The sequence below is a fragment of the Mirounga angustirostris genome, unplaced genomic scaffold, assembly GCF_029215605.1.
Source record: "Mirounga angustirostris isolate CCGP_5_RB_7025 unplaced genomic scaffold, mMirAng1.0.hap1 SCAF_13, whole genome shotgun sequence".
Taxonomy (NCBI): domain Eukaryota; kingdom Metazoa; phylum Chordata; class Mammalia; order Carnivora; family Phocidae; genus Mirounga; species Mirounga angustirostris.
This window is the reverse complement of record NW_026991721.1, coordinates 88,984,788-89,108,991: the sequence shown is the minus strand read 5'-3', so window position 1 is coordinate 89,108,991 and position 124,204 is coordinate 88,984,788. Positions and strand designations below refer to the sequence as shown.

The 124,204-nt window shown below is 44.0% G+C and overlaps 3 protein-coding genes and 1 long non-coding RNA gene across 11 annotated transcripts; 3 read left to right on the top strand and 1 right to left on the bottom strand.

The window, feature by feature from the left end:
* The first annotated feature begins 3,543 nt into the window (after positions 1-3,543).
* CHEK1 (checkpoint kinase 1) lies at positions 3,544-59,064 on the top strand. Of its 7 annotated transcripts, none has more exons than XM_064577265.1 (14): positions 3,544-3,808; positions 4,537-4,621; positions 5,425-5,648; positions 6,753-6,817; positions 6,912-6,981; positions 32,137-32,325; positions 32,959-33,063; positions 35,496-35,591; positions 39,123-39,231; positions 39,419-39,596; positions 39,868-39,999; positions 42,316-42,417; positions 43,634-43,748; positions 58,929-59,064. In XM_064577265.1, the coding sequence occupies exons 2-13, from the start codon at positions 4,557-4,559 to the stop codon at positions 43,727-43,729; spliced, it is 1,431 nt and encodes a 476-aa protein (XP_064433335.1). In that variant the 5' UTR covers positions 3,544-3,808; positions 4,537-4,556; the 3' UTR covers positions 43,730-43,748; positions 58,929-59,064. The 7 variants fall into 7 exon arrangements, with proteins under 7 accessions (XP_064433335.1, XP_064433334.1, XP_064433339.1 ...); XM_064577264.1 differs by lacking the exon at positions 58,929-59,064 and adding an exon at positions 56,290-58,897; XM_064577269.1 differs by lacking the exon at positions 58,929-59,064 and having other exon boundaries at positions 32,242-32,325; positions 43,634-48,185.
* Positions 59,065-70,907: 11,843 nt separating this feature from the next.
* Positions 70,908-76,589, bottom strand: ACRV1 (acrosomal vesicle protein 1). Of its 2 annotated transcripts, XM_045892853.2 has the most exons (6): positions 76,175-76,589; positions 73,781-73,849; positions 73,331-73,585; positions 73,244-73,270; positions 71,787-71,906; positions 70,908-71,032 (listed from the first exon to the last, which is right to left on the bottom strand). In XM_045892853.2, the coding sequence occupies exons 1-6, from the start codon at positions 76,224-76,226 to the stop codon at positions 70,908-70,910; spliced, it is 648 nt and encodes a 215-aa protein (XP_045748809.1). In that variant the 5' UTR covers positions 76,227-76,589. The 2 variants fall into 2 exon arrangements, with proteins under 2 accessions (XP_045748809.1, XP_045748808.1); XM_045892852.2 differs by lacking the exon at positions 73,244-73,270 and having other exon boundaries at positions 73,391-73,849.
* A 13,457-nt stretch (positions 76,590-90,046) lies between these two features.
* LOC135362412 (uncharacterized) lies at positions 90,047-92,462 on the top strand. Its single transcript, XR_010407045.1, has 3 exons — positions 90,047-90,278; positions 90,902-91,045; positions 91,919-92,462. It is a non-coding gene; the product is annotated as an uncharacterized LOC135362412 (long non-coding RNA).
* An 18,621-nt stretch (positions 92,463-111,083) lies between these two features.
* LOC135362263 (protein PIP-1-like) lies at positions 111,084-116,897 on the top strand. The gene is made up of 3 exons (XM_064575898.1): positions 111,084-111,141; positions 115,126-115,239; positions 116,195-116,897. Exons 1-3 carry the CDS (start codon positions 111,084-111,086, stop codon positions 116,317-116,319), a joined length of 297 nt encoding a protein of 98 aa, XP_064431968.1. The 3' UTR covers positions 116,320-116,897.
* Positions 116,898-124,204: the final 7,307 nt, after the last annotated feature.

Sequence of the window (124,204 nt, the reverse complement as noted above, 5' to 3'; positions counted from 1 at the left end):
GTTAGTGATCTTCCTCAGAAGCATATATGGGATAATCACTATAGTTGTTAGTCTTAATGATTTTAATTTTGTTACCTTCTAGGCTACATGAAGATACCTTTTTTAAAAATTTACTTTTCACTTTCATTGTCCTAGTGCATTTAGTGTAAGAAAAATCACATAGCTCTAAAAAAGCAACAACACTTTTCCACCCCCCCAAGAGACAACCACTTTCAACTCTGCTGATTCTCATATTACTTACCTCCATATCATTAAATAATTTGCTTTATTTTGCTATGTGTTGGTTTTTCAATTTTAGGTATCATCTGGTGACTTGGTGGTGTGGAAAGTGAGGGTGTAGCTCTTTCACCAGTCTGATTCCCATGGACACACATACTCTTACTGTCTTACGGTTCTATCATAGTTACATTTAGGTTAGATCAGTATTTCTTACCTTATGGTTTTCTACAACTAGGCCATGTGGTTACTCTTTTTTTTTTCTGACATAACTTTTTGGGGGAGGGTTTTTTTTGTTTTTTGTTTTTTTTGTTTTTTCATTTGTATTTTGTACCTGATGCTCATTTTTCCCCAAACTCTCCTTCATTTGTAACAGCATCCTTTCAATATGTTTGGACTTGTTAGGTATTCATTCTTAGAGAGGTCTTCCGTTTTGATATGTTCTAGTTTGGACTGGTTTACATTCTAGATTTGCTGCCCAACCTGTTGGGTTGGTGTATCCTTTCACTGTCATATTGTGTTAATCTCCTAACTTCCTTCTTATCACCTCTACCTACCTACCTGAGAAAAAACAGGTGGGAGATAAATTTCTTGAGATCTTGCATGTCTCTTGTCACACTCAGATGATAGGTTAGCTACATACAGAGTTCCAGGTTGGGGATAACTTTTCCTTAGAATTATTTTGAAGGTATTGGCCCATTGTTTTCTGTCTTCTAAATGTTGTTGAGAAGTGCAGTGCTATTATTATTTTTTTTAATTTTATTTATTTATTTGAGATAGCACAAGCCAGGGGACAGAAGGAGAGGGAGAAGCAGGCTCCCCAGTAAGCAGGGAGCCTGGATCATGACCTGAGCTGAAGGCAGACTCTTGACTGAGCCACCCAGGCGCCTCTGCAGTGCTATTCTGATTCTTAATTTTTTTGTATGTGTCCATTCCTCTAACTCCCACCCCAGACCTATTAAGATCCTCTCTATCTATGTAATGTTTTGAGATTTTACCGAGATGCACTTGGAAATGGGTCATCCATTGTGCTGGGTACTTTAAACTTTTAAGTATGGAAAATCAAGTTCTTCAGTTCTGGAAAATTTTCTTTTCTTAATTGTGTATTCCCACAGCTTCTCTTTCTGAAAATTAAGTTATTTGGATGTTGGACTTACTGGGTTAGTCTCCTGATAGTCTATATTTACTTTGTTTTCCACCTTTATCCTTCCTTCTGGGACATTTCCTAAACTTTTTTTTTCTAACCTGGTTTCCTTTTTTTCTGCTGTCATTATTATTATTTTTTTAATGTCCAAAAGCTTTTTAAAAATGTTCCTTTAATATCTTTCATATTAAAGACCTTTTCAAATTCTTGGTTGTCTGCTCTTCTTAGAGAGTGGGGCCCAAAAAGTGGATTGAAGATCTGTTTGGGGTTGGGCTCACTAAACGTGGGCCTCTCTCCTGTGATCTGGCTGAGCTATCATATTGTTACATAGGAACATATTTCTGTCGTTATATAATTGTTTACATAGGAAATCCCTGATATTAGTATTTTTAGGTCTTTTATATAGGTAAGATTCCCTCAAGAAGGCTTGTATACCCTCTTAGGGATACAAGGCCAGCTGGCAGATTTCTGGGAGTAAGGTGGGGCAAGAAGGCTTCAAGCTTCAGCCTTCAGTACATAAACTTAATACCTTTGTTTTCAGTAAGGTTACCAAGCCTTTAACTGTGCCTGATACTCTCCAGTTAGGATTGGGTTTACCCTCTGAAGTCTTGTACCAGCTTTGGGGAGGAGCAGTTCATTGGGTACACAAAGGAGGGAGACGTTCGAAGGTTCTTTAGGCTTCTTACATAGTCTTTCAACCTATCCTCTTTTTAGCCCCACCTTCATCTCCATATTCAGTTACCTGAGTCACTAATCAAACTTGAGCCTTTTGGGAGTTCTGTGATATAAACCAAGTTGCTTTCCTTTCCTATTGATGGCTTTAAGATTCATCATTTAAGTTCTCATTTATCTGAAATTTTTCAATTTCCAAAATTTTGTTTTTCATATTCCATTCTTGTGGGCTATTGCCTTTTACAAATTTACTATTTTTTATTATTAAATCGTTATTTTAATATTTACTATTCTGGTAAGGTTTGAGAAGGGAAGAGAGGCTTTTGTGTGCACTGATTCTCTCACATGCCATCTTTAACTGGTGTTCTGCCTGAAATCTGTATACCTTATTCTTTATTCAGGCTAAGATACCTTCATTCCGCTCAGACACAGGAACTGTGCAGGCCCTCCTCTTCCTTTCTTCATATTCTTGCAGCACAGTGTGAAAATGAGAGAAAACGGAGTAAATGACCTGGAAAACTTACTTTATTACATGAAGCCTAGTGCTGACATCATGGTTAAAAACTTCTACAGTAAGCACTCTGAAGTGCTCTGGCCTTTTTTTTGGGTCCCTGACTTTGCTTTACAACAAATGTGTGCTTTTTTGATAATATGTACACTCATTTTACTCTCTTACTAGGATCACAATCAAGAGCTTTATACCCAAGATATGTGGCCCAATTTTAAGAACTGGAGAATGTAATGGAGATGATCTTGACTGCACCTTGAGTTCCCAGTCTAGTTCATTGTCAAAGGGGGAATACCTGTAGTTTTTCCACATTATTTTGTTCTCAAGCAAGTCCCTTTCCCCAGAATTTTCTTTCCCATTTAAACTGGTTACTCTGCGTTTAAAATCTGCATCGTAAAATGAGACCAAACAGTCCTTTGCCGCCACCTGTTTCTTACATACTAAGAATGAAAAAGCGGGTAGGACTCGGCTATGGAGGTGCTGTTCCCTCAAAAAGGTTGGGATAAGGTATGGTTTTGGAGCCTGGACACAAGACAGGGCAAAACTGGTTATCCTGACACGCTCTCACACTACAAAAGACTAGCTTGCTTCAGCTGGATGCCTTCCACCCACACCGCAGCACAGCCAGTCTTGCCAGTCTTTTTTGGGCGCTTCTCGCTCCCGCCACAAATTTCTTTCATTTTTCACAGGATCGGTTCGCCAACAGCTGTTCCTAGCTTTTCGGCTCTGAGCTGTACCGCATTTTAAAGTTTCAGAAGCAGCATTTCTGAGTACGATTCGCACAATGCTGCCAGGCCGCTGGGCAAGGGGCTCAGAGGGCCGGGCAGGGGGGTGTGCAGGTCCAGAAGCGGCGGGGAGGGCACACGAGAACCCCGCCGCCCACAAAGTGTGTGCCGGCGTCCGAGGGGGCTTCGGCTCCCCCCAGCAGCGCGAGGGCCGCCCGGCTGCGGGCCACGCGCCGGATACTGGCTCGCGCTCGGGCCCAGAGATCCTTGGCGCTCATGCGCTCGGAAGTTCTTAAACCTCTTCAGCCTGGCTCTCCCCTCCACTCCAAACTAACCGGGGCCTGGCCGGCTAACGCATCGGGGGCAAACTCTCGGCGCCGGCAGCGCGTTGTAGCCATCCTTCAAAGCGGCGGGACGAAGGGACGCGCGCTCTCCTGCTTTACGGCAAGGGTGCGCGGGTTTGCGACAGCGTGACGCCGGCAGAGTTTTGGCGGGAAAAGCGCTGCATTTGGATTCCTGTGGTGGCGGGCAAAGGACGACCTGGTGAGGAGGGGCGGCCGGTAGGGTGAGAAAGGAGCCTGTAGAAGGTGTTCGGGGTCTACATTAGTTGGGAGGGGCATGGCGAGAGAAAGTTATCGGTGACGAGCGAAGGAAATCGGAGAGACTCCCGCTGAGGGGGGGCGGTTTCGGAGGGTGGAGGAGTGTGGGACCGGGTGACCCCGTTGTGGGGGGATTGGAGAGACTACCCCTTTGCCGGCTGAGGACCCCAGAGGTTTGGGCGCCGGCCGTCTAGAGTGCCTGCCAACCCTTCCTTCCGCTTCTTGGGGCAGTTTGGCCCCGCCCCAGGCTCCTCCCGGCCTTTGGGACGGCGTGGGGTGGGTATTGGAGCTGAGCAAGGGGGAGGAGGGGCTGCAGGCGTCCTAGTTAAACTGTTCTTCTCCGCTAACTTGCAGCCCCTCGCCCGTCTCACCCCCTGCCCGTCCCCAGTCGTTCCCCTCCAAGCATTTATGCCCTCAGCTGTTCAGCAGAGCTGCTGCCTTTTCTCAGAGGCCTGAGGAAGGCAGTTTCTGCTTCGTTCTCCGTGGGAATGGGGATGGTGATTTACACCACAGAATGCCAGAATTTAGAATACTTGCTTGTGGTTCAAAGCCTTGGATAAAATACGGGTGAGGTGTAAGGGGAAACCAAACTGTTACTTATATTGAGGGATCATGGCAGATGGTGGAAGCTTATCCTCACCCCCATCTTTTCTGGGTTCCTGCCTTTTATAGCCGTGGTCCATCGTGGAGTCATGGCAGTGCCCTTTGTGGAAGACTGGGACTTGGTGCAAACCCTGGGAGAAGGTGCCTATGGAGAGTGAGTTCGAGTCCCTTTACCCTGCCTTCACACTTGCTTTAGTTTTCTGTCTGTTGTCTTGAGTACGTATTTGTTGTTTTGGAATTGTTTATTCTAGTACAGTGGCACCTCAGAGAACAGATCTTTGCGTTTGAAGTCTTAAGATTTTTGGGAACTAGAGCCGCACTTTTGTAAGGATTAATCCCCTCCCCCCCCTTTTTAAAAAAAAACATTTTCTCTGTAAAGAGCTGGAAGAAACCTGTGAAGTCAATTTCTCCTCCCACATATTCCTTGCTGGGGTTTGAGCATAGTGGTTAAATGAGCAAATGAACAGACTCTGAGTCAGACTGCCTGGTTTCAGATCTTCACTTACCACACTGGTTTGTGTTCTTAGGCAAACTTCTTCATGTGTGCCTCTGTTTCCTCAGCTCTAAGGTGACAATAATAGTACCTACCCCTTAGAACAGTTACCACAGACATATGTAGTATGAGGTTAATAAATCTTAGGTAGTGTTACTAAAATTAAATGAATAGAGCATGTGTATATGTGATGTGGCATGGAATTACTGTTACTCCATTTTAGCTTATTTTGTCAAGTATTAAATAACCTTTGGATGTACAACATAATGACTTCTTTAGAGCATTATTCATCATACTTCACATTTCAGAAAGGAGTAGTATCTGCTGAGAACATGGCAGAAACTATTTCCTTGGTTTCTGCTGGGTAGAGAAAGTAATGAAGGTAAAATTGTTGATTGAGTCATAGTTAATCTTTTGAAGTTTTCAAAGAAATAGAATTCAGTTGTCTTCTTTTTCCTTTTTAGGGTTCAACTTGCTGTGAATAGAAGAACTGAAGAAGCAGTTGCAGTCAAGATTGTAGACATGAAGCGTGCCATAGACTGTCCAGAAAATATTAAGAAAGAGATCTGTATCAATAAAATGTTAAATCATGAGAATGTAGTGAAATTCTATGGTCACAGGAGAGAAGGCAATATCCAGTATCTATTTCTGGAGTACTGTAGTGGAGGAGAACTTTTTGACAGAATTGGTATGGAAATAAGCTTTAAGATAACTGTTCTACTAAATAAGTTTCTAAATTTATTTTTTAATCTTGGGTCTGCTATTTGGTCATTGTCCGTTCAGAACTGCTTATACAACAGTGAAATTGGAGTAAGTTTTCTTGTTTTTACAAGTTATGTTAACACATTAAAGCATATATGGAATCATCAAGGAAAACCTTTTCCCCAAATTGTGTATGTGATTTTGGTTAGGATTGCTGTTTTGTAGAGTTTAAGGATGATAAACTAATCTTACAGTGAAGTATCATTAGTGCAATGCATACTCACTATACAGTGATTTTTCTTTATAGACATTCCAGTTACATGAAATCATTACATACATTTACAGAGCCAAAATAATAGCATGTTATATTTTTTCTTTATTTATTTAGGTGAAATTAACTTGAGAATTTTCTAGAATTGCTTTGCCTGTATTTAGTAAATTCTGTACTTGCTACTTTAGTGTTCTATGTAGATTCAAAGGCTTGGTATTGCAGGACACTGAGAAGTACATAAGAATAATATTATGTGGATCTAAATTTATTATTTAAAGCTGTTGTGTTCATATTTAAAAAATGATTTTAGAATCTCCAGTATGTATCTCAGGAGAGGAGAGTTCAGTGTAAAAGAAACCAAGAGGTAAAGAGGGAGATCAAAATTTAAATATTTAGTGAAATTCGTTTATATTTGCCCAGGCATACACTTTGGCAATTACATTTCAGGGATGGGGAAAATATTGTCAGCATTTGTTAGAAATTAGGGGAGAATTTGAAAGACACCAATTGAATGATGGTTAGTGTATGATAAGCATAAGTTTTCAAGGTATGGCTTCCATTCTTGATTTGGGTAGTAGTTTGTTGTTTCTCTCTGTAACTTTCCTGTGATGTTAATTTATTTTTGCCACATAACAGATGGGGAAATGTGAGTTATTAAATATTGTACGAGTTAGTGGACACCAGAGTCTTAATTGTTACCATAAGATTCTGTTTGCCAGAGTACCATCACAAAAGTCTAACCTTTGAATTAGGAGACTGTGTGGTTGATACCTTATTATGTTTACCTGGCAAACTAACTTTCATTATTAATTCTTACAGAACCAGACATAGGCATGCCTGAACAAGATGCTCAGAGGTTTTTCCATCAACTCATGGCAGGGGTGGTAGGTACAGTTGTCTCTTTTCCTTTTGCTTAAAATTATTATGAATGAAGTAAGTTACCAAATTTTGGTATGTTTCCTTCTGTTTCTTTTTTAGGTTTATCTGCATGGTATTGGGATAACTCATAGGGATATTAAGCCAGAAAATCTCCTATTGGATGAAAGGGGTAAGTTGAGCTTTTTGTCACTACTGCCTAAATTATTTTATTTTAATTTTTTTAAAGATTTTATTTCTTAGCTAGAGAGAGAGAAAACAAGCAGGGGGAGCAGCAGGCAGAGGGAGAAGCAGGCTCCCCACTGAGCAAGGAGCCCGATGCAGGACTCCATCCCAGGACCCTGGGATCATGACCTGAGCCAAAGGCAGCTGCTTAATTGACTGAGCCACCCAGACGTCCCTGCCTAAATTATTTTAATCCATACAAGGCAGGTTCAAAGCTTTTGCATTATTGAAATTTTAGGGCAGAAAATCTGAAAAGTCTAGGAAGTTTGAGAGACTCCATATATTTAGACTTCACAAGTCCTTCCTGATATAGTTGTGGATGAGATAGAGAAATCTAACCTAGATGCTCACTAAATGAATAGCTGTATGAATAGTCTTAAACGACTTTTCAATGAATTAAAGTTTCTGTTGGAATACCCTGGACTTTAGCCTTATCTTGTTTTATTTAATTAGGTAGGTAGGTAGTTTGTTTCAAGTTTTTTTTTAAGATTTATTTATTTGAGAGAGAGAGAATGAGAGACGGATAGCAACAGAGGGAAGAGGGTCAGAGGGAGAAGCAGACCCCCCGCTGAGCAGGGAGCCCGATGTGGGACTCGGTCCCGGGACTTGAGGATCATGACCTGAGCTGAAGGCAGTCGCTTAACCAACTGAGCCACCCAGGCGCCCGTAATATTAGTTTCAGGAGTAGAATTTAGTGATTCATCATTTACATATGACACCCAGTGCTCATCACAAGTGCCCTCCTTAATACCCATCCCATTTAACCCATACCCCCGCCCACCTCCCCTCCAGCAACCCTGTTTATTCTCTATAGTTAAGAGTCTCTTTTATGGTTTGCCTCTCTCCCCGCCTCCATGTTCATCTGTTTCGTTTCTTAAATTCCACATATGAGTGAAATCATATGGCATTTGTCTGACTGACTTACTTCTCTTCGCATAATACTCTCTAGCTCTATCCACCTCATTGCAAATGGCAAGATTTCATTCTTTTTTATGGCTGAATAATATTCCATTATATTCCGCAACTTATTTATCCATCAGCCGGTGGACACCTGGGCTCTTTCCATAATCTGGCTATTGTTAATAATGCTGCTGTCAACAACAGGGTGTATGTGTCCTTTCAAATCGGTGTTTTTGTATTCTTTGGGTAAATACCTAGTAGTGCAGTTGCTGGGTCGTAGGGTAGTTCTGTTTTTCTGTTTTAAGATTTTATTTATTTGAGAGAGAGCGAGTGAGTGACAGTGTGTGTGGGGGGGTTGGGAGAGGGGCAAGCCGACTCCATGCTGAGCGCAGAGTCCGACTTGGGGCTTGATCTCAGGACCCTGAGATCATGACCTGAGTGGAAATCAAGAGTGGGAGGCTTAACCATCTGCACCACCCAGGAACCCCAGGGCAGTTCTATTTTTAACTTTTTGAGGAATCTTTGTATTGTTTTCCAGAGTGGCTGCAACCAGTTTGCATTCCCACCAACAGTGCAAGGGGATTCCCCTTTCTCTGCATCCTCACCAGTATCTGTTGTTTCCTGTGTTGTTGACTGGTGTGAGGTGATACCTCATTGTAGTTTTGATTTGCATTTCCCTGATGATGACTGATGTTGAGCACTTTTTGAGTGTCTGTTAGCCATCTGTATGTCTTTGGAAAAATGTCTATCCATATCTTCTGCCCATTTCCTAACTGGATTATTTGTTTATTGGGTGATGAGTTTGGTAAGTTCTTTATAGATCTTGGATACTAACCCTTTATCAGATATGTCATTTGCAAATATCTTCTCCCATTCCAAAGGTTGCTGTTTAGTTTTGCTGATTGTTCCCATTGCTGTGAAGAAGCTTTTTATCTTGATGAAATCCTAATAGTTCATTTTTGCTTTTGTTTCCCTTGCCTCCAGAGACGTGTCTAGTAAGAAGTTGCTACTGTCGATGTCAAAGAGCTTGCTGCCTGTGTCCCTCTCTAGGATTTTGAGGGTTTCCTATATCATGTTTAGGTCTTTCATCTATTTTTTTTTTTAGATTTTATTTATTTTTTTGACACAGAGAGAGAGAGCGGGTGCGCACGAGCACAAGCAGGTAGAGCAGCAGGCAGAGGGAAAAGGAAAGGCAGGCTCCCCATTGAGCAGAGAGCCCGACGTGGGGCTCGATCCCAGGACCCTGGGATCATGACCTGAGCCGAAGGCAGATGCTTAACGACTGAGCCACCCAGGCGCCCCTGCTCTTTCATCTATTTTGAATTTGTTTTTGTGTATAGGGTAAGAAAGTAGTCTATGTGCATTCTTTTTTTTTTAATTTAAGAGAGGGAGAGAGTGTGAAGTGGGGAGGCAGACAGAGGGAGAGAGAAACTCAAGTGGACTCCATACTGAGTATGGAATCTCATGACCTGAGCTGAAACCAAGAGTTGGATGTTCAATGGACTGTGCCACCCAGGCATCCCTAGTTTCATTCTTTTTTAAGATTATTTATTTATTTATTTGACAGAGACACAGCGAGAGAGGGAACACAAGCAGGGGGAGTGGGAGAAGGAGAAGCAGACTTCCGCTGAGCAAGGAGCCCGATGCGGGGCTCGATGCGGGGCTCGATCCCGGGACCCTGGGCTCATGGCCTGAGCCGAAGGCAGACTCTTAACGACTGAGCCACCCAGCCCCCCCCCCCTTTTTTAAGATTTTATTTATTTGACAGAGACAGCGAGAGAGGGAACACAAGCAGAGGGAGTGGGAGAAGGAGAAGCAGACTTCCGCTGAGCAAGGAGCCCTATGCGGGGCTCGATCCCAGGACTCTGGGATCATGACTTGAGCTGAAGGCAGACGCTTAACGACTGAGCCACCCAGGCGCCCCCCCTAGTTTCATTCTTTTGCATGTTGCTGTCCAGTTTTCCCAACACCATTTCTTGAAGAGACCGTCTTTTTTCCATTGGTTATTCTTTCCTGCTTGTTGAAGATTAGTTGACCAGGTAGTTGTGGGTCCATTTCTAAATTTTCTATTCTGTTCCATTGATTTATGTATCTGTTTTTGTGCCAGTACATACTGTCTTAATGATTACAGCTTTGTCATACGGCTTAAAGTCGAGAATTGTGATGCCTCCAGCTTTTCTTTTCTTTTTCAAGATTGATTTGGCTATTTGGGGTCTTTTGTGGTTCCATACAAATTTTAGGATTGTTTATTCTAGCTCTGTGAAAAATGCTGGTGGTATTTTGATAGGGATTGCATTAAATGTGTAGATTGCTTTAGATAGTATAGACATTTTAACAATATTTGTTCTTCCAGTCCATGAGCGTGGAATGGTTTTCCATTTCTTCATGTCCTCTTCAATTTCTTTCTTAAGTGTTCTGTAGTTTTCAGAGTACAGATCTTTTACCTCTTCAGTTTTATTCCTAGATATCTTACGGTTTTTGGTACAATCGATTCCTTGATTTCTCTTTCTGCTGCTGCTTTATTGGTGTATAGAAATCCAACAGATTTCTATCTTTCTTTTTTTTTTTTAAATCATAATACATTTATTTCACTTACATCAACCTGATACATGTGTTTTTAACAATTTGCTTGGATTGTTCATGAAGATTTTTTTTTTTTTATTAACATATAATGTATTATTTGTTTCAGAGGTACAGGTCTGTGATTCATCAGTCTTAACACAATTCATAGCGCTCACCATAGCACATACCCTCCCCAATGTCCATCACCCAGCCACCCCATCCGTCCGACCCCTTTCCCCTCCAGCAACCCCCAGTTTGTTTCCTGAGATTAAGAGTCTCTTGTGGTTTGTCTCCCTCTCTGGTTTCATCTTGTTTCATTTTTTCCTCTCTTCCCCTATGATCCTCTGTCTTGTTTCTCAAATTCCTCATATCAGTGAGATCATATGATAATTGTCTTTCTCTGATTGACTTATTTCGCTTGGCATAATACCCTCTAATTCCATCCATGTCGTTGCAAATGGCAAGATTTCATTTTTTTTTTTTTTTTAAAGATTTTATTTATTTGACAGAGAGAGTACAGATAGGTAGAGCGGCAGGCAGAGGGAGAGGGAGAAGTAGGCTCTCCATGGAGCAGGGAGCCCGACGCAGGGCTCGATCCCAGAACCCTGGGATCATGACCTGAGCTGAAGGCAGCCACTTAACCGACTGAACCACCCAAGGCGCCCCAAGATTTCTTTTTTTTTTTTTTAATTATTTGAGAGAGAGAATGAGACAGAGAGAGCATGAGAGGGGGGAGGGTCAGAGAGAGAAGCAGACTCCCTGCCGAGCAGGGAGCCTGACATGGGACTCGATCCCGGGACTCCAGGATCATGACCTGAGCCGAAGGCAGTCGCTTAACCAATCGAGCCACCCAGCCGCCCAAGATTTCATTTTTGATGGCTATTCCGTTGTAGATATATGTACCACATCTTCTTTATGCATTCATCTGTTGATGGACATCTAGGCTCTTTCCACAGTTTGGTTATTGTGGACATTGCTGCTATAAACATTGGGGTGCACGTGCCCCTTTGGATCACTACATTTTTTTAAAAATTTTTTTATTGTTATGTTAATCCCCATACATTACATCATTAGTTTTAGATGTAGTGTTCCATGATTCATTGTTTGTGCATAACACCCAGTGCTCCATGCAGAACGTGCCCTCCTCAATACCCATCAGCAGGCTAACCCATCCTCCTACCCCCCTCCCCTCTAGAACCCTCAGTTTGTTTTTCAGAGTCCATCGTCTCTCATGGTTCGTCTCCCCCTCCGATTTCCCCCCTTCTTTCTTCCCCTCCTGCTACCTTCTTTTTTTTTTTTTTCCTTAACATATATTGCATTATTTATTTCAGAGGTACAGTTCTGAGATTCAACAGTCTTGCACAATTCACAGTGCTTACCAGAGCACATGCCCTCCCCAGTGTCTATCACCCAGTCACCCCATCCCTCCCACCCCACCCTCCACTCTAGCAACCCTCAGTTTGAGATTAAGAATTCCTCATATCAGTGAGGTCATGTGATACATGTCTTTCTCTGTTTGAATTATTTCACTCAGCATAATACCCTCCAGTTCCATCCACATCGTTGCAAATGGCAAGATCTCATTCCTTTTGATGGCTGCATAATATTCCATTGTATATATATACCACATCTTCTTTATCCATTCATCTGTCGATGGACTTCTTAGCTCTTTCCACAGTTTGGCTATTATGGACATTGCTGCTATAAACATCGGGGTGCATGTACCTTTTCGGTGGATCACTACATTTGTATCTTTGGAGTAAATACCCAGTAGTGCAATTGCTGGGTCATAGGGTAGCTCTATTTTCAATGTTTTGAGGAACCTCCATACTGTTTTACAGAGTGGCTGCACCAGTTTGCATTCCCACCAACAATGTAGGAGGGTTCCCCTTTCTCCGCATCCTCGCCAACATCTGTCGTTTCCTGACTTGTTAATTTTAGCCATTCCGACTGGTGTGAGGTGGTATCTCATTGAGATTTTGATTTGTATTTCCCTGATGCCGAGTGATATTGAGCACTTTTTCATGTCTGTTGGCCATTTGGATGTCTTCTTTGCAGAAATGTCTGTTCATGTCTTCTGCCCATTTCTTTCTTTTTTTTAAATTTTATTTTATTATGTTATGTTAGTCACCATACAATACATCATTGGTTTTTGATGTAGTGATCCACGATCCATTGTTTTCGTATAACACCCAGGGCTCCATGCAGTACATGCCCTCCATAATACCCATCACCGGGCTAACCAATCCGCCTTCCCCCCTCCCCTTTAAAACCCTGTTGTTTCTCAGAGTCCCTAGTCTCTCATGGTTCATCTCTCCCTCCATTTCCCTCCCCCCCATTTTTCCCTTCCTTCTCCTAATGTTCTCCATGCTATTCCTTATGTTCCACAAATAAGTGAAACCATATGATAATTGACTTTCTCTGCTTGACTTATTTCACTTAGCATAATCTCCTCCAGTCCCATCCATGTTGATGTAAAAGTTGAGTATTCATCCTTTCTGATGGCTGAGTGCTATTCCATTGTATATATGGACCACATCTTTATGCATTCATCTGTTGAAGGGCATCTAGGCTCTTTCTACAGTTTGGCTATTGCGGACATTGCTGCTATGAACATTTGGGTGCATATGGCCCTTCTTTTCACTACATCTGTGTCTTTGGGGTAAATACCCAGTAGTGCAATTGCTGGGTCATAGGGTAGCTCTATTTTTAAATTTTTGAGGAACCTCCACACTGTTTTCCAAAGTGGCTGTACCAACTCGCATTCCCACCAATAGTGTAAAAGGGTTCCCCTTTCTACACAACCTCTCCAACATTTGTTGTTTCTTTCCCTGTCCATTTTTTCCGTTCTAACTGGTGTAAGGTGGTATCTCAGTGTGGTTTTGATTTGGATTTCCCTGATGGCTAATGATGATGAACATTTTTTCATGTGTCTGTTAGCCATTTGTATGTCTTCTTCAGAGAAGTGTCTTTTCATATTTTCTGCCCACTTTTTGACTTGATGATTTGTTTTTTGGGTGTTGAGTTTGAGAAGTTCTTTATAGATCTTGGATACCAGCCCTTTATCTGTAGTGTCATTTGCAAATACCTTCTCCCATTCTGTGGGTTGCCTCTTTGTTTTGTTGACAGTTTCCTTTGCTGTGCAGAGAAGCTTTTTATCTTGATGAAGTCCCAAAAGTTCATTTTTGCTTTTGTTTCACTAGCTTTTGGAGATGTATCTTGAAAGAAGTTGCTGTGGGCGATGTCAAAGAGGTTACTGCCTGTGTTTTCCTCTAGGATTTTGATGGATTTCTGTCTCACATTGAGGTCTTTCATCCACTTTGAGTTTATCTTTGTGAATGGTGTTAGAGAATGGTCGAGTTTCATTCTTCTGCATGTGGCTGTCCAATTTTCCCAGCACCATTTATTGAAGAGGCTATTTTTTTTCCATTGCATGTTTTTTCCTGCTTTGTCAAAGATTATTTGACCATAAAGTTGAGGGTCCATATCTGGGTTCTCTGTTCTGTTCCATTGGTCTATATGTCTGTTTTTCTGTCAGTACCAAGCTGTCTTGGTGATCACAGCTTTGTAATATAGCTTGAAATCGGGCAACGTGATGCCCCCAGCTTTGTTTTTCTTTTTCAACATTTCCTTGGCGATTCGGGGTGTTTTCTGATTCCATACAAATTTTAGGATTGTTTGTTCCAGCACTTTGAAAAATGTCATTGGAATTTTGATCGGGATGGCATTGAAGGTATAGATTGCTCTGGGTAGCATAGACATTTTAACAATGTTTATTCTTCTGATCCATGAGCATGGAATATTTTTCCATCTTTTTGTGTCTTCTTCAATTTCTTTCATGAGTGTTTTGTAGTTCCTAGAGTATAGATCCTTTACCTCTTTGGTTAGGTTTATTCCGAGGTATCGTATGGTTTTTGGTGCTATTGTAAATGGAATCGTTTCTCTAATTTCTCTTTCTACAGTTGCGTTGTTAGTGTATAAGAAAGCAACTGATTTCTGTGCATTGATTTTGTATCCTGCCACATTACTGAATTGCTGTATGAGTTCTAGTAATTTGGGGGTGGAGTCTTGGGTTTTCCACATAAAGTATCATGTCGTCTGCAAAAAGAGAGAGTTTGACTTCTTCTTTGCCAATTTGAATACCTTTTATTTCTTTTTGTTGTCTGATTGCTGTTGCTAGGACTTCTAGTACTATGTTGAACAATAGTGGCGAGAGTGGGCATCCTTGATGTGTTCCTGATCTTAAGGGAAAGGCTCTCAGCTTTTCCCCATTGAGGATGATATTCGCTGTGGGTTTTTCATAGATGGATTTTATGAACTTGAGGAATGTTCCCTCTGTCCCTATACTCTGGAGAGTTTTAATCAGGAAAGGATGTTGTATTTTGTCCAATGCTTTTTCTGCATCAATTGAGAGGATCATATGGTTCTTCTCCCTCCTCTTATTAATGTGTTCTATCACATTGATTGATTTGCAAATGTTGATCCACCCTTGCATCCCGGGGATAAATCCCACTTGGTCGTGGTGGATGATCCTTTTAATGTATTGTTGGATCTTATTAGCTAGGATTTTGTTGAGGATTTTGGAATCCATATTCATCAGGGATATCGGTCTGAAATTCTCCTTTTTGATGGGGTCTTTGCCTGGTTTGGGGATTAAGGTAATGCTGGCCTCATAGAATGAGTTTGGAAGTTTTCCTTCTGTTTCTATTTTTTGAAACAGCTTCAGTAGAATAGGTATTATTTCTTCTTTGAATGTTTGGTAGAATTCCCCAGGGAATCCATCAGGCCCTGGACTCTTGTTTTTTGGGAGGTTTTTGATCACTGCTTCAATCTCGTTACTGGTTATTGGCCTATTCAGGTTGTCAGTTTCTTCCTGTTTCAGTCTTGGCAGCTTATAGGTTTCCAGGAAGGCCTCCATTTCATCCAGATTGCTCAGTTTATTGGCATATAGTTGTTGATAATAATTTTTAATAATTGTTTCTATTTCCTTGGTGTTAGTTATGATCTCTCTCCCCTTTCATTCATAATTTTATTAATTTGGGTCCTTTCTCTTTTCTTTTGGATAAGTCTGGCCAGTGGTTTATTGATCTTATTAATTCTTTCAAAAAACCAGCTTCTAGTTTCGTTGATCTGATCTACTGTGTTTCTGGTTTCTAATACATTGATTTCTGCTCTAATTTTAATTATTTCTCTTCTAATGCATGGCTTAGGCATCGTTTGTTGCTTTTTCTCTAGTTCTTTAAGGTGTAGAGTTAGTTGGTGAATTTGGGATTTTTCTATTTTTTTGAGTGAGGCTTGGATGCCTATGTATTTCCCCCTTAGGACCGCTTTTGCAGTATCCCATAGGTTTTGGACCCATGTGTTTTCGTTTGCATTGATTTCCATGAATTGTTTAAGTTCTTCTTTGATTTCCTGGTTGACCCAAACATTCTTGAGCAGAGTGGTCTTTAGCTTCCAAGTGTTTGAATTTCTGCCAAATTTTTTCTTGTGATTGAGTGCCAGTTTTAGAGCATTGTGGTCTGAGAATATGCAGGGAATAATCTCAGTCTTTTGGTATCAGTTGAGACCTGATTTGTGACCCAGGATATGGTCTATTCTGGAGAAAGTTCCATGTGCGCTCGAGAAGAATGAGTATTCTGTTGTTTTAGGGTGGAATGTTCTGTAAATATCTATGAGGTCCATCTGGTCCAATGTATCATTCAGAGCTCTTGTTTCCTTGTTGATTTTCTGCTTAGATGATCTGTCCATGCTGAGAGTGGAGTATTGAGGTCTCTTACAATTAATGTATTGTTATCAATATGACTCTTTATTTTGGTTAACAGTTGGCTTATGTAGATGGCTGCTCCCATGTTGGGGGCATAGATATTTACAATTGTTAGATCTTCTTGTTGGTTAGACCCTTTAAGAATGATAGTGTCCTTCTGTGTCTCTTATTACAGACGTTAGTTTAAAATCTAATTTGTCTGATATAAGAATTGCTACCCCAGCTTTCTTTTGAGGTCTGCTGGCATGGAAGGTGGATCTCCATCCCTTCATTTTCAGTCTGGATGTATCTTTAGATTCAAAATGAGTCTCTTCTAGACAGCATATGGATGGCTCCTGTCTTTATCCAATCTGCAACCCTGTGTCGTTTTATGGGAGCGTTTAGGCCATTCACGTTGAGAGTGATTATTGAACGTTATGAATTAATTGTCATCATGTTGCCTATGAAGACGTTGTTTTTATAGATTGTCCCTGTAAATTTCTGTTGTATATCACTCTTGGGGTCTTTCTCCTTTTATAGAACCCCCCTTAATATTTCTTGCAGGGCCGGCTTAGTGGTCACATATTCTTTCAGTTTCTGCCAGTCGTGGAAGCTCTGCATCTCTCCGTCCATTCTAAATGAAAGCCTTGCCGGATAAAGTATTCTTGGCTGCATGTTCTTCTCATTTAGTACCCTGAATATGTCTCGCCAGGCCTTTCTGGCTTGTCAGGTCTCTGTGGGTAGGTCTGACGTTATTCTGATGTTCCTCCCTCTGTACGTAAGGAATCTCTTCCCTCTAACTGTCCTTAAGATGGTTTCCTTGGTTCTAAGATTTGCAAGTTTTACTATTACATGCCGGGGCGTTGGCCTGTTTTCCTTGATCTTAGGAGGGGTCCTCTCTGCCTCTAGGCCTCGAATGTTTGTTTCATTCCCCGGATTAGGGAAGTTCTCAGCTACGATTTGCTCAAATACATCTTCTAGTCCTCTCTCTCTCTCTCTCTCCACTCCCTCCGGGATTCCAATTATTCTGACATTGGAACGCTTCATGGTGTCACTTATTTCTCATTCTATTTTCGTGGATTCTGAGTTGTTTTTCCCTGGCCTCCTCTTTTCCCTTTTTATCTATTATATTGTCTTGCAGGTCGCTTATTCGCTCTTCTGCCTCAGTTACCCTAACTGTTAGATTATCTAGATTGGATTGGATCTCATTGATAGCATTTTTAAGTTCTGCCAATTCACCTTTCATTTCTGCCCTTAGAGACTCTATGTTGCCATTAATTGATTTCTCTCTCCATTCTAGCCATTGTCTTCACAATTGCTAGCCTGGATTCCATCTCCGACATCTTGGTTATATCTGCATCCATTTGTAAATCTGTAGCATAAGTCATAATCTCTGAGTCTTTTCTATTTTGGGGGCTCCTCCTCCTAGTCATTCTGTTGATGGGTGTTTGAGGGAATGTACAGAGTCCAAATTATTGACCAGAACCCAAGCAAGATGCACCTGTTTTCTTGGGACCTTAGGGTTGCTGGCCTCTTGTTTTCCCAGCCTATCTTCTGTGGGAGGGGCCTGCCGCGCTGTTACTCAGGCAACCCTGTTTGGGCGGTGTTGCCCTGCCCCCCTGTGGCGGGAGATGGGCTCAGTGGGAACCAGTTTTGGGAGCTTTTGTTCTCTGGCGGCTTTCCCTGGTGTCTTTCCGCGTCTCTTCCGCGAGTCAGAGCAGAGGAGACCGTTTCCAACCCTCTGCCTCAGAGCAGAGAGATCGCAGTCTGTTCTTCAGTGAGCTCTCCAGGCCACACCGTCTCCGTTTCTGTCCATGCTGCTATAAACTGCAGTGTGCTGGGTTGTGCGCCCCTCTGTAGCGCTCCCAGTCCTCCCTCCAGGTCGGGGCACATCTCCACCCTTTATGCTTCTAAAACCGCCAGCAGCTCCCAGTTTGCGCGCGTAGGAGCCCGCCGCTCTGGGTTCTCGACCCGTGGGCTGCCCTAAAGTCCTTTCCCCGCAGCTACCGGTCTGTGAGTCTGTGCCCCGTCCGCAGCGCGCAAGGCTGTCACTCACCGGCAGTGTAGGATTCCCCACGGCCAGGCACCCTCCCGCTGCCGTTTATCCTCCGATATCTGCCCGCAGAATCACGGCTCCCCGCTTCGTACCTCAAAACCAGCTGCCTGTGATATTCTGTTTGTAGAGATCCAGATCTTCTTACATCTCAGGCTGGTTTCGTGGGTGCTCAGAGTGGTCTGGTAGATATCCAGCTCAATTCCGGGGACCAGTTGAAATAGGGTCCCCTACTCCTCCGCCATCTTTCCCCTTCCCCTCTGCCCATTTCTTGATTGGATCATTTGTTCTTTGGGTGTTGCGTTTGGTAAGTTCTTTATAGATTTTGGATACTAACGCTTTATCTGATAGGTCATTTGCAAATATCTTCTCCCATTCTGTCTACTGTCTTTTGGTTTTGTTGACTGTTTCTTTTGCTGTGCAAAAGCTTTTTATCTTGATGAAGTCCCAATACTTCATTTTCGCCCTTGCTTCCCTTGCCTTTGACGATGTTTCTAGGAAGAAGTTGCTGCGGCTGAGGTCGAAGAGGTTGCTGCCTGTGTTCTCTAGGATTTTGTTGGACTCCTATCTCACATTTAGGTCTTTCAACCATTTTGAGTCTATTTTTGTGTGTGTTGTAAGGAAATGGTCCAGTTTCATTCTTCTGCATGTGGCTCTCCAATTTTCCCAACACCATTTGTTGAAGAGACTGTCTTTTTCCATTGGACACTCTTTCCTGCTTTGTCGAAGATTAGTTGACTATAGAGTTGAGGGTCCATTTCTGGGCTCTCTATTCTGTTCCATTGATCTATGTGCCTGTTTTTGTGCCAGTACCATACTGTCTTGATGATGACAGCTTTGTAATAGAGCTTGAAGTCCAGAATTGTGATGCCGCCAGCTTTGCTTTTCTTTTTCAACATTCCTCTGGCTATTTGGGGTCTTTTCTGGTTCCATACAGATTTTAGGATGATTTGTTCCATTTCTTTGAAAAAAGTAGATGGTATTTTGATAGGGATTGCATTAAATGTGTAGATTGCTCTAGGTAGCATTGACATCTTCACAATATTTGTTCTTCCAATCCATGAGCATGGAACGTTTTTCCATTTCTTTGTGTCTTCCTCAATTTCTTTCATGAGTATTTTAGTTTTTGGAGTACAGTTTCTTTGCCTCTTGGGTTAGATTTATTCCTAGGTATCTTATGGTTTTGGGTGCAGTTGTAAATGGGATCAACTCCCTAATTTCTCTTTCTTCTGTCTTGTTGTTGGTGTATAGGAATGCCACTGATTTCTGTGCATTGATTTTATATCCTGCCACTTGACTGAATTCCTGTATGAGTTCTAGCAGTTTTGGGGTGGAGTCTTTTGGGTTTTCCACATAAAGTATCATATCATCTGCAAAGAGTGAGAGTTTGACTTCTTCTTTGCCGATTTGGATGCCTTTTATTTCTTTTTGTTGTCTGATTGCTGTGGCTAGGACGTCTAGTACTATGTTGAATAGCAGCGGTGATAGTGGACATCCTTGCCGTGTTCCTGACCTTAGGGGGAAAGCTCTCAGTTTTTCCCCATTGAGAATGATATTCCCTGTGGGTTTTTCATAGATGGCTTTTATGATATTGAGGTTTGTACACTCTTTCCCTGCACTCTGAAGAGTTTTGATCAAGAAAGGATGCTGTACTTTGTCAAATGCTTTTTCTGCATCTATTGAGAGGATTATATGGTTCTTGTTTTTTCTTTATTAATGTATTGTATCACATTGATTGATTTGCGGATGTTGAACCAACCTTGCAGCCCAGGGATAAATCCCACTTGGTCGTGGTGAATAATTCTTTTAATATACTGTTGTTTCCTATTGGCTAGTATTTTGGTGAGAATTTTTGCATCCATGTTCATCAGGGATATTGGTCTGTAATTCTCCTTTTTGATGGGGTCTTTGTCTGGTTTTGGGATCAAGGTAATGCTGGCCTCATAAAATGAGTTTGGAAGTTTTTCTTCTGTTTCTATTTTTTGGAACAGTTTCAGAAGAATAGGTATTAATTCTTCTTGAAAGGTTTGGTAGAATTCCCCTGTGAAGCCATCTGGCCCTGGGCTTTTGTTTTTTGGGAGATTTTTGATGACTGCTTCAATTTCCTTAGTGGTTATAGGTCTGTTCAGGTTTTCTATTTCATCCTGGTTCAGTTTTGGTAGTTGATACATCTCTAGGAATGCATCCATTTCTCCCAGGTTATCTAATTTGCTGGCATAGAGTTGCTCATAATATGTTCTTATAATTGTTTGTATTTCTTTGGTGTTGGTTGTGATCTTTCCTCTTTCAGTCATGATTTTGTTGATTTGGGTCATTTTTCTTTTCTTTTTGGTAAGTCTGGCCAGGGGCTTATCAATCTTGTTAATTCTTTCAAAGAACCAGCTCCTAGTTTCGTTGCTCTGTTCTCCTGTTCTTTTGGTTTCTATTTCATTGATTTCTGCTCTGATCTTTATTATTTCTCTTCTCCTGCTGGGTTTATGCTTTATTTCCTGTTCTTTCTCCAGCTCCTTTAGGTGTAGGGTTAGGTTGTGTATTGGAGACCTTTCTTGTTTCTTGTAAAAGGCTTGTATTGCTATATACTTTCCTAATAGGACCTCCTTTGCTGTATCTCAAAGATTTTGAACAGTTGTGTTTTCATTTTCATTTGTTTCCATGAATTTTTTTTAATTCTTCTTTAATTTCCTGGTTGACCCATTCATTCTTTAGTAGGATGCTGTTTAGCCTCCATGTATTTGAGTTCTTTCCTACTTTCCTCTTATGATTGAGTTCTAGTTTCAAAGCATTGTGGTCCGAAAATATGTAGGGAATGATTCTAGTCTTTTGGTACCGGTTGAGATCTGATTTGTGACCTATGATGTGATCTGTTCTGGAGAATGTTCCATGGGCACTAGAGAAGAATGTGTATTCTGTTGCTTTGCAATAGAATGTTCTGAATATATCTGTGAAGTCCATATGGTCCTGTGTGTCATTTAAAGTCTTTATTTCTTTGTTGATCTTTTGCTTAGATGACCTGTCCATTTCAGTGACGGGAGTGTTAAAGTCCCCCACTATTAGTGTATTGTTGTCAATGTGTTTCTTTGCTTTTGTTATTAATTGCCTTATATAATTGGCTGCTCCCATGTTAGGGGCATAGATATTTACAGTTGTTAGATCTTGTTGGATAGACCTTTTAAGTAGGATATAGTGTCCTTCCTCATCTCTTATTATAGTCTTTGGTTTAAAATCTAATTTGTCTGATATAAGGATTGCCACCGCAGCTTTCTTTTGATGTCCATTAGCATGGTAAATGGTTTTCCACCCCCTCAGTTTCAATCTGGAGGTGTCTTTGCGTCTAAAATGAGTCTCTTGTGGACAGCATATCAATGGGTCTTGTTTTTTTATCCAATCTGATAGCCTGTGTCTTTTGATTGTGGCATTTAGCCTATTTACATTCAGGATAACTATTGAAAGATAGGAATTTAGTGCCATTGTATTGCCTGTAAGGTGATTGTTACTGTATATTGTCTGTGTTCCTTTCTGGTGTATGTTACTTTTAGGCTCTCTCTTTGCTTAGAGGACCCCTTTCAAGATTTCTTTTAGGGCTGGTTTCGTGTTTGCAAATTCTTTTAGTTTTTGTTTGTCCTGGAAGCTTTTTATCTCTCCTATTTTCAGTGACAGCCTAGCTGGATATAGTGTTCTTGGCTGCATATTTTTCTTACTTAGTCATGTGAATATATCATGCCAGTCCTTTCTGGCCTGCCAGGTCTCTGTGGATAGGTCTGCTGCCAATCTAATGTTTCTACCATTGTAGGTTACAGACCTCTTCTCCCGAGCTGCTTTCAGGATTTTCTTTGTCTCTTAGACTTGTAAGTTTTACTATTAGATGTCGGGATGTTGACCTATTTTTATTGATTTTGTGAGGGGTTCTCTGTGCCTCCTGGATTTTGATGCGTGTTTCCTTCCCCAAATTAGGGAAGTTCTCTGCTATAATTTGCTCCAATATACCTTCTGCCCCTCTCTTTCTTCTTATTCTGGGATCCCAATTATTCTAATATTGTTTCGTCTTATGGTATCACTTATCTCTCGAATTCTGCCCTCGTGATCCAGTAGTTGTTTATCTCTCTTTTTCTCAGCTTCTTTATTTGCCATCATTTGGTCTTTTATATCACTAAATCTCTCTTCTGCCTCATTTATCCTAGCAGTTAGAGCCTCCCTTTTTGATTGCACCTCATTAATAGCCTTTTTGATTTCTACTTAGTTAGATTTTTAGTTCTTTTATTTCTCCAGAAAGGGTTTCTCTAGTATCTTTCATGCTTTTTCAAGCCCAGCTAGTATCTTTATAATCGTCATTCTGAACTCTAATTCTGACATCTTCCTAATGTCTGTATTGATTAGGTCCCTGGCAGTTGGTGCTGCCTCGTGTTCTTTTTTCTGAAGTTAGTTTTTCCGTCTTGTCATTTTGTCCAGAAGAGAATAGATGAATGAGAGAACAAAATGCTAACAGGGTAACAACGACCCCAGAAATATATACACTAAACAAATCAGAAGAGACCCGAAACCAGGGGAAAAAGAAAAAAAGAAGAATATGATCAGGCTGGTGAATAGAACAGAGCCACACACTCAATTCTGGGTGTATTTTGGTCTGTTAGAAGAAACTGCCTCCCCAAAATTTAAAGACAGAAAAGCTTACATATATACAAAAATAAGGGTAGGCATGATGAAGTGGTGATATGAGTATAAGGATGAAAATTTAAAAAGATTTTAACAAAGGAATTGATAAGTTGGTTGAAAACAGAAAAAAAAATTTTAAAAAAAGGAGAGTATGTGATCAGGTGGGAGATTAGAACAAAGCCATATACTAGATTTAGGGTATATTTTGGTCTGTTAGAAGAAACTGTATCCCAAAACTTTAAAGAAAGCGAAACATATATATACAAAAAATAAGGTTAAATACAATGAAGGGATAAGATATGACTGTAAAAATGCAAATTAAAAAAGATTTTAAAAAATGAATTGATAAGATGTTGATTGAATAAGGAAGGATGAAAAATTTTTAAAAAGGAAATAGAAAAAGAAGAAAATAAAGAAAATTTTAAAAATTAACTTTGTAAGACTAAAGAGTCATGGGAAAAAGCCATGAATTCTATGTCCTGTATTCCCCTAGTGCTGGAGTTTTGCAGTTCTCATTGATAGGTAAACTTGGTCTTGGCTGGATGTTTTTGCTGATCTTCTGGGGGAGGGGCCTGTTCCAGTGATTCTGAAATGTCTTTGCTGGGGGCAGAATTGCACTGCCCTTGCCAGGGGCCTGGCTAAGTAATCAGCTTGGGTTTGCCCTTGGGAGCTTTTGTTCCCTGCAAGCTTTCCGTATAGCTTTGGAGGCTGAGAGTGAAAATGGCGGCCTCCCAATCTCTGCCCTGGAGGAGCCGAGAACTCGGGGCCCCACTCCTCAGTGAGCCCCCACTGAAAAGCAGTCAGTCACTCCCGTCTCCCCGGTCTCTGGCCGCACTCCGTGCTCACCCAGCCTGTGACCAAGCATTTCTATCTCTGGCACCCGACCCCGTGTGGAGTCTCCAAACCCAGCAGATTCCTGCGGTGCGCTCCCACGCTGCTCCTCCCGGTGGAGGAAGGGGAGTCTCCCCGATCTGCCGCTTGTTGGGTCCCTGCTGGAAGAGCAGTGGCCCGACTGTGCCGTGAATCATGGTTTATGGCAACCCTGAGCTGAGAGCCCGCTCCTCGTCTCCGTCTCTGCAGCGGGCTTCCCTGCTCCGATACCTGGGAGCTCTGCCGCACTCAGGCACCCCGGTCTTCCTGTGACCCCGAGGGTCCTGAGACCACACTGTCCCAGCAAGGGTTCCACCCCCAGCTTAGCCACTGGAGTGACATCTCTCAGTTGAGCAGACTTCTAAAAGTTCCAATTTTGTGCTCCGCTGCTCTATCACTTGCCAGAAGCGGCTGACGGAGGCCCCCTCCCCCACCATCTATCCTCCTGAATATCGCCTCGGATTCACTTCTCCACACATTCTACCTTCCAGAAAGTGGTCGCTTTTCTGTTCACAGAATTGCTGCTATTCTTTTCTTCGATCTCCTTTTGAGTTTGTAGGTGTTCAGAATGGTTTTATCCCTATCCAGCCAAATTCCTGGGAGCAGACAAAATTTAGGTCTCCTACTCCTCTACCATCTTGCTCCTCCCCCGCAACAGATTTCTGTACATTGATTTTGGATCCTGCAACTTTGCTGAATTCATGTATCAGTTCTAGCAATGTTTTGGTGGAGTCTTTTGGGTTTTCTACATAGCGTATCATGTCGTGCAAATAGTGAAAGTTTGACTATTTCTTGATAGTTTGGTTGCCTTTATTTCTTTTTCTTGTGTGATTGCTGAGGCTATGATTTCCAGTACTATGTGAAATAACAGTGCGAGTGGCCATCCCTATCTTGTTCCTGACTGTAGAGGAGAAGCTCTCAGTTTTTCCCCCCTGAGGATAATATTAGCCGTGGGTCTTTTGAATATGGCTTTTTATGATGTTGCAGTATGTTCCCTCTATCTCTACTTGGTTGAGGATTTTTATCAAGAATGGATGCTATATTTTGTCAAATGCTTTTTCTGCATCTCTTGAGAGGATCATATGGTTCTTACCCTTTTTTTTCATTAGTGTGTTGTATCATGTTGATTGATTTGTGAATACTGAACCACCCTTGCAACCCAGGAATAAATCACTTGATTGCGGTGAATCATTCTTCTAATGTACTCTTGGATTCGATTTGCTGGTATCTTGTTGAGAATTTTTGCATCCATGTTCATCAGGGATATTGACCTGTAGTTCTCTTTTTTAGTGGTTCTTTGGTTTTGGAATGAAAGTAAGGTGGCCTCGTAGAATGAGTTAGGAAGTTTTCCTTCCATTTCTATTTGTTGGAACAATTTGAGAATAGGTATTAACTCTCCTTTAAATGTTTGGTAGAATTCCTCTGGGAAGCCATCTGGCCCTGAACCTTTTTTTGGGGGGAGATTTTTGATTATTGATTCAGTTTCTTTGCTTGTTATTTGTCTGTTCACGTTTTCATGTTTCTAGGAATTTATCCATTTCTTCCAGATTTCCCAATTTGTTGGCATATAATTTTTCATACTATTCTCTTATAATTGTTTATATTTCTGTGGTGTTGTTTGTGATCTCTCTTCTTTCATTCTCATTATTTATTTGGGTCCTTTCTCTTTTCTTTTTGGTAAGTGTGGCTAGGGGTTTTTATTAATTTTATTCTTTTGAAGAACTAGCTCCTGTTTTCACTGATCTGTTCTGCTGGATTTTTTGATTGTTTATTTCTGTATCATTTATTTCTTCTCTAATCTTTTTTATTTCCCTTCTTTTGCTGGCTTTAGGCTTCATTTGTTCTTTTTCTAGCTCCTTTGTGTGTAAGGTTAGGTTGCTTATTTGAGATTTTTCTTGCTTCTTGATGCAGGCTTGTGTTGCTATATATTTCCCTCTTATGACTGCTTTTGCTGTATCCCAGAGGCTTTTTCGTGTTTTCATTATCATTTGTTTCCATGTGGTTTTTTATTCTTTAATCTCCTGGTTGGGCTATTCATTCTTTAGTAGCATATTTTTTTAATATGCCAAAATGAGTAGTAAAAATACCTCATTTATTGTAATTGTATAGCAGTCAGTTTTCTTTAGACTAATGCACTGTACAATAGAACTTTCTGCAATGATCGAAATGTTCTATACCTCTGTACATCAAAAGAGTAACTGCTAACCTCATGTGGCCATTGAGCATTCAAAATATGCCTATTGTGACTGAGCTGAATTTTTTTTTTTATTATTAGTATATAATGTATTATTTGTTTCAGGGGTACAAGTCTGTGATTCATCAGTCTTACACAATACACAGTGCTCACCACAACACTTACCCTCCCCAGTGTCCATCACCCAGCCACTCCATCCCTCCCAGCCCTCTCCACTCCAGCAACCCTCAGTTTGCTTCCTGAGATTAAGAATCTCTCATGGTTTGTCTCCCTATCTGGTTTCTTCTTGTTTCATTTTTTCCTCTTTTCCCCTATGATCCTCTGCCTTGTTCTCAAATCATTCTTTAGCAGGATGTTTTTTAATCTCCATGTATTTGTGGTCTTTCCAAATTTTTTCTGTGGTTGACTTCAAGTTTCATAGCATTGTGGTAAAAAAATATACATGGTATGATCTTAGTCTTTTTGTACTTGTTGGGCCTATTTGCGACCCAGTATGTAGTATATTCTGGAGAATGTCCCATATGCACTTGAAAGGAATGTGTATTCTGCTGCTTTAGAATGAAATGTTCTGAATATATCTGTTAAGTCCGTCTGGGCCAGTGTGTCATTCAAAGCCATTGTTTCCTTGTTGATTTTCTGCTTAGATGATCTGTCCATTGCTGTAAGTGGGGTGTTAAAGTCCCTTGCTATTATTGTATTATTATCAATGAGTTCCTTTATGTTTGTTATTGTTTTATATATTTGAGTGCTTTCGAATTAGGGGCATAAATATTTATGCTTGTTAGGTCCTCTTGCTGGATAGACTCCTTTATTATGATATAATGCCCTTCTTCATCTCTTGTTACAGTCTTTGGCTTAAAATCTCATTTGGCTCGGCGTACCTGGGTGGCTCAATTGGTTAAGCATCTGATTCTAGATCTTAGCTCAGGTCTTGATCTCAGGACCGTGAGTTCAAGCCCTGTGTTGGGCTCCAGGCTGGGTGTGGAGCTTACTTTAAAAAATAAATCAAATCAAATCAAATCTCGTTTGTCTGACATAAATATTGCTACGCCAGCTTTCTTTTGACTTCCATTAACATGATAAATGGTTCTCTATCCCTTCGATTTCAATCTGCAGGTGTCTTTAAGTCTAAAATGAGTCTCTTGTAGGCAGCATATCCATTCTGTTATTTTAATCCGTTCTGACACCCTATGTTTTTTGATTGGAGCATTTAGTCCATTTACATTCAGAGTAATTATTGATAGATATGAATTTAGTTACATTGTATTACCTATAAATTTGTTGTTTCTGGAGATTTTTCTCAGTTCCTTTCTAGTGTTTGTTGTTTTTGGTCTTTCTTTCCCACTCAAAGAGTCTCCTTTAATATTTCTTGCAGGGCTGGTTTAGTGGTCATAAACTCCTTTAGTTTTGTTTGGGAAACTGTATCGCTCCTCCTATTCTGAATAACAACCTTGCTGGCTAAAGTATTCTTGGCTACATATTTTTCCCATTCAGTATGTTGAATATGTCATGTCACTCTCTTCTGGCCTGCTAAGTTTCTGTGGAGAGATCTGCTGCTAACCTTATTTGTCTTCCCTTGTAAGTTAGGGATTTCTTTTATCTTGCTGCTTTTAGGAGTTTTCCCCTTATCTCTATATTTTGCAAATTTAACTGTGTTATGTCTTGGTATTGGCCTGCTTTTGTTGATTTTGATGGGAGTTCTCTGTGCCTCCTGGATCTGGATATCTGTTTCCTTCCCCAGATTAGGGAAATTTTCAGCTATTATTCCCTCAAATAAATCTTCTGTCCCCTTTTCACTCTCTTCTTCTGGGACTCCTATGATATGAATATTATGTTTGATGGAGTCACTGAATTCCCTAAGTCTACATTTGTGATCTAATATTTTTCTTTCCCTCTTCTTTTCAGCTTCATTGTTTTTCATAATTTTATCTTTTGTATCACTTATTCATTCCTCCGATTCTTCCATTCTTGTGGTCATTACATCCAGTCGGTTTCAAATCTCAGTTATTACATTTTTCGTTTTGGCCTGACTAGTTTTTAGATCTTTTATCTCTGAGGTAAGAGACTCCCTAGTGTCTTCTGTGCTTTTTTCAAGTCCAGCTAGTATTCTTGTGATTGTTGCTTTAAGTTCTGGGTCAGGCATATTATTTATATCTGTTTCAGTCAGATCCCTGGCTCTGACCTTTTCTTGTTCTTTCTTTTGGGATGAATTCCTCCATCTTGACATTTTGTCTAGGTCTTTATTTTGTTCTGTGTATAGGAAAGCCTGTTATGTTTCCTGCTCCTGGGAGTAATGGCTTTATAAAGAAGAGGTCCTACACTGTCTAGGGCCGGGTGCTTTAAGAAGTGTCTCTAAGGTATGTTGTATGTACTCTGGCTGTATTTTGGCTGCTCTTTCCCTCAGGTTAGTCCTCTGCAGAGTTTCTCCTTGCCTGCAGTGGGGAGTGGACCTTGGCCAGAGTGTGCTGAGGCTTAACTAGGTGTGTTCTGGTCTGCTTGTTAAAAGAGACCTGATGCTATTTCCATTAGTGCTGAAGCTCTGCAGAACTCTCTTGTCAGTAGCCTTGGTGCATGTGGAGGATTTGTGGTGGTCTTCTGAGGGAACGGTCCGCTGCACCAGTTCTCAGGCATACTTGTCTGAGAAAAGCAGCACCTTCAGAGCACTGGGTGGGTGAGGCTTGGTATAAGCAGTTCAGGCCACCAGTGTTGGTGCTGTGCTGCTTACTGAAGTTAGTTTATGCTGAGGGGCAGGGGAGAGAAATGGCATCAGCCCCCTCCCTTGTCCCTGGAGAGGGGAGTTTGTACCCGCCACTGTCCAGGAAGCCCTCCCAGAAGAGCATGTGTTCCAGGCATCCCTCAGATCGCTTCCTTCACCCTGTCTGTGTCTGGGCTGTCTGCCTGCAGGCATTGTAGTGCACCTGTGTTCTATCCCAGGTAGGCTGGCTGAGTTTTAAAACTCCAAACTTTAGGGACCTGGCATGGCATGGACCATAGGATATATGCTTTTATAATGTGCATGTGGACTTTATTTTTCAGGACTTCATTTTATTTTGTATTTATAGTGTATAAAAACATTTAGGTTACTTAAAACTTAAAAAAAAATTTAGGCATGGGGTGCCTGGCTGTCTCAGTTGGTAGAGCATGCTACTCTTGATCTTGGGGTTGTGAGTTTGAGCCCCATGTTGGGTGTAGAGCTTCCTTTTTTTTTTTAAGATTTTATTTATTTGAGAGAGCCAGAGCCCATAAGCTGGCAGAGGGGCAGAGGGGGAGGGAGAGGCAGACTCCCTGCTGGGCAGGGAGCCCAATATCGGGCTTGATCCCAGGACCCTGAGATCATGAACTGAGCTGAAGGTAGACGCTTAACCTACTGAGCCACCCAGGTGCCCAGGGTGTAGAGCTTACTTAAGGAAGTTCAGGCATATAAAAACTTATTTAAAATACATGTAATAAAATAAAAATACAGTAACTACCTGTGTACCAATCTGGCTTAAAAAATAAAACATTAGGGTGCCTGGGTGGCTCAGTCAGTTATGTGTCTCCCTTTGGCTCATGTCATGATCTCAGGGTCCTGGGACCGAGCCCAGCATCGGGCTCCCTGCTCCCCGGGGAGTCTGCTTCTCCCACTGTCCCCTCCCTGCCCCCCTCTGCTCATGCTTGTGCTTTCTCGCAAAAATAAATAAAATCTTAAAAATAAAACAAAAAACATTATACATATCTACATTGCTCAAAGCATCAGTGTTTATAATAGCAAAAAACTGGAAACAACCTAAATGTCTATTCTGTTGTTGATAGGTACAAGTAGTGAAAAGTAATGACATGGATATGTTTCATAGAAGTATTCATACAAGTATGATTCTATTAAATGATGTTCAGAAATATGTAAAATCGAATATATCATTTAGAGATACAAATATGAGGAAAATCACAAAGAAAAGAGAGCATATTAAAACAAAAATCAGAATGGTGGTCTCTTCTGAGAAAGTAGGGAAGGGACTATATTGAGAGAAGTAATTATAGGGGATTTCAAAGGAAATAGAATGTTCTTAAATTGAGTATTGGATAAGTGGATGTTCATTATATTCCTCATATCCTGCATATTATATAAATATTCTTTTGTTCCTATTCAATATTTAACAATAGTTTTTTTAAAAAAGACAACATTATGAATGTAGTCCAAGCCCTGTGTATTCCTTCACAAATGTATTCCCTTTTTCTCAGAGATAACCACACTCCTCAATTTAGAATTTATTATATGCAGGTCTTTAACCTGAGTATTATGTTGCAGACATATGGAAACAACAAAATACAAGGAATGTTATAGTTATTCATTAGCATTTTCACTGGTAACTTGGCACTCTTAATCTCAGTGGTTTGTCAAGATTGTGTCATGTATAGCTATTAAAAGGATAATTACAGTAGCTACCTCCCAATTCAAATGCAGGTAAACACCATCAGTGCCTTACATATTATATTGTGTGGATATACTTGATTTTCAAATAATCAGTCCTCTATTTTAGGACATTAAAGTTGTTTCTAGATTTAAAAAGTTAGAACAGCAATGTCTGTTCTATAAATTTGTACACAGGCCCAGTATAAAAATTGGGTCATGTTATAATGGATATTTGCTATGGTACTTGTCTTTTTTTTTTTCACTTACCCCCTATACCATGTCTGTACTATAGATAGATTTATTTTTTTTTTTTTTTAAGATTTTACTTATTCCAGAGAGAGAGAAAGCAGGGGGAGGAGCAGAGGGAGAGGGACAAGCAGATTCTGCACTGAATGCGGGACGGATGCAGGGCTTGATCCTAGGACCTCAAGATCATGACCTGAGACACAACCACTAGTTGGACACTCAACTGACTGAGCCACCCAGGCGCCCTTTTTTCTTTCTTTTTTTTTTTTAAATAACAACTTACCAACATAGTTTTCATTGTATACATGTGCAGTAAGATTTTATCATTTCTTTATTGATGGATATTTAAGCTATCTACAGATAATATTGCTAGGAATATCCTTATATTTGTGAATTTTAGGGAGTATTTCTGTGTTTGTGGTCCCGGAAATGGGAATTGCTAGTTCAAAGAGTGAATATTTCAAATTTCCAGGTTGTCAGATTGCCTTCTAATAAGGTTATACCATTTGACACCTTGGTAATAGGGGGACTTCCCTCCCTCCTCAGATTAGATTAGATTCCCTTGCTATAAGATCTTATAATGCTTTGTATTTTTATAACTTTCGTAGCAGTTGGCTATTGTTAATCTTCAGTAATTTATTTACCTGCATTGGCTAGCAAAGTGTCACTCAGTTATGGCGGATATTCACTAAGGACAGGATAAGTTGAAAGTTCTGCCTGCAATTGTGTGTTAAAGATGGGAAGTTAGAGGAAATTTGCTCCTCTGGTTTATTTTTTGTGCAGAGTTCTCCTTCTTTTCTAAACTTGGCCGCTTTGACCAGAAGTTCTAGTGGTTTATGGATCTTTAGCTTTGGTACATCTATTTTCTTCCTGCCAGCTGGGTTTGTTTGCTGCTGAGAAAGTTATGCCTGTCATGTTATTGATGTCTCCTTCCTGCCCTCTGTACAAGTTGATGAAGGTTTTGGCTCTGCTTTCAACCTAAGACTAGAGTGTCCTTTTTCCAGAAGGGCAACGCAACCCCTTTTGACTCCAGTGTTTTTCTTGAACCTGGTCCAAACTGTTTTGTGTATTGATGATTTTTCTCTTAATAGAAGCAATGAGGCCTTTTTCTAGTTTTAGTTATGTGATGATATCTTTTATTCTTTTTTAAAATTTCTTTTTTGTGGTGCTTTGGTGGCTCAGTTAAGGGTCTGCCTTCACTTGGGTCATGATCCCAGGGTCCTGGGATAGAGCTCCGCATTGGGCTCCCTGCTCAGTGGGGAGCCTGCTTCTTTCTCTCCCTCTGCCTGCCTCTCTCCCCCTGCTTGTGCTCTCTCTCTCTATTAAATAAATAAATAAAATCTTCAAAAAAATTTCTTTTTTGTAATTTTAAGGTAGAAAAGTGCTACACACTTTAAGTAACACCAGTGATTTTCCAATAAAACTTAATTACTTTAAGTGTATCTATTTATAGAACATTTTTATCCAGTGCCATTCATTTTTCCTTTGGTTTAGATAACCTCAAAATCTCTGACTTTGGCTTGGCAACAGTGTTTCGGCATAATAATCGTGAACGTTTATTGAACAAGATGTGTGGTACTTTACCTTATGTTGCTCCAGAACTTCTAAAGAGAAAAGAATTTCATGCAGAACCAGTTGATGTTTGGTCCTGTGGAATAGTACTTACGGCAATGTTGGCTGGAGGTAAGAGCTATTTAATTAATCATGATGAAACTCCTGTCCTATGGAAAGCCAGATTTGTTATACCAAAATAAATGAAACAAACCAAGGAAATCCATATTTATATGATAGTATTTTTTTTTTAATTTTTTAAAGATTTTATTTATTTATTTGTCAGAGAGAGCACAAGCAGGGGAAGTGGCAGGCAGAGGGAGAAGCAGGCTCCCTGCTGAGCAAGGAGCCCGATGTGGGACTTGATCCCTGGGACCACAACCTGAGCTGAAGGCAGATGCTTAACCGTCTGAGCCACCCAGGCATCCCCTATATGATTATTTTAATAGTGAACTTATTATAATTAAGTTGGAACTTTGAATTCCAAAACTTTAAAAATGAGGTATGTATGGCTATTAAATGAAATATCACAATAGCAATCTCTTAAGATTCATGTGAATAATTTTGGAAACAGTAGAGCAGAAGTGATAGTTTATCTTTGAAATGCCTCTCATATTTCTGTGAGTTGGCATTCTTAGTTTGAAAACCATATTGAATTAATTTGGAGGAAATTTTAATGGGTTTGTATCATTGACTATTTTCCTTTAAAACTTTACTATATAATAATGTGAACACTCAGAAAACCGGGACTTGTTTCTTTTTTAGAATTGCCATGGGACCAGCCCAGTGACAGTTGTCAGGAATATTCTGATTGGAAAGAAAAAAAGACATACCTCAACCCTTGGAAAAAAATTGATTCAGCTCCTCTAGGTAACTGGGTTATGTTGATTGAAAGTACTGATTTCTTGGATAATGAAGCTTAGTGATGTTTGAATTTTTTTCTTATATATATTTTTTTCTTTTTAACTTTTAAATAATCACATAAGTAATATGTGGTCCTTGCAGAGAGATTAGAAAATATATATATATTTTTTAAAAACCAACCATATAATTCCAGCACTCAGAAATAACTTCTTTTAATATTTTGATATGCAGTTCTACACTTTGTTGTAAAAATGTATAACAAATGTATGTGTTTGTTATGTATGTATATTATTTATAAGTATGTATGTTTTTATAGAAAATGAGATCACACTACACATGCTATTTTATAACCTGTTTTTTTGTCTTAATGCTGTAGTCATGGACATTTTTCCATGACTGTAATTGTAGGTCTACATCATTGTTTTTAAAGACTGTGATGGAATTTTGCTATGTGGGTATGTTTTACTATAGTCATCCAATTCACTTTTTTTAGAGATTTATATATTTTTTTAATTTTTCACTTATGAAAGAGATATGGTGATCATCCACATAATGCACATACCTTTAAATCATTTAATTAAAAAAAATCCAGAAGTGTCAGGGATGTATGCAGTTTTTAATTATTATGGTTTACTTGGCCAAATTGCTTTTTTTTTTTCCTTGTGTGTTTTATAATTTTTTTTAAATTTTATTTTATTATGTTAATCACAATACATTACATCATTAGTTTTTGATGTAGTGTTCCATGATTCATTGTTTGCATGTAACACCCAGTACTCCATTCAATACGTGTCCTCTTTAATACCCATCACCGGACTAACTCATCCCCCCACCCCCGCAAATTGCTTTCTTAGAAAGTTCGTACTATTTCATCACAATCTCATTAGTTAATATTTAAAAAAAAATTTTTTAAGATTTTATTTATTTATTTATTTATCTGTTTGTTTTTAAAGATTTTATTTATTTATTTGACAGAGAGCGCACACACCAGCAGGGGGAGCAGCGGCAGGCAGAGGGAGAAGCAGGCTCCCCACTGAGCAGGGAGCCTGATCTGGGGCTCGATCCCAGGACCCTGAGATCATGACCTGAGCTGAAGGCAGACGCTTACCTGACTGAGCAACCCAGGCGCCCCAAAGATTTATTTATTTTATTTTATTTATTTATTTATTTATTTTAAAGATTTTATTTATTTATTTGTCAGAGAGAGAGACAGAACACAAGCAGGGGGAGAGGCAGGCAGAGGGAGAAGCAGGCTCCCCGCTGAGCAAGGAGCCTGATGTGGGACTCGATCCCAGGACCCTGGGATCATGACCTGAGCCGAAGGCAGCCGCTTAACCAACTGAGCCACCCAGGCATCCCAGATTTATTTATTTTAGAGAGAGAGCACACATGGTGCATACATGCAGTGGGGAGGGGTAGAGAGTGTCTTCTGCAGACTCCGCACTGAGCATGGAGCCCAACATGGTGCTCAATCTCAGGACTCTGAGATCACAACCTGAGTGGAAACTAAGAGTGGGTTGCTTAACCAACTGAGCCACCCAGGCACCCCTGTATTCACTGTTTTCTTATTTTTATTTTTAATTTAATACCAATGAGGTTGTACATCCATTGCTAGCTTTTTATCTATTTTTGTGGATGATCTGTTTTGCACACTTGTGGCAGTGAGGTTTTCTTACTACTTTGTATGAGTTTTTTTTTTTTTTAACATTAATGTCATTAGATCTTTGCATTTGTTACAAATATTTTTCACAATTTGCCATGCATTTTTATTTTGTTTATGTTATTTTCACATGCAGAAGTTTTATATTTTTATTCAAATCTATTATTTTGTTCTTTGTGGTTTTCTGACTATATTGTTACGTTTGGAAAGGTCTTCCCTACCCCTAACTTTAGAAAAGAATTCCCTGTGTTTTCGTGTTTTTATAGCTTCAGTTTTTCATTTAAATCTTTGGTCCATTAGAAAATAATTTTGGCTTTCGGAGATGTATGAATTTTTTATCAGGATAATTAAGATACTTTAGGATGATAGTTGCTTACATTATTGTCTCTTAAAAAGTTACTGGAAAGTCAATTTTCCTTATAAAACTGTGTGAATGAGGATGTAACATGACATATTGGAACAATGAAGTTTGGTATTGAAAATGGATGAGGGTTTTTGTATCTTTTTGTTTATGTTGTCACATGGGGAGAAACATTTCCACCAGGCTCTTGTTCTACTTATTTGTAGACAGATGAGAATTAGATCTGAGAATGATCTTCTAAGATATAGACAGTAGCAAAGAGCAACTACATGAAATTAAAGCAATAATGTAGTAGCTTTATTCTTTCTCTTGCCCAGAAATATTGGATATAAGGAGACTAATAGAGAATATGTTCCACAGCACAAGTTTCTAATCTGCATGACTCTTGTAAATGTTGTATTAATATTTTATTTTCAGCTTTGCTGCATAAAATCCTAGTTGAGAATCCATCAGTAAGGATTACCATCCCAGACATCAAAAAAGATAGATGGTACAACAAACCTCTCAAGAAAGGTAATATTATGAAAAATACAAGTATTTTTTTCTGTGAAAGAAAAGACACTTGCAGTCAGTATTATAAGTCAACAACACAAGATACCTGTGGTCTCAGTCCTCATGTAGGTTGGTTATAATGTCTAGTAGGGAAAACAAATACAAAAATTAATTTTGAAGTTTATTAATAAAGTGGAAAGTCAGAGTACTATAGCTAAGTGTTTGACCAAGTCTTAAGTGACAGAGAAAACTTGTCTTCCTGAGGAAATCACATTAAATCTAAGATCTGAAGATTAAAGGGGAGCTAGCTAGATGAGTACTAGCAAGGTGAGTGGCAGATTCTGAACAGAAGAAGCAGCATCTGGAGAGTCTTGGAATTTGGAAGGTGGTACATTTGAGGAACTTGAAAGAAGGCCAGTATGGCATGGACAGTGTCTGGCTTATTCATCACGGTTGTCACCAGAGGTTAGCACGGTGTGTTGTACATTGTAGGCTCTCAGTAAATGTTTATTGAATAAATGAGTGAATAAAGAAGGGGGAGAGGGAGAGAGGTTTGAGATGAAGGTGGAAAGGTAGACAGTGACCAAATTGTGGAGGGGGACCTTGTAAACCACATTAAGGATTTTGGGCTTTAACTTGAGGCCACTGAAGAAGCCTTTGAGAGATTTTAAGCCAGGAAATACATGATCATATGTTTGGTTTTAAAAGATCTTTCTAGCTACTTTTTTTTCCCCATTGTTTTTGACATTTTTGATCCTGAATGTGAGAAGATGGTACCCTTGGATGAGGTTAGTGGCAGTGGGATTGGAAGGAAGAAGTAGATTCCAAAGAAATTTACCAACTAGAGTTGATAGGACTGGTGATTGTTTATATGTAGGAAATGAAGGAGGATGAGGAGTCCAGGATGACTCCTTTCTGGGTTGACCAACTCAGAAAATGGTGGTGCCATTTACTGCAATATAACTCAGGAAAAACAGAATTGGGGGGAAATTTTATTTGATTTTGGACATGCCGAATTTGAGAAGTAAAACTGTCTAATAAAGAGATGTGTGTATGTGTGTAACTCAGGAGATAGGACCTGGCTTGGGATGTCGATATTTAGGTGTTTTCTGCAAATAGACCGTAATTTAAACTGGTAGATGAAATTGAGTGTATGAAACTTTAAGGAAACTTAAATCTCTAACATTTAAGAGATAGGTAGAGACCAGGGAAACAGAGAAAAATAGCCAGAGATGGGAGGAATAACAGGAGAATATGGAGGAATTGAAGCTAAGAGAAGAAAACGCATGATACTAGCTAATACTATTAAGTGAATTAATAACATGAACCCTAAAATTTCCCAATAGTTATTCACGATTGTGGCAGGAACAGGTTTGGTGGAGAGCTGGGAGTAAATTGTCGAGTGCAGTGATTATAGTCTAAAAGATAGTGAAGCGAGTGTAGACAGCTCATTCAAGCAGTCTGGCTGTGAATGGGAGGAGAGACGACAATGGTGAGAGATGAATGAGGAGTTTTTAACTCTTCTCTGAATGTGTCTTTTACCTTTCACTCTGTTCTAATAGGAATCCAACTCTCTCCTGAGAACACAGGCTTCCTCTCCAGTGGTAGATGTTTTCTTTCCCACATGCTCCTACCCTTGAAACATGGGGTGGGGCAGACATCCTTTTTGTCTTCATTGCCACTTTTTCCCTTTTTCCCACATTTCTCCCCCGCTTCATTTTGAATCTCATATTATCAGATTACCACCCACAGTTCCATCCTTGTTACAATCAGCTTCTGAACCCCCAATTAGAATTCCTGCCACATTGTCACTCTCTCCAACATGACTCTTGATATACATTTTGTACATCATGGTTCTTGGTGATTTAAATATTCATTTGGATGATCCTTCCAATATCCTGATCTCATATTTCCTTGACCTTCTCTCCTCTAGTGATTTTCTCTTCAAGCATCCTTCTTTGATTACTGGTATATTTTTTTCTGGTTTCCTTCTCTAGTACCCTGACTCCAGCAATCCTTTGACCCTACTTGGATATGTAATCCACTAATTCTACTTCCTTTTCACTATCTCTTATCTGCTCCCTCCCTAGGTCCTCATTTCCATCCTCACTACTTTAAATCCCAAGGTCAGTCATTATAATGACTTCTTTACATTCAGCTTCAGCTTTCCAGCCCTCTTCTCTCTTCCTCAGGCTTACTGGTCAAAACCTAACCCAAGTTTAATCCAGTCTTCTGCCTACTCTACACTTAACACCTGCATAGCTGATCACATTTGGACCAAAATATATAACAGTGTTCACTTTAAATTCAGACTCACTAATCTCAAGTGAGCCCTTAATTCTGCCAGGCAATTATAATGCATTTCTTTACTTCTTTCACAACCTCACTCTCCTAAATCACATTTGTATGCCTTTTCTTTTTTCTTCAACTTCTAATACCTCCTTCATCCTCACTCTAAGTTGGTGACAGTACTTCTTATTTCACTGAGAAATAGAAACAATCATAAGGAAACTTCCACAAGCTCCCATCACCATCTCTACTCACCTAACCAGTTGCCTCTGTGTTCATATACTCTGCTTTCTCCTCAGTTGCTAGGAATAAATTGTCTGCTCCAGATATAAGCCAACTTTGTCTTGTGCACGATGCCCAGTTCTCCTTTGCTTACTCAGGGACATTGTCTGGCAATTCTTCTGTCTTCCTCCTGCATCATTAATTTTTCTCTCTCTCCTACTTTCTCATCAGCATACCAGCATGATGTTCTTTCATCTTACTGCCTGATGCATAGTAGCTTTACTAAATATTTGGATAAATGAATTAATAAATAAAATGTTTGGCTAAATAAAAGTGTGTTTAAATGGTTTCGAGACCGTTGCAGTTGAGAGGAAAAGGCTGAAGGTCTAAGAGAGAAGGAGCATCAAGACCGCTGAAGAGAAAGGAGGGTATGGGGCTCACATACAAGTAGAGGGATGGGCATTGGATAGGAGCATGGAAGGGAAGGAAGAATGGGTAGTTATGGGAATTTCACAACAGTATAGAAGTTTTGAAGTAATCATTTGGAGAAAGAGAGAGGAAACTGACTAGAGAAACACAAGACTGTCAGTGTTGAGGATCCAGCTAAGGATAGTAACCATGAATTTATAGTGGCATCATTTTCTATATAATAATTATTCTTGGTACCTTTTTCAGGGGAGCAAAGAATGTTGGATAGAGTAGATTCATAATGTTTATTGCCATTATCATAAATTATTTTTTATTTTAAAAAGTTTTGATTTTTTAGCTAGGTCTTTTTGTCTTCATAGGCCACTGTCTATTACTATAAATGGTACCATTAAAATTATGACCTTTATGTGAAACCCCACACTTGGAACATACTTACAAGTGAGGATTTGTGAAATATGTAATTTGACAAGTGAGTCCTCCTAAGTTTATAATGACCACATTTCGTATGTAATCATGTACAAGGAGCCACTATTTGTCATATAACTATTTTGTTTTGGATAAATGGATTTAGATGTGGTTTTAAAATATTTGTATTTATGTTTTCTTTTTTAGGGGCAAAGAGGCCCCGAGTCACTTCAGGTGGTGTATCAGAGTCTCCTAGTGGATTTTCTAAGCACATTCAATCCAATTTGGACTTCTCTCCAGTGAACAGTGCCTCTAGGTAAGATTAATCAATAAAGATCAAATAGTTGTTGAATGTAATGTTCCCATAAGAAAGAATGCATGTATATATTTTTTCTTAATCGTGAATGTGATTTTTATCAATGTGAGAATGGTAATGTCATATAAGACGGGCCTGATTGATTTTATCTGAAGATATATTTTTTTCCCATATCTTAATGCCCCAGTGAAGAAAATGTGAAGTACTCCAGTTCCCAGCCAGAACCACGGACAGGTCTTTCTTTATGGGACACCAGCCCTTCATATATTGATAAACTGGTACAAGGGATCAGTTTTTCCCAACCCACATGTCCTGATCATATGCTCTTGAATAGTCAGTTACTTGGCACCCCAGGATCCTCACAGGTAAGGGAATTTAGTTTTTTCAAGTAAGTGATGAAAAACCTCTAGTTTTTGTCATAAAGCCATTTTTTTAAATGTATAAATCCTAGAAATATAGTATTAACACTTTAGTGTATACAGATTTTTTTTTTTTTAACAAGGAGGAGAGAATTAGAGGATGCTTTCCTGTGTAAGAATCTTAAGTTACAGAAAAGAATTTTCAGACCGAATAGCTATGATATGACTGCTTTTAGTAATACCAGATTTATTCAGGTTTCCTCTCTTTGACATGTAGAACCCTTGGCAGCGCTTGGTTAAAAGGATGACACGATTTTTTACCAAATTGGATGCAGACAAATCTTATCAATGCCTAAAAGAGACTTGTGAGAAATTGGGCTATCAGTGGAAAAAGAGCTGTATGAATCAGGTATGTTTCATTGATTTTCCTGAAGAAAAATGTAAATATTTAAGTAAAAAACGGTCATTATCAGTATATTTTTGAAAAAGAAACAATTGGGAGATGCCTGGGTGGCTTAGGCGTCTGCCTTTGGCTCAGGTCATGATCCCAGGGTCCTGGGATTGCTTCCCACATTGGGTTCCTTGCTCAGGAGGGAGCCTGCTTCTCCCTCTGCCTGCTGTTCCCCCTGCTTGTGTATTCTCTCTCTCTCTTTTCCTCTCCCTCTCACTCGCTCTCTCTGACCAAAAAAAAAAAAAATCTTTAAAAAAAGAGAAAAAGAAACAATTGAGATTGAGCAGACTTAAGTAAAATGTTCTTTATCTTAAGAAATAATATTGAAAGTCTTCTTTAAGGTTATTAAAAATATCAAGAGAGGCAAATCATTATGTTTTTAAAAACTATATATACTTAAATTGTAACAGTAACAAAGATTCCCTTCTATGAAAGATGAATACATTAACAATCCCATATTTCTTCCATCTCCCCTGCTCCCACCTACCAGTTTTTGTTGTTTATATTATTATAGCATATTTGTAACATTGAAATTCTAATCTGTCTTTAGGCTTTTCAAAAATCTAATGTCATAAAAAACAATTAAAGGTGAATATTATTTATTAAAGAAGACTGATAAATAATGTAATGTGTGATCTTTCACTAAATCATGGATTTAAAGAAAAGAAACCTTTATAAAGGATGTTATTGGGACAATTGGAAATTTGAATATGGTTTTGTATTAGATAATGTTTCTGTATCAGTGCCAAATTTCTTGAGTGTTATAATATTGTGGTTTGTAGGAGAATGTCTTTGTTCATAGGAGAAACGTGTTGAAGTGTTTGTCTTCTATAGCTTGGTTGAAAAACTAAAAAAAAAAAAACGACAACCACATAAAAAAAGACAAGTGAACATGTACTTATCTAGGTTGATAAGACCAGTGAAGGGTATATAGTTATTATTGTAGATTCTTTCAGGGTTTTTTTTGTAGATTTGTAAGCTTTCAAAATTAAAAGTTGGGGGAAATTGTTACTATGCAGAAATCTGAGGCCAGCCTCATTTTCCTCTCACTTGTGTAGGTAATTTATTTATTTTTTTAATCAGGTAGGTTTACTGAGGTGAAATTCATGTAACCTAAAAATCATCACTTTAACCATTTTAAAGTGTATAATTTAGTGGTTTTGGTATATTCACAAGATTGTGCTACCATCATCATTTAATTCTAGAACATCCCATTGCCTCAAAAATAAACTATACCAATTAACAGTCGCTCCTCATTCTTTCCTCCCTTCATTTCGTGGCAGCCACTGATTTACTTTCTGTCTCTATGGACTGCCTATTCTGGGTATTTCATATAAATGGAATTATATAATATCATATAAATGGCCTTCTGTGTCTGCTCTAGCTTAGCATAATGTTTTCAGGGTTAATCCACATTGTTTACATTTATCAGTATTTCATTCCTTTTTATGGGAAAATAATCTTCCATTATGTGGATAGAAGACCACATTTTATTTATCCATACCTGTTGATGGACATTTGGGATGTTTCTACTTTTTGGCTATTATGAGTAATGCTGCTACGAACATTTTTTGTACAAGTTTTTGTACGAACTTTGCCAGGGCTGTCATAACAAAATACCACAGACTGGGTGCTTGAACAGCAGAAATTTATTTTTTCACAATTCTAGAGACAGAAGTCCAAGATCAAGGTGCTGGCAGGTTCGGTTTCTTCTGAAGCCTCTTTTCTTGGCTTTCAGATGGCTGTCCTCTTGCTGCCTCGTCATCTGGCCTTTGCTCCGTGCACATGGGTACCTGTTACCTGTCTCTCTCTGTATCCTAATTTTTTTTTTCTTACAAAGATACCAGTCATATTGGATCAGGACCCACTTAGTGGTTTCATTTTAATTCAGTTACCTCTTTAAAGACCCAGTCTTCAAATACAGTCACATTCTGAGGGGTTAGGGCTTCAACATATGAATTTTGAGGGAATACAATTCAACCCATAACAATATGTTTTCAATTTCTTAGGTATATACCTGCTAATGGAATTGCTAAGGCATATAGTAACTCTGTTTAACTTTTTGAGGAGCTGCCAAGTGGTTTTCCAAAGCAGCTACACCATTGTACATTCCCACCAGCAGTGTATGTGTTAAGCATCTTGTACTTTCCCAGAACATGAGGTTCCAGTTTTGCACAATAGTGGTATACCAGTGTATTTTTTAGTCATTCCTTGAAATGAGAAGTATTACAAATGTTTTTGTAATTTGGGCTAAACTTATTTATATTGCCTTAGGTTACTGTATCAACAACAGATAGGAGAAACAATAAACTGATTTTCAAAGTAAATTTGGTAGAAATGGATGAGAAGATCTTGGTTGACTTCCGGCTTTCTAAGGTACATACAACAACATGTTTTTGTTTGTTTTAAACTTTGTTTTGCTGTTATTAAAGAAGTATTACGTGTTCATTGTAGAAACCTAAAAAATATGAAAACATATAAAGGAGAAAATACGAATCAAGTTTAATCTAATCATCCAGAGAGAACAGAGACCTATTTTATACTGTATTTCATTATGGTAGTCTTACTACTTTAGTATGTGCTATATGGAAATGCTCTTATATGTAGAGATTTTTTTTCAATGGCATTATATTTGTATATACATGGCATTTGTAAATATGTGGTAACATTGATTTCATTCAATGTTCTGAACATTTGTTTTTTGTCATCCTTCTAAAACGTAGTTTTTTCAAATGACATTTTCCTTATTATAGAAGTTTTTTTGTAGAAAATGTAAATAAGTAAAAATAAAATAAAAATAATCCGAAATTATACTGTCCAACAGTAATTACCCTGAATATTTTAAAGCATTCTAAACTTATTTAATCCATATATATCTTTTTAATAACAATTATGTTTGTCCAAGTGTATAATATAATTAATGAACATTTATCTGTCATAAGTAAGTCTATGGTTAATATTTATATACGTAGAGTCTTGTTCACATTTCTGGTTATTTCTTTAGAAATTACTGATTCTGAGGTTATAGTTTGGCCTTGGTATATAAGACCAAAGTAGCATTTTATCTGTTTGCTGAGAGATTGTATATGGCTCTAAAGGAGGTTGGGGAAATAAGTCACATTCTAAAATTGGAAATTTGCTCCATTACCATTGTCTAGATGCTTAGTATGGGATTAAATTATTAAGATCCTAGTGTAATGAAATTCTTCTCATAACTAAATCACTGGCTTTGTTGCCACAGTATTTTGGCAAGATTTCAGTGTAGCCGTGTAGCTTAATTTTAGTTTACAAACCCCCAGTGCCTATGGAAAACAGTGACTTAGGTCCATAGATACCAATGCTTGAAATAGACAAGATGCCATTGTTTCTGCTCTCTGAGCCCAGTGTGGTGGGAACTGTGATGGGCCCAAAAGCAAGTTGGAATTACTTATGTAGCCATTTCTTCTAAGACATTTGGTCCTCAGAAGAGGACCTGAAGAGAATTGTAGGTGGACATAGCTAAGGATGTTTGTCTCTACTTACCACTAAAGAGAGTTTGATTTTATGGCAGTCTCTTTTTTGATATCATTTTTTGATATTATTCCTAATATAGGGTGATGGATTAGAATTCAAGAGACACTTCCTGAAGATTAAAGGGAAGCTGAGCGATGTTGTGAGCAGCCAGAAGGTTTGGCTTCCTGCCACATGAGAGATCCACTGGATTCCTGGTGAATATAGTGCTGCTATGTTGACATTATTCTTCCTAGAGAAGATTATCCTATTCTGCAAACTGCAAACAATAGTCTCTGAAGGGTTGTCTTCCCTCTAGCCAAACATTTTCCAATTCTTTTTGTATGTTCTTCATACAAACAATACCTGTGTCTTCATTGTAAGTAAAGCTTTGGGGAACGGATGGATAGAATTCATTAGATATTTCTTCATCCTGTGTTTAGTGTCTAAAGACCCATGTGCTGGAAACCAAGCTTTGGGGATACATGAGCTTACCACCTTTTATACCAATGTAATGAAAGATGATATTCTTATAGCATTGTTAACAAAACATTTGGTTTCATCCAAAAAGTAGGTGTTTCCTATGTTGATTTAATTACATGGATGGATTAGTAATAAAGCAATCCTGTGACTTTTGGACAGTAGATTTATCAGTCTATAAAGTGAAGCCAACTTCAAAAAATATATCCCCAAGATTTGTACTTATATTTTCACAAGGGCCTTACCAAGTATATAAATCTGTTTTTGAATTATAACTGTTACTTAAAATTGCAAGTAGGTATGTTTTCTCCATTGTAGTTAATAATATATAAAATACTGGTTGTCTTTCAAGTAGAAGTTGAGCGTGGACTCTAGTCCTTAACTACCTTTACTCTAAAATTACTATTGCACATTTTAAATATTTTTCTATATTATTTTCTACTTTCACAGCCATATTTTAATTCTTTATTACAGAAATAAATTCTATTTTGAAAATGAATAGCTAACTCTGTGGACTTCTTGGTGACCAAGCTTCTAGGTAGTAGGGAATAAAAGAGGAGGGAGAAGAAGTAAGGAAGCTGTGATAGAAATAGATCTGATCCTAATTCTTTTACTATTAGATTTACTAAGACTTTGTTCTTCTGATAAAATTTATATTAATATTTGAATGTATTAGGTTGGGACCTGTATTCCTTTTTCTTGGTAATTTATAAAATTAATCATTTTAGTCTGAAGCTAAGAATATGTGAAATTTTATGGTTAGAGTTTATCACTTATTAGTATATACTGGTAAATTGTGTTCACTGCAGTATATCCATAGGAGAAATAAATTTGAAGCAATAGGTGACTCCTAAGAATTGAGCCAGTAAATTCTCAAATATGAAACATTTTGTTCTTGAGAATTGTGATTAGTAACTCTCAAAAACAAAGTTATCTCAGGCTTTGACCTCTCTTGTGAGCTTTAGACCTTTACAGACACAGCCAAGCTGACATTTCCACTTGACTAATAGTGAACACGTGACCAAAACCAGCTTTTGGTCCCTGTCTTCCAACCTGTTCTTCCCTAATTTCTCCCAATCCCAGTAAATGCTATATTCAGCTCTCCAGTTCCTTAAGCCAAAACCCCAGGAATCCTCCTTGACCTGGTTTTCATATTGTACATTTAATTCAGCAAATTCTGTTCCCTTTAGCAAATTTATCCACAATCTATCCTACTTCACACCTCTACTAGAAGCACTCTAGTTGAAGGCACTGTTACCTCTCTTTTCATTATTACTTACCCTACAACAGTTCAAAAAGACAATCAGAATGATCTTTATAAAATGTGAATGAATCAGTTATCCTTCCCCTGTACTCAACTCTCATGGCTTTTCATCACACTTCAAACAAAATTCAAAATTTTCTCTCTCACCTTCTGGCTTAATGGGATCTGCCGTCTTACCAACGCCTGGGCCTCCTCTGCCACTCTTCCTACTTACGCTGCCCTAGCTGCATTTGCTTTGCTGTTCTGCTCATGTTTACTTGAGCAGACACATTCTTATCTCAAGATCTTTTCCTTTGATGTTCCCTCTCCCTGGAGTGCTTTACTCCCAAACATTCATGTGGCTTGTGCTTCACTTTAAGTCCTTGCTTAAGTGTCACCCATTATGCAAATCTCCTTGGCTTATCTAAAATGTTACCCCACTTCTATCATTCTTTATTTTTCATCATAACACTACCTGACATTATATTTTTATTTACCTATTAAATATCCATTTCCCTCATTGCAGTATGTAATATGTAAGCTCCTTGAGGTCAGGGATCCTATATGTCCTGTTCAGTTCTGTGTCCCCAGCACCTAGAAGAGTGCCTAATGTATTACAGGTGCAATGAATAGTTGTTTAATGAAGAAATAGACAATTGATCCGGCCTGTCCTCAGAATATATCTGGGAGCTGAAGACTTCTGTCCATTTTGATTGCTGCCACTCTAGTTCAAGCTCCTTCATCTCCTCCCCGAATTTCTTACTAAAAACTAATGTCTTCCCACTTCCACTCTTGCCATTTCCCAACCCTCTCTCCCTCAAAGTCTTTTCTTGACATAGGTCCTAACTTGTTTTTTTTTAAAGATAAATTGTACTCTGACACTCCCTTGCTTAAAAACCTCCAGTGACTTTCCACTGCATCAAAAATGGAATCTGGGCGCCTGGGTGGCTCAGTCGTTAAGCGTCTGCCTTCGGCTCAGATCATGATCCCAGGGTCCTGGGATCGAGTCCCACATCGGGCTCCCTGCTCTGCGGGAAGCCTGCTTCTCCCTCTCCCACTCCCCCTGCTTGTGTTCCTGCTCTCGCTATGTCCTGTCAAAAAAATAAAATTAAAAAATCTTAAAAAAAAAAATGGAATCTAAATTGTTTTCTTGGACTGCAAGATACACCATCTGTTCTCTTTGTTCATCATACTATAGGCAGAGTAGCCTTCTACCTCTACTTCTATTCATTAAGCATGCCAAAACTCATTCCCATTTCAGGCCTTTTATGTTTTCAGCTCCCATCACCTGGAATCCCTTCCAGTAGTTTGCATGACTTACTTAGCATTCAGATCTCAGCCCAAATGTTTCTACTATCCCCAGTCACTGTCCCACTGTTTTGTTTTCTTCATAGAATTGATTACTATCTGAAATTACAGTCTGTCTCCCTGACCAAAATGTAAGCTTAGACTTCGTCATTTCTTTTCCCCTTTGTATATCTCCCCCCTCCTTCCTGCCCCTTTGTATATTTTGTATGTGGAACAGTACCTGGAATACAGTAGGCCCTAAATAAATATTTGTTGAATAAATGAATTAAATATCAGATGAAGAAAATGCTACAGAATATTGTAAGGGGAAGGTGAATAGATGGATAGTAAACAAACTTTCTCAGCTATTGGAATTTGTGTAGAATGGGGGGGAAGTTCCATTCAGACTTGGACAGATTAGCTCTCACAGTTGTAATTACGTGAGCATTGGCAACCGCCTCTGTAAAGAGACTGATAATAACTACATTTTAGAGTTGTTTTTAATCTTAAATGAGTTAATGTGTATAAGGAGTGTAGTATAAAGTGTTGCACAAAAGGCATTCAATAAACATAAGCTGCCATAATTTTTCTGCAGTGTTCATTATACTGTTGGGAGAAGGTGTTTACTCCCATTATTAAAAGTAATGTTTGCTTAGCAACGAAAATTTGCAAAATGTAAAAATGGGGGGAATGGAATTATAACCCAAAGGTAACAGCTAAAATTTTGATGGAAAGTCAACGTGTGCTGCATTGTGTGTATGCATAGTGTGGTGTGTGAAGTGGGTATGATTGTTGAGATAAATATAAATACGTACAATGTGTATGGTTTAACAAGCAGTTGTAAAGTTAATCTGTTTAACCAAACTCAGTTGAAGAAAGATCATTTCTGGACCCTCACAAGCCTTCCCTTGTACCCCTTCCCACTCAGAACCCATTCCTTTCCCCCAGAAGTAATCATAAAATTTATTTTTATAATAATCCTCTCCTTGGTTTTCTTTAGTTTTCTCAGCTATTTATGCATCTTTATTTTATTTTTTAAAAAAGATTTTATTTATTTATTTGAGAGAGAGAGAGCGTGAGAGCGAACACAGGGTAGGGGCAGAGGGAGAAGCAGACTCCCCGCTGAGCAGGGAGTCCGATGTGGGGCTTGATCCCAGGACTCGGGACCACGACCTGAGCTGAAGGCAGATGCTTAACCTACTCAGCCACCCAGGTGCCCCTATTTATGCATCTTTAAATGACATAGTTTACTTTTGCCTATTTTAGAACTTCATATAAATGAAATTATGCTGTATGTAATTTTTATGTGTTGCTTTTTTATTTTCATTAGCATGAATAACTTGCATGTATCGAATTCATTGATTTTAATTACTGTATAGGATGCCATTTATGAACATACCACTAAAATTATCTATTCTCTCTACTGCTAATGGATGTTTGCGTTATTTACAGTTTGACACTATTATTAACACCTGCTAAGAACATTGTTCATGTCCATGAATTTCTCTAGGTCCTGGAGACTAGTGTGTATACCTGCGAGTGGAATGGATGGGTTTTAGGGTATGCATATCTTCAGCTTTAGAATAAGGGCAAACTGTTTCAAAAGTGATTGTACCAATTTATACTGCCATGAAAGAGGATGCAATTGCTGGAAAAACAGTTTGGAATGATCTATTAAAGTATCAGAATTTTAATAGCAGAATATGTGTTTCTAGTATTTCAGACTTTCCCCTCCATTTGATTCTGTCAGTCTAATTTTTGCCAAGTTACTGGTGTAATATTTGTTTGGTATTAATTTGCTCATACCTAAGTTTAAATAAGGTTTGAGTGTCTTATGATGTGCCTCCCCCAGTCTTTTCCCCATTTTTCTGTTGTCTTTTTTTTCTTAATGATTTCAGTTGTTTATATGTTCAGCATACTAGTTGTTTGTCAGTGGTATGTATAGCATGTACACTGTCCCATTCTGTGGCTTATTGTTTCAAATTTCATGGAGGTCTGTAATTTTAATGTAGTTCCGTTAAGATCTCTCCTGGCTAACTTTGTTTCCTATTCTACTTCAAGGTCATGAAGATGTTCTTGTATATTATTTTCTAAAAGCTTTATAGTTTTGGCTTTCATGTTTAGATCTATAATCCACCTGAAAGTGGATTTTGTGTATAGTGTGAGGGAAGAGGTCAAGGTTCATTTTTCCCCCCACTTGGCTATCCAATTTAACATTGGTTAATTGAAAAGATTATCCTTTTCCCCCTGTTATCCATTCAGTGTTCAGATTTCCAGTTCTTATTTTTTACAGGACACTTTTAAAAAAGATTTTATTTATTTGGGAGAGAGAGATTGAGAGAACGAGTGGGGGGAGGGGCAGAGGGAGAAGCAGACTCCCTGCAAAGCAGGGAGCTAGACATGGGACTTGATCCTAGGACCCTGGGATCATGACCTGAGCCAAAGGCAGACACTTAACCGACTGAGCCACCCAGGTGTCCCATCTCATTCATATTCTAATTGGAATTTTTTATATTGGGTTTTGGAAATTCTTTATATGTCCTAGATACTCGTTCCTTGTTTGATATGTGGTTTGCAAATATGCTCTCCCATTCCATAGCTTGCCTTTTCATCCTCTTAACAGGTTTGAAAACAGCAAAAGTTTTAAATTTCAATGAAGTCCAGTTATTTTTCATTTTATGAATGACATTTTTGGAATCTGTTAAACACAGAGTCTAACAATCCTTTGTCTAGACTTAGATCGCAAAGATTTTTCCTATATTATTCCTAAAAGTTTTTGTTTTTTCATTTTACATTTAAGGCTATGATGCATTTTGAGTTAATTTTTATGTAAGGTATGAGCCTTAGGTTGAGTTTAATTTTTTTTTTTTTTTGCCTCTCAATATCTAGTTGTTCCATTGCCATATGCTGAAAAGGTTATCTTTCCTCCACTGAATTGCTTTCAGACCTTTGTAAAAACATCAGCTGGGTGTATTTGTAGGTCTGTTTCTGAGTTCTCTGTTCTGTTTCATTGTTGTGTCTGTCTGTCTGTCCAATAATACCACACAGCCTTGATTACTATGCATATATATTGTGAATTTGGTAGATTGATTCCTTCCAGTTTATCTTCTTCAAAATTGGTTTAGATATTCTAGTCCTTTGTCTTTTCATATACATTTCAGAATAATGTCTGAATCTAAAAAAAAAATTTGCTGGGTTTTAGTTTTTTTATTTATTTTTTATTTTTTTAATTTTTATTTTCTTTTTATAAATTTTATTTATTTGACAGAGAGAGACACACAGAGAGAGAGGGAACACAAGCAGGGGGAGTGGGAAAGGGAGAAGCAAGCTCCCCGCCGAGCAGGGAGCCTGAGCGGGGCTCGATCCCAGGACTCCGGGATCATGATCTGAGTCGAAGTCAGTCGCTTAACGACCGAGCCACCCAGGCGCCCCTGGGTTTTAGTTTTAATTGTGGTAAAATATATACAACATAAAATTTATCATTTTAATTATTTTTAAGTGCCGGTTCAATAGTGTTCAGTATATTCACACTGTTGTGTAATTATCACCATCATCTATTCTCAGAACTTGTTCATCTTCCTGCACTGAAACTCTTGTACCTATGAAACAGTAACTCCTCATTTACCCTTCCCCACTAGCTCCTGACACCCACCATTCTACTGTCTATTTCTATGAATTTGAAAACTTCTAGTCCTTCATATTATAGAATCATATAATATTAGTCCTTTTGTGTCTGGGTCATTTCAATCAGCATTTGTCTTCATGGTTCACCCATGTTTTAGCATGTATCAGATTTCATTCCTTTTATTTATTTATTTATTTATTTATAAAGATTTTATTTATTTATTTGACAGAGAGACAGCAAGAGCAGGAACACAAGCAGGGGGAGTGGGAGAGGGAGAAGGAGGCTTCCTGCCGAGCAGGGAGCCCGACGTGGGGCTCGATCCCAGGACCCTGGGATCATGACCTGAGCCAAAAGCAGACGCTTAATGACTGAGCCACCCAGGTGCCCCTCATTCCTTTTAAAAGCTGCATAATATTCCATTATATTTATAATACACATTTTATTTATCCATTTATCCTTTGATGGACATTTGAACTGTTTGTACTTGTTGGCTATTGTGAATAATGCTGCTGTGAACATGGGTGTACAAATAATCTATTTGAGTCTCTGCTTTCAGTTCTTCTGGGCATATATCTAGAAGTGGAATTGCTAGTTATATGGTAAATCTATTTTAATTTTTTGAGATAACTCCATATTGCTTGCCATAATGGCTGTACCATTTTACATTCCTGCCATCCTAGAGTTATAACAATATATTTAAAATTAACACCATCTTAATTTTGTCATGAAAGGACTCTAGTCCCCCACAGCTTTGCTTCTACCCTTCCCCATTTTATTTTACTGATGTCACAAATTACATCTAACATAGATTTACAGTTATTTTTATGCATTTATCTTTCAAATCATGTGCAAAAGTGGAGTTCTAATTGTTTTCTCCCTATACGTAAGGCTTCATTTTTCTCTGGCTGTTTTTAATATTTTTTTTCTTTGAATATGGCGGTTCCTCAAAAAATTAGAAATAGGAATAACATACAATCCAGTAATTCCACTTCAGAGTATTTACCAACCCCCCCCCAAAACCCTAATTCAAAAAGATATATTCATCTTATGTTTATTGTAGCATTATTTACAATAGTCAAGAAGATATGGAAGCAATGTCTATTGATACATGAATGGATAAAGAAGATAAGGGGTGTGTGTGTGTGTGTTGGAATATTACTCAACCATAAAAAAAAGAAAATTTGCCATTTGTGACAATACGGATGGACCTTTATGGGTATTGCACTAAATGAAATAAGTCAGAGGAAGACAAATACATGATTTCGCTTATATGTGGAAAGTAAAAAAACAAAAAAAGCCCAGAAACAGACTCAAAAATACAGAAGAAACTGGTGGTTGCCAGAGGAGAGAGGGGTGGGGGGATGGGTGAAATAGGTAAAGGGGGTTAAGAGGTACAAAACTTCCAGCTATAAATAAATCACAGGGATGAAAGTACAGTATAGGGAATACAGTCAATAATTTAATAACTGTCTATGCTGACACATGGTAGCTGTACTTACTGTGGTGAGCATTTCATAATCTATATAATTTTCAAATCACTATGTTTACACCTGAAACTAATATAAGATTGTATGTCAATTATACTTCAATTAAAATTAAAAATAAAAAAATTTTTAAATATTTTTTCTTTGTTTTTAGTTTTTAGACATTATTTATTTTTTTAAAGATTTTTATTTATTTAACAGAGAGCACAAGTAGGCAGAGAGGCAGACAGAGGGAGAGGGAGAAGCAGGCTCTCTGCCAAGCAGGGAGCCCGATGCGGGGCTTGATCCCGGACCCTGGGATCATGATCCGAGCCGAAGGCAGCCGCTTAACCGACTGAGCCACCCAGGCACCCCAGTTTTTAGGCATTTAATTATGATGGTTCTTAATGTAGATTTCTTTTTGTTTCAAGTTTTTATATAAATTCTAGTTAACATATTGTATAATGTTGGTTTCAGGAGTAGAATTTAGTGATTGATCACTTTCATGTAATACCCAGTGCTCATCATAACAAGTGCCCTTCTTAATCCCCATCACCCATTTAGCCCTTCCCCCAACCACCTCCTCTCTAGCAACCCTGTTTGTTCTCTATAGTTGAGTCTCGTATGGTTTGCCTCCCTCTCTTCTTTTTTCTTCCTTCCTCTATTTTCATCTGTTTTGTTTCTTGAATTCCACATGAGTGAAATCATATGGTATTTGTCTTTCTCTAATTTATTTCGCTTAGCATAGTACACTCTAGCTCCATCCACATCATTGCAAATGGCAAGATTGTTCATTGTTTTTGATGGCTGAGTAATATTCCGTTGTGTGGGTGTGCATATATATATGTGTGTATTATATATATATATACACACACACACCACATCTTACTCCATTCATCAGTTGATGGATGTTTGGGCTCTGTCCATAATTTAGCTATTTGATAATGCTGCTATAAACATTGGGGTGCATGTGTTCTTTCAAATCAGTATTTTTGTATCCTTTGGGTAAAATACCTAGTAGTGTAATTGCTAGGTCGTGTTAGGTTAACCCCCGTGATGAGGGGTGAAGAAGAGAGAGAGAGAGAGACGACAGCTCTATGGCAAACTCAGATGTTATTGTGGCAACAGAAACCTGCAGAGGGCATCAGCAGCTAAGGCTGGAGCCCGTATTGCTTAAAGGCTTAGGGGTAGTTTTTTTTTTTTAAAAGATTTTATTTATGGGGCGCCTGGGTGGCTCAGATGGTTAAGCGTCTGCCTTCGGCTCAGGTCATGATCCCAGGGTCCTGGGATCGAGTCCCACATCGGGCTCCCGGCTCAGCGGGGAGCCTGCTTCTCCCTCTGACCCTTGCCCCTCTCATGCTGTTTCTCTCTCGCTCTCTAAAAAATGAATAAAATCTTTAAAAAAAAAAAAAGATTTTATTTATTTGACAGAGAGAGACACAGCGAGAGAGGGAACACAAGCAGGGGGAGTGGGAGAGGGAGAAGCAGGCTTCCCGCTGAGCAGGGTGCCCGATGTGGGGTCGATTCCAGGACCCTGGGATCATGACCTGAGCCGAAGGCAGACGCTTAACGACTGAGCCACCCAGGCGCCCCTCCGTTGAGGAGGTAGGTGAGTACTGCTGTCTTGGGGTGGGAAAAATTTTTGCAGGTAGCCATTGCTAGAGTTGCTAAGGAGGACTGCTTTGCAGTTAAACTGTTTTTGTCAAACAGGATGTACTCTGGGACCCGGGTTTAAGTGGTAATTTTCCAGTCCAGTCGTCTGAGGTGGCGGCTGGTAGAAAATGGCGTGCCTTTGGCTAACCTTTCAGTCCGTTTTCCTTAAAAAAAGAAATGGGATTGGGTTGTTGAGGGCAATGTGAGTCATCTGGCTGCTTCCTGCTTAGTGGGGGCGTTGAGGTTATGGTGTTTTTCTGGCTTAGAAGATATCTCATTTGGCACGGGAGGAAGATGCTGACCATGTGTTTTTGGATAGCTGTCTGTTAAAAGGAATTTAGTTCTTGGGAGATAAGCTAGATAGGACGTTAAGTATGCAACAAAGCCCCAACAACAGAATTATGCAGAAAAAGGCAAGAGGGGCCATAGCCAGCATAACTGTTGGTCGCATAATAAGTCCCACCATCCGCGAACCCCTTCCGTTGAGAAGAGGTTATTTGAGTTACTTAGGTGAGTGATGACCTGTCCAGTCTTACTGATGTAAAAGCAGCACTTCTCCTTTAGGAAAGTGTATGTTCTGGGGCACCTGGGTGGCTCAGTTGGTTAAGTGACTGCCTTCGGCTTAGGTCATGATCCCAGGGTCCTGGGATTGAGCCCTGCGTTGGGCTCCCTGCTCCACGGGGAGCCTGCTTCTCTCTCTCCCTCTGCCTGCCACTCCCCCTGCTTGTGATCTCTCTCTGTCAAATAAATAAATGAAATCTTTTAATTAAAAAAAAAAAAAAGGAAAGTGTATGTTCCCTCAGCATGGGTAGTTAGGAGATTTGGTGTTAGGCAGTTTTGGAGGGTCAATCCATGTAAAGGAGAAAAGATCCTGGCAGGTGGGGTCTAGGGGAATTGTAAAAAAATGCATCTTTTAGGTTGAGCACTGAGAATGTTGCCCCCGTGTCCAGTAAGAAAGAGATGGGCTTACCAGATACTGATAGCATTACCCTGAGTTCTGAGGCAGTGATGGTGGTGGGGGCAACAGACCCCGGGCCCTGTCAGTCTTTGGTTGCCAGAACCAGTAGGTTCACCAGGCCTAGATTTGGGTTGGGGGTTGGTTGGAGTTGGAAGTGGCTGGATGGGAAACAATCTCGCAGAATACAATCCAACTTCCAGTGCCCCTTTTTGCCACAGATAGGGCAAGACTTTGGTAGTGGTTTGGGGTTGGGGCAAGCTCTTGCCTGGTGGCCCTCCTGGCTGTATTTAAAGCGTGGTCCTGGTGGGGTTATGTGTGGGGCATTAGGTTTTTGAGGACCCTGGGAGACTTGCCTGATGGCAGCTACCAGTGTCTGATATTTTGCCTGATCTCTTTTGAGATTTTTGGGTTTTTTGCTCCTCCTCTCTATTATCAAACACCGTAAAGGCCACCTTAATTAAATCCCATTGTGGGGTTTGTGGGCCATCTTCCAATTTTGGGGGTTTTTACAGATATTTGGGGCCAACTGTGAAATGAAGTGTAAGTGAAGATAGATCCTTTCCTTGTCTGTGATGGCAGTGAGAGTAGTATGTCTCGTTACAGCTTTTGAAAGCCAGGAGTAGAAGGGGGGGGCAGGGTTTCATCAGGGCCCTGGGTGACTTTTTATCTTTTTATAATTGATGGCCTTGAGGGCAGTGTTATCCATACCAGCCAGGAGGTAGATAATCATGTGGCCCCTCCTCTGTTTATCGGGTGTATTGGGCAGGTAGTCCCATTTGTCATCAATTTTGGGGACAGTGACGGTGCCAATGGGGTTGTGGGTGGCATCCTGTTGCTAGAGGGTGTCTGCATGATTTTGAGCAGCTGCCCAGATATGTTCCCTGTCCTTGGGGAAGAGCGTGGACAAGAGGGTGACATAGATGTAGTAGGTAAGATTATAGAACTGGTTGATGTATAGGAATTCTTTTCAGAAGGTGGTAGGGTTGGTGATGAAGGAGCCTAAGCACTTTTTAATTTGGGAAAGGTCAGCGAGGGAGAATGGCACATGAATACGGACAATGCCTTTGGCCCCTTCCACCTCCCTTAGGAGGGGAGTATGTTGGCAGGGGCATGAGATTTTTTTTTGAGGGGGGTGGGGGAGGAGGCACCGAGGGATGGGCTAGAGATGGGGGCAGAGAAGTGGGAGGTGGTAATGGGAGCTATGCATCTGCCTGAAATTGCAGACAGAAGGTTCTTTTGGGAGGGAAGAGGAGGAGGAGTGGGGTGTTCTTTTGAGGAGAAGGACTTGGCAGGGCAATAGGGTTGACAGAGAGAGGGTTTAGATTAGAGGTGGACAAAGGCCTGGATATAAGGGACCTCAGTCAGACCATTTTCTGTTGTGTTGGAGGAAGTTTCTGAGGTCACGCTATATTTGGAAATTAGAAGTGCCATTTTTTGGCCAGCGATTATCATTATTTAGTTCGTACTGAGGCCAGGCCACATTGCAATCGAAAATGAGATGTTTTTGGCTTAATGCTGGAGGTCAGGCCCAAGGATATTATGGATAAGACATCCAAGAGGAATGTCGCGAGGGGGCTTTAAGGGGGTCTGACCCATGATGGAGGCTGAGAGAATGAGGATTCCAGTCCCCAAAGAAATGAAAAATATTAGATGAGAGGGGCATCCCCACAGACTTCTACTATTTTTTGAAGGAAGGAGCAAGGAGGGCTCAGAGGGCGTCCCCTGAGGGCACACTGGTGTTGGAGCCTGGATGCCTGGCAGACAGAAAATATGAGAGAGTTCTGGGGATGGAGAAAGAAACTTGAGGCCTTGGGGGCAAGGTGAGGGGTTAGGGGAAGAGGGCCCACTAGGGCCCCCCCTCTGTCATTGCAGGGTGGCTGATGTCCCTTCTTACCTGGCAACCTGACTCCTCAGGACCATGTACTGTTTCTTCCCATTGGCTGAATCACTCATTCTTTCAACAAATATGTATCATCTATCTCGAATGTGGGAAACACTTGATCTTGGAGGCCACAAATCAGAGATCCTCTTTTCTTGTCTTTCTCTCCAGATGACAGTCTCCTGTATGGATACCAGGACCGTGGGGACCTCTCCGTGCCCTTCTTGAGACCAAGGGCTCAAACTGGTTTTGAATCCCACCATGACACTGTAAACGATTGTAGAGAGTTGGCCCTTCTTTGACCTGCTCAGTTATTCATTTAGCCCTTTTCTGTGCTCCTGTAGCCTCAAAGGATGGGGCCCCCCTGCTCCAGCACTGTTCAAGCCCTGAAGCCTGCTCCTCCTCAGCTCTGGATATTGACATTTGCACAGCTTCACCCACCAGATCAAGGCTTTCTGCTTCCCATCGCCCTTGCTGCTCTTTGCCTCTGATTCCTGTCCCCTCCATTTCTCTCTCTCTACCTCCATCCCTCCCTCCCTTCTCCTGTCACTGGCTGCCATATAGCAAGCTCTCCGCCCTCCCTCTTTTCCTTCCTTCAATGCATATTTTCTGCCTGCTTGACCCTGTAATTAAATGCTGATTTTAGAACAGTGAATAAAACAGACCCTCAATGTGCCTTCGTGTAGAGAGAGGCTTCTTTTCTGCCAGACTGACCAGAGTCACAATGGCTCCAATATCTTTCCTCCCTCTTACTCATAGAACTTAGGGCTGGAGGGGACTCCTTCACCAGGTTTTCAGTTACACACACATACACACACACACACACTCTTCCTCAGTCTTTCCCTCTTTCTACTGTGTAGCTTTTTTCTTATAGATCCTGTATCTTTTTAGGTTGGTGTTGTTTTGGAATTTTTGTTTTTATGTTTAAATTATATAAGTAAAATATTCAATTTAGAAAAAAGTATAAAATAGTGGCCAAAGTAGATCTCACTAGCAATCCCCTCCTATCATGCAGAGACATACCTTGTTTTAGGGCTTATGGTATACACCTTTAATTTAACACAATTTACTGAAAGTGCCTTTTTCTCCTGATGTCTTCAAGATTTGCTCTTTGTCTTTGGTTTTAAGCAGTTTGATGATTGTGGTGGCGTTTTCAGTACTCATCTGTGTGAGATTCTTTTAGCTTCTTTGGATCTGTGTAATATAGTGATTCAACAGCTCTATACAGTACTCAGTGCTCATCATAATCCCTTTCACCTAGTTCACCCATCCCCCTATCCACCTCCCCTCTGGTAACCATCAAATGTGAGTGAGATCATACGGTATTTGTCTTCCTCTGACTGACTTATTTTGCTTATTATACTCTCTAGGTCCGTCCATCTTGTTAGAACTGGCAAGATTTCATTCTTTTATGGCTTAGTAATATTCCTGTGTGTGTGTGTGTGTTTGTATCTCACATCCTGTTTATCCATTCATCTATCAGTGGCCACTTGGGGTGCTTCCATAATTTGGCTACTATAAAAAATGCTGCAGTAAACATAGGAGTGCATGCATCCTTTTGAATTAGTGTTTTCATATTCTTTGGGTAAAAACCCAGTGTGGTTACTGGATCATAGGGTGGTTCTATTTTAAAATTTTTGAGGATCCTCCATACTCCACAGTTGCTGCCCCAGTTTGCATTCCCACCAACAGTGCATGAGCCTTCCCTTTGTTACCGAGAGTGAGATGGAAACAGAAAGAAGCCTCGGTTCTTTTCACTGCCACAGTAAAGAATTACAGGACAGCGAAAAAAAAGTAAAGCAGAGCAAAATTTTATTAAAGTGTACTCCAAGGGAGGAACCAGCCAGTCAAGAGAGAAAATGGAAAACACTCCCCCACAGCCACACTTTCTACCTTTATTTGAGTCAATCAAATACTTTTTAGTATTCCACTTTAATTTTTCCATTGGCTTTTTAGTTATGCCTTTGTGTATTTTTTAAAATGATTTTTCTCCAAGGATTACTATATCTCTTCACAATTGAATTAAATTAATATTGTACTACTTCACTTAAAAATAAGAAACTTTTGGGCGCCTGGGTGGCTCAGTTGGTTAAGCGACTGCCTTTGGCTCAGGTCATGATCCTGGGGTCCTGGGATCGAGCCCTGCATCAGGCTCCCCCTGCTCTGTGGGGAGCCTGCTTCTCCCTCTGCCTCTGCCTCTGCCTGCCACTCCCCCCGCTTGTGCTCTGTCTCTGTCAAATAAATAAATAAAATCTTTAAAAAAAAATAAGAAACTTTTTTTTTTAAGTTGGCTCCATGCCCAGCATGGAGCCCAACATGGGGCTTGAACTCACAACCCTGAGATCATGGACCTGAGCTGAAATCAAGAGTTGGATGTTTAACTGACTGAGCCACCCAGGCGCCCCCAAAATAAGAAACTTTTGAAAGTATAGTTCCAGTTACCTCCTCTTTCCTTTGTGCTATTATTGTTATATATATCTTTTTACATTAAAAATAATTTTAGCTTTAAGCAGGCATGGCTTTTAAAATTAGAAGAAATAGTATACATGTCTTAAATTTACCACATTATATCTGTTCTCCACATTTCTTCCTGTAGATCAGAGTTGCCTTGGCATTTTCCTTTAGCTTCCTTGAGGACGAAGAAATTACCTTAGCGCTTTTTTTTTTTCTCTCCCTGTAGTACAAGTCTGTTGGTTGTGAATTCTCTTCCTGTTTGGGTATATGAAAATGTCTTTGTTACCTTCATTTTTGAAGGATAATTGTCTTGTTGTAACATTTTGACTGACAGGTTTTTTTTTTTTTTTTTAAAGATTTTATTTATTTGAGAGAGAAAGAATGAGAAAGAGAGAACCCATGAGAGGGGATAGGGTCAGAGGGCGAAGCAGACTCCCTGCCGAGCAGGGAGCCCGATGCGGGACTCGATCCAGGGACTCCAGGATCATGACCTGAGCCGAAGGCAGTCGCTTAACCAACTGAGCCACCCAGGCGCCCCAAACATTAGGTTGCATTGGCGGGGAATCGAACCCGGGCCTCCCGCGTGGCAGGTGAGAATTCTACCACTGAACCACCAATGCTCACACGACTGACAGGTTTTTTTCTTTTATGGCTTAAACATATATCTCTTGTTTTGTGCTCTCCGTTGTTTCTGATGAGAAGTCAGTTGACATTTGTGTCAGTGTTCTCCTATATACATATTACAATGTATCTTTTGTTTGGACCAATTTTGAGGGTTTTTTTTCTTTATCTTTGAATTTTAGTAATTTGACTATTATGTGCCTATGTGGTTTTCTATTGTGTTTATCCTACCTTTAGTTCACTGAACTTCTTAGATGTGTAAGTTTATGTTTTTCACCCAATTTGGGAAAATTTTGGCCATTATTTTTTTTAATGCTTTTTCTGTCTCATTGTCTCTCTTCTGTTCTTCTGGGACTCCAATTAATTATACGTTCTATTACTTGATACTGTCCCACAAGTGACTGAGGTTTTGTTCACTTTCTTTAATACTTCTTTTTCCGGGGCGCCTGGGTGGCTCAGTCGTTAAGCGTCTGCCTTCGGCTCAGGTCATGATCCCGGGGTCCTGGGATCGAGCCCCGCATCGGGCTCCCTGCTCAGCGGGAAGCCTGCTTCTCCCTCTCCCACTCCCCCTGCTTGTGTTCCTGCTCTCGCGGTGTCTCTCTCTGTCAAATAAATAAATAAATAAATAAATAAATAAATAAATAAATAAATAAAATCTTAAAAAAAAAATACTTCTTTTTCCTCTGTTTTTCAAATTGGATAAGTTCCATTGAGCTCTCTTCAAAATTGCTGACTCTGATGTGGTCCCCATTATGCTGTTAAGATCATCTAGTGATTTTTTTCAGTTATTGTACTTTTCAGTTCTAAAATTTCCATTTGGTTCTTTTTTATAGTTTTAGTTTCTGTGTTGAGATTCCTTATCTCTTCATTCATATGACACTATTTTCCTTTAGATTCTTGAACACGTCTCTAATAAGCAGCGCTTATTGCTTTTGTTCATAATTCCAATGTCTGGTACATCTTGGGGTCAATAACCTTTTTTTCTTTACTATGGGTCACATTTTTATTTCTATGTCTACCAATTTCTTACTATATAGTGGACATAGTGAATGATGCAGAGTTCTGGACTCTGTGTGTTCCTCTGAAGAGTGTTGACTTGTGTTCTCCTAGGTTGACTTGTAGTCCAAACTCTGTCTTCTTTGAGATAGACAGCAACACACATCTCTGCTCAGTTCTTTCAGCTTCTAGTTGCTATTGTCAGACCTCCTGGAGTCAGTGATCAGCCAAGAATTTGGTCACAGTTTATACTCATTTTGAGGTTTAATTGTGGCTTCTTTCTTTCCAGGATTTCCCTAATTTACAACACCCTGCCTGCTCTAATCTTAGTTCTCTGAATCCTCAAACCAGTAAACTGTGGATATTTGCGCTCCCTTGATATGTGGACTAAGAAGTCCTCTCAGGCATAAGGCCACAGACTTGCAAATCTCACTCAGCACTGTTCCTGTCTTTTTAGGGGTGACTTCTTTCCAGTACCTTTCAAGGAACTTTCAAATAGTTCTTTCTTATTTTTCACCCTGTTTATAATTGTTATCTAAAGGAGGGTTAGTTCAACCAAACTCTTCCACTATTAATGGAAGTCAGAACTTCCCTTCTATTACATTTTAACCACATGTTTGAACTTATTTCCTCAACATATGTAGCTATATTTATAGAACAGGTTTAGCTAATATTTATCCCCTTCCCTCAAAAAACTATGGCAATAATGTTAGTAGGATTTCATTTTTCTTCTTGCCCTCAGTAGACCATATTTTTTTTTTCAAGATTTTATTATTTATTTGAGAGAGAGAGAGAGCACAAGTAGGTGAAGAGGCAGAGAAGAGAGAAAATATCCAAGCAAATTCCTCCTGAGTGGGGAGCCCCATGCAGGTCTTGATCTCAGGACCCGTGAGATTAGGACCTGAGCCAAAACCAAGAGTCAGACACTTAACAGACTAAACTACCCAGGCACCCCAGTAGACCATATTTCAAGTTGAGAATTCTTTTGGAATTCCAAGGTTTTGGGCCTTTATTTTTGAATGGCAGTTAATGAAGGGATAGTACGGTGTATTCAAAATAATTTTCATTCAGAAATTTGAAAAGGAGCCTGAAGGACTGTCTGGACCACCACCATTTATTTTGGCTTATGACAAAACTCTCCAGTTTGTCTTGCTTAGGATCCTGTAATCTTAATAATTTTTTTTTTTAAGATTTTATTTATTTATTTGACAGAGACACAGCGAGAAAGGGAACACAAGCAGGGGGAGTGGGAGGATGAGAAGCAGGCTTCCTGCGGAGCAGGGAGCCCAATGCGGGGCTTGATCCCAGGACCCTGGAATCATGACCTGAGCCGAAGGCAGACACTTAACGACTGAGCCACCCAGGCGCCCCTAATCTTAATAATTTTGTAAAATTGTTTTCAGTATTAAAAGAGAAAGCATAGGGGGGAGGAGCAAGATGGCGGAGGAGTACGACACCTGGATTTTGTCTGCTCCCAGGAATTCAGCTGGATAGGGATCAAACCTTTCTGAACACCTATGAACTCAACAGGAGATCAAAGAAAAGAATAGCAACAACTCTCTGAACAGAAAAGCGACCACTTTCTGGAAGGTAGGACGTGCGAAGAAGTGAATCTGAGGTGATATTCGGGAGGATAGACGGCAGGGGAGGGGGCCTCCCCGTTGGCCACTTCTGGCAAGTAATAGAGCCGCGGAGCACAAAATCGGAACTTGTAGAAGTCGGCTGCTGAGGGACATCTCTCCAGTGGCTAAGCGGGGGGTGGGACCCTCGGGGGACAGTATGGTCTCAGGACCCTCGGGGTCACAGAAAGACCGGGGGTGCCTGTGTGCGGCAGAGCTCTCAGGTATCGGAGAGGGGAAGCCGGCTGCAGAGACGGAGCCGAGGAGTGGGCTCTCAGCTCGGGGTTGCCATAAACTGATCCGTGGCACAGTCAGGCCACTGCTCCTCCAGCAGGGACCCAACAAGCGGCAGATCGGGGAGACTCCCCTTCCTCCCCTGGGAGGAGCGGCGCGGGAGCACACCGCAGGGATCTGCTGGGTTTGGAGACTCCACACGGGGTCGGGTGCCAGAGATAGAAACGCTCGGTCACAGGCCGGGTGAGCACGGAGTGCGGCCAGAGACCGGGGAGACAGGAGTGACTGACTGCTTTTCAGTGGGGGCTCACTGAGGAGTGGGGCCCCGAGTTCTCGGCTCCTCCAGGGCAGAGATTGGGAGGCCACCATTTTCACTCTTGTCCCCCAAAGCTGTACGGAAAGCTTGCGGGGAACAAAAGCTCCCGAGAGCAAACCCGAGCAGATTACTTAGCCCCGACCCGGCAAGGGTGGGGCAATTGTGCCTCCGGCAAAGACATTTGGGAACCACGGCAACAGGCCCCTCCCCCAGAAGATCAGCAAGAACATCCAGCCAAGACCAAGTTTACAGGTCAATGAGAACGGCAGAACTCCAGTGCTAGGGGAATACTGCACATAGAATTCATGGCTTTTTTACCATGATTCTTTAGTCTTTCAAAGTTAATTTTTTTTAACTGTCTTTTCTTTTTTCTTTTTTTTTTTTTGAATTTTTCTTTTTCCCTTTTTCAGCCAACATCTTATCAATCCCTTTTTTATAAAAAACATTTTTTATTTTTCATTTTTAGAGTCATACTCTATCCCTTCATAGTAGTTACCCTTATTTTTGATATATATCTATAAGTTGTTCTCTCTTTAAAATTTTGGGATACAGTTTCTTCTAACAGATCAAAATATACCCTAATCTCTAGTGTATGGCTTTGTTCTAGTCTCCTGCCTGATCACAATCTCTCCCCCCCACTTTTTTTTAAAAACCTCTTCTTTCTTTTTTCAACCAGCTTCTTATCTTATCAATTCCTTTAATAAAATCTTTTATAATTTTCATCTTTATAGTCATATTCCATCCCTTCATCATATTAGCCCTTATTTTTGTACATATATAAGTTTTTCTTTCTTTAAAATTTTGGGAGGCAGTTTCTTCTAACAGACCAAAATACACCCAAAATCTAGTGTGTGGCACTGATCTTTGCACCAGCCTTATCACATTCGATCATATTCTGTTTTTTTGTTTTTGTTTTTGTTTTTATCTTTTTCTTTTTTCTTTCTTTCCCTTTCTTTTCCCCCCGTTTCAGGTCTTTTCTGATTTGTTTAGTGTGTATTTTCTGGGGACGTTGTTACCCTGTTAGCATTTTGTTCTCTCATTCATTTATTCTCCTCTGGACAAAATGATAAGACGGAAAAAATCACCTCAACAAAAAGAACAAGAGGCAGTACCGACTGCCAGGGACCTAGTCAATACGGACATTAGTACGATGTCAGAACTAGAGTTCAGAATGATGATTGTAAAGATACTAGCTGGGCTTGAAAAAAGCGTGGAAGTTATTAGAAAAACTCTTTCTGGAGAAATAAAAGAACTAAAATCTAACCAAGTAGAAATCAAAAAGGCTATTAATGAGGTGCAATAAAAAATGGAGGCTCTAACTGCTAGGATAAATGAGGCAGAAGAGAGAATTAGTGATATAGAAGACCAAATGATGGCAAATAAAGAAGCTGAGAAAAAGAGATAAACAGCTACTGGATCACGAGGCAGAATTCGAGAGATAAGTGATACCATAAGTTGAAACAACATTAGAATAATTGGGATCCCAGAAGAAGAAGAAGAAAGAGAGGGGCAGAAGGTATATTGGAGCAAATTATAGCAGAGAACTTCCCTAATTTGGGGAAGGCACAGAGAACCCCTCTCAAAATCAATAAAAATAGGTCAACATCCCGACATCTAATAGTAAAACTTGCAAATCTCAGAGACAAAGAGAAAATCCTGAAAGAAGCTCGGGATAAGAGGTCTGTAACCTACAATGGTAGAAACATTCGATTGGCAGCAGACCTATCCACAGAGACCTGGCAGGCCAGAAAGGACTGGCAGGATGTATTCAGAGCACTAAATGAGAAAAATATGCAGCCAAGAATACTATATCCAGCTAGGCTGTCACTGAGAATAGGAGAGATAAAAAGCTTCCAGGACAAACAAAAACTAAAAGAATTTGTAAACACGAAACCAGCCCTACAAGAAATCTTGAAAGGGGTCCTCTAAGCAAAGAGAGAGCCTAAAAGCAACATAGACCAGAAAGGAACACAGACAATATACAGTAACAGTCACCTTACAGGCAATACAATGGCACTAAATTCATATCTTTCAGTAGTTACTCTGAATATAAATGGGCTAAATGCCCCAATCAAAAAACACAGGCTATCAGATTGGATAAAAAAACAAGACCCATTGATATGCTGTCCACAAGAGACTCATTTTAGATGTAAAGACACCCCCAGATTGAAAGTGAGGGGGTGGAAAACCACTTACCATGCTAATGGACATCAAAAGAAAGCTGGGGTGGCAATCCTTATATCAGACAAATTAGATTTTAAACCAAAGACTATAATAAGAGATGAGGAAGGACACTATATCCTACTTAAAGGGTCTATCCAACAAGAAGATCTAACAATTGTAAATATCTATGCCCCTAACATGGGAGCAGCCAATTATATAAGCCAATTAATAACAAAAGCAAAGAAACACATTAACAACAATACAATAATGGACAGATCATCTAAGCAAAAGATCAACAAGGAAATAAAGACTTTAAATGACACACTGGACCAAATGGACTTCACAGATATATTCAGAACATTCCATCCCAAAGCAACAGAATACACATTCTTCTCTAGTGCCCATGGAACATTCTCCAGAATAGACCACATCCTGGGTCACAAATCAGGTCTCAACCGGTACCAAAAGATTGGGATCATTCCCTGCCTATTTTCAGACCACAGTGCTTTGAAACTAGAACTCAATCACAAGAGGAAAGTTGGAAAGAACTCAAATACATGGAGGCTAAACAACATCCTACTAAAGAATGAATGGGTCAACCAGGAAATTGAAGAAGAATTAAAGAAATTCATGGAAACAAATGAAAATGAAAACACAACTGTTCAGAATCTTTGGGATGCAGCAAAGGCAGTCCTAAGAGGAAAGTATATAGCAATACAAGCCTTTCTCAAGAAACAAGAAAGGTCTCCAATACACAACCTAACCCTACACCTAAAGGAGCTGGAGAAAGAACAGGAAATAAAGCATAAACCCAGCAGGAGAAGAGAAATAATAAAGATCAGAGCAGAAATCAATGAAATAGAAACGAAAAGAACAGTAGAACAGATCAATGAAACTAGGAGTTGGTTCTTTGAAAGAATTAACAAGATTGATAAACCCCTGGCCAGACTTATCAAAAAGAAAAGAGAAATGACCCAAATAAATAAAATCATGAATGAAAGAGGAGAGATCACAACCAACACCAAAGAAATACAAACAATTATAAGAACATATTATGAGCAACTATACGCCAGCAAATTAGATAATCGGGAAGAAATGGATGCATTCCTAGAGATGTATCAACTACCAAAACTGAACCAGGAAGAAATAGAAAACCTGAACAGACCTATAGCCACTAAGGAAATTGAAGCAGTCATCAAAAATCTCCCAACAAACAAAAGCCCAGGGCCAGATGGCTTCCCAGGGGAATTCTACCACACATTTAAAGAAGAATTAATACTTATTCTTCTGAAACTGTTCCAAAAAATAGAAATGGAAGGAAAACTTCCCAACTCATTTTATGAGGCCACCATTACCTTGATCTCCAAACCTGACAAAGACCCCATCAAAAAGAAGAATCACAGACCAATATCCTTGATGAACATGGTTGCAAAAATTCTCACCAAAATACTAGCCAATAGGATACAACAGTACACTGAAAGGATTATTCACCACGACCAAGTGGGATTCATCCCTGGGCTGCAAATTTGGTTCAACATCCACAAATCAATCAACGTGATACAATAAATTAATAAAAGAAAGAACAAGAGCCATATGATCCTCTCAATAGATGCGGAAAAAGCATTTGACAAAGTACAGCATCCTTTCCTTTTTTTTTTTTTTTTAAAGATTTTATTTATTTGACAGAGAGCAAGAGCAGGAACACAAGCAGGGAGTGTGGGAAAGGGAGAAGCAGGCTTCCTGCCGAGCAGGGAGCCCGATGTGGGACTCGATCCCAGGACCCTGGGACCATGACCTGAGCCGAAGGCAGATGCTTAACGACTGAGCCACCCAGGCGCCCCACAGCATCCTTTCTTGATCAAAACTCTTCAGAGTATAGGCATAGAGGGTACATTCCTCAATATCATAAAAGCCATCTATGAAAAACCTACAGCGAATATCATTCTCAATGGGGAAAAACTGAGACCTTTCCCCCTAAGGTCAGGAATGCGGCAGGGATGTCCACTATCACCACTGCTCTTCAACATAGTATTAGAAGTCCTAGCCACAGCAGTCAGACAACAAAAAGAAATAAAAGGCATCCGAATGGACAAAGAAGTCAAACTCTCACTCTTTGCAGATGATATGATACTTTATGTGGAAAACCCAAAAGACTCCACCCCAAAACTGCTAGAACTCATACAGGAATTCAGTCAAGTGGCAGGATATAAAATCAATGCACAGAAATCAGTGGCATTCCTATACACCAACAACAAAACAGAAGAAAGAGAAATTAAGGAGTCGATCCCATTTACAATTGCACCCAACACCATAAGATACCTAGAAATAAATCTAACCCAAGAGGCAAAGAAACTGTACTCCAAAAACTATAAAATACTCATGAAAGAAATTGAGGAAGACACAAAGAAATGGAAAAATGTTCCATGCTCATGGATTGGAAGAACAAATATTGTGAAGATGTCAATGCTACCTACAGCAATCTACACATTCAATGCAATCCCCATCAAAATACCATCCACTTTTTTCAAAGAAGTGGAACGAATCATCCTAAAATTTGTGTGGAACCAGAAAGACCCCAAATAGCCACAGGAATGTTGAAAAAGGAAAGCAAAGCTGGCGGCATCACAATTCTGGACTTCAAGCTCTATTACAAAGCTGTCATCATCAAGACAGTATGGTACTGGCACAAAAACAGACACATCGATCAATGGAACAGAACAGAGAGCCCAGAAATGGACCCTCAACTCTATGGTCAACTAATCTTCAACAAAGCAGGAAAGAATGTCCAATGGAAAAAAGACAGTCTCTTCAACAAATGGTGTTGGGAAAATTGGATAGCCACATGCAGAAGAATGAAACTGGACCATTTCCTTACACCACACACAAAAATAGACTCAAAATGGATGAAAGACCTAAATGTGAGACAGGAGTCCATCAAAATCCTAAAGGAGAACACAGGCAGCAACCTCTTCGACCTCAGCCGTGGCAATTTCTTCCTAGAAACATCGCCAAAGGCAAGGGAAGCAAGGGCAAAAATGAACTATTGGGACTTCATCAAGATAAAAAGCTTTTGCACAGCAAAAGAAACAGTCAACCAAACCAAAAGACAGTAGACAGAATGGGAGAAGATATTTGCAAATGACATAGCAGATAAAGGGCTAGTATCCAAAATTTATAAAGAACTTATCAAACTCAACACCCAAAGAACAAATGATCCAATCAAGAAATGGGCAGAAGACATGAACAGACTTTTTTCCAAAGAAGACATCCAAATGGCCAACAGACACATGAAAAAGGGCTCAACATCGCTCGGCAGCAGGGAAATCCAAATCAAAACCTCAATGAGATATCACCTCACACCAGTCAGAATGGCTAAAATTAACAAGTCAGGAAACGACAGATGTTGGCGGGGATGCGGAGAAAGGGGAACCCTTCTACACTGTTGGTGGGAATGCAAACTGGTGCAGCCACTCTGGAAAACAGTGTGGAGATTCCTCAGGAAGTTAAAAATAGAGCTACCCTACAACCCAGCAATTGCACTACTTGATATTTACCCCAAAGATACAGATGTAATGAAAAGATAGGGCACGTGCACCCCAATGTTCATAGCAGCAATTTCCACAATAGCCAAAATGTGGAAAGAGCCAAGATGTCCATCAACAGATGAATGGATAAAGAAGATGTGGAATATATATACCATGGAATATTATGCAGCCATCAAAAGGAATGAAATCTTGTCATTTGCAATGACGTGGATGGAACTGGAGGGTGTTATGCTGAGCAAAATAAGTCAATCAGAGAAAGACATGTTTCATATGACCTCACTGATATGAGGAATTCTTAATCTCAGGAAACAAACTGAGGGTTGCTGGAGTGGTGGGGGTGGGAGGGATGGGGCGGCTGGATGATAGACATTGGGGAGGGTATGTGCTATGGTGAGCGCTGTGAATTGTGCAAGACTGTTGAATCACAGATCTGCACCTCTGAAACAAATAATACAATATATGTTAAAAAAAAAAATGTAGAAGATAGCAGGAGGGGAAGAATGAAGGGAGGGAAATCCGAGGGGGAGATGAACCATGAGAGACAATGGACTCTGAAAAACAATCTGAGGGTTCTAGAGGGGAGGGGCTGGGAGGATGGGTTAGCCTGGTGATGGGTATTAAAGAGGGCACGTTCTGCATGGAGCACTGGGTGTTATACACAAACAATGAATCATGGAACACTACATCAAAAACTAATGATGTAATGTATGGTGATTAACATAACATAATAAAAAAATAAATAATAAAAAAAGAAAGTATAAACAAAACTGCTAAATGCATTACACGGCATAGAGTATATATTCTGTAAGTGCTACTTACCACTCTTCACAATGATGAATGTCTTCACGGAAATAGTTATCCAAAGTCCCAGCCCATTTGGTTTTCAGCAAATAGTACATACTTAAATCCATAGGTGAAAATACTAAATCAACCACAGCTGATATTTCTCTATTAAAGTACAAAAATGTTTAATGCGTTGTCAATTTGGATATTCCCATATAAAAACAAATAAATATGAATGTAAGCATCACTGAGTTATAGACAATGGAAATTAAAATTATATACTGAGAAAAATAATAATTGTTAAAAAAAAAAAACGAAATTTGGAGAGAAGTTCCATTGTCTTCTAGCCAACAGTTACTGCCAATGAAGAATCCATTACCAATATTTTTGGGAGAACGTCCATGATATGTGTATGTGTGTGTATATAATTTTTTAAATCTCACAAACAGAAAATCTGTTGTTGTTGTTTTTAAGATTTTATTTGAGAGAGAGAGCACAGGCAGGGGGGAGGGGCAGAGGGAAAGGGAGAAGCAGGCTCCCCGCTGAGCAGAGAGCTCAACATGGGGCTTGATCCCAGGACCCTGGGATCGGGACCTGAGCGGAAGGCAGATGCTTAACTGACTGAGCCACCCAGGTGCCTGTAAAATCTGTTTCTGGATGTAGTATTCCAAGAGTTCTTAAGCATGAAATCTAAAGCCCTGTCCATAAAATAAAAAATAAATTGGATTTTATTAAAATTGAAGGCTTTTGCTCTGCACAAGACACTGTTAAGACCACTGAGCTGGTTTCAGGCAGTTTTAAATAGAGGTGTGGGAGAGCAGTGGCTAAAAGGAGATGGGCTTGTGTTGGAAGAGAGGATTGATTTTGGTCTTGAAAGAACCATTCTGCCTAATATGTATCATGTGGTAGAAGCAACTCAAATTGAAATCATGCAGATTTGGTTTTGAAATCCAGCCCTGGCTCAATGTTAACTCTGTAACCATGGCCAGTTTGGAACAACATGGTGTATTAATAAATAAATTTTATGTATTTGTAAACTAAGGATGATTCTGTCTTTCTTGTCTGCCTTACCGGGCTCTTTTCTGAGGATCAGATGAGACCATGGATGTGCAAATACGTTAAAGAATATAACACTAATACAAGGTGAGGGGCTATTACAGTATTTCCACCCGCTCCTCTATACTGAGATGATCTGGTAACATTGTGTGAGAAAAAGATTTAAGCAGTATCACCTACTACATATTTATATAGCAAATAAAAAAGAGTCATTTATTGTTATAATTTTAAGAGCAGACTCTTTTTTTTTTTTTTTTTTTTTTTTTTAAAGATTTTATTTATTTATTTGAGACAGAGAGAATGAGAGGGGGGAGGGTCAGAGGGAGAAGCAGACTCCCTGCCGAGCAGGGAGCCCGATGCGGGACTCGATCCCGGGACTCCAGGATCATGACCTGAGCCGAAGGCAGTCGCTTAACCAACTGAGCCACCCAGGCGCCCTAAGAGCAGACTCTTGAAGACTGAAAACTCAAGAGCCAAAGAAGGGGTGAGTTTTGGACACCGTCACGGGTGGGAGAAGGGGGTAGGGTTTCTATTGGGATGGAAATTGGGGAGTCAGAGAAGGTTCCACAGTATTGTTTAAGCTACCCTGCATTTCTTCTTGTGATCTCTGCCCTGGGGGACCCCTCCATTTTGATGAATGTGGAGTGATTTAAAACACATCCACTTTAGTATGTGGAGGAAGCAGGCGCAGGCTGATCCTGAAACTGGCTGATGGGAAAAGAAGTCCATCTCCAGTCTGTATTCTTGACCATGCAGAATTTATTGAGAAAGCAAAGAATGTTGAGAGATGGGGTAAGGGAAGACAGAAGACAGAGAAGAATGGGTCACAGGGCATGGATAGGAGAGGAAGGGTGAGGTATTTGAACATCCTGTCTGACACTCAGGCAGAGAGAGACGTGATTACTTATTGACTGGGGAAGAAACAAAATATAAATTAAGCCCTTTAGGGTGATGGAGAATTTCTACTGCCTGAGTCAGGGCAGGAAGCAAAGGCACAGGCTTCTAGATCTTGTTGCAAAAAGATTGGTTCCGACAGCATATAATTTGCATCCTGGTTCCATGGGAGAAGAGGTTCATAGATGGGCACATGTTCTCACACCCCTGAACCATGAATTGGAGTTTTCCACCTGAAAGAAGCAGAGACAGACTGTAGTGAGCAGAGGGCTTCCTCCTCCGACCTTCGCCTTCATCCATGGTTCCCAGTGTCCCCATGCAGGCATGACCAAGACCTCCAGCTTGTGTATTCTTCCTCCCCGTCTCCTTCCATCTGTCTTTTCTGGGCCTTTCCCCACATCTGTTGCCCACTGCCTCTATTGAGGGACTAGACAAACCACAAGGGAAGTCAGACAATGTGGTTCACAGGATGGCAGTAACTAAGATCCTTTATTTTGGGGATGAGGAGTGAGTATAAGGGTAGAGAGTATGGGAATATAGCAAGACACGTCTGGCAACCTGTGAACACTGACTGATAGACAATTGTTTATTCATTTATTCAGGATTTACTAAATGCCTACCATGTACTAAACATTGTACTAAGTGCTAGGAATATATAACCATGAACAAGACAGACACAGTCCTGAGCTTATGGTCAATGTCTCAACATCTCAAGGTGCAACTCATACATTTCTTTTGTAGGAAGAGAGCCAGTCTCCCTGTCTCCTTTTAAGACATCATAAGCCTGCTGGGAAAGACCTCTACCTCCCCATCAGTAGCTAGAATTCTGCTCTTAATTTAGGATAAGTTTCTCCTGAGTCTCCAAATTTCTGGGGAATCACAGCTTGACCCCTCCTCAGGCTCCCACCACCCCAGCTGCTCCCAAGAGTACTTAAGTTAATTGATGTGTTTCTCTGGCAAAGACTGTATTATGAAGTCCCCACATACCTTCAAAGATCTTCTTTAACATGCACTGCTGGGAATTCTGAGTGGAGCAGACTCCCTCTCCACGAAGACATTTTCCATGATCATTCATATATGAACATGTGTGGCAATTTAATATTGGGCCTGCAAATTTAAGACAAGCCTGATGAAATTTCCTGATGGAGCCACAAATCACAAGGAGAGGAATGATGGGCCTGGATACAACACATTTCATTATTTGGTTCTTGTTGGGCATTTGAGGGCCCTGCATCTGATAGAGCAGAGTCTCTCTTCTGGACCAGAGGAAATTCCTTCATTCTTACTGCTTCATCTATAATTTTCATTGCTGAAGAATCCCAAATTTCTCTCTATAATACTGATGTTTACTCCAATTCATATCCCCCACTGGCTTCTGCCATGTCTAACTCCATAGGAGCAAAGTAGAGCTTTAATCACATGACTGGCTTCCCTTTTTACTCCCCCATGATACTCTCACCCACAAGGCACACTTAGAGTAAGAACTGGCTGATTAGTAAGCTATGTTAGAATGCTCTAATGTTGCAAACTCTGTAAAGAGTGATCGTTCTCCATTTTCAAGTTGACCTTCAACAATGTCAATTTGTCACAAAGGGCATTCTTTGTGAAATGCTTCTATTTTGCCTCTTTTACTATCTCCATTGCCAATTCCCTAGTTAAGGAAGCATAAAGAAATAGGAAGGATGTGGGCTTTGGAATCAGACCAACTTAAGTTTGAATCCAAGGATTGCTACTTTCTAGCTATGTGATGTCAGCCCCACTTCTCTCATCTGAAGATTTGGAATATTACTACTTAGGCAATGGGAGGAAATATGAAGTGCTTATGTCTGGTAATATCTTGAGGGGTCATCAAACTCTGGATCTTGTTGTCCTTCCTTGAACAACCCCTTTTTAGTAAGAGCCAAAGAATTGCAGTTGTGCTGGGAAGTTCTTTATGAATCTAACAGACAAAAATGTGTTCATGCTTTATTTTCCATGTTCAAACAAATAAAACGGAGCCACCAGCTTGAGGGCTAGTCATCTCCTTACAGAGTTTGCGAGGCATTCTAACATAGTTTGTTGAGGCAGATTTAGCATGAAGCTCATGAAAGTTAGTGTCCCATGAGCCCCTTCCAAGGGAGCAGTGGGCATTTGTATTTATAATTTCTTACATAGAGTGAAGTTGGAGGCACTGCTGGCATTTTGTATTTGTGTTATTTTTTTAAAGGGCCCTCAAAATTGTTTAGCCTTCAGGGCTACACAAAACCTATATCCTGCCTCCTGGTATTACTGTAAAGAGATGTAAAGAGTGTCTTTGAGAGAGCTGTCTGTGAAGTGTTTGTGAACTAGTCTTTCTTCTATACGCTCTCCTTAAAAGTTGGGTTTCTTGATGTGTTGCCTATTTCTCCCCTGAAGTCAAGGACTAGCACCCATCCAGATGCAATTCCCCTGAAAATGTGCCTCACCTGAAAATGTGCTTGATGGTGGAATGCCTGAAGACTGATCACCCAGTGGCTTTTCACCCGAAGCCTGTTCACTTGAAGCCTGTTCACCTGAAGCTTGTTCACCTGAAACCTGTTCACCGGAAGGCTTCTCACTGGAAGCTTGTTCACCTGAAGGCTTTTCAGCTGAAGCCTGTTCATCTAAAGCCTGTTCACCTGAAGGCTTTTCACCAGAAGACTGTTCACCGGAAGTCTTTTCACCAGAAAACTGTTCGCCAGAAAGCTGTTCATCTGAAGGCTTTTCACCAGAAGGCTGTTCACCTGAAGGTTGTTCACCAGAAGCGTGCTCACTGGCAATATGTTCACCTGAAGTATGTTCACCCGTAGCATGCTCACCTGAAGCACGTTCACCTGAAGCGTGTTCACCTGAAGTGTGTTCACTTGAACCATGTTCAGCTGAAGTGTGCTCACCTGAAGTATGCTCACTTAAAGTGCTCTCGCCTGCAGAAGTCTCATATAAAGCCTCACCATCTGAAGGGTTTCCAAGTGAAAAGTACTCACCTGAAAATTGCTGAACTGAAGCTTGATGATCCATAGAGCCAGGAGGCTCATCAGGCTGACCTGATGCTCCTGGGATGGAGAGGAACAAAAGAGAGATAGGGAAGGTGAGAGAAAGAATGTCCGGGATAAAGATTGCTTTTCTTATGCAATAAGGCTAACGTGGGATTCCTGGGTTTCCTGTGGGCCTGGTCAGGCATCTGAAGATATTGCAGATGTTGGAGGAAATCAACTAATTACCCAAGAGACCATGAAGGGCAGAGGTGTTAATGAAATACACGGAGACCGCCTCTGGCATTTAAATTTTTTTTTTTTATTTTATTTACCTGACAGAGAGAGAGACAGCGAGAAAGGGAACACAAGCACAGGGAGTGGGAGAGGGAGAAGCAGGCTTCCCGCCGAGCAGGGAGCCTGATGTGGGACTCGATCCCAGGACCCTGGGATCATGACCTGAGCCGAAGGCAGACACTTAATGACTGAGCCACCCAGGTGTCTCCACCGCCTCTGGCATTTAAAGGAAGAATTTTAAGATCCACATTATTAAGAAATGTACAGGGGAGTCCACTAGCCCATGTACCAAAAGCACCCAAAGGGAAAATGGTGTGCTTCCCTGACAAAGCCAGCATCAGGAAATCAATATGCTATCAATCACAAGATCAGAAGTCTACCACAAGCCCTCCCTCCAGTTCCTCTCTGGGTGAAAGGCAGGAAGGATGAAAATACAAAAGGGAAAGAGAAAGCAACTCGGTTCAATAGCTAAGTAATTCTTGCTGAAATTGAAGGTAGAAGATTTTACCCTTTGGACAGGACAAATTTTAAACCAGAGATGACAAATATCTAATGAACCCACAAAAAAGATCAGACGGGATTTAAGACATTTTTATTTGGCAAATTCAAATTCTTTCTTACACTCAGTCCCCAATCCATGTGGGTTGGAGACTCAAAGTTGGGATCAGTTATTAAGATAAAGACATTCTTTGCTTATTTATTTCTGAATTGAGATTCCTTGTGATGTACCATTATACCTACTTCATGTAGTTGCATGAGGTTTCAGTAAGATAAATTATGACGTGCCTGGTTTATTGCCTAAGTGTTCAATTAATTTTATTTTTCTCTCCTCCCCACTTTACACTGGGACTTAAAAAAACTCTTAGCCAGTCATTCTCTTCTGGCCAGTCCCTTCTACCTTTAATCCATCTCACCAGTGACTACTATACAAATATTCTTTAGGTAGTACTTTTCATTTTATTGAAGTAGCACCAAACAATTTGATTATTACTCTGTGATTAGACTGAGTAACTCAGAGTAGGGTGGGTAGACTACAAGAACTGAATTATTAATCCTAGCCAAAAGCTGAGAGGAATGATAAGATCTGTTGAAGACAAGGTAGCCTAGGGCTCCAAATTACCCTTATCTCTGTAAGAGTCCTACAATAGATACGTATATTCTGGGTGATTTGCCGTCTTTATAATCCATGACTTTCTGAAAGACTATGCTTAGAATATGTTGATAAGGAAAGGTAAGGTTTGGAAAGGCTATGGGGAGGTTTTTATTTTTAAAAGTTGTTACTGAATATTATTTGCTTGATTGATTCTTTAACAGTTAACAGAAGTTATAATAAAGAGATTTCTGATGTAGAAAGGTTTGAAAAAGCATACTCATTTCTTAGTCATTCTTAGAGTTGACAACTCACTGCTTCGCCATATGGCTGGCATATACTACCATTTGGTAGCTATGTATCTAAATTTCTGAGTCAACTTTTGAAAGTCTAAGAGAGCATAAAACAAAATCTCGGACAACCAACATTATAGAAAACACTTTGTCATTTAGCCAACAGTTCAGAGCTCATGGTCTCTCTCTTCTCCTCTAGGAGGAATGAGGGAATACAGCCCACCATGAATGAGGACCCTGAAAGAGGAAATACAGACAACTGGGTGGGTAGAACCTGGCCATGAAGGAGAGGCTCATAAGGTCTCTTGCCCATAGCCCTGCTGTGTTCTGAGATGGCTTTCTGGGTACATCACATTCCTATCTCCTTCTATCTTTCCTTGCTACATTAACTACATAAGGATCCCTTGCACTCAGTTCATTGGGACAAACCTTCATTGGACTTCCACAGAACCCTTAGACCTGTTTCTCATCTCACAGAGCATCAGGTACAAATGGTGAGTGGCTAAAAAAGTAGTAGGAATGAGACAGTGCTAAGCCAGCAGGCTTCTCTGATGGTAAAGCCATTACAAGGAGAAATCAACTGGCTCAGGAGTTCTCAGAGTTGAACTGGTTTAGCTATTCCTGATTCTGAGTTAGATTGGTTTGTGTAACAAATATTCTGGTCTTCCTTCTTCAAGGGCTAAAAGACCTGAAAAAAGTCTCCCAGAGCTAAGATAGGGGACTCACCTCTGGCACATCCAATCAGATAAAGACTCATTAGTAAGAGAAACTTCTTCATCTGGATTTTGGGAAAGAGGAGACCCTGGTGTAGGGCACCCAAGAGCTGTGAAGGAAAACTATGAGCAGAAGCTCCCAATGCTAAGCTACAGCTCCTGGGAATTCTAGAACCTCAGAGACCACCCATGTGCCTCACAATGAGTTGAGCTCTGAGGTTCTCATACAGGCTGTTTGGGCAGGATGGCTCTCTAACAACTCAGGGCAAACGGTGCAGGCGAAGGCTAAATTTGCCATGTATAACATGGTGTATTGGGGCTCTTTGCCCTATATATAAAAAAAAAATCCTATTACCAAAACAACATATTCTCTTTGTAATAACTTTCTTTTTAAGTCTTTTTTTTTTTTAAGATTTTATTTATTTATTTGAGAGAGAGAATGAGATAGAGAGAGCATGAGAGGGGGGAGGGTCAGAGGGAGAAGCAGACTCCCCGCCGAGCAGGGAGCCCGATGTGGGACTCGATCCCGGGACTCCAGGATCATGACCTGAGCCGAAGGCAGTCGCTTAACCAACTGAGCCACCCAGGCGCCCTCTTTGTAATAAATTTTAAAAGCTATTTATTCTCTTCTTTTTTTAAAAAAGATTTTATTTATTTGACAGAGAGAAACACAGCGAAAGAGGGAACAAAAGCAGGGGGAGTGTGAGAGGGAGAAGCAGGCTTCCCGCCGAGCAGAGAGCCCGATGCAGGGCTTGATCCCAGGACGCTGGGATCATGACCTGAGCTGAAGGCAGATGCTTAACGACTGAGCCACCCAGGCGCCCCTATTTATTCTCTTCTTGAAATGTTCTTGACAGTGAAGTATGATTGGCTGATTATTTTGTGTTTGGCTCTTTGTGTTTTTTTTTGGCCCTGTAGGCTAATCTCTATTGACTTGATCACCTGAATGCTGGTTGTGTTTGGCTTCAGACTGGATTTAGCCAGTGGAAGATTAGAGGGGGAAACACACACACACACACACACACACAGATTGAGATCAAAATATTTGTTCTGTATTTATTCTACTTCCTTTCCTGCCATGGTTTTAACACTGGTTGGGTCTTGACATGACAAAGCTTCTATTGGGTGTCCTATCTTCTATGGCTCCTGTTCTCAACCAGGCTATGCTAACATGTTGGTTTTGGCAGGAAACAAATGACAAATGCATGATATGGGCCCAAAAAGGGATCAACAAGGGATTGCTGAAAGCTGTGCCTTGAGCTGTAATTTCTCTCAAGGGGTAGAATGTGGATGCAGTGAGGCATCCACCTGGTAGAAAGCTAGAATTCTTGGGGGTTGCGTGGCAGAGATGCTCTGGCCCTTACCTCCTACTTCTTCCCTGCCCACCTCCCTTGGACCACTTTGTTTCATGTAATACTGAAAGCTGGATCCAGAATAGATGCATTTATCACTCTTTAAAATTATTTGTTTAATATTTATCTCCTCCATTAGACTCTAAGCTCCTTGAAAGCACAGTCCCTGTCTGTCTTGATCACTGTAGAATCCCCACTACCTAGTGGCAGTTTTGCTTTGCCACATAATACATACTTAATAAATGTTTTCTGAATGAAGGAATGGATGAATTGCCTTTTCTGGGCCTCTCTCTGCCTCACAGAGGAAAATTTATAGAGAGCTCTTAGACTGGGCTGGCTTTATAAAGATTGTGGGTCAGCTGGAGAAAGCGGGATTTCCAGGGGTCAAAAAAAAGTTGCAGAGGGAGGCCTGCCCTACTTGGCATGTGTTGGAGGACAAAACTAGGATTTGTGGGTCTGAGGCTGGGCTTCTGTGGAGTGGAGACATGCATGAAGGAGCATGTTGTTGATAATTTTTTCTCCATGTGGAGAGAGTCTGGAGAAAAGCTGGGGGATCATACTGAGTTAGACTTTTGTTGATAGAAGCAGTGGAAATTCATGGAAAGGGAGAGGCACTATGTATACCACCCACCAGTTGTTTAAGTTTGGTGGCACCCTTTTTTTGCAACTTTCTGGAATATTGCAGCCTCACCCCTCCCTAGGAGTCACAGTATTGAAAGGCAGGACCTAAAGCCTGAATGATCACTCCTTAAACCTCAGCCTCCAACTTTTCCTCCCTCTTCTTCTTAAGGTTGGTGTTATGGGACTGTATCCCAATCCCACCTAGTTTGGCTTTCCTTAGGCTCTACTTTGGAAACTTTCTCCCTGTTTCCAGTGGTCTGGCACTTCGGAGTCAAACCTGCACTGAGTATCTGAGCACACTGTATAAAAAAACATGGAGTGATGGAGAATTTGCCATGGGACCAGAAGTGTTCCGGAGCTAAGATGTCCGGAGGTGCTCCAGTCCCTGTGTCCTTCTTCTGCCCATCTCTGCCATCCTAGATGAGGGGAAGCTCCAGTTTCTAACAGCCCAAAGAGAAGCAAAGACCCTGCGGGGTCAGCCCTGGTAATGTTTGCAGCCTGTTTTAAAAAAATGAGCTGAGCCAAACAGTCTTCTCCCAAGGGCTTGTAGTGGGAACACAGAAAGAGAGAGGCAGCTAGGCTCCCTAGGAATAGTCATATGTATAGAGAGCTGAGAACCTTTCACTGGACCAGCTTCTTTGCGTGGTGGTGACTTAATCCATGATGTACTGGGAACTGACTTGAACTGGCTGAAGATAGCTGATTGGTAAAGTTTCAGGAATTCCACAATCTGGTTGTTGAACACAGATATTATTAAAATTAACATATAAACTGACAGATTATATTAGAAACAAAGGTAAGAAATACTCAAAACCTCATCACTTCTTAATAATTTTATGACATTTTATTATTTACTATCTGTGCTCATAAGGTTATTTAGTACTGCTGTATCTGTGTGCGAGAAATACTCTATAATGGTGGGCACATCTCTTCAACTCCCTATTCAGTGATGTCAGGATGGAGGCTGCAAATTGCCATTTGCACCGTGGAAATCTGCAAGTCCTACAAATCAGGACTCTTCCCATCCAGCCTCGCCCCACAAGCCAGTTGTTAAACGTTTACCAGCACACCAGGGGGCTAAACCCATGTACTTGTAACCTGGGGAAGATGGCCAGCTTGTCAGGACATTGAGACCTTGCATGCTTCTTCAGCATAGGAACTCCTATCTGACCGGATGACAACTGATCAAACTAGCAGCCAGGAATTCTGCTGGGGTTGAACCCAGATAAAGAATGATAGTTTGGGGGTGCCTCGGTGGCTCAGTCGGTTAAGCGTCTGCCTTTGGCTCAGGTCATGATCCCAGGGTCCTGGGATCGAGCCCCACATCGGGCTCCTGGCTCAGCGAGGAGCCTGCTTCTCCCTCTCCCTCTGCCTCTCTTCCTGCTCATGCTCTCTCTCTGTCTCTGTATCTTTGTGTCTCAAATGAATAAATAAAATCTTAAAAAAAAAAAGAGAATGATAGTTTGAACTAATGATTGTATCCAATCTCTGCACTCTTTTGTCCCCAACGGTGATTTTTTTTTTTTTTTTTTAAGATTTTCTCCTTTTTTGAGAGAGAAAGCAAGAGAGCACAAGTGGCAGGGAGGGGGAGAGGGGGAGAGGGAGAGGGAGAGGGAGAAGCAGATTCGGGGAGCCTGACATGGGGCTCGATCCCAGGACCCTGAGATCATGACCTGAGCCAAAGTCAGATGCCCAACTGACAGAGCCACCCAGGTGCCCCCCCACACCCGCTGGTTATTGATAAAGGTATTAGTAACCTTTATACAAGGGCCTGTTCTCTCCTGAAGCCTGGGAATTCTGCCACCTTTGTGCCAAGTATAGTCTTGCTCTGGAATGTTTCCAGAGGTTGGAACCCTGATGCCCAGGACTCTGCCTTCACTGTATGCACCCATAGCCATTCCTCCTCTCACTCCTTGGGACTCTGCCAGGGAACCAGTCCACCTTCTCTTTTTTTTTTTTTTTAAAGATTTTATTTATTTATCTGAGACAGAATGAGAGAGAGAGAGCACATGAGAGGGGGGAGGGTCAGAGGCAGAAGCAGACTCCCTGCCGAGCAGGGAGCCCGATGTGGGACTCAATCCAGGGACTCCAGGATCATGACCCGAGCTGAAGGCATTCGCTTAACCAACTGAGCCACCCAGGCGCCCCAGTCCACCTTCTAATAATTGAGGGCAGGGAGGGATATTAGCCAATGGCATACAGACTAAATATCTCCTTAGGTTACCTCAGTGTGTACCCATTCTTATATTTATGTCACAGAACAGAGAAGAGCATCACAGAGTCGTTTTATGGGCAACACCAGGCTGGCTGGGAGGATCCCAAGTTACTTGGTTCCCTGCATTCAGGAAAGAGGGAAGACATAAGGCAGAGATTTCAGAGGCATCCCGGAGGGGGGGGCGGGCCACATGGGGTTGTGGGGGTCAGGATCTGGGGGACACTGTCTACTGAGACCAATGCTGAATGACAAGCTCATTCCTGCCTCCACCCCTTCATCCTTAACCACTCATTGAAAGCATCTGAGCAAGGTTTCTTTTTTCTTTTTTTAAATTTTATTTTATTACGTTATGTTAGTTACCATACATTACATCATTAGTTTTTGATGTAGTGTTCCATGATTCATTGTTTGCGCATAACACCCAGTGCTCCATTCAGTACGTGCCCTCCTTAATACCCATCATCAGGCTCACCCATCCCCCCACCCCCCTCCCCTCTAGAACCCTCAGTTTGTTTCTCAGAGTCCATCGTCTCTCATGGTTCGTCTACCCCTCCAATTTCCCCCCCTTCATTTTTTTCTTCCATCTTCTTTTTTTTTTTTTTTTTAACATATAATGTATTATTTGTTTCAGAGGTACAGGTCTGTGATTCATCAGTCTTAAGTTTGAGCAAGGTTTCTTAATCTTTAAAAAAAAAAAAGCACATCATTTTTGGGTAAACATCTAAATTCTTACTACACCCTAAGGAGGCCTCCTTTAAACTTCCTTGACAATGATGGAAAGGGGGTTGACTGCTTTTTGATACCTCCATGTGCTGTGATGATTTTATCAAGCTTTATGTAATTTGTACCAAGAAAGCAATTAAGTTTTTTTCCCATCCCCCCACCCTCCTCCCCTCCAGAACCCTCAGTTTGTTTCTCAAAGTCCATAGTCTCTCATGGTTCGTCTCCCCCTCCGATTACCCCCCTTCATTTTTCCCTTCCTACTATCTCTGTAATCATCAAGAGAGTATGGTACTGGCACAAAAACAGACACATAGATCAATGGAACAGAACAGAGAGCCCAGAAATGGACCCTCAACTCTGTGTTCACCTAATCTTCGACAAAGCAGGAAAGAATGTCCAATGGAAAAAAGACAGTCTCTTCAACAAATGGTGTTGGGAAAATTGGACAGCCACATGCAGAAGAATGAAAGCAATTAAGTTTTACTCACTTTTTTTCAAGTGTATTATGTTAACTATATTAATATATTTATGAAAATGATGCATGGTCTCCCATCCTAAGTTTCTGTCATTATCTGTCCCCCCCCACCCCAGTTCAGGCACAATGCACAATGTTGAGTCCCTGAGCACCCCACAGGCTGACCAGGGTCTCATCCATTTTTTCCACTGCAGGAAGGACTGGGGAAGGGCAACCAGGGGCACTCCCTGGCCTCAGGGAGCTTGGAAAACTGGAAAGAGGGTCAGGGATTAGCTTCAAGGAATAGAAAGGAAAGAATCCCCTGGGGCTGGCCTAAACAGCAGGGCCCCCATCCTGCTCCAGAGTATTCTAGGATTAAGACTAAATGGGAGTCCCAGAAGAACCATTTAGTAAAAACCTTATGAGTAGATTACAGAAAATTATTTTTGCTGAGACATGTCCATTCTTGTGCATGATGTGGAACAGGGGCTGGGGGCCTTCTGCATCTGAAGGAGCCATCTCTGGCAGTAGGAATCCTGATTTTGGGTCCTCGGATATTAATGGGGCGGCTCTTGGTAATGTGTTTTTGGAGTAGCGATGTTGGGGTCCAGAGCCGATGGCCAAGAAAGAATTCTTGAGATGTGTTTGGTGTAAAAAGGTGGTTTTATTAAAGCTTGGAGATAGGACCTGTGGGCAGAAAGAGCAGCTGTTACCCTCTGCTCCCTGCTGCCCCAGGATTGTGAGGGGCAATTGATTCTATACTTTCAGGTGGGGGGGGTAGTAAAGATAAGGGAAGTTCCAAAAGGATTTTCATATGCTAAAGAAGACACAGGATACAGGAGGCCTTGCTATGGTCAAATTAAGGTTGTTTTTCCCTCTAGCAAGACATTAACATTAGGACAGTTGGGAGCTTCCTGGAAGAACATTATATCCGGCCTGCCTCAAGTATTTGTCAATGGGCTGCAGGTTATATGGACCTTTAATTTTTTTTTTTTTGTTGTTCCATATTATTTCCTTTTTATTACTCTCCTTTCCAGGATAGTGAAGCATAATTGTAGTTAACTGGGGAAGGACAAAGAAAGAGAAGCTTCTCTATAATGCCTTGTTTATCTTCAAGACACAAATATAGGGGTGCCTGGGTGGCTCAGTCGTTAAGCATCTGCCTTCGGCTCAGGTCATGATCCCAGGGTCCTGGGATTGAGCCCTGCACGGGGCTCCCCGCTCGGCGGGAAGCCTGCTTCTCTCTCTCCCACTCCCCCTGCTTGTGTTCCCTCTCTCGCTGTGTCTCTCTCTCCTAAGAAGCCCGTGGCCTCCAGAATTATGGTTCTAAAGAACACACTTGATGATGTCATTCCCTTTTTTGAAAAGCCTCCCATTTTCAGGGGCGCCTGAGTGGCTCAGTGGGTTGAGTATCTGACTCTTAGTTTCAGCCCAGGTCTTGATCTCAGGGTCCCGGCATCGAGCCCTGCATCAGGCTCTGTGCTCAGCATGGAGTCTGCTCGAGGAGTCTCTCTCCCTCTGCCCCTCCCCCTGGACATTTAATTTTATCACCATTTCCTTCTGCCTTGGTTTCCCACATCATACCCCCCTGAACAATTTTGACTCTTAAATCTTTAAGGTTGCTGAGGGTGGAAGGTCTTATCTTCTGTAACTTCTTCCTGCTGAATAGGCGTGTACAGATGTCCCTACCTGTGGGTCAACATTGGTCAGTTGGGGAATTTATATTCAGGAGTTACCGAAGGCAGAGGCAGTCAATCCAAGGTAGACAACATAGGGATATTAGCACAGGGCATACAGACTAAATACCTCATTAGGTTACCACAGTACACACCCATTCTTGAGTGGAAAGGACCATCTGTCAGCTGGCAGTTATGGCAGTGAAGGAGTCTTAGCACCAGGCAGGGGGACATGGGAAAAGACAACAAAATAAGGTTAATATTATGAGAAAGAGAAGCCCAAATAAAGAGACCTTTGGTAGCTAACTAAAATTATCTTCTAGTCCTTTATTGTCCTTTGAAGAGAAATTTGAGGTCTTCCACTGGCTCACAGGAATAAGAAGGCATGTTAGTTTGCTCATTGGTCTCCTGTGTGGGAGTTATAGGTTTATTCTAGATATATGAGCCCATGAAGAGTGTCCCTCTAATTTTACTGCAGTGGGAGGACATAATATGACCCCGTAGGGACCCTTCCATTTTGGAGTTAAATCCTCTACTGTGTTAGACTTCCAATCCTTTAAATAAACCATGTCTCCAGGGTTTATATGGGGTGGGTTGCTAGTAACTATCAGATCAGGTTTAAGGAGGATATGGTTTGCATATTTATTTAGAGATTTATGAATTAATCCAGCCTCAAGTGAGTAATTAACAGAGCATTACAGTCTCCATCTATTGATAGGTCTACAATGAGAAAAGGTTTTTTATATAGTAACTCAAAAGGACTTAACCCTATTGGTTGTTTTGGGGCAATCCTCATTCCAGTTTTCTTGAGTCTCAATGCTTAAAATCTAGTATCTACAAAGATGTGTTATTGAAATATTTTCAGAGATAGCCAAATCAGGACTAATTTATTTATAAAACAAGTCCAATTTTAACAAACTTGGCCTAATTATTTACATAAGCTCAGCAAGAATAGTGCTTGATCATATAGATCTTTCAGAATCTGCTTTGCTGGAACTTTTTACAAGGAATCTCTAGGTTGAACTTTTAGTAGCCTCTCCAGGCCAGAAGCCAAGCCAAATGCTTGCCAGACATGCCTGCCATACCTGTAGATTTGGGTGGATTCCTCTTCTCGAGGTCACCAAAATAGCCTGAGGTTCTAGCACCTGCCAGGAAGTGACATTCTTTACTCACCTGGTGAGGCTGCTGGGAATTCTTTAAGCAAGGTATCACGTCAACAGTTCCATGAGGCTTTCTGGCTCCAGGTTTCATAAAGTTAATTTTAGTTCCTTAAAGCTGTATGGTCATATATGAGTCTATGTGAGTCCCTCTCAAATATGACATTCCCCTCAAAGCCTTGGTAAAATAACCGGTGTTTCCAATGGTGTCCTGTTACAAGGAGAACAGATTCTTTTTTTTTTTTTAAAGATTTTATTTATTTATTCATGAGAGACAGAGAGAGAGAGGCAGAGGGAGAAGCAGGCTCCCAAGGAGCAGAGAGCCCGATGCGGGACTCGATCCCAGGACCCTGGGATCATGACCTGAGCCGAAGGCAGACGCTTAACCATCTGAGCCACCCAGGTGCCCAAGGAGAACAGATTCTTATTGAACTTATGCCAATGACCATAATCGCCACAGAAGAAAGAACACTTACGGAGATTGGTTTTCCGGGCACACAAAAGAGAAAAAAACCTGTTTATGTTGTATCAAGAGCAGACCAATAATTCAAGAAAACCTTGCCTTTTGAACAGGGAAAGAGGCAGAATTTCAATCTTATGCCATAGTACTTTCAAAATCCATTCATTTCAATCTTAGTCCATTCTGACCACACCTAAAATTCCTTTCCGAAAGATTTCCCTTCACAAACTTTCCACAGCTTTCCTTACATTCAGATTTTGTCCCAAGCCATTTCTCTCCAAACAACCAGTCTCATTTAGGACAAAATTACTTTCTTTTACCTTCAACAAAAATGCATTTCCATTCCTTTTATCTTTCTTACACATACAGAGTTGCTTCCCTTATTTGCATCAGTTTTAATGACACTTAGAATTTTGCACTTGTAGAAACCTTAGTCTCCAGTGAAAACTAAGTAGTACCCAATTGTGAACTGTTACACCAAAACTTTTTATTTATTTATTTATTTATTTTAAAGATTTTATTTATTTATTTGAGAGAGAGAATGAGAGACAGAGAGCACGAGAGGGAAGAGGGTCAGAGGGAGAAGCAGACCCCCACTGAGCAGGGAGCCCGATGTGGGACTCGATCCCGGGACTCCAGGATCATGACCTGAGCCGAAGGCAGTCACTCAACCAACTGAGCCACCCAGGCGCCCTGCACCAAAACTTTTTAGACGGCAATTTTATGAACTGGTTAAGCACCAAGCATGTTTACCAACAGGCCCAAATATTCTTAGTTTCCTTGCAATAAGAAGTCAAAAGCACAAACCTATGTCCAGTAATCAATGCTTTAGCACCCTATCCTTGTAAAAGACCTATATTTCCAACGAATTCAATCCCATTTATCATCCAAGCAAAACTTTCAGGTTTCAGGTTACCAAAGACTTTGGAAGCTGTCTTAACAATTACCCATGAAAACTTTGAGACAATTAACCATCATTTAAGTCATATTTTTGCTAACAAATTGCAACAGACATAACACGAGCCTATTTGACCTTCAGCAAATCTCGACAGAATAAAAATTTCACATTTAATGTTGATACCTTTAAAGACATGTTTATCGGGCACCTGGGTGGTTCAGTTGGTTAAGTGACAGCTTTTGGCTCAGGTCCTGATGGAGTGCTCAGCAGGGAGTCTGCTTCTCCCTCTGACACTCCCCGTCTCGTGCTCTTTCTCTCTCTCCCAAATAAATAAATAAAATCTTAAAAAAAAATAAAGACATGTTTATCTTCATTAAACCAACAAACTTAAATTAGTTTAAATACCGAACTATGTTTCACCTGGATCTGCTTTTAAAAGTCTGTTGTTCCCCATTGTCAGTGTTTACCTGGGACACTGGTGTTAAGTCCAGGGGGTGCTCTTCTTGGCTCCTTGATAGAGAGGGGAGGAGGAAGATCCATGGTGCTGGAGGCACCGAGGATGGTCTAGAATCTGGTTATGCAGACTGAACCCAAGGAGGTGCAGAAACGGGAGGAGAGAGGGGGAAACAGAAGAGGCAAAGTGGCGCCGGAAGGCAGAGAAAGGGTTCCTGGTTCTAGAGCTCATCAGCTCCACAGAGGAGCAGACATCATGCTTTCCCACCAACAAAAGGAAATAGGCAGTCCATGTTAGGCCAAAGAAGACGGAATTTCCATGAAACAAAGGGAGTTTCAGCAGCTCCTGGGAATATTCCTTAAAGTCATCGTCCTGAGGTAGACTAAGCAGGGACAATTTTGATTCCAATTATAGCCATTAACCCAGGAAATGAATGAGGGAGAAGCCCCCACATACCACTGGGTCTATTAGGAGGAATAATGAAAGAGAGAGAAACCCAGAGTCCCCTTTGCTAGGGAGGTCCTGTGTTTCCTCCAGCAACCTGGGTTTATTCGCAGGAGGCCTATTTAGGTAATTATCATCCAGTATGTCAGGAGGGAGTTTACTAGCTGACACATTCAGGCAAACACATTCTGCAAGAGGCCCTTAGGTCCGGGTATAGAGCAATGAAGGCCTACGTATGAGCAATAATGAAGGTACCCTGGGTCCGTTTGCCCTGTTTCCTGCAGAAGAGATCTGATAGATCTTACTGAGGTCATGCAGTACCTTGGTTAAATTTTGCAATCCGAATTGTTTCCAGTGGGATAAAAGGCATCCCAAGGGAGAGTCCTTGGGGATTGAATAGAGAACGTCCATTATCAAGAAAACCAGCCCCCCACCTCCACTACGGGGTGGTGTCCCACGTGCAGGATATGTCAGATGTTCCTGGTGTCATAGCGACCTGAGGTATCCCTCGAATGAAATCGCTATGATCACCACCTGCCGTAAATGCCCTGTAGGAGAGAAGCCGGCCCTCCCCTCGCTTCCCCATCGCATTCTTGTCTATGATGGGTGCCAGGGTATGGACCAAGTTTGCCTTGCTGTGAAGGCCACGTGCGCCTTGGCTTGCTCTGCTGAGGGCCCCGCTGTGAAGGCCATGTGCACCTTGGGTTGCCTTGTTGTGAAGGCGACTTAGAATCCACCGTTTTTAACCCATGGAATACACTAGAGAAGTTTTACAAGAGGAAAGTACCCAATTTTGTAACTTAAGTAGTTAGTAGAAGACATTGACGGGAAGAGAGAAATCCACATGATCTAAGCAACATTCCAACCCATGTAGTCCTCATAGCCAACGTCCCTAGGAAACTGGTCCCCCATTGGGTTTTAATTCAGTCGGGTACTGTTTTCAGCCGGCTGCAAACTGAGATCTCCAGCCAGAAGCGGCTAGACCAGGGATGTAAAGGGGATCACATTAGACCAATGAGGCGGAAACCTCACACGGGAATCTTAAGATTGGCAGTCGTCCTGGTGACTTAGGTGGCTGTCCCATGCCCAAGACAGACGACTTTGCGTAAGGACAAGAATAAAGAGAGGGCACCAAGTTTCTGGGTCTTATTACCATCCCGGCCAGGGTACTAACTTCCAGCCAAAAGGCAGTCTTCTTCTCCCCATAGAGCAGCCACGGGCTAGAGGATTGCAGTCTGAGCAATGGGCATGAAAATGTTCCAATAAGACCGTACTCCCTGAAGGGCCCCTGAAATGAGAGTAAAGGACAAGAAGAGAAAGTACTCCCCAAGTTTGCACCAAAGCTCAGAGTTTAGATGAAAAGACTCAAAGGCCCCATGTTGGGCTCAAAATGATGTGGTTTTGGAGTAGTGTTGTTGGGGTCCAGAACTGATGGCCAAGAAAGAATTCTTTGGTGCAAAAAGGTGGTTTTATTAAAGCATGGGGACAGGACCCTTGGGCAGGAAGAGCTGCTGCCCCAGGGTTGTGAGTGGTGGCTGATTATATACTTGGGGGTTGGGAGTAAGGAAAAAGGATTTTCAAAAGGATTTTCCTATGCTAAAGAGGACCTACAAGATATTGGAGGATTTGCCACTGTCAAGTTAAGGTTGTTTTTCCCTCTAGCAAAGCATTAACATTAAGAGTGTTGGGAGGGGTGCCTGGGTGGCTCAGTTGTTAAGCATCTGCTTTCGGCTCAGGTCATGATCCCGGGGTCCTGGGATCGAGCCCCGCATTGGGCTCCCTGTTTGGCGGGAAGCCTGCTTCTCCCTCTCCCACTCCCCCTACTTGTGTTCAATCTCTCGCTGTGTCTCTCTGTCAAATAAATAAATAAAATCTTAAAAAAAAAAAAAGAGTGTTGGGAGTTTCCTTCTGGAAGTTAGGTTATTGATAAGAATGTCTTTTTCTTGTAAATCACTGAAACATTTGTAAACTGAGGGAGAGTCCTGACCCCCAGGAGTGTAATCTGTAAATTAACCATTTGTCTTTTCTTCCCTTGGCTTTAGGGCAGCGGGGAGTGCCTGAGGAATGTCACACATGTCCCACCTGGGGGTGGGGCCTTGTGGGGTGTCAGCTTGTGCTTTGTCCTCAGCTTGCCTTCTGCTCCCTCATCAATATTGTTCAAGTATTCAGCAGTATGTCTGTCACATAGCAAGTTCTCTATCAATGTCATATGCTGTTTTGGGATGGCATAGTTGACTCAGCCTCTTCAGACTTCAGAGGTGGGCTGGGGAATAATTATACCCCTATGGGGTAAGCCCTCCATTTCAGTGGGTTTCCTGTTCTTAAGTTGGGAGAGAAGGTTAATGCAGGAGGGGAGCAGATATGTTCATTCTTGAGGTCTGCATTTGGGTAAGGGTGGACCCAAGTTCTGGGGTGTGCCTAGGGGTGCAGTGGAGCCTGAAGCCAAAGCTACAAAACTTTTCTTTCCCCCCCAGATCAGTGTTTTGTTTTTAAAGATTTTGACTTAAGTAATCTCTATACCCAACATGGGGCTTGAACTCACAACCCCAAAATCAAATGTTGCTTGCTCTACCCACTGAGCCAGCCAGGCACCCCTCCAGATTAGTGTTTTGTTTTTTGGGTTTTTTTTTTAAAGATATTTATTTATTAATTTGAGAGAGAGAGAGAGAAAAAGCAGGAGTGGGGGAGGGGCAGAGGGAGTTGGAGAAGCAGACCCCCCGCCGAGCAGGGAGCCTGATGCGGAACTGGATCCCAGGACTCTGGGATCATGACCTGAGCTGATGGCAGACACTTAACAGACTGAGCCAGCCAGGTGCCCCCAGATCAGTTTTTAAATTACATTCCTCAGCATATAAACAACCCCAAATCTCTAGTCTGGAATGCAGCCTTCATGGAAGATAAACCCCTTAGGTTAACACTTGTGACAAGGGATTGAGAAGAGAGAAAGAGGGAGAGGGAGACGGCGCCTCTATAGCAAACACAGGTGTTATTGTGGCAACAGAACCCTGCAGAGGGCATCACCAGCTAAGGCTGGAGCCCTCTTACAGCTTACAGGCTGAGGGCTAGTTCCAGGTTCGGGTTGAGGAGGTGAGTACTGCTGTTTTAGGGTGGGGAAAATTTGGGGGGCTAGGCCTTGCTAGGGTTGCTAAGGAGGAGCCCCTTGTTGTTAGACTGCTCTTTTGTCAAAGGGGATGTTCACTATAGTGGGGTTTTTTTTTGTTTGTTTTTGCAACAGTCAAGGCACGTATCCATTTCCGAGAAATGAGATTTCAGTCTGGGCTCACGGCATACTCAGGCAAGTGGCCTAAGGGTGAGAAACTATTTGGTGGTGTGCCCCGCCCCTGCGAGGCAAGCAGGAAGGCTGGGCTCCCGCCAGCCACTCTGCTCCTTCTATGTTGGACGTGCAGCCCTTTGCCTCTGCTCCCATTGGTGGCCCCTCCCAGCTGGGGTTATAAAGCCCCATACTCAGGGCCTGCGTGCCGGTGGCTCTGACCTGCCTTCTTCTGCGCCCTGGTCCTTCAGGCACAATGGGACCTGGCTTCCCACCACTGCTGCTCCTTTTGCCCCCGATGGTGCTGTTGCTGTCCCTCCCCCTCCTACTGCACTACTTGCAGCGAAGACGCCCTGCTGGGCATCATGAAGGACCTAGGGGACAAACTCAAGGTGAGCTGTGAATTGGTGGCCCCGGGGAGGTGAAGAGCAAGGCACAAGGGCCTAACCTTAACCTCAGAGGGCATCACAGCCTTCGCCCCCTCACTCCACTGGGTTTCCTCCCGCTCTGCCTCCCCTCCCCTTTGTTTCCTCCACTTTTGTCCCTGCTTTTCCCTTTCTCCTTCCTCTCCCCTTCCCAGTTTTACTTCACCTCCTTCCCACTGCAGTTCTAATCCCTGACACTCCGCAGTTCCTCAGGCTTTCTTGCTGACCCTAAATTTGAGTCGAAAAGGAGCAAAGAAAGTTTTGTGGGTGGTGAAGGCAATGTGGGCTGCCTTTCGGGAAGGATTGGGAAGATGGTCATAGGGCCACATGAGTGGGGCTGGAGGAGCTACAGGGTAGGACCCGACTTTCCCTGGGCAGCACAGTCCATCCCTGGGAGGAGGGGGGATCCTGTCAGTACTCACAGGTGTGAACCAAGCACCCAGAAATCCCCCGATTTCAGCTACCTCATCGGGCCTGGGAACTGGCCATTGTCCAGGATGCCAGTGGCTCAGAGGGTGTGCACCCTCCTGACCTGTGGGAAGGCAGGGCCCAGACAGCCTCATTATGTCTGTTTCACTTTCCAATTCTAGACTATTTCCAGAATGTAAACTTCAACATGGGTATGTGTTTCAACGCCCAAATGGCTTTCAGTGAACATGCGGTTTTCAGGGATGGGCAAAGTGCCATCCAGACTGAAGAGAGCCAACAGAGCTCTCTGAGGACAGACGATGAAGGTAAGTGGGGTCTGAGTTGTCACCTGGGTGACCTTTACCTGACCTTGAGGGAGGTAGTTCTCAGGAGCCCTGGGGTCAATAGCAGAGAGATTGGGAAGGGTTCTTTTTTTCCTTTAAAAGTTACAAAAGGAGTCATGGCCAGAATGCATCATGGATTTCTCCGTGGGTGATGGTTTTAACTAAATTTCTATTATCAGCTTCCTGGAATTATAATCTGGAATTTCCTTACAGGGCTTGGCATTTGGCTCTTCCTTGCATATTGTACCCTTAAGCCCTGGGAAAGCTATCCCAGATTAGGGTTCTAGCACTGTTTGCAAAATTAATGCTTCCATTGTTTGAGCCAAGGGCTGAAATCAATGTAGCAGTATTTAAATGTCATCTAAGCATATATATGATAGTGAAAAAAGGGCTGTAAAATCCTGGAAAAACAAAATATTGCACAAGCTTCCTGGATCTGGTGCTGGACTGCCACTGGCCCTTGACTGGACCAACAGAGTTATCAGAGGGAAAAGGGCTTGTTGAGGGGCACCTGGGTCTTTGGGGAGTCCCCATGCAGACCCAGGGATGGGAGGGACTGGGATGAAAATTGCAATGGAGTTTGTTTGTGGTAGTGCTTGTGAGAACTTGAGGCCTTGGGGGCAAGGTGAGGGGTTGGGGGAAGATGGCCCACTAGGGGCCCCCCTCTGTCATTGCAGGGTGGCTGATGTCCCTTCTTACCTGGCAACCTGACTCCTCAGGACCATGTACTGTTTCTTCCCATTGGCTGAATCACTCATTCTTTCAACAAATATGTATCATCTATCTCAAATGTGGGAAACACTTGATCTTGGAGGCCACAAATCAGAGATCCTCTTTTCTTGTCTTTCTCTCCAGATGACAGTCTCCTGTATGGATACCAGGACCGTGGGGACCTCTCCGTGCCCTTCTTGAGACCAAGGGCTCAAACTGGTTTTGAATCCCACCATGACACTGTAAACGATTGTAGAGAGTTGGCCCTTCTTTGACCTGCTCAGTTATTCATTTAGCCCTTTTCTGTGCTCCTGTAGCCTCAAAGGATGGGGCCCCCCTGCTCCAGCACTGTTCAAGCCCTGAAGCCTGCTCCTCCTCAGCTCTGGATATTGACATTTGCACAGCTTCACCCACCAGATCAAGGCTTTCTGCTTCCCATCGCCCTTGCTGCTCTTTGCCTCTGATTCCTGTCCCCTCCATTTCTCTCTCTGTACCTCCAACCCTCCCTTACCCTTTTCCATATCTCTGTGAATTGCTTTCCTTCCCTTTGAAGTCCCAGACCCCTACCCCTTCTCCTTAGTTCAGGAAAACATAACTATATCATTTTGCCTAACTGTCCTTGGAATCTCATGTTTATGTGAATTCCCCATATGTTCATCAGTAAATTTGATTTTTTTCCCCCTGTTAATCTGACTCCTGTCAATTTAATTCTTAGACCACCTATAAGAATCTAGAAGGGTATATAAAATTTTTTCCTCCCCAACAGTGTATTTGGGAGAATGGGCTCTGTAATGTGAAATATTTATGATTAGCAAAATGAGTGGAGAGTTCTTCAAAGAATGACAAGAGCAGCTACATGACCTATGTGTGTCACTGGCAGGAAGCGCAGGGGGCCGAGGTGGGGACAGGGTGGGGGATGACCTAGAGATTGCAAATGACACTGGTAGATGGCAAGCTTTTCCTCCACTTCCCACACAGACTTCCAGTATCTCCCAAAGGCCGCCCAGCACTGGTCCCAGGAGCTCCCCCTAGGCCAGGGGGCTGTTCCCCGCCCAGGGGTGTCTGCGCAGCCCTTCTGCTCTCACTTGAAGATGGGAGACAAGCAGGGGATCTGCCAGCTGGCTGGTATTGCTTTAGGAAGCCCCCCTAAAACCTCTTTTCCTTTTGTGCAAAATTCACCTTAAGGACAAAAACCATTTTGTGGCAGGATTCCTAGCTGACATACCAAACTCCTTTTGTTTTCCCTCTCTCCCCTTCTCAAAATAGCTCCCACTTTCTTCTAGGAAGTTTCCAGTCCATTTTATGGCTGCCCTCAGGGCGAGTTTTTGGCAGGCACAAACAGAAGATGTTTGAGAACATCCTCCCCCACTTGCTGGTTTATTTTGAAGCCTGAAGTCCTTGGCAGGATTTCCTAGATGGTAAGAGGAGGAGAGGAGAGGAGGGAATGCCTTGGGGGCTGTGGGAGTATGGGATCATTTCTTTCCACCCTGATTCTGACAGCGCCCGAATGAGTGGGTGACCTCACAGGGACACAGTCTAAACAGAGAGGTGGCCTCTCTTCTCCATGGATTTCAGACTTGGCAGGAACCAGTAAGGCCCCAAGCATGAAGCCAAAACAGGGACCAGGAGCTCCAGCAAAGTCAAATATTTCTGCTCTAAGTTCAGGCAAACATTCATGATGTGAATGTTTCAAACTTCCACTGATGTGTGTCTTTTTTAGAAACTCCTCCTGATGGTAGTGAGAGGAGGGGAGAACCTGAAATAGCAGAGATGGTTGTTTTAGCATCTGGGGGGGTGGGTAGTGGGGTGTCAGATTATGTATGATTTTAAGAGAATGAGAAATGAGGTATTTCTTGGACCCCAGATTATAGTACCAATAAATCCATACCTACTCCACCTATACTTTTTGCCCAAGAAAACTTTCAGAGAGCCCTCCAAATCATGTATAAGTAAATTATATTCAGTTCAGATGAGCTTGAGCCCCCTCCTGGTTTCTTAGGTCTTTGTCACAACTCCACTGAATGTTGGACCAATGTGCCATGCTATCCCTGGTCCTATATTTTGCCAAACAAGGCTGTGCAATGGGTCTGTGGGAAGGATGGGGACAGGCTAGGAACTTTCTCATGACCTGTACAACTCAAATTTTATACCTAAGGAAGGAAAGAGGTGTCATAAGTGCTCATTTTCTAGCTGATCCATCTGATGCCTCAGATTCTAGGGGCAGCCGGGGTTAACACCTGTCTCTTGGTCAGAGCGTGTCTGCCGACCTTGCCGCCCCTACACTCTGAGACATGCCAAGACTGGACTCACTTGTAGTGCAGGCTGCTGAGGGGCAGGTCTTCCCAGACGGTCTACCAAAGGAAATACCATGCAAACTAGCTGCTTCCAGACGCCCCCACTCTCTGGGATGTTGAGCCAACTGGAGCCCAGAGGAGGAGGGGCCAGCAAGAAAGTGCTCATAGCTCTGAGTGTTTCCTAAGGATCGAAGCACAGGTAGATAGTGATGTTGGTTAGTGTTCACCTGCTCGTGGAGGCAGCAGGATGCCCAGCTTCTCCTTATCTCCTCTTCTACCCTATTTCTCCCAGATGTGGAAAGGTCAGAGGGCAGAGGTTGGGGGGTTGGTCCTTGTGGTCTTGGTCTCTATGTTCCTAGTCCTGCTAGTTGGCACTCATGCTGATCTGGGAGGGATCTGAGCATAAATGTCCTATTCCTGATCCTGAGGGAGACAGAGAAGACTGAGAAGGGCAGAGGGTGTTGTAACTTGTGGAGCACAAGATGCCCTCGCTGACCAGAGACTCTGCCTCAGGCGAGAGCCTGAACCTCTCCCACCCGGAGGGAGAGAAGGAGGGAGGTAGGGAGGTAGTGCAGACAGAGAAAAATGGGGGAAGGAGGGGAGAAAAGTGAGCCCAGGGTTTAACTCACATCAGTGGCAGGTGAGGAGGACAGGCTGAGGGAAGGAAAGGGTGGCATGAATTCGGGAGATGTACCTGCTCAGGGGAGGCCTGTTTCCCTGCTTCCCAGTGAGCCAGGGGAGAGATTGTGCTGTCTCAACTGAGGGGGTGGGCTGTGCACATGCTCCCCCCACCTTCAAACCCAGAGCCTTGGTCCCCTAGCTCTCTTCCCACCCGGAGAAAAGTGATCTGACTGACACTCCGGAGCAGGGGTCACAAAGCAGAGAGCAGCCTCAAAGGTTCTCTTCCTGGCTGCACCTGAGCCAGAGAAGAGGTCATCAGATTTGAAGAGCCCCCCATGGTTGTCAAAGCTGCTGCACATACACGCTCAGCTGGACTCCTCGCCTCAGATCGTGGACTTGGAAAGGCTTCTGTGTTTGCTCTGCCAGTGGGGACGTGCGGACTCAGAGCATCAAGCACCGTCCTGAGTCACACTGCTTTACAGAGGCAAAATTATGACTCAATTTAGTTAAGACTCAGACTTTATCTGTTCTATGGCCCTGGCCTGGCCCTCTAGACCCACCAAGGACTGTGCCATGCCCTCCCTCCCGCCGCATCCCCAGCATCCAGCTAGAAATGTCCAATAGTGCCCGTAGCCTTGAAGTTCTGGGTCACGTGGTTTTTTCGTGTGTGTGTGTGTGTGTGTGTGTATTTTAAGATTTAAATATTTCTTTGAGGTGGGGGTGGGGCAGAGGGAGAGGAAGAGAGAGTCCCAAGCAGAACGTCGGAGCCCAACACAGGACTTGATCCCGCGACCCTTAGATCCCGACCTGAGCCAAAACCAAGAGTCAGACCTTCAACCAACTGTGACACCCACGGGCCCCTGGGTCACAGTTTTTAAACAAGAAAGGGCATGCACTAGTTAAAGAGTTCTTCTGGGCAAAAAGCAATGTGAACCACCCACATGTCCTCAGCCTCAGCTGGTACTAGTGATTTAATTATGTTGTCCCTGGCCACTGTCCCCAAACTACAGCAGATGGGCCTTTGGGGATATCCCCCTCCTGGGATATTTATATCTATATCCCCTCTAGCTGTCCAGACACTGTGTTTGCTGACACTCCAGCTCCGCTCCAGGACCCCCACCTCCACCACCACCTTGGCCCCTCTGTTCTCCCCTTTGCAGGGACTTCGGCCCCTACCGGGCCTTCAAGATCGAGGCTCCCTGCTTCCTTGTCCCCAGGGACAGCTATCCTCAAACTGCCCTCACCTCCAGCTGGGGCCAAGGTAAGTGTCTGGGCATGGGGCTCACATGCTTATTTCTCCTAAAAACTTTGATATGAATGCTTCTGGCCACACTTCGTCTGTGAAGGAAAGGTCATGGTTTTCTTCTGGGTTTCTCTTCCTGTTTGTTGAAGCTTGTGGTCTTACACAGTTCTGAGAAAATGCAACCATGTGATTTCACAGAACACTGAAAATTATAAGAAATCACACGATGGTGAGTGTGGAAGGTTCAGGAGGCAAGCGGCTGAAAAGGGAGACACCTGTGACCTCGTCGATCCCACTTCATTTATTTACTCATTTCAGCAGCAGGATGGAAACAAGCTGAGCTGTCCCTTGTATTAAATCCTTGGAAGTGCCAACACGGGGTCCCCAACACTGCCTGGGTTCCCGGGGACTCGCCGACTCCTGCCCCTCACAGCCCGGGCTCCCATGTGGTGACGGTATGGGGAACAGCTTTACCAAAGCAAAGGGCCACCGATTCCAAGTCTTGAGCTGAGCAACACTAAACAAACAACACATAAATAAGTAAATAGCAATGGAGAGAAAAATCTTGCAAAGGATTTCTGCCTCTTCAACAAAGAATCAAAACGGAGAGAGTGGGGACCACAGAGATTATGGCCGTGTGGCCATCCCCGTCCTGTTTGCGCTGCCTGACTCACACCTGGGACAGCTGGAGAGCTTGTCCAGAGGCCTGTCCTGGGCCTCCCTTAGGAGCCTTCAGGAGGTGTCCATATCTGCGTGTCCCTTGCGGGTCAGCATCCCAGGCTCCTCCAGCTTCGGCTGGGGGGATTCTGCTCTGCTCCGACCTGAGGGCAGCAGGGGACCTTATCCCTGCCCCTGGCCGGCCTCACACGTGAGCTCAGTGACCTGAGGATTCAGGTGGGGCAGACAGAGGAGTCTTGGCTCTTACACAGTCACAACATGCTGAGCAAGGCTGCCCCCTGCAGGCAGCCTCTGCGGGGAGGACACACATTCAGCCTGGGCCCCTGTCCTCCTGTGGTGGGCGCAGGGCAGGCATCTGGCCCCATCGGGATTCAGGGGCTTCTCCTCCTTCCGGGGGGGTGGGTGGGAAGAGTGCAGCTGGTGACCCAGAAGGCACAGCGCACTTAGATGGCCTGGGAGACTTACCCGGCTTCCTTCCCCTGTCTCCCTCAGGGCCCTACGAGTTCTGCCAGGTCTCTCTAAAGAGGTGCAGTCACCTCAAAGTCTTCCTCTCTAGCCCCTGGCTCTCTCCTTCCAAGGAAACACCTGTTTCAGTGAGCACCGTCCTCCAGCAGGTGCTGCTGGGTGGAAGCCCAGTGTCCATGGGATTCTGTCTCTGCACCTCCAGCCCACGGGGAAACAGGGGCTCGTCCAAGTACCTCTGCCCGAGGCCTGCTCTCCCCTAACCAGGAAAGCCCCCAGGGTATTTGGAAATTCTGCATCCATGCATGTGGGTATGACGCACTTGACTCTCTCGCCTGGTCACCGTGGGTTCCAAGGGCTAGCTCTCCCTGGACTCATGACCTCACCCTATTTCTTCCAGGGCTTCCCTTGTTCCTGGGCTGACGCCACCCCACCCTCCTACAAGGGAAGTAGCCCCTTTGCTGAGTTTCACACCTTTACCTTCAAAGTAACAAAGGGTATTTGTGCACACGGGGATTTTTCAGTCTTTGAACTCCTACTCTGTAGGAGCCTTCCTGCAAATCTGAGGCAGGTGTGTTTGAGACGGTACAGGGCAGGGTCCCCCTGTTCCCACCGCAGGACAAGCTCGGGAGCCTAGTTCTGACCGAAGTTTGCTTCAGCTTGCCAGGCTGCTCTAAACTCTTGTCAGGCTCGAAAATCACATACAGGCAGCCCTGTCCCTGCCTCTCTGTAGCTTGCAATCAGTCTGTACTTCCGACCACTAAGAGCGGACTCCCTGACCTGGTCGCACAGCTGGGGCCAGACTTTGGTGCATCTCCTGACGTGTGAATGCTCCCGGACGTCACAAGGGGGCGCCACCGACCAGCTGCCCTGCCTTGATTTGGGAGGCTTGGGCTCAGTGGTGATCTCAGATGGATTATTTGAGAACTGTTCATTTTGCTTCTCTTGATTGCCAAATTAAGTGGAAAATAGAGAAGTTTCCATGGTGGTAGCAGAAATGAGAACTGTACTTTGCATAACTTAGTGCTTGATCGCAAACAGAGAAGCAATAACTAGAGCTTCCGCTGAAGGCTCATGGACCTCAACTTTGTGACCAGTTGTGGGGATAACTGCACAGGAGGAGTGGGTTCGAAATTCTGAAAGGAACATATTATGGGTTGTGTTCAGGGGAGACGTGTCATTAGGAATTTTCTTTTTTTGGTAAAGATTTTAAATAGTCCCTACACCTAATGTGGGGCTCGAACACACAACCCCGAGATCAAGAGTCCCACATTCCACTGAATGAGTCCCCCAGGTACCCCAGGGATTTGAGGTTTTTAGTTATCTAGGAATGGAAACCTGCTTATAACATGAAGCTAATTTTCCTATTACTTTTTCACATACATCTTCAGGATCCATGGTGCCCGGAGCCTACCTGAGCTGGCAGAAGGTTCTGCGCAACACTGAGCCCCTAGCCTTTCAGACCAGCGCTGCTAGGTTTTTGAGTGGAAAATCCCAGCCCTTAATCCTGTCCCAATTCCAAGGGAAAGAGGGGCAGTGTGCAGGTCCCAGACCATGTGGATGGGGTTGGTCATCTGGTTTGGTCCTTCCCCCAGTCCAAGGTCCATGGGAATTGGGGGTGGTGCCCTGGGGTCTCTCTCAGCCAGGACACAGCCACATTCTCGGTTACTGCCCATAGATCCAGCTGCACCTGTCGGTCCCGTTTTGTGTAGCTGAAGGCCCCCGCTAATGGGGCTCTTGGAGGCCAAAAAGCCACAAAAATTGGTGGGCCTAGCTGAGCACTGAGAACTGTCAGAGTACTTGCCACCAAACCCAAAGATGCCTGAGTTCAGGGGAATGGAACCGGTCACATGGGCCCTGGGTCCCCCTCCCACCTCAAGAAGACTTCCGGGCAAGGAGGTGCATCGAGAACCTTGGCACAATCACCGCGGGGCACGTTCTTTTTAGGTGATGAGTTCGGGTCTAAGAAACCCAGAGGATTAGCCTTCGGACACACCTGCTTAATTTATGTCGAAAACCTATGGTCCTGGAAGCTGTAAATATCTACCCAAATGAAAAATGTTACTGTGTCCTGAAAGCTTGTTATGGTCAACATCAGGTTGGGGGCCCCGGAATATGGTGCTCGGCACCCATTCGGGCCCCGATGTGGCCAGACAGAAGTGGGGGGGCACTGCTTTGCGGCTAAGCGCCTTCCTGCCAAACCGCTGAAAGCCTTCAGGAGAACGACAACGGCCGTTACGAAGAACTTCCCCTTATGTGAGTGTGAGAAGTGCACGTAGAAGTCATGGTTTCAAAATTAAACAAGCAGGATGGGATGCCTGTTTTAATTGGCATACAAAAGCCTCACAAAGTCTTCAAAATCCAAAATAGCTTCATTGAGAGAGTCCTTGCAAAAGACCACTGAGAAACGACAGATAAGGGTTGTTCAATATGACCAGCAATTGTTGTTGTTTGTCCAACTCATAGACTACAAACTGGTTCTGTGATTGAAATTGGCCAGATTGCAGAGCCTGATAGAATGAAAAAAAATGTTCATGCCTCTTCCCCTCAACTGAAATGGAATGAGGTCCCCAGAGGGACAGAAAAGCATCTGCAACCTTCCTGAAGGTATTTACTAAAGAAGATAATGTAGCTGGAGGGTGGATCCACCTCTGATAGCATTTAAGGTGCAACCCAGTTCCTCCAGCGATTGGGAGTCCCTGGCCCCACCTTACACATCTCTGCAACACTACAATGTGGCCCTGGAGGCCAGCCGAACTTCTCGGAGGCCTTTTCCCCAATCCTCAGACCTCTCCTGTTTATCCCGAAGGGCTCCGTAACCTACGTTCTGGCCTGGGCCTCTGAGATGTCAGTAGCGAAGGACAGACTGCAGGGAGGTGATCATATCAGAAGTTGGAACTGCATTTGGAACTTGGGCCCCTGGGAAATCCTGAGTGTAGGGAGTCTGAAGGTCTCTGCTCCATCCAACTGCATGGTCTGTTCGCATTTGGTGGAGATGGGTGCTATTTTCTACCTCCAGTTGGGATTGCCGAAATTCAGAACTCTATGTAGTTGACATAAAGAAAATCAAGCACTTTCCTAAATTAAGTCTCCGTAGAAATTCTCAGAATGATCATAGGAACTAACTGCACTACTCTTCAGGTTCAAAGGCTCTGGGATAATCTTTGGCCAAGAAAAGCTAGTTTCAGTTTGGTTTCATTAAATCAGGCCTGTCTTCAGACTTAGCAGCATTAAATATCGTGCAGAAATACCACTTGTATTCTACCTGGTCAAACCAGCTCATGTTCTCTCTCACAAAATTTGTCAGCAAGAAAAGTAGCTTGGAAAGATGGCCGACTGTGTCTAACGTCTCATGAAGTTGTTGTGCATGGTCTAAACATAATTATTAAGAACAAGGAAATTAAATAGATAGAAAGAGCATAAAATATTTTTAGGTGGACTTTTCAAGTTTCTCCAAATCTTTGGGTCATCTGAAGACTTAAGTGTTCCTAAGTTAAATGAAATGATAGATAGTCATTAACTGTCTAGGCTAATACAAATAAGATGAAAGACGAAAACATGAAATGCCAAACAACGGCTTGCTTTTACAGGGGCCACAAAAGAGACCTGGGTCTATTAGTGAACATGTTACAAACCCTGAAACAAAATTTACCCGAAGAAAATACGTTTCCAGAAATTATAAAACATATTCATAAATTTGCCAAGCCCCAGAATGTTAGTATAAACTAAGACTGTTCACAGTTGTGTACTTCTTTATTTTCACAAAAAATTAAGGTTTCTAAGGGTGAAAAATTCTAATGCAGGTAACTGAAACAGCCAGAAGAAATAAGGGAGATTTCCCCTAATGCAAGAGAAGTAGGATGTGTTTTCAATAACAGAGGCTATAAAGGATGGAAAGGCATTCTTTGTTGAGGGAAAAGGAAGGACTTTTGTCCTAAGAGAGGCTGATTATTTTAAAGTAGGGGAGAGAAAAAACACAAGACAAAATCTGAATGTGAAAGTGAAAGTTGTAAAAGGTTTATGAAAAAGGAAACTTTGCAAAGGAATTTTAATATGCCGTCAAATCAGAAATCATTTAATTAAGTTAAATGAATTTTAGATTTATTTATTTGAGAGAGAGGGAGTGGAAGAGTAGAGGGAGAGGGGCAGAGAGACTTTTAATTTTTTTTAAAGATGTATTTATTTATTTTTAGAGAAAGAGAGCACGAGCAGGGGAAGGGGCAGCGGGAGAGGGAGAGTTTCCTTGAGCTATTGGTCTGCTCTTGGTAAGAGATTGTGTAAGACTTTTCTTTACTTTTTTTCAGTAATCTGCCTAGAAAGCAAAGATTTGGGGTTTTCCTTAATACGTCATGATGCATGAAAATGTTCCTAACCATAACTGTTCCGTCTTTCTTTCCTTCAATAGAAAAACTCTAATCCACCTGCTACGTGATCCAGCAAGAACTTCCTCAGACTTTGCTTCTGGGGAACCTGTCACTCTGTGATCCTTGGACACCCACAGAGCATCCTCGCTCATGTCCCTCTCTTTACCAATTCAATACACACGTGCCTTCAATGCCTATAGATGCCGATGAAACAGGAGGGAATCTTAGTGGTACTTAAAGCTCTGCATCCTGGGTTACAAGGTATTGCCGTGAACAGGTGAGGGTCATTGCCTCTTCTTTTTGCCAAATGAGCGACTTGCTATTTGTGAATGAAGAAAATTCGTGAATATTTTCTCTGCCTGGAGCAGTATCCACCATTGTGCCAAACAGTGGAGGCCTGGTTTGTGACAGCGACATCATGGGATTCTCCAGCCGAGGTGACGAGGCAGGCACAGGGTGCTCTTCTCTGGCTACGCTGAACCAAAGAGGTGACCTGTGAGCAGGGACCTGAGGAAGCGGGTGGGTGAGGCCTGAGACTCTGCAGGGAAAGGCCTTCCAGGCAGAGGGAGTAGCAAGTGTGAAGGTCCTGAGGCAGGACTTTGCTCGGGGCTTTGCCTGAACAGCTGAGGAGCCTGGAGAGTCTGGAGTGGCGAGGGTCACAGCAGGTGAGGGCACAGGGCCTGTGGGACCCCCGATCTTGCAGGCCTCACAGCCCCTGTAAGAATTCCAGCTTTACTCGGAGTGCACTGGGGAGCCAGGGGAAGGAGTGGAGCTGACGGGGGACCTGATGTGCCCCCGGTGTCGCAGGAGCTCTCTGCTTGCTGGTGTGCAGGACAAAGTGTGGAGGGTTAGGAGGAGGGCCCGGATGGAGGCAGGGAGACCAGACAGAGGCTGCTGGGGTCTTCCTTCTGTCCTTCCTTCCCTTCCCTACTCCTCCCTTCCTCCCTTCCTTTCTTCCTCTTCCTTCCTTCCTTGCTTCCTTCCCTTCCCTTCCCCTTCCTTCCCTCCTTCCTTTCTTCCTCCCTCCCTTCCTTCCTTTCCTTTCCCCTCCCTTCCTTCCCTTCCCCTTCCTTCCTTCTTTCCTTCCTTCCTTTTCTCCTTTGTGGATCTAATTGGTTTTTAAAAAACATAATCTTCCAAATTTCTATTAAATAAAAAATTTCTATGATTATTTATGTGTACGTACATGAACAGTTTAGAAAGCCTCTTCTGCACATCTGTTTATCTATCTTTTTAAAGAACTAAGTGTTTATTTGAATGAGGCAGAAATCTCTTTCCCCTGTCATCTGAAAGCCAGGCTGACCCCCTGAGCATTGTAGGCTTTATTGCCCCGTGGACTCCAGCATCCGGTGTTGCTCCTAACAAGAAGGATGTCACTTCAATTAGTCCATAGTCGATCTGCTCTTCTCTCTAGGAAACGGACATATCTTCCTTATTCTTGCCCAATGTACTGGAACCTCACAGTGATGGTGCAGTGAGGTCTTACTCTGTTTTTCCTCCTTGACACTTGCTAGATGCTTTCTACTAAAGATTCATGTCTCACTTGAGGAAACTTGTTTTTCGATGGAAAATTCTTGCCATGGTTTCTCTGGAATGCTGTAGGTTGGTGTGGCACTCAGGGTTGACCTTCCACATCTTAGGAATGCCTCAAACACTTGTTGTCTTTGTCATTTTTGTCTGCTCTGGGCGATGGAAGGCAAGACAGGCACCAGGGGAGAGGGGGAGAGTCCAACAGCCCAGAAGGGGTTTTTGAGAAGGAAGGAGCAGCCAATCACACATGCTTCCAGGGAGTTAGGGAGAGAAGGGCTGACAGTGTTGGGGCCCGGTGTCCCGACCCTTCTTCCCTCCGTGGCCTCATGAAGCTCAGGGCAGGGCAGCCTCTGGGAGCCCAGCCGGGCCTGATGGGGTCTGACTGGCTAGAGTTGCAGAACCTGGAGCAAATGCTTTGCGGCTGGTGTTGTTCACGTTTAACGTAAAAACTGGAAGCACCCCACAAGGCCCATCGCTCAGGTCCACTTGGGACTGGGCCTCCCCGCCCACCCTCAGGCACACTCACCCCAGCCTAAGCCAACACCCAGAGGCTTCCCCAGGAGTCTACTCAGCCCCTCGCTGACACAGCAGCGGTGGATTCAGCCAAGGGGAAACTCCTGTCCGCTTCCTGCTCTTTGTCCCTGGGACTCTCCGCCACTCTGGCTGCAGGAGGCCTGTGGAGACGAGGCTCCCTGAGAGCTGATCTCCCCGAGCACGGGAAGCCATGCTGTTCCCTCCCAGACACCGACCCTAACTGTGCTTACACATGATTTGGAGGGCTCTCTGAAAGCTTCCTTGGGGCAGGAAGTGCAGGTGCAGTAGGTATGGATTTGTTGGTACTATAATCTGGGGTCCAAGAAATACCTCATTTGTCATTCTCTTGAAGTCGTCCATAATCTGACACCCCCCCCACCCCCCCGGATGCTAAAACAATCCACCTCTGCTATTCCGGGGGCTTCTCCCCTCCTCTCATTACCATCGGGAGGAGTGTCTAAAGAGGACGCACATCAGTGGAAGTTCATGACGTTTGCCTGAACCCAGAGCAGAAATACCTGCCTTTGCTGGAGCTCCTGCTCCCTGTTTTGGCTTCATGCTCGGGGCCTCCCTGGTTCCTGCCAAGTTGGAAATCCATGGAGATGAGGGGCCACCACTCTGAGTGGACCGTGTCCCTGTGCGGTCACCCGCTCCTTCGGGCGCTGCCAGAATCAAGGTGGGAAGAAGCGATCCCATCCTCCCACAGCCCCCAAGGCATTCCCTCCTCTCCCCACTATCTAGGTAGTCCTGCCAAGGTCTCCAGGCTTCCAGATAGAGCGGCAAGTGGGGGAGGTTGTGCTTGCTTCTGTTTGTGCTGGCCAAAACCTCCTCCCTGAGGGCAGCCATAGAATGACTGGAAAATTCCTGGAAGAAAGTGGGAGCTATTTTGAGAAGGGGAGAGAGGGAGGACAACAAGAGTTTGGTATGTCAGCTAGGAATCCTGCCACAAAATGGTTTTTGTCCTTAAGGTAAATGTTGCACAAAAGGAAAAGAGGTTTTAGGGGGGCTTCCTAAAGCAATACCAGCCAGCTGGCAGATCCCCTGCTTGTCTCCCATCTTCAAGTGAGAGCAGAGGGGCTGGGCGGACACCCCTGGGCGGGACAGAGCCCCCTGGCCTGGGGGGAGCTCCTGGGACCAGTGCTGGGCGGCCTTTGGGAGATACTGGAGGTCTGTGTGGGAAGTGGAGGAAAGCCTGCCGTCTACCAGCGTCATTTGCAGTCTCTAGGTCATCCCGCACCCAGTGAGCCCTGGGAGAGTGGGGCCCCGGGGCAGCTGTCCCCACCTCGGCCCCCTGCGCTTCCTGCCAGCGACACACAGAGGTCATGTAGCTGCTCTTCTCCTGCTTTGAAGAACTTCCCACCCACCCGCTAAGCATAAATATTTCCTGTCGTGAGACCCTTTCCCCAGATAGCCCAGGATCACGAGCCGCCTCGGGGCCGCTTCCCCGCTCTGTCCCCAGGCCCCATCCGCACTGACAATGAGCTCTTCTGTGCCTACATTCCTCCCACAGCCAAGGGGTTGTTGTGTTGCATCTCCTGTGGGCCTTATGTGATGGCAATTAGACCGATTTCATTCTCCGGGATATAAGTATTGTCTCCTGCCCCCCACACCCCACATGTGCGTGTTGGGGGTCCCTGTCCCAGAAGTAGACCCGGGACAGGACCTTCAGCCCTCCATCCCCTCTGGGCTGAGTCATAAAGTTCAGGTCCACTCTATGTGCCGCCATGACCTCGGTGTACCCCGGAGGGCCTGGAACGATCCAACGATCCATTTCCCGCCTCATTCTGCTCCTGTGGCTAAGGTTGCCAGGGACCAGTCCCCTCCTCAAGCCACCAGGTGCGGTTCCTGCTCATCCCTGAAGAGCGGATTGCAGTTCCCTGACCGCCGTGGTATGAGTCCCATCCTCTCTGAAAACTCGGGTCACCGAGCCTCCTCCTCCTACAGAGCCCACCCCCCACACTCCCTGTGTGATGCTCTTCTCCCCACGGGCAGCCCCGTCGGGCCCTGTGTGGCGGGAAGGGTCCCCGTCCCCCTGCCGTGAGGTGAAGTGCTGGCGATCTCATCGAGCCGCTGTCCCACAGACGGCTGTGGGCCACCTTCATAAACGAGGAGTGGCAATCCCTCCCTCCTCGACGGGGTGGGTAGGAGGTGCACACCACCCTCTCGATCCAGGGACGGAAGTGCGTGTCCCGGGAGCCTCGAGCGCCCGCTGGACTCAGGATCCTGCAGAGAGTCCGGGAGAAGCTGCAAGGGGCCGCATCCCTTTGGGCTGAGCCCAGCAGCTGGGTGCTCTCCGTCCTCCTGTCCAGCTCTTCAGAAATCATGACCAGGAGTGTCAGAAGAACCGCTCTGCCTAGAAACTGTAAAATAGCTTTTCTGAGCCCATATGCTTATGGAGCCAGATTGGGCCCGAAGGAGGCCTCTCAGAAAGCGGAGACATGGACAAGGGCCACCTCTCTAAGGTCGGGCCGCGCCGGCGGGACGTGGGCTCAGGGATTGGAGAGAAACTGTTTCCGCCAAGGGGGCACCCGCCCCGGGACCGGCCCCTCCCGGAGCAGAGAGCCGGAGCCCAGGCCCGGGTGCCGGGTGCCAGGTCCCAGCTGTGCGGAGCTGGCCGGGGTGCTGACCTCAGTCTCCACCCGCACGAAGTGGGGGTAACAGTGCCCAGCACTCTGGACGTAGGGGCGCAGACGGCAGTGCTCCTCGAGCTCTTGCCCGGGTGCCTGGCGCTGGGGGGACGCTCAGATGAAAGTCATTACCATTTTGCATCTGTGGAGCCTTGGGGCCCGTGGAAAACAAGAGTAGCGTCGTGGAATAACTGCACTGCTCCCCGGGGCTTTGCGGGCATTGCCGGTGAGGAAGCACGGCAGGCGTGGCCCGAGTGTGACCTTGCACTGAAGTCTGGGGGTGAAGTCTGGCCCCCCATGCAGCCTCAAGCCATACCGTCCCTACCTTCCAGGTCTCCACTTAGGATTGTTCAACTTCCGGTGGTGTGAAAGCCATACACATTTGGTAGAAACTGTACTTCGGTTTATTTTTTTAAGATTTCATATTTATTTTTTCATTCACTCATTCATTTATCTTAGAGACAGAGAAGAGGGAGAGGGTGCATGGGAGCGGGGAGCGGGGCAGGGGGAGAGGGAGAGAGAGAATTTGAAGCAGGTTCCACACCCCACTTGGGGCCGGACACTGCGGGCGCTCTCACGACCCTAAGATCATGACCTGAGCTGAAACCGAGAGTTGGACACTTAACTGACTGGGCCACCCAGGTCCCCAAAAGTGTACTTCGATTTTAAATCCGGATCTTTCCCTGGGTGGGGAGAGGCGCTGGAACACCCCGTCCATAGGCGTGGAGGTGGCAGGTCACGTTCCCAGTCAGCCCCGCTGACAGGGGGGCCGACAACAGAGACTCTGACAACCATTGTGTCCCTGCAATCATGCTCTTACACCTTCATGACACTCTTCAATGAATTACAGTAGATGTTGGACTCTGGTATGTAACAGGCTTGCGTCGATGATTTTGCCCAACTCTGGGCTGCTGGGAGTGCTCTGAGGTCTAAGTGGGCCAGGCTAAGCGATGAGAGGGAGGAGGTGAGGTGTGTAGTCAATGCTCTCTTGACGTACAATTTTGTAACCCAGGATGGTTTTGTCGGTGCATAACTTCACCGGATGCCAAGGAAGATCTGTGTTGGCTTCCGGTTGTTGCCGAAAAACATCACCGCAACTTAGTGCTAAACCACCACATACCCATTCTCTTAGTATGCTGGAGTTTGAGAGCCTGAAATGAGTCTCATGGGGCTCAAGTCCAGATGTGAGCCGTGCTGGATCCTCCTGGAGCTTCTGAGGGAAAATCCTGTCCTTGCTTCTTTCAGCTTCAGGAGGCTGCGGCATTCCTTGGCTTGTGACCCCCTCACGTGGCCCCAACTTCTGCCTCCATCACCACTTTCCCCACTAGGGACGGACTGATCCGCTTCCTCTCAGAAGGACCCTGTGGTTACTCGCGCCCCACGCAGAACATCCAGTCTCGTGTCCCTGTGTCCAGGTCCTTGATGACATCTGTGTACCCCCTCTCTGCAGGGCAGTATTTGCAGGTTCCAGGGATTAGGGCGCGGACACGCGGGAGAGCCACCATGTGGATACTGATTCCTGTCCTGTACGCAGTACATGGTATCCCCAGTGCACACGCCCCAGACACAGACACACAGATGTGTGTGCACGAGGATGCATATGCATATCTATCTATCTATCTTAAAAGATTTATTTTCAGAAATGGACTCAGTGATCCAGGGGGTTGACGGGTCCCATGTTAGACAAGCCACCTGCAGCCTGGACACTCGGCAGTCGCGGGGCAGAGTTTCTTCTTCTCCAGGACACTGTTTTTGCTCTTCAGGCCTGCCGCCGATTGGATGAGCTGCACTCGCGTTAGGGACGGGAATGTCTCTTCCTCGCAGTCACCTGATCGTCCACATCCACGGAACATCTTCCCAGCGACACCTGGACTAGTGTTTGACTCCGTAACTGAGGACAGAGCCTCCCCAGGTGGACGCGTAAAGCTCACCATCCCCGCCGTGGACGTTCACGCTTTCCATCCTGTCTGGGGCCCCTTCAGCCACTGTGTCTGCCGCCTTGTTTTCCGCTCCTTTCTCTCTCTCTCTCCCCTCCTGATTCTTCCGTGGGCGTCGGGCTGGGGGCGATGGTGCCCCGCACGGCTCTGAGGCGCTGTTCCTTCTGCTGCTTTTCTTCCCATCCTCAGATCGCATCATCTCCGTCAACCTGTTTAACATCTCTGGTCCTTTCTTCAGCCGGTCAAAGGTACCCCTGACCCCTCTCGTGACTTGTTCACGGCAGCTGGCTTATCAACTCCAGAATTTCCATTCGGTTCTTTTTTACACTGACTCTCTCCTCGTTGGTGTGCTGTTGGAGCTGCTGTCGGTTCCCTTTAGTTCTTGAACACACCCAGAAGGGCTGCTTGGCCACCTTGCCTCCACCAGCCATCAGGCTGTCTCACCACGAGGGTCTTCCCCCCGCTTTACTGAGGGATAAAGGACAATAAAATGATATATTTAAGGGGGTACCATGTAATGATTTCATACACACAGATTTTGTGAAATGATGAGCACATCAAGCTAACTGATCACTTGGCACGGTTACTTCTGTTGTGTGTGTGGTGACGAGTAAGGGACAGGCGGGGCTAGATAGGGACAGAGCGATAGGGGGCTCTGTGATCAGGCTCACAGAAATCCCAAAAATGCAGAGGTGTGAGGAAACCAGAGATAAGGGAACACACCAGACCACCCCACCCTAGGTGTGCGAGGGGTGAGTCTTATTTATGACCGTCTCCTGGGGTCAACAGAAAATAACCAGACCCTAAGAAGAAGTAAACCATTAAAGATGTTACCACTAGTCCTTTACCAAGCGTGTTGTCAGTGGAGAAGTTAAAAAGATTTAAGTGGGGGCACCTGGGTGGCTCAGTCGGTTAAGTGTCTGCCTTTGGCTCAGGTCCTGGTCTGGGGGTCCTGAGATCGAGCCCCGCATCGGGCTCCCTGTTCAACGGGGAGCCTGCTTCTCCCTCTCCCTCTGCCTCTCCCCCTGCTTGGGCTCTCTCTCTCTCTCTCTCTCAAATAGATAAAATCCTAAAAAATAAAAAGATTTAAGTTCCCTGGTGAGCTTTCAATAAAAGGCCAACCCTAAAAGCCCTCAGTGTGGGGACCCCTCTCCCTCCGGAGAGCTTTTCTGTATCCTTCCTTAATAAAGCTCAATTGCTTTCCTCACTCTCCGTTGTCCGCGAGATTCATTCCTGGACTCCGTGAGACAAGAACCTCGCTCTTCCACTTTGGTGAGATTCCCCTCGGCAAATGCAAGTACGCAGCGCACTATTAACCGGAGTCACCAGGCTCACACTGGTTCCTCGGCACTTAGTCCGCTTGTAACTGAGCGTCTGAACCCTTTACCAACATCCCCCACCCCCATCACAGACAGTTTCTAGCACCAAGTCTTTGCTGAGTGTGGGTCACCTGGGCCCGGGGCTTCGCTTGCCTCGCCTTTCTTGGATGCACCTGGACATTTGAGGTAAACTGTTGCAGCAACTCTGGGTAGCGAGTCCTGCTCTTCCACCCCACCTCCCAGTGCTTTGGGTTGGTGTTTTCTCGACTCTTTCGTGACTTGCGTGGACGTGTGCAGTGAAGTTGACTTCCCGCAGGGAAAAACGTCTGCCGTCTCCCGCAGAGGGTCAGCTGTGTGCACGCTCCCTGTGACCCGGGGTGGGGGCGTCTAGCAGGACACTCTAGGACTGTCTCCTTCCCTCTTCCCTCTGTTAAGCTCTAGCCTCTGTGACTTCAAGCAAACGGTGAGCTCCACTAATGACCGGATAATGGCTCCGCGATTTCATCAAGGCCCTGGGGCAGAAGAGCTCCCCTGTTTGAACTTGCTGGATGTCTTTAGGGCAATTCCCAGAGTTTCCAACCAATGGTTTAAAAACCATTTTTCACCTGTTAGGAGTGTTTTGCTAGGGCGCCTGGGTGGCTCAGTCTCTAAACGTCTGCCTTCAGCTCAGGTCATGGTCCTGGCCGCCTGGGATCCAGCCCCGCATCAGGCTCCCTGCTCAGCGGGAAGCCTACTTCTCCCTCTCTCACTCCCCCTGCTTGTCTTCCCTCTCTCGCTGTCAAATAAATAAATAAAATCTTTTTTTTTTTTTAAAGGAGTGTTTCGCTGGGTGGGGTGGGGTGGGTGTGTAGTTCTCCTCCCAACACCATTCTGGAAAGGAATCCCTCCACCCGCTGTAATCTAGCATCCCGAAGAGGAAAACTTATTTAAAAAAGAAATGGTCAGTTAAAAAAAAAAAAAAGGAAAAAGGAAAACCAAGTATGGGTTACTTGCAGCAATAGCTCTTAAAGTTGGGAGGAGAAAAATTTCCTGTGCTCCTGTTTGCCCAAACATGACCAAGAATGCCGACGTGTTTTATTTCTAAGAAATGAGACAACAGCACTCCCAAATCTGTTGTGTTCTGGCCTGCACTTTCCAAAAGTCTAAGCACATGTTTATTTCTCTGTGTTTATTGACTAGGAGAGAATCTTGAATGGGAGGGCGGGTATGTTTATTCACACCGCTCTTCAGTACTTCCCTTAAATATAGTGAACGCCGTTGGATGGGGACACGTTCCCTCATTCACTTGGATCTCCAGTGCTTAGGCTATGGTAGTCAGGCTATGGTAAATGCATTATTGCATTTACGTTTGGGAGATGGAGATGCATTTACGATTGCGAAATGGAGATGCATTTACGATTGCGAAATGGAGATGCATTTAGGATTGCGAAATGGAGATAGAAAGAGCGATGTCTTCCTATCCACTTGGCTCACTTGGTCAGGCCAGTGGAGGGAGCTGGGCCAGTATCTCTGGGCAGAGGGCAGGGTCCTGCTCCTGAGGCTCTTTGTCCCCTCGGTGTCCTGGGAACATGAGCCTTCGTTGGGCTGTCATTATCTGCTCCTTCAGCCAGCACTTACACAGCCAGGGTTCTCAGAGGCTCTGGATGCCGGTGACCCTGCCCTGCTTCTGCCGGACCTTGGGGCCGGGTCCAAGCACAGAGATGGGTCGAAGCCTCCTGCTCCTGCTGCTACTGTCCTCACAGCTGGGCTTCCTGCAAGGTGAGTCCCTGGGGGGCAAGGGGCGGCGGCGGGGACTGAGGGGGCCTGGGGGAGTGGGGCGTCCCTTTGACTCTGTACCTGCCTGCCTTGTCCTGACTGACACCCCACAGGTCAGATTACCCCGGGAGCTATTCTCTAACTGGGGACATCTTTTTGTAGGGACACTTTTCAGTGCCTTTCTCCTTCATAACTTCGTCTGCCTAAACACTCTTCAGGTCTTCCCTTTGTTGCCCTTTAAGATTTCAGCTATTGGGTTATCCTGGGGCATCGGGATGACCACTCACCGCAGATTTGGTTCGATGTCAGGACCCATGAGGCCACATTGCACCCAGAGGGAAAGAGAAGGCTTTCCACTCACCTGCTGAGACTTGCGGGAAAGCAGGACTTGCGCCCAACTGGCCTCCCGATGGCCTGAGGAGCAGGGAAGGGAGACTGGCTTGGGATTGACATGGTGGTTGGGAGAGGGCCAGGGGCGTTCCTGCCCCCAGCAAGGGTCTGTGTGTTTTGAACCCCCCGCCATGCCACTGGCAGGTGTCCCCGGGCCCGGAGGTGAGGCAGAAGGGGTCAGACTGGAGAGCCGTCCCCGGTCACACATCATAAAATGGGGTCACTTTATCAACGGGAACAAACGTGGGCTTTCATAGCACTATGCACACTTAGATGGAATCGCAAGTTAGTCTTCAGGGGCTTCACCACGTTCACACGTGCTGCTGACAGGAGCCGGGCACAGCTTGCTGAGAGCCATGTAGGTTCTTCATCGCCTTCCATGCAAACTTCTATAATCCAGTCGTTCCACCTGCACGCACGCGCGTGTGCATCTGTGTGTGTGCGTGCGCGGGTGCTCACGTGGTAGAAGATCATCTGCACTTGACCCGCACAGAGAGACACACACACGCTACACAATTGTCCGAGCACAGTCAGGATAGAGTTAGCTCGTTTTCTGGTTATACTGTCACCACAAAAGACAGGACTTCATGTTCAGTGTGAACTTTAACGCTGAATTGATAACAGCATTCACAGAGGTCAGATGTTTGACCTTCTACAGAACACGTGTGCACAGCTTGTGTTGGATCCGAGGGCTGAGTGAGAAGTGGAATGATCCTTGGCATCACTGGCAACAGCTGCTTGCAACCTTCTCCTTCAGCCGGGGGGATCAGCCTGGGAATGGTCTCGTTGCTTTGTGGGTGCGCAAGCACCCGAAGACTCGGATATAAACGACGCCGGATGCATTGAGAAAACGCTCATTTGATCTAAACGAAAATTCATCCTCCTGACCTGTGTTCCCCCAGAAGCTGGATCTGAGGTCATTTGCTTGGACAGTGGTCCCAGGAGATGCCAGCAAGGGTGTGAGCCAGTGAGACACGGAAGGGAACGAGCTAGAGCAGGAGGCGTCCTCGAGCTAGATGCACGGCGGGCACGTGGAGCCCAGTCCTGCCAGGACCTTCTGGAGGACAGTGTGGAGCAGGCCCCAAGCTGTCCCAACTCAGGGCAGAGAGCTGGAGTGTCTAGCCACCGATTCCCCACCTGCTCTGGGGAGAGAGATGCCTCCAGGGGCTTTGGCTCTGTAGGACCCCAGCCCGCCCCACAGGCCCCAGTCAGGGTCTCAGGTGGTGCGGGAGCAGCCCGCAGCCTGTGCAGGTGAATCCGAGGCTGGGGGGCAGGGGGAGGCCCACTGCAGGGACTCCACCGACTGGTGGCTTTCTCCCCACTTCTGTCTCGCCCATCTCTCGCCCCGGCCTCTTGTATGCTGTCCTTCCTCAAAGTCCGTCATCCACACAGTGGCCAGAGCCTGCTTGCACAACACAAACCGGTTCATGCCTCGCCCTCTTCTTAAACCTCCGATGGCCTCCTCTCTAGAGCAAAATCCCAGTTCTTACGATAGCTACGGACGTCATTTTGAATTTCTGAGTAGACATATTCAAAAGGTCAGAAACACGTAGACGTAATTTTAATAATGTGTTTTATTGACCTTGAGAGATCTAAAATAATAGTATCAGTTGCACGTACATTACCAATGTTACACTTATTTATCAGCAAGTAGAAGAATTGTTTGTACCACCTGCCTGAAATCCACTTATGGCCCATTCATTTGGATTTTTTGGGTTTTTTGGGTTTTCTGTGCTTTTGTGTGTGTGTGTGTTTTATTTATTTTTTCTCATTGCAAAAAGGTGCTTTTATTAAAGCACGGGGACAGGACCCCTGAGCAAAAAGAGCTGCACTGGGGTTGTGAGGAGTGACTGAGTCTATACTTTTTAGGGAGGGGGGTTAGGGGTAGCTTCCGTCTCCAAGGAATTTGAGCATGTTAGAAGCACGGTCTCCAGGGCCCTGGAGGGCTAAGGGCTAGCTATCGTTAAGCTAGGGCTGCGTTTACTATTGTCTGTAAAACGCTAGTCTAGTCGCGAACCCCTTCAAAGGGGGATCAGCAGGCCTAGTGTTTGCAAGGTGATTGCTAACCTGCGGGGGGGGGGATTGTTAACGGTTAGCAGAGGGAAGTCTGCTGAGGAGAGCAAAGCTGTCGTGGTCACTCGGTGAAGGACGTCCCTGAGGGAGCGGCAGGGCTGTTACCCTCCGAGAGCCTCGGCAGCTCTGCCTGGAGGGAGACTCGAGCTACAGCCCAGTCCGGTCCCTGCTCGGTTCTCCCCTCACCTCCCCCCTGAACAACGTGGGCCTTTCAGTCTCTAAGGTTGCTGGGGGCAGAAGCGCCCACGTTCTGTAACTTCCTTGCTGAAGCAGGGCGCAGAGAGGTCCCTACCCCGGGGCCCTGCCGGTCACTGAGGATTTACTAGGAGTCCTGCAAGGCCGAGCCGCTGTGTGTGCAGGTGCTAAGGGACGGGAGTCTCCTCCGGTGCAGAGCGTCACCTGTGGGCCGGACCTGGTGGCCGTGAAGGCGTTTCGGCCCCAGGTGCAGAGACATTGGAAAAACCAGCAAAACAGGATGAGAAGAGCAAGGAGAAGGAGAAGCCCAAGGAAGAGTCCTTTGACGGTTGGCCGAAGTCCTGGGGCCCGCGCGTTTGGACCAGTCACAGGGCAAAGCTCAGCAGTCCCAGGGGGCAGGGCCCCGAGTGGCCGGCGCAGCCCTGAGAAGGGACCCTCGAGTCTGGCCCCTGGAACCTCTTCCAGCTCACTTCCTAGTTCTGTGGGCCTCCGCCTCTCCTCGGCCCCTGCTGTCCTTTCCCTTCCTGGGACGGGCCACTGCAGTTTTCTCTCAGGCTCCGCACTTGCCCCCGTGTGTCTTCCTGGAACCAGTGCCCAAGTCCTCCCAGGTGTTTAAAGAGTCAGCTTCTCTTCTTCCTTTAACTTGCTCAGGTGTGAGCTTATGTGACCCCTGAGAGGGCTTCTCTGACACCCCGTGTGACGGGCCAGCCCTAGGGGCTCCCACCTCACCAGGTCCCTGTGCTCAGGCCGCGCTCTTCCTCTGCCCCAGCACCTGTGATCCTTCTCCTCGCTTGTCCTTTGTCAGCCACTTCCCCCATGTACTGGCTGTCTTCAGGAAATAAGTGACATGCCTGTTTCATTCCTCCCTCCTGTCACTCTCTCCCCACCACCTGGGAGAGCGCCTCGCACACAGCAGGTGCTCAGTATTTGCAGAGGGAAGGCAGGGGCCAGGTGCTGCCCTCCTAAGGCTGGAGAAGAGAGAGGAGCTGGGCCTCTGGGCCAGACATCTGCAGGGACACCTGCGGCTGCCTGCCCCCCTTCCTTCTTCTCCTTTCCTCAGTCCTCCCTGGCTTGCCTCCTTCCCTCTCTCTGATCTCCTCCTACCCTCCTCCATCCCTGGGACTCGAGGGGGACCCTGTCAGTACTCGGGCAGGTGTGTCTCCCCCAGGTATGAGCTAAGCACCCTGAAATCCTCCGATTTCAGCTATCTCATCTGGTTTGGAACCTGGCCACTGTCCAGGCTGCCCGTGGCCCAGAGGGTGTGCTCCCTCCCGAGCTGGAGGAAGGCAGGGCCCGGAGAGCCTTATTAAGCCCGTTTTCACTTTCCAGCTCTACAGTGTTTCCAGTGTCAACGAATCAATGCCAGTGGGGTTTGCGAGACTGGGGAAAGTGTCTGCCAGGCTAAAGGCAACCAGCAGTGCTTTCTGAGGAAAGTCTATAAAGGTAGGTGGGCCTAAGAAGTCTCCTGGGTGACCTTTGTGTGAAGTTAGGTGCTAGCAGTGGGCGTTCAGGGTTGGGAGTGGGACCCCCACGGGACCAGAGGGAGGCGACTCTAGGACCCAGGGAACTGGGATCTTAGGAACCCTGGGAGTAACACCAACATAGGCAGGGGTTGATTTTATTTTTTTCGACTAAATTTGTGAATCTGTGTCATCTGGTTCTGGTACTTGGCTGTCAGCGGCTCCCAACTGGGCCAGTACCCGTAAGAGAAGAAGACAGCATCCTCTGTTAGCTCCTGGGGTGACAGGAAGGGCTGCTAAAATCCCACTGAGTAGAACTTGAGTGTGGTAGAGTTTTGGGAAACTGGAGGTGGAGGTAGGGGGAGAGCAGTGGGGAGGGTGACTAGGGCAATTTCTATTCACCCCTTCCTGCCCTCTCCTGTGTGGGGAGGGACTGAATCCTAGGACACAGAGCCCCCAGAGCTATCCTACAAGGGCCCACTAGGGGGCCCTATCTCAAATATCTCAATCCTGGGAGGCAGATACTCCTCCCTACCAGAGAGCAGGAGTCCTTGATGGAAAGTTCCATCTTCTCCTCGTTCCTTGATTAATTTTTTTAAAAAAGATTTTATTTATTTATTTGAGAGAGAGAGAATGAGAGAGAGAGAGAGCATGGGGGGGGTAGGGTCAGAGGGAGAAGCAGACTCCTTGCTGAGCAGGGAGCCCGATGCGGGACTCGATTCCAGGACTCCAGGATCATGACCTGAGCCGAAGGCAGTCGCTTAACCAACTGAGCCACCCAGGCGCCCCCCTTGATTAATTTGTTGATGCAATGACCCACCGATCCTTTCAGCAATATTGATTGAGCACTGCATGCCAAGATGTGCTAGACCCCACAGCCATGGGTCTGCAACCCAGGCTCTGGGGTCTCACTTACCCTCTTCTCTGTCTCTCTGTAGATGCCATCCTTTCATATGGATATCAAGGTTGTAGCAGTGTGTGTTCCCCTATGACAATCTTTTATATGGATGTTGCTTTGGAGGATAAATGTTGCAATGACTCACCTTTCTGCAACAAGTTCTAAAGATGGAGCCCAGCGTTGCCCTGACCTGATGGATAAAGCTGATTGAACACACTTTTCAACTCTCAGGATCCTTACAACTATTGTGCACTGACTATGGGCTCCCTATAAGGAGAAGTCATAGCTAGTTCTGTGCTAGGTCCAATCACCCTTTTCTCTCCCTCATTGTGAGATGCTACCAGGAGAGTCTTTAAAATCCAGTTGGCGTGAGGAGTGGTGGGCATGGGTAGGTCCAAGCATGCCTTCTTCCTTTCAAGGCCCTAATCACGAGTCATGCTTATTTTCATTTTAAAAAGGCAGGGTTTGTGGGAGACTGTGGGTTCTGTCATTCTGGGTGTTGTGGAGGCAGCTAGCTAAAGGAAGAAGGAGAGTCCTCAGAAGCTGAAGAGCATAAGGAATGAGTTGGCTGTAAATGATGTATGAGTTGGAGGGGGCAAGCTGTAACAAAAATCTCTGAAATGTTGGTGTCTTAAAATAATAATGAAAAATAATAAAAAAAAGATTGCTAACCCACCTCACAGTTCATCGAGGTGGTGGTGATTATTCAGAGATCCCAGCTTCTTTCATGCCGCCATCTTTAACATAGTCTCCAAGCTCTCTACAAAAGGGGAAGTAAGCATGGAGAGACACGTGGGGGCTTCTATGGCTGGAACTCAAAGTGTTGTGCATAATTTCTGCCTTCATTCCACTATTACTTGACCCCGAACAATTTGTAAAAAATGTAATCTTGTAATCTGGTGTGCCTGAGAGAAAATTCAGATGCTCTGATGAACACAGTGGATGAAGCCTGGTTCCTTTCCCCACTCTGCCCCTCACTGTTCAGGCTCCTCAAACAGTACCCACATTTGACCTCTGTTACAAAGGAAAGAATGACCCAGCGAATGGGACTACAGAGCACCATACACTGATTAAACGTAAAACACATATGACTTGACCAGATATTCCACTCCCACCCTTTCAGCCTCCCCGACATGGAGGCTGGAGCCCAGCGTGCCTCACGAGCCTCTCCGTGGGGTCTCAGAGCTCTCTTGCTGTGGGCCTCCCTGGGAACCCCTGTATTCCTGTCAGTGGTGTCATGTCCTCATTCTCCCCCAGCAGTCAGCCCTCAGGAGAACACTGGTCCCCCTGATTCTCCCTCACATGCTGTCCTGAGGGTGACCAGCAGCACTGGTGATAGTCCGTCCACACCAGAGACCTGCCCTGTCCACTCATCACTTTGTGGCAACAACGTCCCCACTTCTGTTCTGGCTCCTCTCCTCACAGGACTCTGTAGGGAGGAACAGCTTTGGGTCTCCTGAGTTTCTAGACTGGGAAAAGGCAGAGGAAGAAGAGGACATCCAATCAGCGTGTTAACACTAGTCTCATCCACACCTACACGTGGCGGTCACCATGGATGAGTAATCACAAATGGTGCTGCTACAGCATTTAAACAAAGGAGGAGTGTTTTGTACAGAAGTGACAGAAGAAAAGGGGTTTATACGCTCAGGGGGGACAAAATATGGAAAGGTAACTCTATGAAGAAAGCAATGGAAAGGCTACTTAGTGCAGATTGTTACGGAGATGCCTCAGGGCTGGTGTCTAGAGCTGCGTCCGGGGACCAAGCTTCCACCTGCCCTCCCTGGCGGAAAAAAGGGCGGACAGAGAGTTTTCCTTGTATCTGCACCTTAGAAATGACTTTCAACTCAAAATGATCCTGTGTCAAATGACATATTTTTGGGGTGGCAGACTCTGAACCCTTGCAACTCAAAACCATCCATGAGGGCTGGACAGAGTCAGAAATCTCACTGCTATCTCCATGGCTTCCTTCATCATTAGGACCCCGGCATGTCTCCCAAACCGCCTTCTCCCAGGGCTCCTCTGCACCTGCAAATTATTCATGAGTTTTGATGCGGAGGATGCAGCTGAAGGCATTAGCCGTGCGCCCCAGTTTTGGTCCGGGTCAGCAGATGACCTCGGACACAGAGGTTGGTTCAGTTACCTGGGCATCCTTCAATAGAAGCTGCACTCCGATGCTCACAGCACGCATTCTGGTGTGTCCTGGCCCTTCTCGGGAGACAGTTTTCTCATCCACTGGGAGCTTCATTTACTCGTGAAGTTTTCCTCCTCAGAAAAAGATGGGTTGTGACTTGGGTTATCACCTAGTAATGGTCTCAGGGGGGCTAGAGCTGCCTCTGGATTCATGGGTCACACTCAGACTCACAACTTGCCACGGGCTGGGTGGGAGGGTGGGTGTAGACACCCCTCCTCAAGGGCCAAACCATGTGACCCTTACAAGACTCTCTCCTCTGGTCTGAGTTGACAGTAAGAGTGGTGGACGCTTGACCAACTGGGCCTATGAATTCTCTTGCCTGGCAATTTCTTATTAGATGTGAGAAATTAATTTTCTCATATGGAGAATGACTTCACCAAAGCAAAGGGCCATTGATTCCAAACGTAGCCATTAGCAGCCCTCAACAAACTAATAGAAGTGGAGAAACAGTTTTGGGTGTTAACTGTGCCTTTATGTTCAGGGTTTCTGCTTCCTCAAAAAACCAAGAAGGACAAGGGAAGAAAACCCAAAAAATGGCCATGTGGCCACACCCATCCTGTTTGCACTGCCTGACTCACACCTGGGACAGCTGGAGAGCTTGTCCAGAGGCCTGTCCTGGGCCTCCCTTAGGAGCCTTCAGGAGGTGTCCATATCTGCGTGTCCCTTGCGGGTCAGCATCCCAGGCTCCTCCAGCTTCGGCTGGGGGGATTCTGCTCTGCTCCGTCCTGAGGGCAGCAGGGGACCTTATCCCTGCCCCTGGCCGGCCTCACACGTGAGCTCAGTGACCTGAGGATTCAGGTGGGGCAGGCAGAGGAGTCTTGGCTCTTACACAGTCACAACCTGCTGAGCAAGGCTGCCCCCTGCAGGCAGCCTCTGCGGGGAGGACACACGTTCAGCCTGGGCCCCTGTCCTCCTGTGGTGGGCGCAGGGCAGGCATCTGGCCCCATTGGGATTCAGGGGCTTCTCCTCCTTCCTGGGGGGGGGGGGGGCAAAGTGTAGCTAGTGACCCAGGAGGCACAGTTCAGTCTATGAGGTGATTTCGGAGTGCTTGGCTCATACCTGGGGGAGACACACCTGCCCGAGTACTGACAGGGTCCCCCTCGAGTCCCAGGGATGGAGGAGGGTAGGAGGAGATCAGAGAGAGGGAAGGAGGCAAGCCAGGGAGGACTGAGGAAAGGAGAAGAAGGAAGGGGGGCAGGCAGCCGCAGGTGTCCCTGCAGATGTCTGGCCCAGAGGCCCAGCTCCTCTCTCTTCTCCAGCCTTAGGAGGGCAGCACCTGGCCCCTGCCTTCCCTCTGCAAATACTGAGCACCTGCTGTGTGCGAGGCGCTCTCCCAGGTGGTGGGGAGAGAGTGACAGGAGGGAGGAATGAAACAGGCATGTCACTTATTTCCTGAAGACAGCCAGTACATGGGGGAAGTGGCTGACAAAGGACAAGCGAGGAGAAGGATCACAGGTGCTGGGGCAGAGGAAGAGCGCGGCCTGAGCACAGGGACCTGGTGAGGTGGGAGCCCCTAGGGCTGGCCCGTCACACGGGGTGTCAGAGAAGCCCTCTCAGGGGTCACATAAGCTCACACCTGAGCAAGTTAAAGGAAGAAGAGAAGCTGACTCTTTAAACACCTGGGAGGAGTTGGGCACTGGTTCCAGGAAGACACACGGGGGCAAGTGCGGAGCCTGAGAGAAAACTGCAGTGGCCCGTCCCAGGAAGGGAAAGGACAGCAGGGGCCGAGGAGAGGCGGAGGCCCACAGAACTAGGAAGTGAGCTGGAAGAGGTTCCAGGGGCCAGACTCGAGGGTCCCTTCTCAGGGCTGCGCCGGCCACTCGGGGCCCTGCCCCCCGGCACTGCTGAGCCTTGCCCTGTGACTGGTCCAAACGCGCGGGCCCCAGGACTTCGGCCAACCGTCAAAGGACTCTTCCTTGGGCTTCTCCTTCTCCTTGCTCTTCTCATCCTGTTTTGCTGGTTTTTCCAATGTCTCTGCACCTGGGGCCGAAACGCCTTCACGGCCACCAGGTCCGGCCCACAGGTGACGCTCTGCACCGGAGGAGACTCCCGTCCCTTAGCACCTGCACACACAGCGGCTCGGCCTCGCAGGACTCCTAGTAAATCCTCAGTGACCGGCAGGGCCCCGGGGTAGGGACCTCTCTGCGCCCTGCTTCAGCAAGGAAGTTACAGAATGTGGGCGCTTCTGCCCCCAGCAACCTTAGAGACTGAAAGGCCCACGTTGTTCAGGGGGGAGGTGAGGGGAGAACCGAGCAGGGACCGGACTGGGCTGTAGCTCGAGTCTCCCTCCAGGCAGAGCTGCCGAGGCTCTCGGAGGGTAACAGCCCTGCCGCTCCCTCAGGGACGTCCTTCACCGAGTGACCACGACAGCTTTGCTCTCCTCAGCAGACTTCCCTCTGCTAACCGTTAACAATCCCCCCCCCCCCCGCAGGTTAGCAATCACCTTGCAAACACTAGGCCTGCTGATCCCCCTTTGAAGGGGTTCGCGACTAGACTAGCGTTTTACAGACAATAGTAAACGCAGCCCTAGCTTAACGATAGCTAGCCCTTAGCCCTCCAGGGCCCTGGAGACCGTGCTTCTAACATGCTCAAATTCCTTGGAGACGGAAGCTACCCCTAACCCCCCTCCCTAAAAAGTATAGACTCAGTCACTCCTCACAACCCCAGTGCAGCTCTTTGTGCTCAGGGGTCCTGTCCCCGTGCTTTAATAAAAGCACCTTTTTGCAATGAGAAAAAATAAATAAAACACACACACACACAAAAGCACAGAAAACCCAAAAAACCCAAAAAATCCAAATGAATGGGCCATAAGTGGATTTCAGGCAGGTGGTACAAACAATTCTTCTACTTGCTGATAAATAAGTGTAACATTGGTAATGTACGTGCAACTGATACTATTATTTTAGATCTCTCAAGGTCAATAAAACACATTATTAAAATTACGTCTACGTGTTTCTGACCTTTTGAATATGTCTACTCAGAAATTCAAAATGACGTCCGTAGCTATCGTAAGAACTGGGATTTTGCTCTAGAGAGGAGGCCATCGGAGGTTTAAGAAGAGGGCGAGGCATGAACCGGTTTGTGTTGTGCAAGCAGGCTCTGGCCACTGTGTGGATGACGGACTTTGAGGAAGGACAGCATACAAGAGGCCGGGGCGAGAGATGGGCGAGACAGAAGTGGGGAGAAAGCCACCAGTCGGTGGAGTCCCTGCAGTGGGCCTCCCCCTGCCCCCCAGCCTCGGATTCACCTGCACAGGCTGCGGGCTGCTCCCGCACCACCTGAGACCCTGACTGGGGCCTGTGGGGCGGGCTGGGGTCCTACAGAGCCAAAGCCCCTGGAGGCATCTCTCTCCCCAGAGCAGGTGGGGAATCGGTGGCTAGACACTCCAGCTCTCTGCCCTGAGTTGGGACAGCTTGGGGCCTGCTCCACACTGTCCTCCAGAAGGTCCTGGCAGGACTGGGCTCCACGTGCCCGCCGTGCATCTAGCTCGAGGACGCCTCCTGCTCTAGCTCGTTCCCTTCCGTGTCTCACTGGCTCACACCCTTGCTGGCATCTCCTGGGACCACTGTCCAAGCAAATGACCTCAGATCCAGCTTCTGGGGGAACACAGGTCAGGAGGATGAATTTTCGTTTAGATCAAATGAGCGTTTTCTCAATGCATCCGGCGTCGTTTATATCCGAGTCTTCGGGTGCTTGCGCACCCACAAAGCAACGAGACCATTCCCAGGCTGATCCCCCCGGCTGAAGGAGAAGGTTGCAAGCAGCTGTTGCCAGTGATGCCAAGGATCATTCCACTTCTCACTCAGCCCTCGGATCCAACACAAGCTGTGCACACGTGTTCTGTAGAAGGTCAAACATCTGACCTCTGTGAATGCTGTTATCAATTCAGCGTTAAAGTTCACACTGAACATGAAGTCCTGTCTTTTGTGGTGACAGTATAACCAGAAAACGAGCTAACTCTATCCTGACTGTGCTCGGACAATTGTGTAGCGTGTGTGTGTCTCTCTGTGCGGGTCAAGTGCAGATGATCTTCTACCACGTGAGCACCCGCGCACGCACACACACAGACGCACACGCGCGTGCGTGCAGGTGGAACGACTGGATTATAGAAGTTTGCATGGAAGGCGATGAAGAACCTACACGGCTCTCAGCAAGCTGTGCCCGGCTCCTGTCAGCAGCACGTGTGAACGTGGTGAAGCCCCTGAAGACTAACTTGCGATTCCATCTAAGTGTGCATAGTGCTATGGAAGCCCACGTTTGTTCCCGTTGATAAAGTGACCCCATTTTATGATGTGTGACCGGGGACGGCTCTCCAGTCTGACCCCTTCTGCCTCACCTCCGGGCCCGGGGACACCTGCCAGTGGCATGGCGGGGGGTTCAAAACACACAGACCCTTGCTGGGGGCAGGAACGCCCCTGGCCCTCTCCCAACCACCATGTCAATCCCAAGCCAGTCTCCCTTCCCTGCTCCTCAGGCCATCGGGAGGCCAGTTGGGCGCAAGTCCTGCTTTCCCGCAAGTCTCAGCAGGTGAGTGGAAAGCCTTCTCTTTCCCTCTGGGTGCAATGTGGCCTCATGGGTCCTGACATCGAACCAAATCTGCGGTGAGTGGTCATCCCGATGCCCCAGGATAACCCAATAGCTGAAATCTTAAAGGGCAACAAAGGGAAGACCTGAAGAGTGTTTAGGCAGACGAAGTTATGAAGGAGAAAGGCACTGAAATGTGTCCCTACAAAAAGATGTCCCCGGTTAGAGAATAGCTCCCGGGGTAATCTGACCTGTGGGGTGTCAGTCAGGACAAGGCAGGCAGGTACAGAGTCAAAGGGACGCCCCACTCCCCCAGGCCCCCTCAGTCCCCGCCGCCGCCCCTTGCCCCCCAGGGACTCACCTTGCAGGAAGCCCAGCTGTGAGGACAGTAGCAGCAGGAGCAGGAGGCTTCGACCCATCTCTGTGCTTGGACCCGGCCCCAAGGTCCGGCAGAAGCAGGGCAGGGTCACCGGCATCCAGAGCCTCTGAGAACCCTGGCTGTGTAAGTGCTGGCTGAAGGAGCAGATAATGACAGCCCAACGAAGGCTCATGTTCCCAGGACACCGAGGGGACAAAGAGCCTCAGGAGCAGGACCCTGCCCTCTGCCCAGAGATACTGGCCCAGCTCCCTCCACTGGCCTGACCAAGTGAGCCAAGTGGATAGGAAGACATCGCTCTTTCTATCTCCATCTCCCAATCGTAAATGCAATAATGCATTTACCATAGCCTGACTACCATAGCCTAAGCACTGGAGATCCAAGTGAATGAGGGAATGTGTCCTCATCCAAGGGCGTTCACCATATTTAAGGGAAGTACCGAAGAGTGGTGTGAATAAACATACCCCCCCCATTCAAGATTCTCTCCTAGTCAATAAACACAGAGAAATAAACATGTGCTTAGACTTTTGGAAAGTGCAGGCCAGAACACAACAGATTTGGGAGTGCTGTTGTCTCATTTCTTAGAAATAAAACACGTCGGCATTCTTGGTCATGTTTGGGCAAACAGGAGCACAGGAAATTTTTCTCCTCCCAACTTTAAGAGCTATTGCTGCAAGTAACCCATACTTGGTTTTCCTTTTTAGCTTTTTTTTTTTTTTTTTTAAACTCACCATTTCTTTTTAAATAAGTTTTCCTCTTCGGGATGCTAGATTACAGCAGGTGGAGGGATGCCTTTCCAGAATGGTGTTGGGAGGAGAACTACACACCCACCCCACCCCACCCAGCGAAACACTCCTTTAAAAAAAAAAAAAAAGATTTTATTTATTTATTTGACAGCGAGAGAGGGAAGACAAGCAGGGGGAGTGAGAGAGGGAGAAGTAGGCTTCCCGCTGAGCAGG

Bases quoted from the DNA above. Each gene is read 5' to 3' on its own strand.
- CHEK1 (XM_064577265.1), top strand. From the start codon at position 4,557: ATGGCAGTGCCCTTTGTGGAAGACTGGGACTTGGTGCAAACCCTGGGA. The intron at 32,326-32,958 runs GTAAGAGCTATT...TTTCTTTTTTAG, and splicing joins TACGGCAATGTTGGCTGGAG to AATTGCCATGGGACCAGCCC. The intron at 39,232-39,418 runs GTAAGATTAATC...TTAATGCCCCAG, and splicing joins CCAGTGAACAGTGCCTCTAG to TGAAGAAAATGTGAAGTACT.
- ACRV1 (XM_045892852.2), bottom strand. From the start codon at position 76,226: ATGAAGAAGTTTCTCTTACTAATGAGTCTTTATCTGATTGGATGTGCC. The intron at 73,850-76,174 runs GTGAGTCCCCTA...TCTCCATCCCAG, and splicing joins TCTGATTGGATGTGCCAGAG to GAGCATCAGGTCAGCCTGAT. The intron at 71,907-73,390 runs GTGAACAAGCTT...TTAAATTTGCAG, and splicing joins TTCAGCTGAAAAGCCTTCAG to GCCCAATATTAAATTGCCAC.
- LOC135362263 (XM_064575898.1), top strand. From the start codon at position 111,084: ATGGGTCGAAGCCTCCTGCTCCTGCTGCTACTGTCCTCACAGCTGGGC. The intron at 111,142-115,125 runs GTGAGTCCCTGG...TTCACTTTCCAG, and splicing joins ACAGCTGGGCTTCCTGCAAG to CTCTACAGTGTTTCCAGTGT. The intron at 115,240-116,194 runs GTAGGTGGGCCT...GTCTCTCTGTAG, and splicing joins TCTGAGGAAAGTCTATAAAG to ATGCCATCCTTTCATATGGA.